This window comes from Talpa occidentalis, unplaced genomic scaffold (genome assembly GCF_014898055.3).
Source record: "Talpa occidentalis isolate TD23 unplaced genomic scaffold, MPIMG_talOcc4v2.1 talOcc4.14, whole genome shotgun sequence".
NCBI classification, from domain to species: domain Eukaryota; kingdom Metazoa; phylum Chordata; class Mammalia; order Eulipotyphla; family Talpidae; genus Talpa; species Talpa occidentalis.
In genome coordinates, this window is record NW_023601433.1 from 50113952 (window position 1) to 50240904 (window position 126953).

At 41.9% G+C, this 126953-nt stretch overlaps 1 protein-coding gene and 1 long non-coding RNA gene across 10 annotated transcripts; one reads left to right on the plus strand and one right to left on the minus strand.

Annotated features, from left to right (window-relative positions):
* Nucleotides 1-39251: 39251 nt before the first annotated feature.
* On the minus strand, nucleotides 39252-120181 carry SVIL (supervillin). Of its 9 annotated transcripts, none has more exons than XM_037510500.2 (36): nucleotides 120058-120181; nucleotides 115462-115519; nucleotides 115195-115346; nucleotides 110700-111366; nucleotides 104215-104295; nucleotides 101127-102008; nucleotides 100593-100763; nucleotides 99878-99912; nucleotides 99155-99216; nucleotides 98736-98875; nucleotides 95484-95727; nucleotides 94471-95047; nucleotides 93099-93324; nucleotides 82009-82138; nucleotides 78295-78342; nucleotides 72594-72741; nucleotides 69438-69527; nucleotides 69261-69347; nucleotides 67761-67938; nucleotides 66514-66686; nucleotides 64637-64792; nucleotides 63463-63599; nucleotides 62749-62896; nucleotides 62505-62650; nucleotides 61631-61806; nucleotides 58932-59076; nucleotides 58364-58640; nucleotides 52738-52889; nucleotides 50952-51057; nucleotides 50103-50310; nucleotides 48449-48582; nucleotides 46003-46158; nucleotides 44248-44391; nucleotides 42730-42854; nucleotides 40893-41048; nucleotides 39252-40795 (listed from the first exon to the last, which is right to left on the minus strand). In XM_037510500.2, the coding sequence occupies exons 2-36, from the start codon at nucleotides 115467-115469 to the stop codon at nucleotides 40709-40711; spliced, it is 6552 nt and encodes a 2183-aa protein (XP_037366397.1). In that variant the 5' UTR covers nucleotides 115470-115519; nucleotides 120058-120181; the 3' UTR covers nucleotides 39252-40708. The 9 variants fall into 9 exon arrangements, with proteins under 9 accessions (XP_037366397.1, XP_037366398.1, XP_054551016.1 ...); XM_037510501.2 differs by having other exon boundaries at nucleotides 93099-93321; nucleotides 120058-120173; XM_054695041.1 differs by lacking the exon at nucleotides 104215-104295 and having other exon boundaries at nucleotides 120058-120173.
* On the plus strand, nucleotides 101733-111806 carry LOC119244635 (uncharacterized). The gene is made up of 3 exons (XR_005125096.1): nucleotides 101733-102189; nucleotides 107732-107812; nucleotides 110588-111806. It is a non-coding gene; the product is annotated as an uncharacterized LOC119244635 (long non-coding RNA).
* Nucleotides 120182-126953: the final 6772 nt, after the last annotated feature.

Consider the following 126953-nt stretch of genomic DNA (forward strand, 5'->3'; position numbering starts at 1 on the left):
AAAAAAATGATGAAGCAGTTCATTTATCTACCAGCAGGAGGCGATGAAACCAATGCCCACAGCCAGTGGACTTGAGCCTGGAGGGAACTTAAGGGATGGACTAGCCTAGCTCTGCTTTTGCAAATGTGGAAACAGGTACCAAAGCCAGGACATGACTGTTGAAGGTCACATGACTGGGTGGAAGCATCGAGAACTGGATCCCAGGCCAATGTGATGTTTAACACCAATACCCACTCCATTTAGTCCTTCTAAGTTTGTACCTCCATTTAGTCTTTCCAGAGTTATGCCCTATTTTTTAAGTGTCATCATTGTGGGGTGATCAGTACCATTGTCAATTAAATAGAAATTTATCAAATAATATCTGACATTAAAAAAGAAAAGTGAACCCAAAGCAGAACATGAGCCCGGAGTTAAAAGGCTCCTAGCGGTGTAATATGAGAAGGACATAAGTTTACAGACCACACAATCTCCAGGGACATTTGTCCCTAGAAAAGAAATCATCAGGGTCCCCAACTGGCTCTCAATGGGCTAATGTTCCAGAGAGTTGCCTGGGGCTATCCGAGTCTACTCAGGGTAACGAGTCTCTGTGTGACCTAGTACAACGTGCAGCTCTGAGTGCTGGGGGTGGACCTGCGGCAGACACCTCCAGGGACAGCCTGCAACCGGCACCTGGAAAAGGTTTCCTGGTGTTTATGCGGGTCCATCCCGGGGTGACAGCTTGTGCTCTCTGACTCATTACACTATGATTGTCTCCCTTGGCCTCCAGTACCTCTGGGGGAACTCCCTCTAGGTCTTGGCAGATGTCCTAACCCCATCCTGCCCCAGCTCTGGGTGGAAGCCCCCTTTTCCAAGGCCGTTGTCAACCTTTCACTTGCACCGGGCCTTCTTTCAGTATTTTGCCAGGTCAAACCTGAAGCATTCAGAACCTCATTTGCAAGAAGGAGGAGACCCAAGCTCCCACCAGGATGCCAGGGACTCATAAATCCTGTCCCATCAAGGTCCCGCACACACCAAGGCAACAACATCCAGTTTGCTTCCAAAGCTAGTTTATGTGATAATTCTTTGCCAGTCCTGTAAGGGCTGTCTTTGCTGGGGGGCGGGGGGGCCACCCCTCTTCAGGAGGATATGCAACATTTGCTGAAATGCTGATGCGAAACTTCCACAAAAAGAAACAACTTCAGGACACTTTAGGCTTCTGAGATTCTACAAAGTTCTCTGTTTGGTTTGACTCTTCCTATTTCTCAGGAAGATTGTTTTCCAAAGTGGCTGGTAAGATGGGGGGGAGTCAGCACCCGGTCTGGAGCAAAACCTTCAAGTCCTGGCACTGTCCCTCTGCTGCAGTGACCCAGCTTTCATAAATGGAACCAAAGCAGCACCTCTGCTAATTGGAGCTGACAGAGCTGCTGCTGCAAGAGAGAGAAGGGCCTGTGCTGGGGAACCTTCTCTCCTTCCATCTTCCATTGATGATGGTCCCACTGTGATCCAAGTCCATGGGCCCAGCACCATAGGGGTTGATGTTAAGACTCATGAAAGTCAGGTTTGGAGGCATCTGCCACCTCAAGACCAACGCATGTTGAGTACCTGCTGCACACGGGCACCATGCTGGGGAGTGGAGCCACAGAACTGGGGAGCAGCCATTACCACCCCCACCGGCATATACAGGAAACTGTTTCTGTTCTGTCCCATCAGAAAATGCCCATGCGGTGGAGGTCTGGGGTGCTTTATGAAGAGCATTTGGGCAGAGAAAGTGGAGCAAGCCCTGGTAAGAGCGGGATGGGGGAGCCCCAGGGGTTCAAGGCTGGCAGGTGAATCACTTACAACTGCACCTCCTGTGAGCTGGACCTTCGGATAAGTCCAGTGGCAGGGATTTGGGCCCAAGCCTCCTCCTCGTTCTGTTGTTGGATTAGATTCCTACGCATGTGCGCAGCTGTGTTTTTAGCATGAACTTAAATATTTGTAGGCCAGACAGTTCTGAGAAGGCAGGAGCAGCAGGCAGAGCCCTCTTCCCTCTCTCTAGCCAGGTGTGCTAAGGCAGTGGGCCACGTCCTTCACTTTAGCACCCCCATCCGCTCCTCCTCCCTCAACTCCTCCTCTTGGTTGTGCTGAAGGCTGGCCAGCATACCTCTGCCACAGTGAGGTATACATTGGGGGTGCCAGGTTTTCAGGTATGTTAAATGGGGCTGAATTATCAGCAGGACCCAGAATGGGCTGGGTCTGTAGGGAGAGCTGAGTTTGGGGCAGGGCAAGGACTGACTCAACCAGAAAATTCCTCGCCTGGCTCCTGCTCACGGCTCTTGCAAGACAAGTGGGTGCTGGATCCTCCCACTTGGGCCAAGGCTGTGCCCCGGGCCAGGAGCTGTAGTACCCAACCTTGACCAGCCCTGTGGATACTTTTCAGCACACATGCTGAAAGCAACTGAGGGAACACTCCAACAAAGCGTTTCCCATATACTAATAAATGTCATTTAAAAGTAATTAGAAGTGATTGATAATTAATTTCAGATATAGCCCTTGTCGGATAACTCATTAAATGCAATCTCTCTGGGTGTCAGTTCTGCTCATTGTCAGACTTTTGCTCTCAAGAAAAGCAGTGCTGATTTTGCCCAAGTTCCCTATTTCAGAATCTTTGCCATCTTTGGCTACCATCCCCATTCCTGGGCCCTCTGATGTGCCAGCAGGGTCTGTCCTATTTCTCTGCAGAGCTGGGCAGTAGGGGCAGTCTTGCAAGGCATTGTGGGGAGGATACTGGGGGTTTATTCTCAGGTGACCACAGGCAAAGCTGAGACATTCTCATTTCTGTACCACACCCTCTCTGATCTTTGTTCTTGATTGCCTAGCAAAGTGCTGATGTAGAACAAAAATCTAAGCAACCAGGATGTCTTCCCTGTGCCTCAGTGTCAGTTCATGCATCAAGTGGCAGCTGGGGTTGCCCAGTGACTGTGGTCAGTCCAGCAGGCTGGGACCTGGGCCCCTGTTCTCTGGGTTTCCAGCAAGAGGGTAAGTTCCCTTGGGTGGACTTACACCACTGTGTCTAGTGGGAGCGTAGAATGATGCATGTGCCAAGGGGTATGCAAGGTGCTTTATGGACTACTGTTTTTGTCCTTATTTTTCCATGTTAGGCAATGGTTGGCTATCTGTGTCAGATGCAAGGCCTTCTGTGAGCAAAGCTGGTCATGACTAGCTTGACACTGTAGACCCAAAAAGCTGTGAAACAAGCCCCTGTCCTTGGGCAACTCATAGTCTAGTCAGAGAGTTAAGGAGTATGCATGTGGGGTAGGAGGGTTAAAAGCAACAAAACCCCCCAATGACAGTGGACTGTGATGTTAATGAGGGGTTTCAATAATATTCTTGTATAAGTCCAAGAAAGGGAGAAAACCTTTCTTTGTGATCTGGAAATTCTTCATCAAGGAAGTGAAATTTGAGCTCTGTCTTAAAAACAATAGAATTTAGAAGAAGGTAGGTACACGGTGGGTATCAAGCATAAATGCCCATAGGCAGAGGAGCACAGAGCACCTTAGACAGTGGGATCACCTGCCAGGTGGGATGTGGAGGAGAGGGGACAGTGAGGCTAGAGAGGTAGGTCGAGGCCAACCTATGATGACCTTGAATGCTCAGGTTTATGCTGACAGAAGTTTTATTTTGAAGAAAGTAATAGGATTGGAATGTGAGTCTTGGACTCTTATAATGAAAGGGATCATAGGGGAGTTTCTACCAGCCCCAATAGGTGGTGCCTTAGGAAACTGGCTATCAGGCACAGGGTGGATTGTTGTGTACAGAAGAGTCTTCTCAATCTGCAACTTTGAGCTACCAGAGAATAATACACTGTACTCCAAACCACGGCTAGGTATTAGCCTGAGTGCGACAGAAAAGCCCCAAATAATTGTGACTCAAGGACAATTATATTCTTTCACATCCTGAAAACTCAAGGGATTATACAGTGTTCTTTGGTGTCAGGATCCTGATTGTTTCTAGCTTTGATCTACAACAATATATTTTGATAGATCACTCCCAACAACTTCTCATGGCCCAAGATGACACCTACAACGCCAGCCTTTGCACTATCATTCCAGGCAACAAGAAAGAGGAAGTGATGAAGATAAAGATGTATGGAGGATTAAAGTTCTTGCCATAATCCTTTACAGTTCTTCCACTGAGAAAAGGGGCCCTTTGAAATCAGTGACAATTTTGTCCACTAGAAGGTGGCAGGAGTAATGTTTCCAAATTCAAATCTTAAGACAATGGCAGCTTTTACAGTTTCTAGGAACATTCTCACTGGAAGAGGAACCATAAAATACCTCTGAGAGTCCCACCAGTCTGGAGGGGTTCTGTGTCAGGACTCTGGGTGCCCATCTCTGTTGAGCCCAGCCTTTTAACCATCCCCACCAAATAGCCAGGTATGTGAACAAAATCATGTTGGTCCCTGTAGACAGGCCAACCACCTACTAAATATCACCAAATGACCCAGTGGGGGGAAAAACATTCTGCAGGGAGCTCTACCTAGAGCTCTGATCCATAATATTGTAAAATACAATAGAAATTACTGTTGTTTTAAAACTATTACATTTTTTTAAAGATTTATTTATTTATTTATTTATTTATTTATTTATTTATGCAAGCACTGGGTACAGTCAGAAGCACAGGAGGGTGAGAGAATTCACCAGAGCCAGAGCGGGGAGCAGAGCAGGCAGAAGGACCGAAGTACACTGCTGAGGGGAGCAGCGGGTGGCAGGAGAGGTCTGTGCGCCATGCGGGACCCTCCTCCAGTGGCCGGGGAGCAGCCGGGGATCGAACCGGCACTGCAGAGGCTGCAGGCTCAACCGCTCAACCGTTGCTGCCATAGAAAAGCAGAATGAAATTTGGTGCCTGGAAGTGTGCTGCTGCCATAGCAAAACCTAACATATAAGGGCTCCATTTTGGGTCGAGGCACTGGGCAAAAGCTAGGAGAAATCTGTGAAGAGTGTTAATAAAAGCTGGAAGAACCTCAAAGAGACTGTTGATGAGAACTTGGAGGACAGTGAGGAAAATGTTATTAAAAGCTGGACAGAAAACTTGGCAACATTGTTGTCTGTCATAACATGGAAAGTAGTAGAAAGGTACCCAGTGAACTCATGGGTCTGGCAGAGGAGACTCCAGGCAGAAGATGGAACACACCACAGGCTTCTTCCAGCTGCCTGTGACAAACTACAATAGAGAGATGGAAGAAGGCAGGAACTTTAACATGTAGAGCAGAACTCAGAGGAAATATCAAGTGGCCAGGACTTTCTGTGTGTCTCGTAGTGAGAAATGACTTGAAGACAAAGATCAAATCCAGGGTACTCTTTATACAGCCTGGCCTCAGGGGGACACTTCTAAGGTTGTGGCACTAAGGCTTCTTTTTTGACCTTGGGAAAATCAATGGATATACCTGGGAGAGCTTCTGAGAGTCTGAAAGGCATACCTTGTAGACTTTCTAAACTGGACAATAGGACTCTAAGGGCATTGCCCCACAAAAGTTCCTGACTAAGACCCACTATTCCTAGAGTCCCCTAGAGCAGAATTTCACTGTAGCCTGGGAACTGGAGGCATGAGCTTGACTGGATTTCCAAATTGTTATGGGCCCAGTTACTGATACAGGCTTCCTCTCCTCCCCCCTTTTGGATGGAGTGTTTCAAATGGAGTTCTCCTATCCCATTGGCATCATTATTTCTTGACTATGGGGAGTACATGGTGTTCTTTTTCTAGTCCACAGACTGGAGGAGCTACTCCTGAAGAAACACCCAGATAGACCAGGACTCGCTTTAGGGAATGCTATGTTGGACGTGAGCCTGACGCTTTAATGGGAAGAGACCTTTGGGGGTCTGTGAATACTGTGTGTGGAACACATGTGAGTAATTTGTGCCTGAGGGTGGTCTGTGGTGGATTAAATATGGCAGCAAGTTCTTTCACACTCACCCACGATGCTCTGGGTTTGGATCACAAACTAGCTGGATATGAAAGTTTTTCATTTGAGGTCACTTTATAGTCTAGTTAAAACACAAATGAAAACATTGTCGGTTAATCTGTGGAGCCTACAAATAATCTGTCAACACTTCAGTTCTAGAAAACCCAAGCTGGACTCTAAGGGATGATAAACTGATAACATTGTGGGGAATGGGGAGAAAAACAACCAAACAGAAGAATAACATGACCCAGAACTGTATGCATATTCCCAGCTTCCTGTGGGGGGGGGGCGGTGGGGGGGTGCTTTGGAGGGCACCCCGTGTGGGGAAGGTGACGTGGTGACGCAACTGTATGGGCTCTGTTGTGACTCTCAGGGAAGGCCACACCTGGAAGGACCCTATGGAGGGGGTGCAGCAGTGGTTGAAGAACCACACTCTGGGGCCGGGGGGTGGGGGGCGCTGAAGAGGACATGGTAAGTGTGGCCCCTATGATGACTGTGAGAAATGACTTAGAAGAGTAGGTTTTCCAGCTCTCAGTGGGTGTGTCCTTGAGCCCTCTCCCCACAGAGTCCTACATGCTGTTGGGAGAAGGAGGCACAATGCTCGTGTGCCCCCGGGGAAGGGGGTGATAGAGGGAAAAGTCTGCCACAGGTCCCCCTGAAAGCAGTTTCCATCACCTGCGTCTCCTCTTACTTTTTTTGTTGTATCTCTATGACTACATCCAATTTTATCTGCACCACTATTCTTCCAAAGGCAGGTTTACTTGTCTTCCAAGAAACAGTTTTGAAATAATGATTAAACCAAATCTCTAAGTTCAGGGCCCATGTGAATTCCACTGTGAAGCAGGATGAATGCATGTATGCAGAAAAGAGTCCCCAAATGCTTTTTTTCACTTCCCTTCCAGAAATTCCCTTTCTCTGCTCCACGTCTGCCAGAAACTTAATATTAGTTTTTTAAGCTCTTCCTTAAGCAACTGAACCAAATGGATTATGTTGCATACAATCATAATTGCCTCCAGTTAAATAATAAAAAAAAATTACTGCTCTTGTGCAGGTTAGTTATTATAAAGAAAGTAAAGTGAAATGTGCCAATTTAAGAACCTGGAACTAGAGTTCCTTTGGGGACAAAAGCTGGAGCTGTCAAATACCCAGTTGCTAGTCAGAGCTGTGCTTCCCATTGTAGGAACTTGAAAGCCAAGAACTAAGGCAACAAAGAAGGCGTGGAGACAGTGAGGGGGCAGAGAGAGCTCCTGGTGGTGGGAAGTTGGGGGCTCCAAGGAATTGCTGCAAAGTCCAATGCTTCCTTTCTCTTCATAATTTTTTCCTAAACGAGCAAGTGCCCTGCTATAGAAATGTCAAGCATTTTCCAAATGACGTTCCAGGTAGAGTCAGTCAATCCGCATTTCTGAGAAAGTGCTTAAACTCAAACTTCAGGAGCAGATGTCACATGCTGGACCCTCCAGACATTATTAAAGGTGCAGGTGGTAGCTGGCACTGGTCAGTGGATGGGCAGGAGTGGTACCGGCCAGGAGGCAACACAGTCTACATCTTCCCCTAAAACTATCATCAGGGTGGTGAAGGAAGCCGGGGGCAGATGGGCCACACGTTGGAAAACACATCTTTTGACTTCAAACTGGGTGTGAATTCCCATTATAAAAAGGAATAAATGATTCCAGGATTGCTCAGTACCCCTGGTGACAGGACCCGGAACGCTTCTCCCATGCCTTCCTGCACCAATGCCCAAACTTTTGGATGGCCTTCCCAGGGTCCAGCCCAGAGCACATCTGCGCACGCCCCACAGCACCGCCTCGGTGGGCTGAGTAGTGGCTCCAGCCACGTGGGCGGGCAAGAGCCGCTGCCTAGAACTACGGGCTCAACTGCAGGTCAGGTTTCAGGAAGCAACGTGGCCTCTACCCTAATTGTAGGGATGGCAGCACAAAAGCAGCCACAAGCCTTTCCTTTGCCAACAAAAAGGCTGAAGTTCGGTCCTCCCAGGTTTCATTTCAAAGAGGGCTAAGAAAACCCCGTCATTTCGCCTAAGTGCTGCCTTCACAGAGTGAAAACGGAGCCTTTTATTTATCTCTGCCCACTGCTTTCTCCACCCCACCTGCTTCTGAGGTGGTCTAATGGGTAAATTACTCATGTCCTGCTAATCAGTTCCAGGGCCTGGGACAGGAAGTTGAAGGGCGCCAGTTACCGCAGGGGCGGACAGAGCCTTATTGAGAGCCCCTCCTGCTCCCTGGGGGCCTTGAACTTGGCGCATCCTCAGCTTCCAGTTAGGCCCTGGGCTCCAGCTGAGCGCTTTCTGGGGAGCTGGAGTCTGGGTTCATCTGGGGCTCATTGAATGGGAATTCCAAGAATATCTTTCCTTCTCAGGCCTCTTGAATTGATTTGACTTGGGGTTGGGTTGGGTATTCTTGCCACCCCCATTATTCTTAGTGGGTGTGACAGTGTCACAGGGCCTTACAAAACTCTGCTGGACTATATGTTTAAAGAATATTTTGATTAATTAAAGTTAGATCATTTACAAACCGAGTCTTTCTTAAGCTTCTCAGTGCAGCCTTCAATAAATCTAGCATTAAAAAAAAAAATCTTTCAATAAGTTTATTTTCTGCTTACACAAGTTTGGGTAGTAATTTTTAATTTTTTTTCTTGAGGTAACATTGGTCTATAACATTACATAAGTTTGGGATATGTAGTATTATAATACAATATCTGAGCTGGTTACTTTTTGATCACCACATGAAGTCTGGATTCTATCTGTAACCACACAATTGACCCCCTGTACTCAGTTCACCACCTCACTCAGCACCCCTGACTCCACCTCCTCTGGCTCCCTTCCCCTCTAACCAACCACCAATTTGTTCTCTCTACCTGAGTGTTTTGTCTTGTTTTGCTTGTTAATTTTTTTTTAAAAATTTATTTATTTATTTATACAAGATCCGGGGTACAGACCAGATGCACGGGAGGGTGAGAGGATTCACCAGAGACAGAAAACAGAACAGGCAGACTGACGAAATACACTCCTGAGGGGAGCAGCAAGAGAGACTGGAGAGGTCTGCTGCGCCATGTGGGAATCTCCCTAGCCGGCCGGGATCGAACCCACACTGCAGAGGCTGCGGACAGCTTCACAGTGCAGCGCTCAACCGCCTGTGCCACCAGGGAGGCCCTGCTTGTTCGTTTGTTTTGTTTCTTTATATTCAACACATAAGTGAGCTCACACAGCGTTTATCTTTCTCCATCTGACTTACTGCACTTAGCGTGACATCTTCAATATCCATCCATATTGATGCAAATGACAAGATTGCAGTTGAACTCAAAACATTTGATCCCATCCTGAGCTGCCATCTTACTCAGCTGGTCTATTTAAAAGTTTGGAAGACTTTGTGGCTCCTCCATCATATTCTTAGCTTTCTTTGTAGCTCAGTTCAGACAGTTTTCTTCTCTGTCTCTCTTTCCATTCAATGCTCCATCATCTTAGGGGAAAATGTGACTTGGAAATACTCAGTGCTTGAATGCTAAGTTTCCTCAAATGTCATACAAGTGCTTTGACTACGTGGCATGAGTTTTTAAGAGTCAAGGGCAAGCTGCCTCTCTTACCACATTCACTGGAAATTTCAGGAAGCTGAAATCTTGCTATGGTCCTGCTCCTCTAGCGAGGTGCCCCCTCTGGAAGGCAGGTTCAGAGTATGTGCCAAAGTGGGCTACTGGACTGCACACCTTCCCCCAGATACCTGCCCCATCCATCCATCTCTGAGGACAGGGTTTCCCCCTTGGCTGCTCTAAGCCTGGGAGTAAAGGAAGTGACTTAATCACCTGGGATCAGCCCCTCTCCCCACTAATTCATGGGTTTCTGAACCTCACCTCCAGCCCTCCACTCAGATCTGTTATTCAGCACCCAGGTATCATCAGTATGTATTAGATTTCTCCAATGGCACATTATATATTTGTAAAACTATTTTTGTATTGCTGGATACTTACATGAAAAGTGATTTTTCAGGTGTGATTTGGAAGGGAAATTTATTGCTGGAAAATGAGGGAAACCTCAAACTTCATACATGCCATGAATTTTTACAATAAGAGACTATTAATGATGTATTTGAGAGTGTTTGAATGAGTCCTTTTCCCATGTTGTCCCTGGATTATAAGTAACGATTGTTAACAACAATCAGGGGACTTAAGTTACCTGTTAAGGGCATCCCGGGTGTACCTCTCCCTTTACAGCCTGAGTCACACTAATAACACAGGCATGGTATTAAACAGCCTTGGTTTGACTGTTGAAAACCAGTAGTTGTGTAATTCTGACTAGGTAACTTGAAAGTTGCCCTTTGGGACCTATATATTTTAATTTCAAGACCTTAATTCATGAGCAAGTTTATTCAATGAGGAACAGGCACGGGGGATTGAACGAAGTGGAGAATAATGTCCACCAGGTCGATTGCCCCAACTCTGGACGTGTTGCAGCTCTGGTGCAGGGTATGTCATGCTTTGGAAAGTGCACATGTTTGGTTTGGTTTGATTTGCATGTGTGTCAGGGAATAGGGATTTCTGCTTTTACTCAGAATGATTTATTTTTCTTTAGTAATTGTTAAAAAACAAAATAAAATCTCTTGTCGGCCTCTTGGAACTTCGGGAAAAGTCCCTTTGCTGAGGATCGCTGAATCTGAGAAGATTTGAGAGCAGAGCTGAAAACCACTTATCTACAGTCATTTCTTTCCTGAGGTATCTGGGTGCACATGGGCTCCCCAGGATGTCGGGAGTGAGTGGGAGGCCTTCCCTGGGTGGCCATCAAAATAAACCAAACCAGATTGGGTTTGCGTTGGCAGGAGGCACAAGGAAACCTTACTGATAGCATGGAAAGAAGGCCCCATGATAATGAAAATGAAATTGTCCTCTAATTACAAAGAAGAAAAAAAAATACTATTTTTTAGTACATTAATACTATAGGCTGTTGTTATACTACTTTTTTTTTTTTCGGTCTTAATATAACAACAGCCTATATAGCCAAAAGCCACCACCTTTAGCTTTGAAGGCTAAGTACTTTGAAGGAGTTTCTGATTGTAACTTTACTTCAGGGGATTTAAAGTCCTCACCGTGAGAATTCTGTGCCAGGTAAGTGTCCCCCAGTCCTGGGTGGGGGATCATGCTCCCTTAGGTAGAGAGCCTCTTAACAACAAGGGAGAAATTTTTACTGGAGTTTGATCAGGGTAAAAACCACAACTGAAGCTTCCCTTTAACCTTCCTCAGTTGATTGCCAGTATGACCTGGGCTCTGACGCCCTCCCCTTTGAGGACACCCAGCCACTCCCCGGATCTTGGATCACAGTGCCTGCCTGACACTCCCAAGAACACAGGGAATTGAATTCACTTTCTTCTCCACGAGTGTTGGGACTGCTTGGGCCATGGGAGGGATGAGACCCTTTATAATAGGAGGACAACTGAAACCTCAAAAAACTACAGACTCTGTGCTTTGTGTGGCCCCCAGGGGTTTGAACACTTTTTTCTTTTTAAAGATTTATTTATTTATTTATACAAGCACTGGGTACAGTCAGAAGTGCTGGAGGGTGAGAGAATCCACCAGAGCCAGAGCAGGGAGCAGAGCAGGCAGACTGACGAAATACACTGCTGACGGGGGCAGCGGGTGCGGCAGGAGAGGTCTGTGCCTTGTGGGATTCTCGCTGGCATCCAGGGATCGAACCAGTGGTGCAGAGGTTGTGGGCAGCTTTGCAGCCCAGTGCTCAACCACTGCACCATTAGGGGAGGAACAATTTGAACACTTTCTATCTCTTCTGAATTCCTGTCACTAGTTTATGTTAATGCAGGTACATTGGCCTCAGCTGGAGCTTGGAAGGCTGTAGGTGACCAAAGAAAGCACTTCCTTCTAAACTGCACATACTGATGGGGGAGAACTTGGGGTGACTCAGGGCAATTCAGCATGCGCATGGCTCCCTTAGGCAGTGAGAAGATCTTTAAATCATCCCTTATGTGATTTCTCAATATCTAGATGACATCATCTTGAACACCCCAGCTCTCTTATTTTCTGAAGTCCTACCTTTCTTGTCATTGCTCATTTTCCACAGAAGCCTCGCATTATTTGGGGGTCTATATCATATCTCCTATGAGACTATGTCCTGCTCATCTTTGCCCTCCTCCAACTCCCTGCCAACTCCCCAACCTCATCATGCTGGGCAGTCTTCTGCGCTTGGAAAGTGGATAGTAGACACATGCTGAACGACTTATTCTTTTTTTTGCATTTATTTACACTCACCTTCTTCTAGAAAGTATTTAAGGTGTCTACATAATATATAAAATACAGCTTGATGGAATGAATTATTTACTGACTAAATGAGTTCCAGTTCTTTCCAGACCTGACAATCTAAGTGCTGGCACACATGAGATCATTTCTACATAAAAGCAAATATATAACCAGTCCTGAAATGTAGACATAAAAAAGAGATTCTGGGTACCATACTCCAGAGTCTAAAAAGGAGACCCGCCCTCCTGTGACTCACACTTGGTTATGTGATGACTGATTGCACGCTCCAGTTTCACACGCGTAAATATTTTTCATTCACTGGAGTATTTGGCACTTGAAGGGAGTTATGGTTAGCTATGTCTGTGTCCACCACCGGGTATACTAACGCTTAGGCCCACGGGAGGTGTCATCAGAACTTTGACCTGATTAAAGCCCAGCAGGGGAGATAGTTTTGATCATAAAGGCTACTAGAAGTGATATCACATTTTTATTACTCAACTCCATGATGAGAGCCACTTGCTACACGCCCTTAAGTCTTTTTAAATGTTTGTAGCATTTAATGGACTATGCAATTTCTGTGCCAGTTAGGGGTCTGGATTTCAAGCACAGAGACTGAGTCTGGTGAGTTTCAACAGAAAAGGGATTTCATGGAAAGGTTGGAGGTAACACACAGGATCAGCAGGAAGCACTGAGACCCAGACTCTGGAAACACCAGAAATAAGGGGATTGGGTAGCACAGCCACCCTGTGGGGACCCTGGTGACTTACCATCATAGGTCTTGCCCTTTGCTATCCTGGAGTCATAAAACTGCCGGCACCATAGCTGTCTTTCACCTGTCTCCACCTGTGCCTCACTCCCTCAAGAAGTAAGACCTCGCATTTCAGTCCATATCTTGAGATGCTAAGTCAGTGATTTGACTCTGTCTTCTCCAGCTGCAGTTCCATTGGAAGTGCCTACCTCGGACCTCCCCGGAGGCGCAGCGGTTGAGCGCTGGCTTGCGAAGCTGTCCGCAGCCTCTGCAGCGCCGGTTCGATCCCTGGCCACCGGAGGAGGGTCCCACATGGCGCGCAGACCTCTCCTGCCGCCCGCTGCTCCACTCAGCAGTGTACTTCGGTCCTTCTGCCTGTTCTGTTCCCTGCTCTTGCTCTGGTGGATTCTCTCACCCTCCCGTGCTTCTGACTGTGCCCAGTGCTTGTATAAATAAATAAATACATCTTAAAAAAAAAAAAAAAGAAGTGCCTACCTCACCTCTAATGCTTGAATCCCTCACGCTCTGAACCCAGTCCAGACCTTGCCCTCAGTGAGCAGGTATGTCTGGTGACCTCAAGGAATAAGTCAGCCAGCTGTTTTCTCAGTGGGGTACCGAATCCCAGCTCTGAGCAATGAATTGCTCTGCCCCAACCATATAACAATCTGGGCTCTTCCCCATCCCCCCTGGAGTCCCACTCAGTTAGCCTTGTTTTCCCTGCTAGGTGACAGCAGGAGCTTTATCTGCCTTGTTCATTAGTGATGCGATTGGCTAAAACATTCCCAGATAAGTGACAGGTATTTGATGAATGTTTTGAATAAATGAAAGAAAAAATGATTTTAATAGTAAGCTGTGTCGCAGAGCAATGCTCAAGAAATACTTCCCTGGAATTCTAAAATCTTCCATGTACAGCCAACATCAGCCATCAAAGAACTGTGTATAGCTTTTCAGAACCTGAGTAGGACACTCTTTTAAATGCCCAAGTAGCCTTGCACCCCCTCAAATCCTCGGATTCATCACTTTCAATTAGTGATGGAGTGAGGGGTGGGTTTAGTTTCTTGGACCCACCCTTGCTAACTCGGAATCATGGGTTTCTTTTTTTTTTAAAAAAAAAAAAAGGTGTATTCATTTATGCATACAAGAGCTGGGGTACAGGCCAGAGGTGTGGAGGGGGAGAGAGGATTCGCCAGAGACAGAGTGGGGAACAGAAGAGGAGGATTGAGTGAAATACACTGCTGAGGAGAGCAGCAGGCTAGACAGGAGAGGTCTGCTGTGCATGTGGGTGTCTCCCTGGTGGGGGATCGAAATCCTGCTGCAGTGGCTGCAGATAGTTTCATAGGTTGCGTCTTAACCCCTTGAGCCACCAGGGAGGCCCTCAGGATTATGGGTTTCTTCTTGCATATTGCCTTCAGTGAATTGGATTCAGGAATGGCCTGGGCCTGAGGATTCAGGAGGAAACTCTTTCATGCTAAGCTGTGGCCTCTTAGTGCCTGACTGAGCCCTCCAAAAGATTCAGGGTTGTATTTAAAATAGTGATAATTTGCAGGGGCTAAGAAATTTTTAGGGCTAAATGAGGGATTTAAGCATTCTGTTGTGTCTTTGCAGTGATTATTTAGAAGAAATTGCTTAGAAATTGTCCAAACAAAGTTCCCTCGGTTCTGATCACACGTTTGTTTATCTATGTACTATCATTACAAATAGTGTTCAGAGTAGCTTATTCTTTGGTCTCCAGCTCCTTCATTTCTGAGAACACCAGCAAGCCAAGTACTAGCTAAGGGAGAGTTATTATGTGTCAGTGCATCTCTCTGGAAAGCTGCATACTAGTCAAGGATCACAGCCAAATTTGGAGAGTCTTAGAAAAAGGCAACTGGAGGGGACCTTTGAGGTCATTCACTTCAGCATCTTAATCTGGGAGGACACTGAGGTACGGGATACAGAGCAAGCGCTGAAAGGCCTGTCCAGGAGTGGAATCAGATTTGTCCTTCCTTAGGAGTTTTATAAAAGGGGATTGGGGTGAGTTCCGGAGGAGATGGAGAAGTTAATGGCATGATCAAGATCTTGAAGCCCAGACCATTCACAGCCCTTTCTAGTGGCTCCGTGGAGGCTTCCTCTGACTCACGTCAGCTTTAGGGACAGCTTTCTCCACAGTGTGTTGAGGCTACGCGGATCGACACCAGGCAGACTGGACTTGGCTGGGCCTTCTTTGTGCACAGTCTGCATCTGGCTGTGACCCACCTGTTCTCCAGCCTGTTTCCCAGATGCCCCATAAAGGAGGGGAGGAGTCCATCCCCCAGAGTGGGCAGGAGGCGGCCAGAAGCTGCACAGCTGGGATTCATTCCACTCAGGCCTGGGGCGCGCAGGCCCAGCCCAAGTGGAAACTTGTTCTCTCTTAAATACGGGCCCTCTGCCCCACACCTTCTTCACACGAAATGTTCTCCTGGTTTCTTTGGAAAGTAACTTTACACTAGCCCATCCAAGCTGAGAAAAGTTGCTGAAATTTTAGCATAGGCCCACTGGGAAGCAGGAATAAAAATTAAACAGCTCAAGATATTATCCTTTTTGTCCATTCCAGCACTGATTACACGGCCTCCAGCAGGAATGTGGAACACGTAGCATGCAGCACACACTGGAACAGCTGGAACTGATCAGCAGGCCTCATATTAACCCATTAGTTCCAGGAGTTGGGATTTCCTGAACCCAAAGCTCTAATTTTTGCACTTTTTTTTTTTAACTTTTCCTTTCTGACTTTTAAGGAAGCTGGGAGCATGTGTGGGCAAAGAGGCCCACATGGGTAGCAGAAGACCACGTCTCCATTTACTTCATGCGGTGAAAGCAGGAGCGCAGAGAGGGAGACACGACTCGGATGGCTCATTTGTTTATTGTTCCTGGCAGGTATGCTGAGGTCTCCATGTTCCTGTCCATGTTTGCTTCTAGGTTTGGGAAAACAAAACCCAAAATGACACTGACCCTTCCCCTAGCCCCTGAACCTATTAAATAATGTGGTCTGGAGACGTGAAATTCCCATTCTCTCCGGAGGGACTTTTTGAGACCCCAAGAAAGCTAAGCGCCTTCCTTCAGCGGGACCTGGCCAGGAGGAGTCAGAGGTGCACATGGGCCGGGGCAAGGCGTCAGAACAGCCGGAAAACAGCAGGCAGACACTTAGATCCTTTCACGATCGGCTTCGGCTTCAGGTTTCCCTCAAGCCTCCCTCAGAGAGCTGCTCGGAGCGCACCCACATGAGCCTGCTGGAAGCCAGACTATAAAAGGAAACTAAACTACAGCAGATGGAAGGCAAGTTCCCACCCTGACTAACTTGGTTTCCACCTCTGCTAAACAGCTACATCATCCTAGTTCCTGGGGCCTCAGGGAGCGTGAGCAAGAGCACATGTGTGAGGAGTCCTAGATCAGGGCTGGGCACGTTTGGGGCCCAATCAGTGCTGGTCCCGCTGCCCATTCAAGATATTCTGCCTCTGTGCTGCTGCAGAAATGTCCCTCCAGAGAGCTCCTCCAGGCACATGTGTGCTGGTCAGTGGTTAAGTGGTGGGTAAACACTGGTATTTCCCAATGAGTGCAAATATTTGAATACATCTAGCACACACTCTACCCACCCCTACCCTCTGCTGCCGCTTTGTTAGCCGTCCCAAATCTCCAATCAGAGGCCTCTGCTTCAGCACGGCGAGGTGGAATTGTCCAGAGCTCCTCCAAACTTCCTTCCAAGCCCAGAGGGTTTGGGCGAGGGCCCCGGGATCTGAGAGAGACAGCAGGGGCCTTAACACTGGTCTTATAGAGTAGAAGGCAGCAGGGACATTCTCTCAGGAGCCCTGTAGTGTTACCTGGGGTCCTGACTTTCTCTATCTAGTGCATGAAGGAAGGCAACCCAGAGACCGTGACTGAGGTGAGGGCAGAGGACTCCCAGCTGCCAGCTGGACTAGAAAGGAGGAGAGCAGCAGTGTCAGCATCACTAACAGGGAGGGACTGAAGGAGGAACTTGGAAGGAAGGAGGGCAGGGATGGCACTGCCAGTGGGCCCAGAACAGAGGCCTCCAGGTACTGTTCCAAACACTGGGGTGTAAAGGACCCAGAAACAACTCTTTGCTGCTCTCTGTTCCTGAAATGCTACCATTTGTTGGCACTGGGCTGTCTGGTCTATTAAGTTCTAATTTCCCCAGGAAGGGTGCAGTATTGGGAGTTTATAGACTATATTCCTCGAGACAGATGTCCAGGGTACTGACAAGCGGAAGGAAGGAAAGGAGAAACAGAGTGCTGCCATATTTCACCTCTTGCCCATGACAGTCATGCCCTGGGCAGCCAGGGAGCAAATGGTAAAGAGGCCTTTAAAAAGAGTGAACAAGGAAAAGAGTCAAGTAGAGTGAATACTCCTTCCCTTCATCCTGACTTTCATTTACTTATAAGTACCTCAAAGACAGTCTAGGTTTATTTAAAAGACCAGCATGATATATAAAGAGGTGGAGAAGCAGGTGGGAAAATATCAATAGCAACTCAAGCAGACTTGGAAATGAGAAGCAGGAAACCGGACCACGCAGCTGGGGGAGTCTTGGATCGCGGGCACGGCCCACCCCTACGGAGTGGGAACGGACGTCCAGAAAGCAGAAGACCAGCCTATCCTCAACACCCCAATGCCAACAAATGAAATACACCTGAACCCCAACCCTCATCACAGGCCGGCGTGCTGAGGGAAACCCTGGGTGCTGCTCACCAGCCCAATTCTGATTCTCAGGTCATGGCTCATTTTTATGACTGGTGAATGAATGATTATCATCCGTATAATGTGACTTTGGCAGAAAAAGCCTGACCGGCAGTGACTGGAGAGCCAGCCTGCAAGATGGGGGGGTGGGCACAGCTGCTGTTTTGTGCTCTGTGGTGGCTGGAAATTCAGGCCCGGGAAGGTTGTGAGCACAGGTGGCCACGTCTCGTGGTCTGTCCAGCCTGCAGGGGCAGAGTGGGGTCAGGTACTTTCCTGTGTGACCTGTAGCGGGCACCCAGCCTTCTTGGAGCTGGCACGGCTCTGCCCATCCTCCCACATGCCCTGAGGAGGTGCAGGTCCCCAGGATCACCCAGAAATGTCTGGGTAGAAATGTCTGGGTAGAGGAAACAAAAATGTGTGTTCAAGCACCTACTTCTCCAGCAAGCCCTCCTAGCAAGTGTCCATCCAGTCTGCAGGCACAGGGATAGGCCTCGCGTGAGTTGAGCAGGGAATGATAAGAGGCTGCCTTACTGTGTGCTAAATGGATGATCAGGCACTGCCCTCCATGGGCTCCATAACAGCATTTTCTTGTCCTGCTGCCCTCCCTCCCAACACAAACACCATCTCTAGACACAAAGGCAGTAGAAGCCACAGGTTGCCCACCAGCTAATGACCACAGTGGTGCGGTCACATTCAATTTTCTTAAGCTGTCACATCACCTTTGAAAGACTGGAGAAGGAGCTCTCAGCCTTCATGGCCCCCCTTCTGTGTGCCAAATGGCTCTAGCTCCAGACATCCTCAACGCAGCCCTGCAGGCAACAGCCAGGTAAGGTCAAAAGGAGGCCTGCCAGCCCGCCCACCAACTGCTCCCCAGACCCTCCACCCCCCTTCCTCAATGTACAATTGCATCCTCAGGACGCCCAGTGGGCAGCCCCATACAAAGAAAACAGCCAGGTGGGAACTTCCAAAGGCCGGCATCACCCCGGGAGCCCTGGCACTGCCTAAGGCTGGCGCTGAGGAAAAGCAGGGCTTCCTGCTCCCCACCCCCAACCCCCTCCTGGCCCGCAGTTTCCTTCCTCTGCTTTTGTGATCTCTGTTAATTGCCAGGCACTTTCCATTGTATATGACTTCATCGAGGACGTAAGGCTCCGTCAGTTCCGCCAGTGGGGACTGAGCCAAACAGCTTTCTGAGCCACTTCACCCAGTGATGGGCTGGCGGCACACGCGCCACCGGCTCCCTGGATGGGCCTGCGGTGCCCTCTGCCGGCAGCTGGCCTGCGTGGCAACAAAGGGAGGCCGGGGGTGGAGGTGACCCATCAGGACATCTGGAGTAAACTCAGAGAGTGGACCGGTACTTTTCTTGGCACTTTAATTGATGACGGGAAATTGTGACAGAATTTGTCCACACTAGGTAGCACCTGCTTCCTAGGCTGAGCCCCCAACGCTGTGGTTGCCCGAATTGTGTGGACACAGTTAAGATGCAATCTCTCCCTGCAGGGTACAGGGTGCAGCTCCCTAAGATGAGGGGTGAGCCTTGCCACTGTAGGTCGATTTTCTGTGTGTGTTTCTTCTTGCAGAGCTCTTCCTACGAGCCCACGTTGAACGTGCAGCCCGGCGCACAGCAACTGTAAATGTTGCTGAATAAATGCATAAGACTCTGAGTGACTCAGCGAGTGGTTTGCAGCTATGTGGGAGAAAGATCTGATCTACCAAGAGGCTGAAAAATAGAAAAGGCCTGTTATCTTAAAGCATGCTGGGTTAGTCGCCAGCTTCTCCCACGGTTGTCCAAGCTGGTACCTCACAGACAGACCACCGGCTACCGCTGCCTGGTCTCGGTTCCTGGCCTGCGGGAATTTACATTCTGGAAATTCTAAAATCCTTTTCCTGAACACACATCACATTGAAATTCTCACAGGTAGGCAGTGGTGAAGATATGTAAGCAAGTCAGAATAAAAATAGACCAGTGACCTGCTTTATTTATTTATTTTTTTGGTTGTCTCTCAGGAGGATTTCCTGAGGTGTAGGAGTGCAAAAGCCCCCAGCATTTGCCACTGGCCTCAGGAAATCCTGACTCCCCAGATGGCAGTTAGAGCAAACACCTCTGTAACCTCCCCCTCAGAATCAGGAAAGTCTAATCAAAGGCCCTTTTGCCTGTTGTCTTTGGAAGGCTGGGGAAAAAAGCACAATGCTTCTGCGGTAATTGATCTTACAGGAGAGTCATTAGAAACAAACTCTGAGTCATTAGAAACAACCTCTGAAAGAGGCTCGGAGTTGCTGAGTGGCCAGGTCAGAGCTGGGCATGTCGGTGCCCCTCTGCCCACTTAGTCCTCCGTGAGGTTGATGTACAGAGCACCTTCTCTCATGACCTGGCTAATTTGTGGCCAGTTATGACGAGCTGGTTGGCAGATCTACAGGTGGTACCCAGAGAAAGCCTCTCCCTTAGATCTTGGGGGTCCTGTTCCAGGAGGATTGCCTCAAACCAGCCTGCTTGTACACTCTTCAACCCTGCCCCCGTGGGCACCAATCCTACCCTGCCCTTGAAGTCTGACTTCTTCCAGCTTCAAGTCCAAACTTGGAACACTCTCTGGTTTCCCTCCTCCCTCCCTTTGTGGGGCTGTGCCCCACTCAGTCCTCTTCTTGGCCTTTGCCTTTTGTTCCCTGAGTGGCCACACTTTACATGGTCTTCCCTTCAGCTGGCAGCACCCAGGCTACATCCTGTATCCTTCATCTGTTCTTGTCTAATCAGAACATTATCACATGTACCCACTTTTCTGAACTCCTACAGCATCTGGGTATTGGACAGAACTTGCTGGTATTTTAGTTTCTCTAACTCTGCCATAAACCCGTTGAGGCTAGGGGCTCAGGGACCAGCCATCTGCAGGTGTGTGCCCCTCAGGCTCCAATCTTGGCTCCATGCTACTCACTCACCCTCTGATAAATTATCCCACCTCTGTGGAGCTCATGGGAGGCTCTTAGTAATATGTGGAGACATTTTTGGTTTCATAACAAGGGTGGTGTTCGTGGTCTCTGTTGGGTAAAGACCAGAGATGCTGCTCACCCTCCTCTGATGCACAGGACTGCTCCCCACAACAAAAGGTGACCCGCACCCAAACACCAGTAGTGACAAATAGTGAGAAACCCAACCCACCTTCAGTCTCCTCACCTGCAAAAGAGGAAGCCTCTGCATTGATATGTGTGAAAGCAGATAAAAACTGTCAATACTATTTATATCTGCTCTCTGTAGCCTTCCAACTATTTCTTTCTGTGAAGCAGGGATATGGTGCGGCTAATGGCCAACATCAAATGGACACTTAATATAGACGATCTCATTTGATCCCTGTGGAAGCCCAAGAGCACAGGCACAGATGTGGTCGTACTTTCCAGAAGAGAAAGCAGGGGCTGAGACCACTTTGGGAGCAGCCCCGGGCACACGCCTGGCAGAACTGGGACTTCTCAGCTCACACTTGAATCACTGGTCACATTGCCTCAGAACAGTGTTTGTAAAAGCGCTTGACAACTTCAGACGCTGTCCCAGTGTGATTTTGTTACACTCCGTAACCCCTCTGGGCCACCTCCACCCGCAGGACTGTGTAGGGCAAGCCGTTGATGCTCAATGAGCACCAGCAGATGGATTCAATGTGAACTCTTCTGGTGAGTTGGGAGAGGCTGAGAAACTTCAGGCTATTGTGTGGTCCAAAAGCCAAATCACTGGAAACTTGGAAAGCACGAGAAACTGGGAAGAGTCTCTGGTCCCAGAGGAGGCTGAGATCTTGTGAGTAAGGACAACTCATAACCCAGGCCTGGCCTGATGGCTGAGCTCAGAGGACATTTGGCACCTGTGCGTGTTGACACAGCACTTTGCACATGCTCATGCAGCTGGCAAACAGAATCAGCACCCAGCACCCAGGGCCACGTCCCTCCAGCAGAAGCGGCAGCATGGATGGGGCCCAGGTGATGGACTGTGAGCCTGCTGGGGTGCAACACAGAGTGATGGCTTCTCTCCATTGAGGGTTTTGATCTTCAGGGAGAGGCTGGCAAGTCCCTGTGCCGACACATGTCCATGATGATGGAAGGCCCAGCCTCAGTCGCACACCATCTAATGAGCCACGGTTAACCAATGTCATTCTGTATTTAAGGGCAGATGAAATCATTGAAGCTTGCCTATCCTGGCTTGGCCAGCTTTGGGGAACAAAGTTACTCATCGACATTCATCATTTCCTTTTTGTTTTTCCATTTGGGAGGTAAGAGATTAAATTCGTATCTGAAAATCTCTTCCCAAGATTCTCTGCTGAGAAGCATTCTGTTATAAGGGTCATTCCTGTGTCCTTAGCACTAAAGCCTTTCAAGACTAATGACATTAACAAGATTCTCTGAGCCACACACCTGAGGCAACATAATCCTCCTGGTAGGAAAACAACAGTCTCATAAGAAGATAACATATTGCCTGTTCCCCGTAAATAAAATGGGCCACATCAATTTCTCTTCTGTCTGTGAATGAGATGCAATTTATCAAGCATACACTGAAAATGATTTTCCATGGGGACAGTAGCTCTTATGATAGAGTGTTATTGCTCTAGCTACATTATTATAAACAACATCCAATTTATGGAGTTGGAAGCAGATGCATTTCTCAGTAATGTGTCACTGTTACCTAGAACGAGCCATAAAATCTAGGCTGTCATGGATTTTCTGGCTGCAAACTTCAAACAATTAATATCCTTATAAAACAGTCATGATCATGAGCCCAATTTAGAAATTAGTTATTCAATATGGTGATTAAATTCCAGAAATGGAACTTGCTGTGATCAAATGTGAATAGCCAAATGTGACAACTCTTATCCAACTTTACAGATGGAAGGAAACGTTTGAGACCTTAGGGATTTTTGGTGAATTTCAAAGGAGGCACCTTCACTTCAGGAGAGTGCCTGGTCTTCCAGAGGAAGATGAGTCACCGATATTTCCCTGCATCCACATACAATGACTTTCCACAGGCCTGAGTCAGTGTTGGGAGGTGGCAGACACGCTGAGGCCCACCCTTCACCTTGATGGAAGGCAGAATATCAGCGCCACTCCCCCTGGAAGGTCTAGATGTGTCCAGCTCCTTCCTCCCCAGCCCTGGGAAGCCATGCAAAGCTGCAAGGACTTAAATGAGAAGCAGGAGCTATGAGACCGTGAGAGACGAAAGCCTGAAGTAACGTTTGAACATCGGACCTCTAGAATATAGGGTCTGTGCGTTAGAGCCTGGTAGAAGAGTGACAAGCGGGGGGAATATTGTCTCCAGCTAACTGGTTATTTGAACTGTACAGGCAAGGCCATTACTAGAGCTTTTCATCCATATGTATCAGCAGAATAGTGTAGTTCTGTTATTTCATTTGCAAAACTTATTTCAGCATTCAGTTTGCATTTAAATACGCCCCTTGTTTCAGAAGCGCTGTCTTTTGTGTATCTGTAAGCTCCCCAGGATGCTGATGAATTATAATTATTTTTTTTTTTTTTACTAATGAGACTAATTTTCCTGTGTGACTTGGAGTAACTAATTCATTGCTTTTTTTTAAAAAAAAGATTTATTTATTTATGCATACAAGAACTGGGGTACAGGCCAGAGGTGCTAGAGGTGAGAGGATTCACCAGAGGCAGAGTGGGGAACAGAACAGGCAGACTGACTGAAATACACTGCTGAGGGGAGCAGCAGGCGACACAGGAGAGGTCTGCTGTGCCATGTAGCAACCTGGCTGGTCTGGGATCGAACTCGTGCTGCAGAGGCTGCGGATAGCTTCACAGTGCGGCGCTTAACCCCAGCAGGGAGGCCCTGCTGATGAATTCTGAAGATGAATTTCACTGTATTGAGCATGGGCCATTGCATGTACAATTAAAGACCAGAGAAGAAACCACTTCTCACTGATGGCAAGTGTCTGGGGAAAATGGACACATACACACTGCTCATGAAGGGGACTCTGGCATGAAACTTAGAAAAGATCATTTGGCAAAGTAAAACCTATATCCTTTGACCTTGCCATTTCACTTCCAGGAAGTTATCCTAGGCAAAAGTGTGAGTGGAGAGTTGCTGATCTCAGCATCCCTTATGCTTACAAATGTCCAGTGCAAGGGGCTGATTGGCTAAGTAAGCATTAGGAGAGCCATGCAATGTAATGCTAGACAACCATACAAATTGGGTTATAAAGTGTGTTGTAGCTCTATCACTCCATGCAAAGAACCCCTTTGGAAAAGGATATATGATCTCAATTTAATATAAAAGAGGATATACTATATAAGTTTGGAAGAGAAGAATTGCCAACACATGAACAATGATTATTTCTGTGTGGTGAGATAGTGAATGATTTTCAATTTTTCCTCTTTATACTTTTCTGAATATTCTATAGTAAACATGAGTTATGTGTGTTATCAAAGAAAAAGAGGCAATGTGATTATTGAAGAACATTAACTAGTTAAGTGAACAACATGCTTATACAGACTGAAAGAACTTACAGGATATGTAATACTATATTCTGTTAAACCCTGCTATTCCAGAAGATTCTACTAGTCTGGAGAGCATGGGTTAGGGGACTTCTCAGCAGTTCTATTTATGGTCTGGAAGAGAAGCAGGGAAAACGAAGCCATGGTCAGTTGAGCATAGAGAGTTTTCTAAAGAATATCATTTATGGGCCTCCCCTGGTGGAGCAGGTGGTTGAGCACAGCACTGTGAAGCTGTCCGCAGCCTCTACAGTCCCGGTTTGATCCCGGCCAGCTGGCGAGGGTCCCACATGGTGTGGCAGACATTTCCTGTCACGCCCGCTGCTCCCCTCAGCAGTGTATTTCATCAGTCTGCCTGTTCTGTTCCCCGCTCTGTCTCTGGTGAATCTTCTCACCCTCCCCAGCATCTGATCTGTACCCCGGTTCTTGTATAAATAAATAAAAATAAATCTTTAAAAAATTTTAAAAAAGAATATCTTTTATGACTGTTTCTCCTTAGCCCATGAAATAGCCTAGGATCCTGGTAGAATTACTTAAGTTGTCTGCCCATGCAAGATAGGGCATTTCTATGTTCTCATGCTCAGAGTGGATCTTGTAAGTGAAGAGCAAATAAAAGAGCAGCATGTCCTGGCGAACTGAAGTTGGCGATCTACCTCCATCCCATTTGTACTTCCATGAAACCCAGCCCTACGCCTCCAAATTTCCCCCCTATAGAAGCCATGGCAGGGAGGGTGAGTTCATTCCCATTTAGGACCACAAATTAGTGCCATCTCTTTTGCCAGCCACAGTCTATCCTTGTGTGTGCACATTCCTGGTGCCAGCCTTAGTCTAGACCATTCCAGTCCTGCTTTGGCACCAGGATGTGTAAACCCAGGAGTGGCAGCTATTGGCCCCACTGCTTTGTTTTCTGTACCTTACCAAATAGCTATTACCTCTTTTTATGGCATTGAGTGCACAATTCCTTAGAACCATGGGACTTATTTAGGAGGTTCTGTAATTATTTTATGCCCTCCACCTGTTTCTCAACTGAGGTGCTATTGGCAATAGAGCAAGAAACAGTTTTCTTGTGTAAGAATAACCCAACATTGAAGCTCTTTTAATGTCCCTGACCTTCTAAATGTAGAATGCTTTCTTGTCTGGTGATAAATGCTACAGCTAATGCAGGAGCCATTCTGAAATTAGAGGTTTACTCTCCAAATAGAATTGGATTGATTCTCAAAAGCTTGGACAGACTCCTCTTTCCATCTGTGACCTCTCCTCTAGATGCCAGAGAGTGACTTTGAATAACCCACGCTTGATGATGACTTTCTTGCTTATTATTCCCATTGTTTTACAAGACCTTTTCCTCTGGTAAGAACTTAGCCCTACGGGTATGTGGAACTGGTGGCCTTGACCTATTTTGTGATGTCATATATCTTGGATGATCAAAGGATGAGGCAACGTCATAATATTTTAAGTCATTCATTCATCATTCATTCAATTCATTTGTTAAGAACTAGTTAGTTAAGCACTGTTTTAAGGTGCTGGGATATAGTCGTGAGCAAAAAATTCAATCAGATTAATAAGACCCAATTGCAAACTGAGATGCATGTTCAGAGGAAGAGAAAGAATAAGGTTAAAAGGGAATTTGTTATAAAGGAACCACTTAGGCTGAGCAGTCTGAGGACATTTTCAGTGAAATCACTCTTAAGCAGAGATCCGAAGGCCCAGCGGGGAGTGAACTAGATGAAGGGGTGATGGTTGTGGCATTTGATCATTCCGGATGGAAGGAACAGTGTGTGTGCCAAGACCTATTTAAGAGGGCCACAGAGACCTGGGAGGAATTAAAGACGCCAGTGTGACCAGAGCACAGAGAACAAGGGGCATTTGAATAAGGGCCTTGTAGGCTTGTTAGAGAATTGGCTTTTATTTTAAGAGCAATGGGAAGCCCTTGGAGCGCTAGGATCAGATATGCATTTTGGAAAGATAGCCACAGATTTCTGTGTGAGGATCAGATTGAACAAAAATCCAACTGGATCCAAAGAGGCAGCTACCTCAACACTCTAGCAAGAGATACAGGCAACCCGGACCAAGGTGGTAAACGGGGGTGGATTTAGAAATATTTAGAAAGCGAAGTGGTTGGCTGGGCCTTGGTGGCAGATTGGTGAGGGTGATGAGAATAAAGGAAATGCTAAGGATGACTTGTCCTGCTTGTGCCACTTCGAGGATAAACTGATGTCATTCCCTGGGTCAGGTGGAATTAGCAGCTGGGCAAGAAAGAGTCTGAATTTTCTTTTACACAATTTGGGGTTGTGGTGTCAGAGACAATTTGCAGAGAAGTCAGACTACAGGGGAAGTGTGGAGGAGGGAGATGAGAGAAGACTGCGATATTGGGCTAGTAGGTCTTTGTGAACAGTTACTTTCCTCTTCTTGTTGGTTCTGTCAGATGTGGGGTAGTCATCCTGTAGCATAAGCAGCGAGAGATACTTGGGACATCAACCCTGAATTGCATTTTTCTCACTTTATTTGGCCACAGGGACTGGTAGACGACTTCAAGTAGAACCATTGGAGTATCTCTGGTCCTTGATTCAAGCCCACAAATGCCTCCACATTTACTCAAATAGCATCCTCTCTATTTAAGTCGTCCTCAGCCCTGTACCCCACACCTCACCCCTTCTCTGAAAGCCTGTAATATTTTCTAATTGCTCTGTTCTTTCAAAATACCAGGCGCTTAAGCAGCTTAGGGACAAAATAATGGATGAGCATTAAACTTAAAACTACTTCCATTCCTCCAAGTTCCTTTTGACCGTTGTGGATGGCTTTACATATATTTACCCATCATGGCAACAGTGTGTACATGTCATCTTGTGATTTCCTGCTGGAAACATTTATTTCAGAGCACATTTCCATGTATGGACATAGGTGGCCTGCCTGCCATTCCCAGCAACTCCGCAGAGGGCTGTCAAGTCACAACGTTTCAGGGTTTGCTTAGTCATCCCAGGATTGCTGGGCATTTGGGTTGCTTCCAGCATGTTGCTATTATAAATAGCATTGCTGGCTCCCAGACCCTTTTGCATTTAATCACCCACTGCTTAGCTGTTTAACTGTTTCCTGGGGACAGCCCTACCACGTGAGAGGTAGGGTTGTGAACCTATCGTATCCCCCTCACTGCCCACAGGAGTGATGAGCCCAAGCAAAGCTTCACAGCAAAAGTAGCTAGCAAGCTCTTAAGCCCTTCAGAGCAAGGGCTGCCAGACACCTCCGTAAAAAAGCCCTTTCTGTGGGTGATCACCTTTAAGCCTCACAGCGCCCCTGTGTGGTAGCTTACATCCTGGCTCTCATTTTACAAATGGAGAAACAGCACATAAAGTGATTGGGTGATTTTCTTAGGCACCCAGCCACAAAGATGTGGGTGTGGGATCTGACCTAGGTCACTGGACTACAAACCTGCTCAGGCCATCTTGTTGCATTTACCTGGGCACTGCAGGTGGACTCTGGACTAGTCCTCTACTGACCCTGGGCCAGAGCTTGAAGATAAACAAGTGGCCTCGTCCTCTTTGAAGAGAAGAAACTTCACCAAGGAGGCTCCTGAGAAATCATCAAAGACCAGAAGACACGGGTACTAGAAAAGTCTTTCAAATAGCACCTGGTATGGGCACCTCCTTCAGGCAATTGCAAGTTAGGGTACCCATTTCACAGGTGAAACCACTGAGGTTCAGAGAGGGCGATCAGTGTGTTCAATGACAGTGACGTGCCCAAAGTGACACTTGTCAGAAGCTACCGATGAGGTCTCACAAATATGTAACATTGGGTTCACTCTGGAATAGCAAACTATCAAATGTCTTTGAAGATAGCATGATTTTTCTTTCTTTTTTTTATTTTTCTTTCTGATTGAAAAATGGTACATTCTTATTTTAGAAATTGTCAAAAAAGGAAATTTAAAACTGTCCATTATCACTTGGCAATAAGCCAACATTAACACTTTGCTGCACTATATTCTTTCCTTTACCTGCATGTTTTCTACATAATTATGCTCAACTACATACAAGTTCTGAAGCCTTCTTTTCCCACTTAACCTTATAAAAGCTCCCCTAGTCATTAAGAGATCTTTATAAATATGCTTCTGGTAAACGCATTTTGTTTGATATCGTGCCAAACTTGTTAAATCCCTCCTTATATAATAGTTGCTCAATTCTAATTTTCTGCTGTTACAAATAATTTGGAGACTAACATTTTAAAGTAAGCTTTTCTTGTATTTTTGTGAATTTCCATTATGATTGGGGAATAAAACTTTAAAGGTTCTTGGTAAATTGCTCTTCAGAGGAGCTGTGTTCTTTCAGATCCTCACCAGCAGTGACTGTTCCCCACAAACCTGTCATTTGAGAGCTATCAATCAAGAAATAATACTTCATAAAATGATGAAAGTCCATTCAGCATGTCCTCTATGGCGTCCAGCTCCACTGGCCCCTTGACTGAAAATGACCACATTTCTGGCCCATGTCCTACAAACCACACCTGTTTAAGCACACGTGATCTCATATGACCGCCCCAGCATCCCTGGTCAGCAGGCCCCACAGTTTCATCCTAAGCTATTTGCCGCAAGTATTTCCACCATACAACTAATTGACTATAAGGCAATTTTGCAGTAAAAGAAGAAAAAATAATCACAAAATAAGAATCTATCATCAAGGATTCAGGTTCTAATGTTGGAACGTGAGTTCTTTAATAATTGATGTCCTGGAAGACTGTTGGGAATTTCTAGCCACCTCTTTCATGCTTGCAATTGCTTGGGAGACGTTCTGATTTCATGGGTGGAGGAATGACTGTTCACAGGAGGTTTGCAAACTGAATCCCTTCCTCGTACAGGAAGCTATCTAGTTTTACTCTCTTATTCCACACTTCCAGCAAGTTTATCTCTATATTTCTATGAAGTCCATATAAATACTTGTCATCACCCCCAATGTAAAGATCCCCCATTTACTTATCACCTGATCCATCATTATGAGGACTATGATTTATACAATATAAAAATAGAAATACCGTGTCATTTAAAACCAAACTGTCAACCAGTTATTTTATCTTTTTTTTTAAGATTTATCTATTTATGCATACAAGAACTGGGGTACAGGCCAGAGGAACAGGGAGTGAGAGGATTCACCAGAGACAGAGTGGGGAGCAGAACAGGCAGATTTACTGCTGAGGGGAGCAACAGGAGAGGCAGGACAGGTCTGCTGCACCATGTGGGTCACCTCTGCCATGTGGGTCGCCTCTCTGCCTGGGGATCGAACTCCTGCTGCTGCATTAGCTGCAGATAGCTTCACAGTGCTTCGACTTAACCCCTTGCACCACCAGGGAGGCCCCCAGTTATTTTATCTTTTAAGGCAAAATTGCCTTATGGTCCATTAGCTATGTGCTGAAAATGCTTCCAGCAAAGGACTTAGGGGGAATCTATCTAGCCTAGAATCTCCTGGTCAGATTAACTATTGCCTTTGCTTTGTAGATAAGAAATCAAACACAGAGAGGTTTGGTAACTGCCCAAAGAACACAAAGGTGGGGCGATCTTAGGTAGAGACTGACTTCTGGGTCTGTGCACTTAACCTCACGCCAGGCTGGGGGTGCTCTGCCCTGCATGGATCTCGTTCCTGGTTCTGAATGAGGCTTTGAGACAAGCTTCCTACTTTATTGCATGATGGTGAAGTCAAGGGGTAATGCTGCCATGTGGGAAATGAGGGAAGTTGATCTAAAGGATGTTTGCTGAGCATGGGGGGGTCTATTTTTGGTGCAGGCTGTGGGACTGGAAGTTGTGTCCACTGTTCAGGGGAATGATGACCAATCACCATGGGAATGCAGGGGATATCATGAGTTTGGGTGAGAGATGAAGAGACTTGATCAAGTGATAACTGTTGGAATGGAAGAAACACACCAGATTTGAGAGAGTTCCAGAGGAGAATTCACAAGCCTGGATGACAGGGAGAAAGTTACTTGATTGCTTGAATCCCTGACTCCTCTTTATCCCCTGAGCCCTCAACAAAGCAATCCTGCTGTCTCCCCCACATAACACACCCCAAGGGGATCAGTTCCTCCCGCAACGCTGATCCCAGCCTGTCCAGGACCCCATCGTGGTTTGCTCTCTTCACTTCATGCACTTCCAACTGACCTGCCAGCTTCCATGATGGCACCCCAGCCCTTCCCCTCACTGAAACCAGATTCATGGGGATCTTGTGATTTGTCATCTGAACCAGGACACTTTTGAAAGTGAAAGGAAGAACTGTAAATAATTATGCCAAGCAAAAGGCATAAACCAGGACCGTATTGGGCAAACTGGACCTATGGTCTCCTTGGCTGGGGGAACATTTGCAAAGGTTAGTTAGAAACTTCCCAAACTTGAGTGACAAATAAAATCTAGAAAATCCATGAGCTGAGACAATTATAAAAGGTGAAACATATACATAATTGGGATACCAGAGGGACAATAGAAAGAAAACGGATCAGAACACATATTTGAAACGATCATGGGAGAGATGTTTCCAAAATGGATGTTTTGCCCCACAGGTCTAGGCTTCTCTAGACGTGAAACTAGCTCCTTTGGTGTGTGTTGTTTATGGCCTGCTGCCCTGGCCCCTACCCCCCCGCCAGTGTGCAAGGTCATTGAGTGCATCATTCTTATTCATCTCTGTATCTCTGGAGTTCACATAGGGCCCATCATATAGTAGGTGCTCAAGTAAATATTTATTGAATGAAGGTAGGATTCAAATTAGTTTTGAGTCTAGGTGCCTACAAACTGGTTCCATTGCCACAGCTGGTTGGAGGCACCAGAGCTCACAGGACTCAACACCCCAGTTGCTTCTGTCTTGGCCCTGGCATCTGTCCTTCTGCTCACCCAGCAGCCTTCTGATGAGTGACAGGTAAACTGCACTGGTGGCAAGCAGATGCACCCATTGTCCTACCACGTGACCTATAGTACCCCCCATGGTCACCATGCCTGTCTGGACCACTGTTACCTCCTACCTAGATTGCAGCAGCCTTATGACCCTCTGCCTGCTTCTAAATTTAGTCCCCTCCAATCTGTTTTCCATACTTCAGCTAGAGTGATCTTGATCAACAGCAATATTACCTCTTCTCATTGCAAATATTTCAAAGGCTCCTTATAAAATTCCCAGCTCCCAAGCATGCACACAAGATAATTCACTATTTTATGGCTGTCCTCACCAGTCTGGATGCTTGCTCCAGTCCAGGGCTGTCCCCTGCCACCCTCTGCCCTTTGGAATTATTTACAGTTCCCAACAGGTGGACCCTCTGAGACATTTTGCCTCTGCCTTTGTCCTGTTCCCCTCCCCCCTGCACCTGGTGAACTCAGCCACCCCATCAGCTTATCCCGAGGGCTATTTCCTGGGGGACACCCTGGACCCTTGCCCCCAGTCTTAGTTAAGTGCCCCTTTTATGTGTTGACTTGTAGCATTTGTCACACACTATTTTAACAACCAGTTTAGTTATAAAGGCATCCCCCTTATCCATGGCTTCACATTCAGGGGTTTCAGTTACAACCTGAAAATATTAGGTACAATATCTCTGAGAGAGAGGAAGGGAGCCCACATTCACCTAATTTTTATGACAGTATATTGTGATAATAGTTCTATTTCGATATTATTGTTAATTTCTTGTCGTGCCTAATTTATAAATGAAGCTTTATCACAGGTATGTGTGTGCAGGAAAAAACATAGAACATATAGGGTTAGGTAGTATTTCAGTGTCAGGCATCCATGGGGGTCTTGGAATGTAAAACCTGAGGATGGGGGTCAGTTCCTGTATCTCTGTGCTGCTAGAAGGTAAGCTCCCCAGACAGTATTAATTCACCTGATGCTTAGATATGAGACACAAAGATTACTTCTTGTCTAGTTCCAGCCAGGGTATTAAGACATATGGAGTCCAACATGCTGCTGGCAGTACCTGCCTCGCAGGAATGTTGGCTCATCGGACATAGAGATTGCTATGATTAGGGCCCAGATTCTATTTTTTTATTTATTTATTTTTATTTATTTATACAAGCACTGGGTACAGTCAGAAGCGCGGGAGGGTGAGAGAATTCACCAGAGCCAGAGCGGGGAGCAGAGCAGGCAGAAGGACCGAAGTACACTGCTGAGGGGAGCAGCGGGCGGCAGGAGAGGTCTGCGCGCCATGTGGGACCCTCCTCCGGGGGTCGGGCAGCAGCCGGGGATTGAACCGGCGCTGCAGAGGCTGCGGGCAGCTTCGCAACCCAGCGCTCAACCGCTGTGCCACCAGGGAGGCCCAGGTCCCAGATTCTAAAGCTACATGTTAACTTAGTGGAAATAGATAAATTGCAAATGACTTTTGTCCAGTGAGGTGCAAATGGTTTCTGACTAATAGAGAAAACTAAATGCAAATGTGAATGGGTTTTTTACCTTTTAGGACATGTACCAGTTTTAAAAGTAGCTTTGAAATCTGATTTGCTCACTCCTTTCCCCACTATCTTCTCTCTCTATCCATAAAGCTATATGTGTCTGAGTATATGTGTATTTTTTCTTCTAGCCTTTCTGAACTATTATTACCAATTCTTTTGGTTTTGACATTTACCATTTAATGATTTCAATAAGTTTGTGGTATGTGCAGTGGCAGCCTTGGAAGTGGGCTGCTCAGCAAACGTTAGAGAAGCTACTTTGAAGAGTGTGGTCAACTGGCAGCTTCTAGATGCCTCCCAGATCCACCACTTACTTCAAGCCAAGGTCAGGCCAGTGATCAGTCCTGCAGGGTAGCTGACATGGCCAGTTCTGCCCATTTCCTTGAAAGGGCAACCTCTTCTCTGGCCTCGCCATGGCTAGCTCTACCTTTCTTAGCTGTCTCTCCATCTGTAGATAACTCCTGCCTCCTTCCCAACTCCTCCTTCCCCAAGTAACCTCCCTCTTTATCTGAAGGCTCTTCCTGGCTGCTCCTGCATCTCCCCATTCCCAATCCCCAGTAAATGTTCTTCCCAATAAATGTCTTGCACATCTAGCCCTGTCTTGGTGTCTGTTTCCTGGAAGCCACAAAATATCACCTGTGTTTACCACAAATCTGCATGATGGTTTGGTTTTCAGTGTTTTTGAAAAGTATGCTTTGCCGGAAAGTCCAAGATGGTTGTCTGTCCTATTTTAACATGCATGTCTAACAGAGATTTACATTGATGGCAGATACTCAGCAAATATTTGCAGAATGAGTAAACGAGGAAAAATCTCTTCAGCTTTTAGAGGCTTGGTATGCAAGTACACCATCATGACTATAGCTGGAGTGGAGCCTGGGCTGAAGGTAAATTGGGATATATTGCTTCAAACCAATTGGAAATGCCTTTGAATCACCTTCAACTACGAGCTGGTTCAGTGTGTTTTATTTGAAAGAGCTCATGGCTTGTCCATGACCTAATTTTTCTTCATGGCATCCCTGCCAGAGCAGAGAGGGAGCAGTCATGTGACAGAATGTGAGGACCCCAATAGAGCGATCATGTGACTTGCTGCAACAGAGAGGAGTTTGGGCAAGAAGTGAGGACTGGATACCAGGCCCTCCCTACCTCCTGGAAGGTGCTGTCAGGTGTGGCCCAGTGAACGGCGGCCCAGATCCTGCCAGAGGGGGCTGGTGGGTGTCATCATGCAGCTAATGGTCTGAGGGGAAAAGTAGCTTGTTTTTCTGGACCCTGGGAGATCGTAAGGAACTAGAATGCTAGTTGGAAATTCGCTCATAGACCTGACAGGTATAAAATCTATGAAAACCTGTGTTTAGAATTATTTTTCTGATTATACCATTTTCTCTAGTTATTCAGCAAGTTGAATAGATGATTATGAATCATTCCTAAATGTGGCTAATTAAGTATTTCATAAATAGAATTTAGCAGTTTTCATTTGCAGAAAGCTTTCCTGACATTAGCTAATTGAGTCTAAGAAAGTCATCACCTTCACCGTATAGATGGTAAAACTGACATTGGAAAGATTTAAAGATGCAAAAACAAACAAACAAACAAAACCCCCAAAGTGTGTGTACAAGGAGTCGGAGCCTTATAAACAAGACAATTCATGGTCCAGAAACCCCCCAATGCTTGGGGAGTTTCATTTAGTAGATTTCCCACTGCTTTTATCCCTGAAAATGTGAATTTGCTTCTGGAACATTCCAAGAGCCCAAGCAGGGGGCAGACTGCAGCTGTGTGGGAACATCACTCCCACGGTCACTGGAGTCAAATTCTTTGAGCTGAGAAAAAATTAACTAGTGGATCTGGGGCCACTCACAGCCAGGAAGGGTCTTGCGGGAGGCCGGATCCCGCCGCCAGGGCTAAGAACTGGGCTTGCTCTGGCGTTCACCACTCAGGGGATGCTGCACCGGCCTCCTGCCGACTCCTCGGCTCCTGCTGATGGGCAGCAGCGCCACCTGCTGGCCCTGAGGCTCTCCCTAAGCACTGCTGACGGGGGCCCACCGCCAACAGTTGTCTTCTGTAATTTCCAAATTTCCTTCCCCAACCAGCCCCGGCTCTGAGTCCGGACTTTTCCAGCTGGAAAATGCAGCTGGAGAGTTATTTTAAAATTAGTGTAAATCTTTTGGGAACTACTTGTATATAAACAGCAAACATTTTATGCTCATCCTTTTACCCCTGGTTTAAAATCAAAAGCAACAAGCACCTATAAACCAGAGACACTGTAGGGGGGAAGAGAGGGTTTGAGGGATAACGTCAAAATAAGTGGTGGGTGGGAATTGTATGGGGATTATAACCAAGATGAAAATGCATACATTGTACAAAAATGAAAAAATGATGTAAAAATATATATAAAAAATTAAAATAAAATAAATAAAATTAGTGTTAACATATAAATGTAAGATCCGACGGCCTATCCAGAGGGAATGAGATCTTACACATCCTGGCGGCAGCAGAATTTGTACAGTGAAGGGGGTCGGGGAGCTCTCGGGCTGGGGTGGGTTGTGGGGCTTGTCTGGAAGCTGCATGTTTGCACAGCAAGCACTGTTTCCTTGCTTGGGCTGTGCACTTGTTTGGGGATGGCAAGGAAAAGAGGGACCGGGACTGATGGGCATCATGGGATTGACACAGCCACAAAACACGGCTTGATTAAGTCACACCAGGAGGTATTTGGTGTTCCTGCCACTCCCCCCACTCAGGCAGCAGGGTCTCAAGGGGGCCAGTGAGAGCTTCCACCTGGGTTTTTTTACACCTTCCAAGTGAACAGAGATGGGAAAATCTCCATGTGTTCTCCAAAATGGTGGAAACAATTTTTTTTTAACTCCTCCCCAGTCTACATATTCATTCTCCTAGAAAGCAGGTAACTCACCTTCCCACCCTGCTGCCTAGCCAGAAGTCAAATAAGTCACCAACCATGCACACCCTAAGGTGTCCTGTTCACAGAGAAACCTGGGAATGGACTGGACTCTTGGGTTTCTGAAATGAAATGAGCACAATTCTTCTGCATCTGGGGGTCTGGAGAGTAGAAGGCCCATCTCTCCCCACCCAGAGTCCAGTCTATGGGACATTGGAGGCCTCTTTGATCTGTCCGGTTTCTGAGGTTTGTCATCCTGCACAGAAGCCCACCAGTCACAGGAGGACCTGTGTGAATGGCCTGTGAATTGTCTGGCTGCCAAAGGCAAAAGAGTTTCAAGATGAAACTTTCTGTGTTATTGAACGCCTCTACGTGCCGGCACCATGCTTTGCACATATTCCATTATTTCACACTGCCTCATATGGGGAAGGTACTGGCATTATCAGCCTATTTTACACTTGTAAATAAAGCTGGGGCACAGCAAGTTTAAGGAGCAAGTTAAGCTCAGGCTCAATAGCTGTAAGTGGCAGGAAGGGTAGGAAGTCAGAGACAGTCTGTGCTCCCTTTCTGGGGTGATCCTCCCTCCCAGTTACTGTGTCTGCTGTGGTTCCTCCAATTATCTCAGCTGCCAAGAAAAAAGGCAGTGGGTCACAGGGCAAATTGGGATCCTTTAAAATACTTGAAGGAGTGAAACTGGGCAATAGAGCTATTACCCGCTTTCCTTGGGCCCGGTGGAGGCTGCAGGATAGAGGGGAATCAGAGACAAATTCAACCTGTAGCATTTGCCAGCAGAGGGCTGGTGATAGGGAACCTGACCCCAGAGGGCCTCACTGTACAAGAGGTAGGAGGCCTCCCAGGGCTGCTTCGCAGAGTGTGAGGGCATCTCCAGGACAAGGCTGTTACCACTCTCCTTTTCCCCAAGTCTTTCCCAATGAAGCAAATACAGGCTTTCACTGCTCTTGATAAACTCAAGAACAGTCCAATACCGATGGAGCAGAGATGTGGCTTGCGCTGCCTTCCCACAGGTCTGCCATCTCAGCCTGGTTGCTAAAGCTTGGTCAGCCAGGGTCTTTTCTCTACAACAGGCCCCCTGTCTATCTCACAGGGCTATTACATTTAATTTTGTATGGGTGTTTAAAAAGCACATCAGGGCCTCCCCGGTGGCGCAGCAGTTGAGTGCTGGGCTGCGAAGCTGCCCACAGCCTCTGCAGCTTGCTGGTTCGATCCCCAGCCGCCGGAGAGGGTCCCACATGGCGCGGCAGACCTGTACTGCCCGCTGCTCCCCTCAGCAGTGTGTTTCGTCAGTCTGCCTGTTCTGTTCCCTGCTCTGGCTCTGATGAATTCTTTGTCACCCTCCCCTGCATCTGACTGTACCCAGTGCTTGTATAAATAAATAATCTTTAAAAAAAAAAAGCACATCAATCTAAAATTTAAAATAGTAATACAAGACTCAGTCACTCATTATTTTCAATGCAAAGAATAATTCTTGGTTTTCATGAATGACATGTTAAGTTTAAAGCAACATTTGGCAGAACTATCTCACGGTCACTGGATAGCTGCAAATTAAATCGTGTTATTGTATAGAAAACCCTCGCCCAGCATTCCCATGTACAATGCTGTCTGCTTGGGCTTTCTAAACTATCTTTAAATAAAGACTAGACTGGAATTGGATTTGAGTGTTGACACCTTAATTATTTGAATATAAAGGTACAGGGCCTCCTGGGTGGCGCAGTGGGTTGAGTGCAGCGCTGTGAAGCTGTCCATAGCCTCTGCAGTGCAGGTTCGATTCCTGGCTGGCCAGGGAGATACCCACATGGTGCGGCAGACCTCTCCTGCCTCGCCTGCTGCTCCCCTCAGCAGTGTCTTCAGTCCGTCTGCCTGTTCTGCTCTCCGCTCTGTCTCTAGTGAATTCTCTCACCCTCCCACGCCTCTAACCTGTACCCCGGTTCTTGTATAAATAAATAAATCTTTAAAAAAAATAAAGGAACAAGATAGAAGCACAAGGTAAGCAGGTGAAATGAGACGAGAGGGCCCTGAACACTAGCACACTGGGTCACAGGAAGAAAGGCTGGTCTAAAGCATCCTGGAGCCAGAGGCGTGAGGCAGGGTGTCTGGGAACCATCTCTGTACCTGCAAATGATTAGGTTTGGGCCCAATCAGTCTCTCTGATAAAACTTCCTTTTCCCTTTTATGGACCTTTGTGACAGCCTGAGGTCCTGATTGTTATTCCATTATCCTGCCTGGACCATAGCAACAGGGTTTCTGTGTAATGACTTTCACACCACTAATTAAAAAGTACCGGTTATGCATCTCTTTCATCCCTGTTTTATTTTATACTTTTTGCTGTCATATAGGGATAGAGCTCCTTGGCCAGTTCTTCTTCAATGTTTCTTTACCTTTATGGAAATAACACATCCTGTTACAACCATTTCAGAATGAATGCTAAAATGATGTTTAGATCTCAAAAGGAGGATTTAATAGTTCAGTGAAATTTAATAGTAGGCAATTTATGTCAATTTCCAGGTAATATAAGTCAGCTCCAATATATTCCTTCAGAGGCATCCAGAGCTGGACATTAGGTGTCAGGAATACTTCTCACAACTCTGATGAGACCGAAGAAATGCTAAGGCTGACGCGCCAATGGGGAGAGCGGGGGGAGTGGGGGTGGGTAAGAGAACACAGAGAGAAGGAAGCACAGCGGCCTATAGTGGTGGACTCTGGGTGAGTTGGTAGCAGGTGTGCTATGGTGGTGATACCTGATGGGGGTATACCAATGTTACCTCCATTATAAGCAAATATAAATTATTTTTTTAAAGATTTATTTATTTATGCATACAAGAGCTGGGGTACAGGCCAGAGGTGTGGAGAGGTTTCACTAGAGACAGAGTGGGGAGCAGAACAAGCAGATTGAAATACACTGCTGAGGGGAGCAGTGGGCAAGACAGGAGAGGTCTGCTGTGCCATGTGGGTAGCTCCCTGGCTGGCTGGGAATCAAACTTGTGCTGCAGACAGCTTCACATTGCTGTGCTTAACCCCTTGAACCATGAGGGAGGCCCTGGGACAGATTCTTAAGATAGTTACAATCAAGAAGAGTGACTTGAAAATAGACTTTCTTCTAAGTCTAGGTGCTTGGTTATGGTGCAAAATATAAGATGACTTATTTTATTTTTAAAGATTTATTTATTTATGCATACAAGAACCGGGGTGTAAGCCAGAGGTGTGGAGTGTGAGAAGATTTACCAGAGTGGGGATCAGAACAGGCAGACTGACTGAAATACACTGCTGAGGGGAACAGTGGGTGAGACAGGAGAGGTCTGCTGCACCATGTGGGTCACCTCCCTGGCCTGGGATCCAACTCGTGCTGCAGAGGCTATGGATTGCTTCATAGTGTGGTGCTTAACCCCTTACACCATCAGGGAGGCCCAAATATAAATTATTTTTAAAAGAAAGAAACGCGATGGCTGAGCTATTGCGGGTACTGCTGTCCAGGACTATAGTGTAGATTCATTTTGTTCCTAAGGCTTTTTCCTTTGTCCCAGCAGCATATGAAGCTCAGTAGAGAGCTGCTTCATTATTAGAAATGGGGGTGTTGCTGTTCCTCTTTCTTGCCTTTGAGTACTCAAGGAGCAACACGCTGTGTAGTGTAGTCAATTGGTGAAAACTGAGGAATATCTCCACAGAGGCTCAGTACTCCAGCAAATCCATGGTACTGGCACAGGAGCAGAAAGCGTCAAAAGTTTGCCATTGCAAATCCATCTTTCTGATTTGGCCCTGGGGGTACATCTATTATGGGAGTGAGTAGGCCCAAGGTCCTTTCTCTAATGCAGAAAAATAAATAAAAAGCAAAGCAGTTACTTATTTTTTTTTTACATTTAATTTGATTTAAAGTTTTTTTCTTTTATTTTTTAATTGAGGCAACTTTGGTTTACAGCACTGTATGTGATTCTGAGGCACGAATTCACACCTCTTCAGAGATATGTTACCACACTCATGAGTAAGTGACCAAGTTGAAGGCAAATGCACTCTTCTCAGATATGTTAACTTAGGGAAATGTGGGGCATAGGTAACAACTCGCATTAGGTACATGGAAACCATACATTTGAAGTTCTAGGAACATATGAGCTTATGAGGAGTTTTCTAAACACCTTATATATTCAGTATTTTAAAAAATGCACTGTGGTCTTGAATTTCAGATGCATATGTAGTTGCAGGGAAAGAGTTTGTGTTCAATGATGATTTGCAAAATTACATCTTCAACACAGTACTTAAAAAAACTAGTTTTATGGGTCAAATACCTGTTTAATCTTAAGATCTTGAGTAAAATCTTGGCCAAAAGTTACAGCAATTAATATTGGTACTAGGTAGGTTAAATTTAAAAATTTTTTGTTCAGGAAGGAACATGCTTGGAATTCAGTATGAACCAATAATTGTTGTGTTTATTCTGAAGCTTTTATTTTGGAGTCCTATATCACAAAATGACATGTTTATTGTTTACAACCGGTATTAGAAATTGAGATGTTTTTATTTCTACTATTTTAAAATAAAACTGTAGATAATGCTCCAAACCATCATCAAAAAATGCAGAGCAAACCGTTCTGTATATAAACTGTACATAAAAACAAGGCACTATACATTAGGGGGAGATATTAAGGTAGAAGGGTGGATTCGCACAGATTCTTCAGAGCCCATGCCAGTAAGTACACATTCTTTGTTCATTTTAGCACCGAAGCAGCACTCAGAACAAGTCAGACCTAAGGAGGAGACACTTCTGAACGTGTGTGAGGATACATATTGGTGGCAGAGCTAAATCCACAGAAGCAACTCCGTCTATCTTTTAATATTTTTTTGATGCCAAAACCAAAAAAATCTTAAAAGAGCATGAATACATATCTTGCTTCGTTAAATACATATTTGATTTATGTGGTGTTTATATAAATATATATGCATATATATGTATATATATATATTTTAGAATCCACAAACTATCAAAATAATACTTTATAAAGAGAACTGCTTCCAAAAAAATAGGCATTGCTCAGCTGGAACAGGAGGGCGGTGCTGCAGCAGCCACTGAGGAATGCTGCCTAAGTGCACATAAGGATACTTTTATTAAGATTACCTGCTGAATTGTGGAAAGAGAGTTTCCAAAGAGTTCTCTTCAACATTTACAAAATACACAACTCCGGGACAAGCAGTAGAGCTAACAACTTCAGGCCTTGAAATTTCTGATTGAAAAATATTTTTTAAAATACCAGTCCAAAAAAAATATCCCTTTTCCTGGTCCAATGGTATTGAAAGTGACAGCGGTGGTTCCTCCCGCATCTCTCCTCCTCAGAAAAGACCTTTCGCTTTCTTCAGGTTCACCTGCTTCCAGGCGGGCAGCGCATTGTACTCCTCTCTTGACATGTCTAATGCACTCTGGAAGAATCATGAGAAATGCTCAGTGGCTGAGTAGAGGGGCCTCGGACAAGCCAAGCCTATAGCTCCTTGCTATCCTGCCTGAAGGAGGACTTACCTCAAAGTCTTCATCAGTGAGATAAATCTCCAGCTTTAGGGGGTCAACTCCCTCGGGCAGTGGCCTGGCCAGAAGATCAGCCAGGGGGTAGATGGTTTTACAGAGCTTGGCTAAGACATCTTCCACAAGGGTGATTTGGCTGGAAACTTCTGTATCCTAGAGAAGAGAGGGGGGCAGAGGGATAAGTTCCTCGTCCTGCACCTGTACAGCCTTATTGCACACTTGCAAATCACAGCTCTGGCCAACCTGCACCCCAGCCTGGAAAGCTCAGGGGAAAAGTGAGCTCTGAAATACACAAGAATCACCCAAAACCTGACTTTTAGATGTCTTCTCACCCCATCACAAAGTTGCAAATAAATCTTGTCTCAGCACTGCCTCAGGAAAAAGTTTAAGGGATACAATGTGAATGAATTATGGCCTGAAATTATGTAAGTATAAATATCAGAAACTTCCTAATGATGGAATTTATTTTAAAATATTTCAAAGTAATAAATATAAGAATAATCTCAAAAGGAATCACAATGTCTTCTAGCCCAAGCCTTATTTTTTGATCCATAATAGAAAAAGAAGGAAAGAAAGTACATTTGGAATATACTGGGGTTGAATCATGCTTTTTTTTTTTTTACACCATGGTGTAAATTTAATTCAAACAGGTTATTTCGGGTAAATGATCATTCTCTGTTGTATTGGGATCCCAGATTGGCTGCCCGTCTTTTGAAAGGGTGGGGGGTGAGGAGGGCAGAATGGCTGATGTGCTGCCGAAGGACTAGTGTATAGACTGGTGTCAAAAGAGAGACCCTGGGTGAGCTACTTCATGTTTCTGAGCTTTAATTCCTTCACTGGTAAAATGGGGATAATAAGATGAATCTAATGGACTTGTGAAAATGAATGTGAAGTGGTGCATGCAGAGCGAGCTCTCAGTGACTAGCAATGATTATTATAACTTGCTGGTGTGGGGAGCCTGCATGTTGCTGGCCAAAGGCCAACAGGCCCGCACAGGACATTCTACTGCCCATGGACAGGCCCAGTGATCTTAGAGGATACGGGAAAATGGCTGTGATTTATGCCTTTAACTTAGATGGCACAAGGCAGAGAAATCCTCCCTGAATAGATCAAGTGAGTTCTGAACATGCGAGTTCATGACAGGTTTATTTTGTGCCTCCTCTAACACAAGGGCAATGTCTAAAACATCAGAATTTGGTTGTCTGGTATGGACCTTGAGAATCTATTAGTAACAGAGTTTTAGCTAACAGGATGAAGAGATAGAAGCTTTTATTTATTCTTCAAAGTAATTAAATTCACTAAGTTTTTAAAATTTGAGCACCATGTGTAGAAAATTACCAAGAAATGTTCAACTGATTGTTAGGCTTCCTCCTTCCTAAGTTAATGCCATGTAGCCTTGCTAATATAGTGTGAATTTAAAAAAAAAAAAAATCAAAAAACAGAAAACATGTTTTGGGCCTCTCTGGTGGATCACGGGTTAAGATACAGCCTGTGAAGCTGTCCGCAGCCTCTGCAGCATGAGTTCGATCCCAGGCCGGCCAGGGAGCTACCCACATGATGAAGCAGACCTCTCCTGACTCACCCACTGCTCCCCTCAGCAGTGTACTTTGGTAGATCTGCCTGCTCTGTTCCCCGCTCTGTCTCTGGTGAATCCTCTCACCCCCAGCACCTCTGGCCTGTACCCTAGCTCTTATATGCATAAATAAATAAATCTTTAAAAAAAAACATGTTTTCACTTTCAAAACGCAATTGGATGCTTCCCCCCAAAGGAAATTCAATCCCCACCCAAAAGGCAGTGAACCCTAACAAGGTGACTTCCGAGGTTAGGGCTCACCATTTCTGTGATCTCAGCAATGTCTTCTCTGTACTCCCAGCTGGGAAACATATTGGTGAAAGTCAGCGGCTCCAGACCAGCATGGATAAGGTAAGACTTGGGGGGTGGCTTCTTGATACTTTTTCCTGTGGGTGCATAGAAGGCAAATGTGAGTGGCCCTGGGTGGGTCTAAAGGCCCTGTATTTCTCTGATTTGCCCTTTAATTCTTCTTTGCATAAAAAATGTCATGAGTAGTTCAGAAGAACACATGAATGGTTATTTACATAAAATAACCATTAATTTTATGTTATATCTATGACTATTATAGTGACATGCAATTGACCTGACAATACTTCCTGAGCCTAAGAAAATGCTCTGGGCACTGGGTGGGAGAAAGCCTGGGCAGCCTCATTAGGGTTCACTGTTTTTTCCATTATTATAGCTAAATGGTAAAATCTGTAGTCAATTTATTGTTTTTTTACTACCCTGTCCACCTGAAATTTCTAATCTTATTTTTAAAAAATGGAGATACCTGTAATTGGAGATACCTGTAATTTGTGGCCTTCAGTAGGAAGTTTCCTCCTGTACGTGCATGGAAGGCATTCATCTGCCCAACGCAGCATTTACTTCAGTGTGAGTTAAACAATGAATGACAGCATCTTAAAAGCCACTTTAACTTAAACATTTTGTGGAAAAGTCATTTATTACTAAAGAGCTTCTCAAGAAGAGAATCGATTTGCACATACTTGGTAGTACAAGGCCAACCAGGAAAGCCTAAACATCCAGAAAGAAATGAATTACAGGTATCTCCATTAAAAAAAAAAAATAAGATTAGGGGCCTCCCCTGGTGGCGCAGCAGTTGAGCGCTGGCCTGTGAGGCTGCCCGCAGCCTCTGCAGCGCCAGTTCGATCCCCGGCCACCGGCAAGGGTCCCACCAAAAATAAAATAAAATAAAATAAAAATTAGAAAAATAAGATTAGAAATTTTAGGTGGACAGGGTAGTAAAAAACAATAAATTGACTACAGATTTTTTCCTTTTAGCTGTAATAATGGAAAAAACAGTGAACCCTAAATAAGGCTGCCCAGGTTTCCAGCCCACAGGGTAGGTGGGGGGGGGGGGCCTCTCAACTCTCAGTGGTGCTGCCTCTGGAGGAGGCCTAACTTGTTTCACAACTTGATCAATCCTGAGGGCGAAAGAGCTGACCCAGCCCTGAGCATGCTGCAATGCCACCTGGACCTCCAGGGGGACTGGTTAGGTGGCCTCCTAATACAAAATAGAAACTCAAATTCTCATCCATGCTGGCAGCCAGGAGTACACTCCTCTCAAAATTAATAAGCCTCAAAAAGTTAAAGGGACAATAAAGTAGTTCACTGCTGTCTGCTTTATAGAGGCTGGCTGCCACACAGAAAAAGGGAAAGACTAGACTCTGATTATGTCTGCGGGAACCAGCAGCACCAGCTTTGGACAGAAGCTTGTCACTGTGCCCGCGGGAGCCTGGCTCATCCTATGGCCCCCGCCGTCTCCTGCCCACGCCTCACCTTTGCAGTACTGGAGCACGGTCTCCATGGCGCTCTTTCTGTCTGAGGCCCAGCGGATGCGGGCGGAGCCTGTGATCTTGTTCTCAATGGGCCACCAGCCTTGCCAGAGGTACACCTCATGGTGATTGTCAACAAGGAACAGAGCTGTGAGGGTGAGGACAGAAGCAATCAGGGGCTCTGGCTGGGAGCTTCCAGCATCTCCCCCAAACCGAAGGGAAGCTGCTTTCCTTTCCTGCCTCTGTGTGTGGTTGCGTGTGTAGGTGTGTGTGTAGGTGCAGGTGTGAGGAGATCTCTTTGGCATTTATATTCAGGGGCAAAGGGTGGAGCTCCATGACAACTTCGCTCTCGAGTGTTAAATCAGGAAAGGCCTCTAGGCAGGGAGAGGTGGTGTGACTGACACGCACACCTTTTCTCCCTTCTCCTCACCTCTCCGCCAGTTCCTTTTCCCTTTGCCCCTGTTCCCCTGTGCTGGCCCTCCTAGGTACTGGCAGGGTGGTGGGGGTGGAATGGAGAATGCACACACCCCTCAAGGTGGTCATGAGCGCCATGATTTCCCAAGAGCCTATAAAAACTAGAGTATCCACCATGCACGCCCTTCTCAGCATTGACCTTTACACCCCACATAACTGCTTTGCAGGTGCCTTAAGACCCTGGCTTTTAGAGAGCAATGAACTTTAAAAATAAACATTCTGCCTATTCTCTCCCCTTCCTTCTCCTCTTCAGACTCTCAGCCTGATGCTGACTCTACATGGCAAAAGGTCTCTCACACTTGCTAGCTCAGCTGGCCCTGACTCCTTCCTAGCACACATTCTAGTCATCTGAGAGCCACACACTTCAAGAGCCCAGTGGAGGCTGATAACCCATCCCCAGTTACAGGATGGAGGGTGGGTGGCAGCATTTCTTGTCCAGATACTTGTCAAAGTATGTATTTCCCACAGTTAGACATGTGCACCAGCAAAGCTCTCTAGGCGGTGGCCTAGGCTGCCTGCGTGGGCTCAGGTACTGGATGCAGCTACAGGATCCTGTAATGTGAGGGGCAAAGCTCTAAGCGCAGGGACAGTGACCGCAGATGCAAGGAGGGTGGCAGGATCTCTATAGACACGTCTCTAGTGACTATGACTGTCCCGTGCAGATTGAGAGCAGAGGCTCTGTCTTGAGTGGGGTGGAGATGGCAAAAGCTCTAGGCTTGGAACCAGAAGAGAGCAAGACTCTTGAGCCTGCTGTGCTCTCTTGGCATGGTGGACACTATTCTTTGACTGATTCAGCAAAATTGTCACTCCCCTCCTACCTTGCTGCTGGGGGTGGCCAGACCACAAGCTCTGGCTAAGGGGATATAAACAGGAGGCTGCTGGGTGCTTTCTGGGAAAGATGGTCCTCTAGCTGATAAAAGGGTGAGAGGTGGCCAACATGTCTCTTTCCTTGTGTCATGAAAATACGATGGCTGAAATGGGGCAGCCATCTGGGGACCATGAAACAGCAAGCGTGAGGCAAGGCTGGGGGAACAGCAGAGCTGCCAGTCCTGACAGTGCTGTGCTCAACCTGTTCTTAGCTGGTGTGTGGGTGAGTTAAGTAACAGAACATCAGTTTCTTTACTATAATATGTGGTTGATGACATCTTCCTTTTGGGGTAAAAATAAGTGAGATAATTATATCTGGCAGTATACTTGGCAAATAAAGATGAAAGTAAAATGAAAAAACTTTTTGGGAGGGGCGTCTTCTGCCACTTGGCACCACCCCCTCTGCCATGGGCTGCACCTGGCTGTGGGGCGCTGTACAGGTCTTCCTGTAGGAAGGGCATGGAATTGACCACTGAGGGCTCGCGGGCAGGATACATGAATTCCGTGGCTGAAAAATCTCCAGAGGAGCTGCTAAGGATGAACAGGCGGGGCGTGAAGTTAAAATTTCCAGGATCTTTGAAAGAAAAGAGAACCAAGTCAAAGATATAATTTATACCAACATAAATTCTACACAGGTTGGAGAATTAGTATAAAACATGAAATGATCAAAGAATTCATATAAAAATAGGCGGGGGTTCATGTCAGCAAGGCCTTTTTAATCATAATCGTAAAAGAAGTCATCAAGAGGAGGCGGCTTCTCCATTGACAACATAATGAAAAATTACATTGCAAACAAAAGCACAACCATAAATGGAAAGTAACGTAATCAGAACTATGGAAACTTGTTAACATCCTTTAGTATGTAAAGGAATATAATAAAAAGAAATATTTCAATAAAAATGTGCAAAAGGCACACACAAAATATTCCCTAAAGTAGAAATACAAATGGCTAAGAAATACATAAAGTTTTATAGTACTTCTAATTTAAAACATTACAGTAAAATAGCACTTAGGATAAAACATTACAGATAAAACAGTACTCTGTCAACTTTGGCAGGGGAAAAGGGTACTGAATTTATGATTATGAAGGGAAACAGACACTTCTATATATTGCTGGTGAGATTAAAACTTGGTGTGAGTATCTGTTGATATATTTGCGTTATAAGACTTTTATAGCTATAAGATTTTATGCGACTTTAAAAGTCTTACAGCTTTATAACTATAGGACTTTTAGAACTTTAATAGAGCATTTCATTTCCATAGGAATTCACCTTAACTAGGAAGGAATGCAGATAATTATTTTAAAAATTATTCGTAAATTTATTCCTACCTAATAGAGGAAAACTGGAAAAATCTATAGGAGGCAGGTTAAGAAGAGACTGATATATATGATAGACTATAGTGGTATACCTCACAGCCATTAGAAGTCATTAACAACTTAGGAATTGTTCATAATGAAGGGAAAAAATAGGTTATAAAACACTAATCAAATTTTTTAATATAACATATATAACATAGAGAAAGGTTAATTCTGGTTATCTTTGAGTGGTGTGATTATGAGTGACATATTTTCTTTTTTAACTTCTCTGTATAGACTGTCCCTGACTTAACCATGGTTTGACTCACAACTCCTTGTCTTTACAATGGTGTGAAAGTGGTATGCATTCGGGCAACCTGTAGGTCGAATTTTAATCTTTTCCTGTGCTGGCAATGTGGCATAACATGGTCTCCTGGTGCTGGACAGGAGGCTCTCCGTCAGTCACATGACCATGAGGGGAACACCCCATCCTTTACAGTGTAGTGTTGCCAGTGTTTTTTGGATCTTGTGTTCTGTGACTCTCATCCGGTGAATAAAATGCCCATCCACATTTTATCATAAAATAGGCTTTTAGACTGATCATCCACAGGCTGATGTAAGTGTTCCAAACACATTTAAGCTAGGTGAGGCTATGCTATGCTGTCAATAGGTTAGGTGTCTTTAAAATATTTAACTTATGGTATTTTCAACTTACGATGGATTTATTGGGACATAATTCATTATAAGTTGAAAGATCTGTACTTTCAAATATTTTCTATGTTCAATAAATATGATCAAAAAAACTATAAAGCTACAAGAAATCAACACCTGTATAATGGAGCAGTTATGGGTACACTCCAATGCTGTTCAACTCTGGGCAAAACAATTAACTTCTCTGTGGCTCAACTTCCTCTTTGGTAACAAAAGGTTGAGTGTTGGGTTCTGAGGGTTGAATAAGTTCATAGATACCAAATGTTCAGTTATTTCCATTTTTTTTCTATAATGTAGTGATAGAATTGTGAACCATTTCAAAAATAATCATCTACATTTATTCCTAGTATATCAACAGCTTAATAATTGTTAGATTTTTCTTCTTATATCATGCATATAAGTTAATCTTTATTTTGTGTGTTTAAATAAAACAGACATACATCTGATTTGACCTCTCACTACTTCCCCCCACCCTGGGTGCTGATCAAACTGAAGGCATCTTGTCCCGCAGGTTTACTTTGCTCACCTGGTATCCTGGAATTTTCCTTTCTTCTTCCTTTCTCCTAAAATATACCTACCTCAAGGCACTGTGTAAATGCTATGTCTTCTGTGGAGCCCTGTATAATTTTTCCTGGTAGAAGCAATCTTTTTTCCATATCATTAACTTCCTTCACCTGCCCCTCTTTTATGACACATAAGCTTTGTACCTGGCATTATTTTAGTCAGACACATTATTTATTCTCCTTGTTGGGTTGTGAGCCTTGAAGACCTATCCTACTTTTGATTTCTGTGTGCTGAACATAGTATGTGCTCAATAAATATTGCCTCAAGACTGAAGGCAATGAAGCTGTATTACCTTGAAGCATGCAGTCATAGGCTTTCCTATCTCTCCTTCCCAATGCATCCCAGAATCCCATGGGCTCGGCTCCTTCTTCACACTCGTGAATTGTCACTTTGCTGCTACTATGCAGTCCTGCCTCCAGGGGACACCTGTGCGGGAGAAAGCCCAATACTTTTTTTAATAAGCTCTGGAAGTAGCAGCCCCAAATTATTCAAGGCTGAGCAGTTCACCATCTTTCTTCTACTTTCTAACTAAAACAATTCTTACCAACCTACAAAACTTACAGAATGAAATTATGCTCTGTAGTTTCGAAGTGTGTGTGTGTGGGGGGCAGGGTAGGTGGGGGAGGATTGGCTTGGCTCTGAGAGAGGAATGAATAATTTCATGACATAAGATGTCATGAAAGTTATATACATACTTATATATAACATACATATTTACTCTTCCTTGCCCTTCCCTCCTGTTAGAACACAAATCCCTACCAAGTTCCTACTCCCTAAGCTGTGTTTGCTACCAAATAAGTGCTCAATAATATTTTTGAATGAGTGAATGAGTTTTACTTGGTTTTACGGTTTCTTCAGTGGTCCAAGAGAAAAATCTGATGAACACGAATGGCTTTGGATACCTCCTAGGGTGTCATCTGTCATTTCTCCCCACTCCCAGACCCAGAATGATGTTCTGAGAAGAAACATCTTATTTCATGGATGTCTGCCTACTGAAAGGGCACTTGCTGCCTTTGTCCTCCTGTCCACCTTCTGCACATGTGCTAAGTTTTGGAGCAGAGGGAAGCATGCACACCTGCTCTCTTCTGGTGCTCAGAGAACAGGTTTTGTCAAATTGCACTTTGGTAGTATGTTGTGATCCCGGGAAACTCTGCATTTTTACTGTCTGGATGTCACCAAAAGTTCCCAGTTTTGACTGAGGAAATGCTTGGCATCAGTCTGAATGACTGTGTGACCCTGGGGTTTCTCTGGCAGCTCGGGATGCCCATTAGGCACTGCTGGGAAGCACCGAGTCACCGCTGCTGCCACTTCTGGACAGGTGACTGCTCATCACGGCATCTCCCTGGTATGCTTTCTCTTCTCTTTGACTCAGAGTGTGATGTCTTTCCTGAGATCAGCCATTAATAGTGAACCACAGTGCACTTCCTTTTGTAAGTAGCCAACTTTAGGTGCTGCCTGGGAAAGGAGCAGACCTGACACACCCAGAGTGCTGTGCCCAGCACTGCCCCAGGGGGTGACTTCAGTGCTGCCTGGGAGAATGTGGAGATACAGCCACTCCCTAAAATGGGGTCATTTAGATTCTGATGCAGTAGGTGATTTCCCAAACTGTTCTTTACATAATACTGTTTAACATTCCACTGTTCTGAGAAAGTTAAAACTTGGAACCCCTAAAAGATATTTGAAATTTGCTCTTTTTAAATAACAAAGGACTCTAGGTGTATAATTCAAAAGCTGAAATAAATCCTCAGAAAGTAGAGGAAGCCCTCAAATTGGAGGTTTTGGCTGAAATGTGTCCTATCTACTTGAAGTGTCAAAGACTCCTGAAAACTCTCCCCTGTGGAAATCAGTTAAAGCACACCAGGTGTTGAATGGGACTCTTGGGGGTTCTTCCTGCCTTCCCACGGGGAAGCCACTCTGGGAGAGGTCCTCACATACACAACACTCACTGTTCTTTGATTTTATTTGCTGCAGTCCTTCCAACCTCCTTTGTGTGGGCTTGGGCTTTGCATCCATGCCACAGGTAAATGAGGGCTTTATTTATGTTCAGGACAACCATGGATGTTCTGGACCTCAGGCTACTACAATGACAGGCCACTTCCAGCAAGTTTCCTTCCACGGGCACTTCTCCGCGCACACAGTACAGCCTCCACTCACCTGCAGGGGGCGACAGCAGCACAGAGTTAGGATGCTTGCTCGGCCAGGGCACCCACCCTTCTGGGGCATTGTGGGGCAGCCAGCTGCACACACCATGATCTCAGTCGTGATGGGGAAGGTGGAGGCGGCGCTGAAGTCAGAGGCCTGTCTTACTGACAGCCCGCAAAGCAATTCCTTTTGGAGTTAGAAGCAGGTTGCCGAAAGTTCACGACGCAGAACCACCGATCTAACAAAATTTATAAATACCTAGGTATGTCACACAACAGGCATATTTTAAAAGGCTCTAAAGCTAAGATAATAATTTTTTTGGATGGTGGCCAACAAAAATCTCACAATTTATAAATGAAGATCCATAGATTTTTTTTTTCTTCCCCTCCTAAAAAGAGACAGAGTCACGTCGAGGCTTTAGCTTAAGATGAAGGAAACTTCCTCCAGGCAAAGTTGGATTCTGAGGTGAACGCCACAGAAGGGGGCAGCTTATGAGTGCCCTATAAAGCTGATTTATAAGGCAAACATTAGGTTTTCAGTGGTAAAGCTGAAGCTAAATGAAGAGAGACTTACTTTAGACCACTACACCTATAAAAATACCTTCCAGGAAAAGGGAAAAAACAACCCTAATTCCCACAGTAAAAGTGACTTACTTTGTGCATTTTCTTCCTCCTCTTCCCGTCTTCCAGAGTGTACCACCATCCCCCCCTGGAAACACTGCAGAAAACAGGGGGGCTCCTTTCCCTGAAGAACCTGGACCTTCCAATTAAAACACAATAAAATAAGTGACACATCCTGGTATGTCAAAGTCATAAAAATAGTACACACCTATTATGGAAAATCTGAAAAAAATATCAAGAAATACAAACAAAAGCCAGTAGTAGTCCTGCTATCTGATGATAAGAGTATGAAAATTCTAACAGACAGCTTTCTTTTCAAAGTATTTTTGGGTGTATCTATGTTACCCAAATGAAAGTAGGATTGTTGTTTTATGCTGCTCTGTATTCTTGATTTTCTTAACACTTTTCTGTCACTGAATATTCATTTAAACATGAATTTTGATGTTTTAATGGTATTCTATTGTAGAGATGTAACATGATTGATTTAAACAAATTTTTAGCGAAGTATACGTCTCAGCAAGGACAATGATCAGTCACTGACAGTAAATCTAGGGAAAGAACTGTCACCTTGGAATCTTTCCAATAGTTGACTCAAGGACTATGTGCCTACAGAGCACAGCCCCTCTCTGCCTGTCAACACACTGTCTTTCTTCAGGTAGCAGCAGCACCATAATAACTCTGGGGCTGAGTCAACTTACTTTCACCTGCGAGGACTGCTTCCTGTAAGAGGAGTTTGCTTTACTGAGTCTGGACATGGTGAAAAGGAGGAGAGTTTCTCATCATGAGTTCATTTATCAACCTCAGGGCCCATTTTGCATAAGTAAGTGTCATTCTGTGGCTAAGTTTATGTCAAAAGTCATTTTATATCTGTTGATTAGATTAAAAAAAGAAATGCTCAAACTATAGTGGTTAATATTCAAAACTCAAAAATGCAATGGTCACTAACAACTACTTCTAACATACAGGCGAAAGCAGAAAATATGCATTAAGTGAGTCTTAGGAATTTGAAAGGCTAAGCGTTTATTTTTAAAGAAAATTTCCCCTGCTTTCTTCCCTCATGGTATTGCTAACTATTACCTAAGGTGGTAAAAATACATGGATGTGGATACAAGATTTCCAGAAACCCTAGAGTCAATTCTTAATCACTGGTACCTGAGGCACAGACAATCCAAACATTAAAAAGCCACGTTTACAAAACCTTGGATTTGGGCAGAGGAACTGGCCAGGCACTATGCAGGCCTGGGCTGAAATGGTGAGTAAGCAGGACAGACATGGTCTTTTTCAGGCTAGTGGGGAAAGACAGCTAGTAAATAAGTAAGCAAAACAAGCATGTTATTCATCTGATATTTCCTTGGAATATATTTGTGTAGGAGAAATAATTGATGAACGTTTGTGATTTCAAGGTGATTGTAAACAGACACGTATGAGGATACCCTTCCAGTGAATCCTTGCCACGTCTGGACTCATTCTTTTAAAAGTTCTACCCAATTGAAGCAGAAAATAGCATCTCTGTTTCATTTATAATTCCTTGATTATTAAGTGGAAACTGGAAAAAAATATTCATTGGCCATTCGTATTTGTTTTGTGGATTTACGGAATTGTGGATCCTATCACAACGGGAGCACATTCCTGGCTGAGCAGTGGGGAGAGGAAATTCGAGGGACAGTCTGAAACTGGGGAAGCAGGAGCAGGACAAGAATGCTATGGAAGATGCTGTTCGTGCACATTTGAGAGTTCAGAGGGGACCCAAGCGGTGTCTCCTGTGGTTCCCTGGAGAGGACATTTCTGTCATTTCCATACAGAGCTTTCCAAGACTTACCTGCGCACCCCGTTCCTCATCCAGCTCCACTGTCATCAGGGCTGATGTGCCCTTCTCACTCACAGTCGAGTGCCGGCCTTGCCAGAAGAAGTAGACACACTTCTCCTTGCCAGTCACTCTGACAGAATGCTCTCCCTTTTGTCGACTTCCCACTGCAAACACAGAACAGCAGAGGGCCAGGTAAGCGATCATAAGCCAAATAGAAGAGCAAAAACATGTGGCTCACTTCTCCAAGACCTGCGAGGAGAAACAGTAAAGAAACAGCTGTGGGGCCTGTGGAGGAGAAATTACAATAATGTAATGTAAATTATCCCGAAAGACAGGAGAAAACTGCTTTTCTCTCAGCTAACTGATCCTAAGCCTTCAAACTGGAGAAAAAGGATCTGAATATTCTCTTGATACCCTAAGAAAAACACCTGTCATCTGAGAGGAAGGTGGCAGATCACTCCAAGTATGTGACATAGAAAGCTGGTGACTGCCTGGGGGGACCAATGGCTTCCAAAGACGCAAATGCATTTTCCATATTATGTCATACTCTGGCAGAAGATTAGCTGGTAGAAAAAAGATATGAAAACAGCAGCTGGGCCAGCTTTAAGCACAATGAAAAAATTTTGGTCTGTTAAAACTATTCTAGTAAAAAAAAAACACTTTGAATTTCTGTCATAAATGGAAGAGATAAATTGCTGACATATCACTTTCATAAAATAATATGATTTAAATAACATCTGTCACCAGGGCTGTAGCCAGGATTCAAGGCTGGTTATCTGAATTACCTGGCACCTTAAAGGCAGCTGATAAATGAGAAATGTTAGCAGCACACAGAGAAGGATCTCCTGAGAGCAGCCATGGAAACTCATCGGCCAAGTGGTCATTTCAGACATCAAAATCACTGCCTTCAGGGATATAGCTTACTCCAGATTCGCCTCCTTACTCATTCAAAAATATTTTAAATATATTCAAAACTATTCATAATATATTATTCAAAAATATTTCAACAAGCAACTATCGTGCACCAGGGACTCTTCAGGATACTGGTGCTAGAATGACAAGTACGACAGACCGTTACCCTGTTTTCTTTGTAATCAACACTTTGATGAGCAAGATAATTTCAGGGAATGACAGTGCTATGAAGGAAAGAGCCACAGTGTATGGTGGGGTGCCAGTGGTATTGCTGTTGAGGGAATGCTTTTCTGTGTGTGTGGGGAAGGGAGGGTATGTGGGGGGGGGGTGAGAAGAGGCTCAATGACAATGGCCTGGAGACAGAGCCTTCTAGAATGAGTGAGGCCACTGGACCAAGTTAGTGTTCAAATGCTGGTGGTCCCAGTAAGTGGGGCCTACAATGGGAGGGGGCAGGTAGTTGTAATACCCAACATATCTTAAAAACTAATGTTAGATATAATAACTGGATTTCTGGTTCTATGCAATCTCAGTTTTTCTGAGCTCTAATTCATTTACCAAATTACACTTCTTTTGAGGTTTGAAGATAAAGAAGAAACCTTATTTAAAGTTATTAAAAAGTCAGAGGTCATATATTTTGATTTTTGGCCCTTTAGCAAAGGACCCTATATCAGTTTTCACAAATGATTATATAAATTTTCTTTAGTTTTTCGACTAAGCATGGCCTTTAGTACCAACTATTGAGGACCAAGTTTAATCAACAGATCATAAATACCTACAATTAGCAATCACAATCACTCAATTGAAATTTCTGGTATTTTGGATTGGAACAAAAGTTTGCTTTGGTTAGCAAATCCAGTCTCCAAAGCAATAAAAATCAGTAGTGTCAATTGTGTAAAAATATGCTTAAAATAGATTACAGTAATTAAAACAGATCTTAAAATTTATTAGCACTGAAATACATTGTGTAAATAGATTTTCACACTTAAAAACTCAATGTTTACATTTCAACACTGAAATGGACTTGAGTGTATATATGTAAAAGAGTTGTATTTCTTTAAAAGCAATTCATAAGATAGACACTTCACTAATTTTTCTTGCAATTTGCTTCAAAATACCCAAATATAATTTCATATGCAACTAATTTCTAATCATTTACTTATTTTTAATTTGGCAAAATAAAGATTAAGCTTTTAGACTTCTAGACTAATCTTTATCGAGGTAATCACAGACGTCTAAAGTCTTAAGGCATCATACCACTAAAATTGCTAAAAGTAACTTTGTTACCAGTAGCTGTGTTTAGGCATAGGAAAAGCTGAACTATGAACTGCTCAGAGGCCAGTGGTCTTGCAGATGAAACCCATTTGCTCACTACCTATTTATAGGAACTTGACCTGTATCCCTCTCTGGTGTGACCTGACCCAGAGTCATTGGGCAGTGTCCCTGGAACAACTTGTTTCCTGACTTTCAGGGGCCTGGGCCAGGCACCTGAGATGGTCACTGGGGCTGGACATTGACCCCCGAGGCCTCTTCTAGCTTCTGAGGTTTCCTGCCCAAGGAGCTCACTTCTCTGTGTGCCTGCCAGATGACCTGCGTTTACCGAGAACTCTGTTGTCCTGTTTCTACAGCTGCTTTCTGCAACCCGTCCCAGAAGAGGGTCCCGAGCTCTGAAGTGCAGCCAGCTAGCAGGTGCAGCCCTTGTGGGGTGTGACTGATAGAAAGCGGGACTAGCAGTCAACCAGAGGCCAGGGCTTCTGCGATGGCTGTGGAGGGGCTGCAGATGCCATCAAGCTGTGCTTTTCTGCTCCCAGAAGGAAGGTCTGGGACCTGAAGGTTCCCTGCTCTAATTTAATTCTCTGCAGCTGGACTTTCTCAAAGTTGTAACTCTGCTCAAAAAGATGCTGCTGAATCTGGCTCCGAGATGCACATTGTGTTTATTGGGAAGAAATACAGAAAGTATTTGCCTGGGTCAAATAATTTCCTAGGGGTATCCAAAAACAATAGTCTATGAAGGCTTTGGAAATCTTAGATTTCTTTTAAAAATTCATGCTAATAGCACTGTTTCCTTTACTTACTAGTCATTCATTTACTTCTTTTTATTTTTTTAAGGATTTATTAATTTTTGCATACAAGAACTGGGGTGCAGGGCAGAGGTTCAGGGGGTGGGAGGATTCACCAGAAACAGAGTGGGGAACAGAGCAGGCAGACTGACTGAAATACACTGCTGAGGGGAGCAGCGGGTGAGACAGGAGAGGTCTGCTGTGCCATGTGGGTTGCTCCCGGGCTGGGGATCGAACACTTGCTACAGTGGCTGCAGTCAGCTTCATAGGTTGCATCTTAACCCCTTGCACCATCAGGGAGGCCCCATTTACTTCTTTTTTATAACTGCCAAATAAGATAAGGAAATGACTAAATTTCATGCTGTGGATGCTTCTCTGTTATGTAAAACAAGTTCTGTAATAAGAATGGGAATTACAGATGCCTTGAAAGGTTGTTTCCTAGAGTTCCTACTTCCACAACTGCAAGGGTAAGTAGATCCCCCTTCAACTAAATTCCAAATTATTGTCTTTATCAATCAGCAGCAAAGATAATTATTTCAGTTTACCTGACCTGCATCAGATTAAAGGAGCTTAAACCTATAATACAATAAAGACTCTTCGGGAAGTACTATTATTTTGTATAGATCTACATCATCTCACTGTCAAGTTAAATACAGTAATTAAGCTGTTGCTGCGCAGAATGTCAGTGACAACTGTTTCCTGCATCTGCCGTGTGAACAACTGCCAGCACTATGCTAACCACTATGCTCACCAGATTAGACTAGTCTGTGAGCTGGGTATGAGAACCTCTATTTTCTGTAGAGGAAGCAAGTCTCAGACAAGACAAGCAACTATTCCCAACTTATACATCTGGTATGTTGTAGGGCCTGAAGGAAGGAAGATTCAATTACAGGCTATATAGCCTCAGGACCTGTGACCTTTCTTCCATGAGACACAACCTCTTAATAAAAGAGAAAGGGGTTGTTCCCATCATTCATAAGGAATTAAGATGAGAAACACAGGAATTTAGCTCCTCCTGAGGTCCTTGCCACACACCCCACAACTCTGCAAGGTGGGGCTAGAGCCACCAGCTCTCTGCAGGCCCTGAAAGAGCCCATCATGGTTCATGGTTATTTGAGAAGTCCCGGAGGTTTGGTGCGTTCAGTTGCCCAACCTCCACTTGGCCTTATTGCTAGGTCAACCCTGACCTCCATGGATCTGTTAGCTGGGCTTGTGGGTCCCTCCTTGCAGGTAACTTGGGGATCCCCTCCTGTGACCTGACCCATTCAGACTCCCTGCCTACAGGGTGTTTAGCACCACAACTGGATTTTGAGTAGGGGCGGGCTTGCATTTTAGTGTCCAGCTCTGCACTCTTATTAGTTGTGTGACTTCAGGTGGGTCACTTAATCTTTGTGTCCAGTTCCTCATCTGAGAAATTAGCTTTAAAGACAAGACAGAACACATCACATGGACCTGTGTTGAAGGAGTCAGTGGGAGTGGGTCACAGAGCCCCTGTGCTGGGCCTCACAAGGCAGGAGTAGGTCTCTAGGCCCGCAGCACACAGGGGCAGCTCTGGACACACCACCTCACTGTGAAGCCTTCTTGCCTCCCCTGGGACACGCATCCACTGGCCACCCAATCTTGGCCTGCTGGGCTTACCCCATTACTCCAGATCCAACCTCAGGGAAATGAGTTTCTTGAACAGCACCAAGCAGTCACCTACCCTCCAGTATTCTCAATTGTACCATATGATTAAATGCAGAAAAGGCTTACACACAGAGTGGATGCTCAGTAAATGCTGTCAGTTGATTATTAGCTTATTTTTGATAAATTAGGACAGAAATCAAATGGTTGTAAGTGTGCAGGTAGTTGATCAGCAAACTGTTCCCCGTGATCCTAGGGGCAGACCACACTTGAATGCTGAGGGGCTGCACAGGGAAGAGTCTCTTCTTCAACTAACTGTAGGAGCTGTTAGTTGAATCTAGAAATCATATCAGTGACAATAAACTCTCTCCTAAATGGGTGCGGGATGAGGGATGCTATGGATAACTTGGATAACGGTCCTTGGCAAGGAAAAGTTTATCTCTCCCAAGTTCACTCATTCTTCTCCTGCAATGCCTCAGAGCAAAGCATACACTGGAGGGTTTTGCTATACTTATATTTTGCTATACTTACATTTCACTGACAGAAACCATAAAGAGTCTGACTATGCATTTATTCTACCAGACCCACAAAGCACTGTTCATGCTCTCACTCTCCGAGGAAATAGCTTCCTCTATTTTTAATAAATCTTCCATTGCATGTATTTACTATAACATTACTACACAATTTGGTTTTAGTCCTAAATCAACCTGGTATGCTTCATTTAATGACCTTAAGCAGCATATAGCCACATGGTAAATAGCATTTGAAGGCAAATCACCACTTTTCCTAGAAAACCTCAGTGGACAGGATGTGGGAGGGAGAGATGGCAGGAGGGAAACATTAACATGCAAGTTTAATTTTTATCAGGAAACATCACAGAAATTAGCAATGCTAGGTTGTTTGTTAGGAATTCATCCATAAGATTTACTACGTGGTTCTCAAAGCAAATGACTAGACGACACTCTGTGTCTATGCAGCTGAGGGCAACACCCAGCACCAACAGGCTGGGCCTGTCTCAGCTTGAAGAGAACATAACGGTCACTAACCTGCAGTGCTCACCATGAACTTCCACTTGACCACATAGGCATCTCCCTCGTGGAACTGCCCGATGCTCTGTTTGGGGAGCCTGCTGTAGTCGAATTCGAGGATATGCCAGACATCCACAGAGACACTGGCAATCTCAAACTGCCTCCGGTCATCCCCTTCCACCAGGCCGTAGCCACGGCCCACGTTCACCCCATCTAGCACAGTGCCGGCCATCGTCTGAGGCACCGGCACCATCCGTGTCACATCATAAGGCTTGACCTCAGCCCTAGGATCTTCCTAAAAGAACATACAAATGTTAGTTCAGTTGCCTCTGCTTCTGTAGCCATTTCTCATCATACTTAATGTCATTTTACTATTAATGGGACAGGTACAGGTATAGCTCCCCCCTCCTCAGGGCCAATGCCTCTAGAAGCACAAACTGGGCTATTTCCACCTCATTGAATTAGCATACAATTGGAAACTTGTTTACTATTCTACTAGTAAATCCTGGGAAGACGTTTAGCTTCAAGGTCACCTTTGCTGGGCCCCAAACAAGTCCTGAGACTTAGGCTTAATTAAGTGGAATACCTTCTGCTGGGCAAATTCGCTGACATTCTTCTCATTAGGTCTCTTTAATTCGGTCCAATCAAGAAATTTCTCTTTGAACAAAATAGTCTCATTGTGCTCTGTAAGTCTCCCAAATATTGCCCAATCAGGTCGCCCCTGTCCTTTTCTGTGGAGGTGGGTGGGTGAGAGGAGTAGACAAAAAAAGAACCAAGATTAAGTCATGCTAAAAATAAAGGAATCTGAAACACATGTAGTTATTGGGAAAAAAAAAAAAACCCTCAGAATATGTTAGTAGTATATAATATGAAAGGATTGTTTTCATTTAACCAAATAACTGGTATTTTATTATTTAACCCTAAGCCTTACAAGACTTTGTGTGCATGAAGTTGATGTGCCTGAATGTGACATGAAGCATTAGCTTTTCTTACATTCCAGCAAATTCTGATACTTAGGATCGGGGGCAAGATGGAGCTTAGCCTCAGCTCTCTATCACTCTAAGTCACGTTACAAGAAGCTCTCCAGTAGATGGAGAGTCTTCCTCTATTACTAAAATAAAAAAAACTTTCACCTATCATGAAGTTTTTTTTTTTTAAAGATTTATTTTTATTTATTTATACAAGCACTGGGTACAGTCAGAAGTGCGGGAGGGTGAGAGAATTCACCAGAGCCAGAGTGGGGAGCAGAGCAGGCAGAAGGACCGAAGTACACTGCTGAGGGGAGCAGCGGGCGGCAGGAGAGGTCTGCGCACCATGTGGGACCCTCCTCCGGTGGCCGGGGAGCAGCGGGGATTGAACCAGCGCCGAAGAGGCTGCGAGCAGCTTCGCAACACAGCACTCAACCGCTGCGCCACCGGGGAGGCCCCTATCATGAAGTTTTGTTAATTTATTTTCAGGTCACTAGACATGACAGCAGGCAGAGAGAGCACATGACACAAGAAAGGAACTGGCTGAGCCCCACCAGGGGTCTGGTACTGTGTTAGGATCTGTGTTAGGATCTCAGAATTGGAGATTGTGCCTGTAACACAAATAACTTAGAAAAAAAGTTGGGTTAAGGCAATCCATGGCGAAAAGGATTCAGTCCTGAGGATAAAATGTGGGTATACTCATTTTTCCACATGAATCCTTGACTGTGAATTGGGACCAGGTGGGAAGCCTATATACAATCAAACCAATGAGTGTTGCTTAGTTGGTCTGTTTCACCACTTCCTCTTTAGTTAAGACTATACTTTCTGACAGCACAGCTAATGCACATCAAGGAAGCTGCCTGTTTGAAAGAAGGCTGAAGGATAAAGCACAGTATAATAGTTTCTCTCCACCTCTTCCACCAGCACTCTGGGGTGCCCTCCTTTGTTAAGCAGGCTGAGAGCTAATTCTTGGCTGCCCCTTCACATTCTTGGGAGCATTCAAGGCATACAGACACATAAGTCCGTCCTCCACCCAGGAGTTGCAACCATCTCTCTGACTCTCTGGGTGTACGCCTGCACATGCATTTTTTAAACATCCTCAGAACATTCTGATCTCAGAAAAGTTGACAATCAGTGAGCTGGGTGCTCACTCACCTACTTTTCCATCTGTGATTATGTCACTTCTAAATTAAACTGCCCTTCATACAGATTTATGCTTTACTACTGTAGTATACCATGCTTTTACTTTTTTTTTAAACGATTCTGTTTTTTCTCTTACTATAAAATAATCTTGTAGCCTTATCTTCTGTCTGTAAAATACTAGAGTACTGATTTTATGATATGCCTTTGTTTAAAAGGGATTTAAGCAACTCTCCTGCCCACCTGTGACTATGCACGTACCTCCCTTTTCTTTTCTCCTTTTCCTAATAAACCTGTCCATTTAAAATGTAAAATAAAAGTAAAAATAAAAAGGATTCAAAGCCTTTTCACCTATAGTAACATAAACTTTAACTTTCTGAAATAATATTTAATATTAAACATTAACTTGATTTTAAAACTAGATAGAAAGTTGAAATCTGTAAACTAATTTAATGGAAAACATTAAAATGCAATTCTATGCTGTTTGGTGGCACAGCTATTTCCAATATGTGATAGGGCATACCTAATTTAAAAGTACTTTACCCCCCTCAAATTTTCCCACAATAGTAATTCTTTGCTCGTAAGGATTATTTTTCTCATATGTTTAGTGTTTGTACATATACAGGATTGCCTAAATTACTTTAAAAAAAAAAAGGACACTACAGGAAATATTAGAATTACAATCATGGTTTCAATACCTTATACTTCCTCCCACCTCCACCCCTACATCCTCTAAATGTGATAGAGGTTGTCTACTGCCAAATAAATGATAAATCCCGCCACTCTAGTGCTGTACTGGGAAGGTGAGGCATTTGAAGGAAATGCATTCCTTCTGCACCTTTATATGAATAGCAAACTCCAGACCCTGGGAAGCTTTTTAGATCAGCATGTAATTTGTTTAAACAATTACATGTTCTCACTTGCTACGACAGCACCTGGAATGGCGCAGGTGGGAAACAATTTGTTCACTTCAGGAAATTAAATATAACGCAAACATCTTCCAGAAGACACTCTGCTTCTGTGTTAGGTAAAAGCTAAAGAAATGTTCTTTTCGTGAATATTGATGGTGCTGCTCACAATGGTTTATGGGGGCAAGAGCCTAGGAAGAACCAGAGCCGACAACCTTGGTTAGATCTGAGATAATGTGCATACTCCACAGTGTCCTCCACCTGAGTACCTGGGAATAAGCGGGTTGCATTCACCAGGATCCAGTGGGTTGATGTCACAATTCTCGTAGTCAAAGGTTCCATTCCATAAGTGCTTTGCCAGCTGAAATGCTACTTTCCGTTGTGCCAGTGTTACTTCTTTTCCATGCCACACATAAACTTCACTACCAAAATCAAACACCAGTACCTGGGAAAATGGCAAAAAAAGAACTGGTTAACTGCAAGCATAATGACTTGACTTACACATATTGTGAAATGATTACCATAAGTTTAATTAACATCGATCATCTCATAAAAATACAAAAAAGGGAAAAACACATATGAAAAGAAAAATACATATATCATTTTACCTGAAACAGAAAAAGCTTTCAAAGACTCATTGAACCTCTTTTGAACAATATTCTGGATCCTATATTAATATTTTTTTTTGAAAGCTAGATTTTTTTTTTTGATTTAATTATTTATTTATACAAGCACTGGGTACAGTCAGAAGCACGGGAGGGTGAGAGAATCCACCAGAGACAGAGCGGGTTGCAGAACAGGCAAAGTGACAAAATACACTGCTGAGGGGAGCAGCGGGCGGCAGGAGAGGTCTGCGCGCCATGTGGGCCCCTTGCCGGTGGCCAGGGATCAAACCTGCATTGCAGAGGCTGCGGGCAGCTTCGCAACCCAGCGCTCAACTGCTGCGCCACCGGGGAAGCCCTGAATTCTATATTAATATTTAAGATGACAATAAAGTTTGATATCACTAGTAAATATCCTTTGAAAAAATATCAATGTTCTGAGATGGGTACTAACACTGGTTCATATTACTGGGCGGTTACTATCCATTTATGGGGCAGCCCTGAGCAAAGTGCTTCCTTGTGTAGGGCCCATTCACTGTACCTCTTTTGATTGCAGTAAGGAGCACTTTGGGATTTTCCCCCAGTAGTCATCATCGGGAACAAGTTTGTCATCCATCAGACGGTAAATGCAGTTTGTTTCTATTATGGCTGTTTCATACAGTTCATCCTCTTTGGGGTCTCCAGCAGCTTTGGGATAAGAATAATAAGAGAGTATTCTATTTTACACTGAAAAGTGGCTTGTTTAGAAGTGGCTTTTCATTCTCTGAAATGTAGTAAAGCCTTACATTGGTAATTGGTTTGGCTGCCAAGAAGCTTCCAGAAGTCTTTGGCTGCATGAGTGTGTGTATTAATTCCTTCTTCTATAGTTTGGATATAAGTAGCTCTACAACCAAGTTCCCTCTTTGTCTGAATTAAGGTTGCAAGTTCTGAGGCCTAAAAAAGGGAGGAACACAATTACCTGGGGAGACAAGCCCCTGGCTGGGTGGCACATGTTAAAGTCAAAGACAAGAAATGGCATGACTAAAAGGAAAATCTTGTGACCCCTGGGACTGGAGGGCACTGGTTGTTGGTTATTTTCAGTGACGTCAAGAAAATATAATCTAAGGGTAAAGACATATCGGTTCTTTAGAGCAACAGTTTATCTTCAAATTGAGCAGATCACTTGTGAAGCTTTCAGAAAATACCCATTCTCTGAGCTGTTTCCTGTGAGATTCTCATTCAATAGGCCTGCACCAGAATTTCATAGGTACCTAGGGTGAACAACTTTGAAGTGCGTTTATACAGGAGAAAAACTAAACTCAGGACTTAAAAACTGGAGATATAGGTCATAATCCTTTTACAATGTCCCACCTCAACACCCAAGGAGAGCATTATTGAGGAAAATAAATACTACACATTCCTTCTCTCTTGAAAGAAACATTGAGTATTTGAGAAACTTTGTAATAACATCTATTAGCATATAAAGAAGATGCTAAACTAAACTATTTTCAGATACCAACCTTTGCCTTTTCTATGACATTTGCAAACTCTCCTACCCACAGGAAGCAATAGTGGGGAGACAGCAGCAGGAAGCAGTCCCCACTGTTGAGTGAAGAAGCTCGAGGTTCAACCAGTCTTGTCTGCACATGTCTTCTTCCTAAATACAAGGCAAAGAGTCATGTCTTCCTGGGAAGGAGAACTCTCAGCCACAGGAAGGAGCAGGAAGCAACACCCCCACCGCCCACCAACCGAGCACCCCTGCTACACACACTTCCAAGCCTATAAAGCCTGGTCTACTTATATTAGTTCCCAAGACCTGGAGTGGTGTAGATGGGGATTTACAATGATAGGTGATCAGGTAAAGAAGATGTGTTATATATGCACAATAGAATACTTTTCAACTCTAAAAAAAAGTGAAGTATTGCATTGGCAGTGAAATGGAAGCAATTATGTAAAGTGAAATAAGTTGGAAGGAGAAAGACAATGTCAGATAATTTCTCCTATCTGTGCAATAAAAGGAAAGAAAGCAGATGAATGGACAAAACAAAACAAGAATAAACTTGTGGACTTTGACAAAAGAAGTAAGATTAACAAAGAGAAAGTGGGTAGGGATGGGAGCAAAAGTGGAGGGAATCTAATGGATGATGATGGATGAGAAAAAAAAAAACAACAAAGCATTTGCCACTTGCAGGCAGTTAAGTTTCTCCTCACAGCCTAAAGCTGCATCCCTTGCTACAGATAGTAAAGTGTTGGAGGGGATTCATTTGTCTCTCCTTTCCCTTGATTCCATCTCTAAGAATGTGCATCTCTTCTGCTGGCCAGCACTGAGTCTTGCTTACCTCAGTGAGGAGAACTGAGTGGAGAGAACCACTAGGAGGACTTGAGGGGCACCTGGGAGTGTATGATGGTGGTATGGTGGGGTCCCAGGGAAGGGGAAGAGACCTAGGCTCACTTCCAGCTCACCACTCAACAGTTGCTGTGACCTCAGACACAATCCTAACCTCTCTAAGCCTTAGGGGGCATATTTTCTACTTCACGGGATTTTGCGAAGCTTATGTGAAAGGAGGTAGGAGCACCTGGCACACAGAAAGCTCTCAAAAACCTTTAGTGTAAGTAAAGGGTAGTCAGGACTCCTGATCTTACAGACTAAAGCCCCTGGTCAAGGTGTGATTCTTTTCTACTGCTCTTAAATACCTTTAATCTGCAATAGCATCAGCTTCTTGTAGGGCACAGCGCTGTTGTTGGAATTCTGTTCTGTCAGGTTGACGCTCCGCAGGCTGACATTGCTGAAGTTTTCTTTACTGGCTAAACCTGCCAGAGTAACTTCTGAGAAGTTGGAGTTGGCGGACACTGGGCAGGTTGAATAAGGAAACACAACACGGGGTGGGGCAAGATGTTCAGGTGAGATGACAATGTTTACAACCAGAAATTCTTCATTATTGACTACCTATTTCTTTAGGTTAATTCTGAGGGGGAGAACATAACTCAAGTTTGACTAGCTATGCAGTTCAATGCTTAACACTGTATTAAAAATTAAACACAGTATTAGAAATACAAACTGCTTGTTGACATGTGTCACATCTTGTCCTGCAGAGACAAGAGCTACTTCACTATAAAATCAGAAGCTAAATTCATCTGTTGCAGTTCCACTGAGAACTGCTATATTCCTAACAACGCTTAGATATTTAAAATGCATTTCCCCAGACAAGACTATTCGATGCATTTTGCCGAAAGTCTTTATACTCTATAAGAAATGATTTAGTTGTAATCTTTTCCTGAAGACAGAGATGAACTAGATGATTTCTTGAGATCCTTTGCTTTCAGATTCAGGACTATAATAGGATGATGGATTTTCAGGGTGGAGCAGCAACTTTAAATGCCTTTGTCATCACAAAGCTGTCCCCAGAGTTACTGAAAAGTGGAGGTAGGGGAAAAAGCATCTGAAATTGATGCCAACAAAGCTTTAGTTATCCAATTCATTGTTTCAAAAATGTACATGTTAAAAAGAATTCAGAAAATTATTTTTGCAGGGATTAGGACCTAACACTGAAGAAATACAACACTCCCTGACAATTCATACAGCATAGTGACTTTGAAGTACACTTTCTAAGTGAGTTGGTTACAAAGAAAAGACTCAACCATTTCAGTTATATATTATATTCCTATGAGAAACTTTAGGTATGTGAGTATGATAGGTAGAGGATCTACCAAGCTGTGCCTGGACAAAGAAACTGAGAATAAAGAGTGGTTTTAAACTGCTAAGTTTTTGGTAATTTATTATAAAACACTAGAAAACTAATACAAAGGTGAAAACCCACTTTAATTAACATCCTCATTAAAAAATGCTTAAATTTAAAAAGAAATTATAGCAAGTATATTAAAAATAGCATGATCAGGCATGCCATTTTCTCCACCAAGAAAACCAATCTTTTAGAACAATGAATCCCACATTCTTGGACCTACAAAAGCAGAGCAGCTTAATCTGGAGGTGGGGCAGGGACCTGAATGCCACCTCCTCACTCCCTACTCAATGCCACACCCCAACTCTCATTACTCTACCCAACCACATGCAACTCAGAGGAGCCTGGGAGTTCTTTCAAACACAATTTGAAAAACACTCACTTATGCATTAATTAATAATATTAAGAATCTAGGATTAGGAGCAGCAGTGATTTGGGATAGTTTCCCTTGATAGATCAAGTGATTGGCACTTGCAGACAATGAAGTGGAGAATTACTGTTTTGGGCCTTATATAAGTAGATATGGCTTGAATTACAAAGCCAGAAACATCCAGAAACTAAGATTTTAAAGAAAATCTCAGTAAACAGGATAATTTTAATTAACCAAGCCAAGAGATGCGCCATGCTCTAAGTATTTCTGTGAAAAGCCTTTAAATTCCAGCTAGTTTTCTGTAGATACACATGTATGTGTGCAAACTGACTCATTTTTAGTTAATGAGTGTCTTTTGAGCACTACTTTTGACTGGCCTTTGCAAGGCAGAAAAGAGAGATAATTAAAATTATCACATAATGGCGAGTTTCCAAGCATAGATAGTGGCTCCAAATACTCACTCTTTTCTACTTTCATCCGCTTTGATTCCATGAAGGCAACATTTAATCTCTGCTCAGTGTATTCCTGAAGGAGATCTTCTCGTGCTGCCAGCAATTTCAGGGGGTTCTTGGAAGCCTGAACCCGGCGCTTGGGCCTAACGGCACGCTTGTGCTCAGCCACAGAAGATGTCAACCTGAGGGGCCAAGCACAGCGGGTCTCACCCTGCAGCACCATCACACCTGACTTATTTGCAGGCCTCTCACAGCCATGTGCTCTGCATGTTTATTTCCTGATTTCATTATAAATCTTAGGAGTCTTCCTCCCATCACACCACTGACATGGGATCACAGAATCTTAGAGCTGGAAGGGAGAGTCAAGCTCATGTAGTTCGAGTGTCGCATCAATCCCAGAATCCCACTCAAACCACACTGTGAGCTCTGCCTACGGGAGCTTCTGGTACATAATGAGGCAATTTGTTCTACCACTGGATAGCTCTGAACATAGGACATTGTCCCCTGTCTTCATCGCACCAGCACACGTCTCGCTTCTCGCTCTACAATATCCCACGTCTGCTTCTTTGGCTAATAGTAAACCTTTGAGAATTTATAGGCATAGTTTTTAACTTTAATCCTCTTCCCTCCAGACTAAACTTTCTTTTTACATGGTAGTTTTTCACAACTCTGCCGTAACTAGCCTCCTCTCAACCCACTGTCCCCTATGAATAAAAACACTATTTTGTTGAATGTAATGAAACAAAATAGGCCCAGAAAACCAACTATGACAGCCACACACTCACACAAGTCTCTGGGGTAGACACCAGACATGGGCAGGAGGACAGACCCAGTCATGACTCCAAACAGATTCCAGCTGCTGCTCTTAACTGCTAACTGCATATCTCCCTGCCACATAGTCCTCTCTGTGTAATACTATTGACCTGTGTGTGTGTAAACATACAAAGGTATGTTTCAATTATATACCTGATTGAAGCTATGACATCTGAGTGGAGAGAAGACCAAAAATGGTTCATAACCACCAGTGCAAATACCAAAATGTTAAAGGTAGAAAATGTCAAGGTTTTCTTTTTTTTAAGGTAGCAAATTGAAAAAAAAAATAAATTGAAATATGCAAAAAAAAATGTATTAGGTGCAGTTTAAGGAAAAATTTATGATGACTATACAGCGAGAGAAGATCCTCAGGAAAGTACTGTGTGGAGGTCAATGGAGGAATCCCTTTTCAGAAGGTGAAAAATGGAAATAGAGTAACTTACTTGGGTGCATAAGGATCGAAAATGACATCAAAGTCCTCATCTAGGTCCACTGGACTCCGTGGCATAGTATAATCCACGCTGCGGTAAAATTTGGCAAAGGTTTCATCATCGTCCAACTTCATCACCTCTTTTACAGATTTACCAGTAACAGTGAGTATGGTTTCTTGCATCCCACCAACTATCAACAAATAAGCAAATAAATAGCATTAGATCTGTATAAAAAGATTACTCCAACTATAGCTTTTAATATTTTAAAAATTATTTTTCCCAGTAAGTTCCAGGAGTAAACATAACAGTGACCTCCAGGATTCTGTGTATACTTCCTAGACTTCGTCATCTCGTGAAAGGTTTTACCAGCTGAAAAATGCTTGTGTCACGACATGATGGGGGAGAGGGAGCCTCTGCTGGCTGCACACAAGCCCACTGAGCATTTCTGACCTGTTCCTCTTTCTACTGGAAGCAGAGCTAGCCTCAGTCTCATTCAAGATCAGGGATTTGCAAAATTTTTATGCAAAGAGCCATATAGTAAATATTTTAGCTTTTGCATTGGAGGTATCTGGCCTGTGTTGCAACTACTCAACACTACTGTTGTGGTGAAAAATATTAACTGATAAAACATTAACAAATGGGCATGACTGTGTTCCAATAAAACTTTACTTATGAAAGCAAGAGCAGAGCTGGATTAGTTTTCTGACCTTTGAGCTAGATTGCCCACATATTACACATGTGCAATCACTTTAAACTGTTTCTATTCCTTTTCTTGCCAGTTTACTTTTATATTTATGGTCTAACAGGTTTACTTGTATTACTTTCAAACTATTTGAGGGTTATGTCAATAGTCTAATAGTTGGAACTTCAGACACTTATTATTTGATGCTTTAAGTACTGAACATCCTTATTAATTGATGAGGCTACTTCTGCATATTATTCTCTTATACATCTCATTGACTTTTTATTGGAGTATTTATTCCAATGTCTGTTTACCAGAATTTTCTTTTAAAAGTCACTTGTGATTATAAGATCTAATATTAGCTTCTACCTTATTGGAAACTGACAAAAAAAAAGATTTGAAGTTCATCAGATCCAAGATCATGTTAATTTTGTATAATAATCTGCTTTCAGGGTTAAAAAAAAAATGACTGAGTGAACCATCGTGACTGGATGGCATCTAATTGTTTAGATACAAAGACAAATGTTAATGGGGGGTACCCACATTAGTATGTTGTCAAGTGAATGACAGTTTGGCAATCTAACCAGCCATGACCAACAACATTATTTTTATAGAGATGACGATAAAGATAACCCTTATATAGTATGAATTGAAGTCAAAAAGAAAGAAGACAATTGAGTTGAGGAGAAAAAATAATTGAGTAATCACAACTGGGATTCAGATTTTGAGAGAGAAGCAGGTAATTTTAAGGTTTCCTCAGCTACTTACATGGATTACAATTTATGTTACCAGGATGGAAACCAAAGCTTCCCCTAGCTTCTGGGACATACCTTTATTATTCAGCCTTTTTAGGAAGGTTTCCAGTCTGTCCAACTTCAAGTCTGACTCTAACTGCATGTCTGGTCTTGCTTCAATATCTAGGAAAAGAGAAACCATCAATGAGGGACTGACACTGAGGGTTCTTCTGGTTATGGTTCCTCTGGCATACTGGTCCCTGGGTGACATACCTTCCGTGGGTTTGGAAACTGGTGTTGTGCCTCTTGTTTTGCTGCAAAAAGGGGATGACACAGGGGTTATCGCTGTAGGGGATGCCAAACCTGTATTACAAACAAAGGAGCTAGTTAGCATTTCAGGATTACTTCTTGAATCACTGATGGATCTCCTAATGTAGATTTTACAGTTTATGGAATTTATACACACATATATGTGTACACAAATATATGCATTTGGCAGGTACCATGACCAGGTAGGACAACTGTAGAGGGGATTTTATTATTTCTAAAGGACAAACACTCACCAAAAATGAACAATGAAGCTATGTGGGAAAATGCATCAATGACATATAAGTGGAATGAAAGCTAGCATAAGCAGTCAGAATATACTTGAACAAATGGAATTGTGTGTTTGAAGGCCCTTTGGAGTGGTGCTGGAAAAGAAAGCATAGTTGCACCATCTCCCACAGAGGACATAGAGAACATATTAGACCACACTTGCTGGCAGGTGGTCCCAGCACTGGAGTGTTCCTCCAGGCTGAGGGAGGAATTAATTTGTGCATTTACAAGAACAAAATGAGGTGCTAATACTCTTTTTGTTTGTAATAAATATGAAACCTTAAGTGACACTGCCATGGTAAGCATCCCTCAAAGAACACGTGGATATTGTAGAAATCCTTATCACAAAAAAAAAAAGAAATCCTTGAAATCCTTATCACATACAAAGAAAAATGAATGACAAAAAGGTTCTGTTCCTTTCCCTTGAATTGAAAGTGGTATGTATTATAGATAAAGATTGTAAGGAAAAAAAGTAAAATGTGCTTTAAAACCTAAATTTTAAGTGAAATTCTAGAAGTGCTTCTCAATATGTACATATCTGTGCTTGATGAGGCCAGTAAAAAATTAAAAAATTGTTTCAATTACAAAATCTGCAAAAGGCTTATAGCAGTAAGAAACTAAACTTTCTTGAAAGATAAAAGAGAATAACATTTGGTATCACAGGTTGGTGAAGTAAATCATTACCTCTCAAAAGGATGCTTAAGAAACTTTGGAAGACACCACCAGCACAGGGATCATTTACTCTGAAGCTAGTAAACAAGCCTGACTCTGTAGGCAACCAGGATCCTGGCCTCCGCATAGTCAGGGCGCCCCCTGCTGCCCATTCGAGCAGCAGCATGAGAGACAGCTCTTGGAGGTGGGCCATGGATTGTCCAGCTAAAGACAGCGTTTTTTTCTTAATGGATGGGGCTATATTTTAAATTACACAAAGTTAAACCAAAACACTCCCCACACCTATTTTCAATGACTTCTATATGTAATAGCCAGTCATCTACTAACTTTGGGACATTTCTCTTATTCAAAGGCGTATTTTTCTTCCAGGGTAACCCTAGAATACTCATTTTTACATAGAATCTAGGATTATCAAAAAGGGCAAAAGTCCCAATGAGGGTAGGGGAGAATAGCATTTTCTGAGTAAGGGAATGAAAATGAGGGCACAGCTTGCCTTCTGGCAACTTGCTGAAATACACTAACGCCTGCTGTGAGCAGACCAGGGCGACCTGATGAGATGAGAAGACTCCAAGGCTGTAGTGGACGGTATTTTATTCTGCAGCAAGTGTAAACTGAATGTCAAATTGCTACAAATCAAAAACTGTTTATGACTCACATGAAACATATAACCCAGTAGGTGGTAATAAATACTAGAAAAATACAGTATAGTTTTTCATTAAATTAAAAGTACAAGAAAATGATTTCCTGAGCAAATGATATAGCACATGTTAAATATTCCTGATTTATTTAGGGAAATGTGAACGCAAACTCACCCACTGAGGGGTGGGAGCTGCTCTGACATAGTTCTCCAAACATCAACAAGAGCAAACCTCTGACATTGCTATGGACAAGAGCAATGGGATTTGGTAGCAAGGGTCTACTTACAAGTACATTAGAGTTTTAAGATGGAAGGGAAAAAAAGAAAGCAAAATGTCATTAAAATAAAAATCCAGGCTATAAGCTGAAAGATTTGAGTTCTGGTTAAAGTTTTCAGCTTGAGTTCTTAACCAATATGGATCTGAGGGCCTATTTTTGTTAACACAGGGATGAAGCTCATGTTAAAATAGTTTAAACATGATCATATAGTTCTTTGATTTGATGAATAGTCAAGCACTATGTCATTCTGGGAGACAAACTATCTTCTGCCATCATTTGAAAATTCCAAGATTAGTTAAGAATACATTTGTTAGAAAGAATTTCTCTACAAGATTTGAGTTAACCATAATTCAGGGGTTTTCTTCCTCCTACAAATGTTTAGCAAGAGCCTACTATGAGTTCCATTATTCATGAACAAGGCTCCTGAAAGGTTTTGAGAAAAAGTTAACAAACTTAGGATCTGATGACAATGTGAGTTAACTGTACGTGAGCGTAAAAACTTTTATTGCTAAATTAGGAAATCTGGTTTTAAATAACAGAGATGAAGATACATGCAGCTAGGTAGCAAAAGACCCAAACATAAACCATTTACTACAGGATAGGGAGTCTGAAAGTTCTCTGATGATTTTCCTGACCATGTGTTATGTCAGCCTATTTTGCAAATCTTTGGAGGCAGGTTTCAATTAGTTTCAAGAGCTTAGCCGCAAAGAAATGACCATCTGCAGGGAAATCCCACAGAGGAATTGGATACATCTCTCAGACGTCCATTAAAATATATCTGGAAATTAGGATCTGTAAACCAGACAACTCTGGTTTACTGGAAAGAGATCTAGGAATTACCCTAAAAGAGAGAACAGATAAACTCCCTCATTGAGACTTATTTGGCTTACCTGATTGCCAGATGGTAAGAAAATGGAAATAACACAAAAGTGATTATGGGAAACGACTAAGATTTGCTAGCAGATTCACAATTGGTTTTGAAACCTCTGCTGATTTTTCAAATGGCTAAGTTTTGAAATGTCACTAATTGAATTATGGTCCTTACATTTAAGATGACATTATTTTTTGAAGAAAAGGTTTTCAGTAAGAACATGTCACAAAATCAACCCTAAAAATGTTTATACAACTTCAGTAAAACTGAAAAAGGTCTCAGGCCTGATTGTTTAAATCAAGTTGTCACATGCCACACCCCCTCCATGGGTGACTGTGTGGCAGCCCCACACCCCCACACACCTACACACGCACCTTTCTTCACCATTCTGCCAGCCACTGTAAACTGAGTGGAGTCATTGGCTGCCCCTTTGCCCTTTGTTTTCCAGGCTTCTTCTCTCACGGTAATGAGGTGCTTCCTCTCCTCAATAGTCATTTGGCTTTCTCTGCTTTCTGTCACCCGCTGTTTATATAAAATGCACAAAGGAGAAGAGAGAAAAATGATAGAGGTGTGAATTTCAACCTACAGAATTTTATGAATTGAAAAGCAGGCAGAGGAGTATTACATAGTCCACAACTTTTCTGTCTGAAATGGTTTGGATTCCTTATTTCCAGCTTGTGTCAGAGATCACCATCAGTAAAAATGAAACTTGAAACTAAGACTTTGGTTTTTCTTCCCTTATTTGTTTGGAAGACTGAGACACCAAAATGACACTTTGTAAATGTAAACAAAGAATATAGGCTGTCTTTACAGCATGAACTTTAAAAGGTCTTAAAATTGCTCTGTCTTACTTATCTAGTTAAAATGAGCTGACTAGGAAGTTTATCCATATATGCTCACAGAGAACTAACTGTTATTCTAAGAAATCTCATCCACTGAAGTTCATGAGGCACATGGTCAACTATAAAGTTGAGGGAGTGAATTAGGAATAACATGTGCTATCAAAAGGTTTTCTAGAACTCAGCATGTTTCTTCCTAAAGCAAATGTGTTATATGGGCAATTAAGCAACTAGGTTAGCCCCTGGAAGCAACTTCTAAGTCATAATCTATGTAACATTGAGGATGAATCATGTTATAGACTCTCTACATAAACATATACATATATACACACATATCTACCTATGTGTGTGTATATATATATGTTTATGTAGAGAGTCTATAACATGACATAGGTAGATATGTGTGTACATATGACTATCTTAAAACATATGTACCTAAAACCAATTGCTGACACTCACTTGACCTGAAGGGAAGACACTGTAGGGGGACTTGAGGGATTGAGGAAAGGAGGCACTGAGGACATGCCTGGCGGAGGGCTCAGGGGAAGGATGAGGAGCAAGAGAAGGCAGAACAGGGCTCAAGGCCCTGTGCACCAGCTGAGGCTCCACAAGAAGAAAGCTGGATGATAAACAGGGTAATAAAGAATTTGTTTTCCCTCCTCTCCACACCATCCCTCCTTTTCGCTGCAAAAGTGCTCTTTGTGGGGGCAAAGATGAGTGAGACAAGTAAGAATGGCAGGGAGGGGCAGGTGCTGTGGGAGCTGGTATTGAAGAAGAGAAAGTATCCTCTCCTGAACAGAAGGCACTTCCCTTGGCCCAGCCCCCATGAATAATTTCCACAAAAGGGGGGTTTGTGCTTTTGCTTTGGCCACAGTGTCTTAGAGCTGAGAATGCCATTGATAGGATATTTGCTTCAAACTACAGATGAGGCCTCCCTAAACACTTCTGGATGTTTCCCCAGCTCTTCCTCCCCTTAAGGAGTTTTTCCTTGAATGAAAATTTAACATAAAATCAAAGGGCTCTTAAGACCTTCACTGACAAAATGGAAAAGTCCCAAGCAGAAATATATCCTGTGGCAGGAGTGGAGAAGTTGGGGATTCTCTTCCTCCACTGTTGTCTATCCTACTATGGCATGAGCTTCCCTAAATTCAACAACAGGGAATAACTACCATATGAAGGAAGAGAGTAGAGATTGTCACAGTTCATCTTCTTAAGGGGAATAAGAGGAATGGAGGGTAATATAGGAGCAGCATAAAACCCTATGTGCTTGTAAAATTCAGCTTAAGCCATGCATATGGACTTCTCCACCATCTATTTTATAAATATTAATTTTACAGGATTTTTTCTAAAAACAATCATAGCCAGAACTAATTTTGAGATCCTTGGTATTCTAAATTGGGGTAAAAATCTTTTCCTGTAAAAAATGATACATCATTAATAAATTTTTTAATGCACATTTTAAGTCTCTCTTCACATACACTAAAGTAAAAAAAAAACAAACAAACATATTTTGGGTTGTAAACATGTGGTAGTACCAGAGTACTTGTACAGTCAATGTTAAGTAAAAATCAAAACTTGGTTGTAAAGGATTATGGTAAGCAAAATAAGCCGGGAGGAGAAAGATAAATACTGGATGGTGTCACTTACATGTGGAGTATAGAGAAACCAAACAAAGGGTAAAAGACAAACATTAAAACCAACTCTTGACAGCTGACCACAGATCTGAGATATTGGTGAGGGAGGGGTGACAACAGGCGCGGTGTAGAGCACAGAGGACTGTGGGTGCTTTGGTGGTGGGAGAGCTACAGTGACCACACATAAGGGGGGTAAATGCTATCCTGCCAAAATACTAATAAGAATGTAAAACAATGGTACTTCAATTAAAAAAAAAAAACAGAACCTAATTTTAAAAATACATAAAAAAAAAAAAACTTTTTCTGATGAGACATGACAACTCAATGCAATGCATGATTCCGGCTTGCATTCTAGATGAGGTGAGGAGGTGGGAACTATAAGGGACATTACTGAGGGACATTGATTCAACTGGATTATGGACTGTGGATCATTGTGCCAGTGTTAAATGTCCTCAACTTGGTCACTGTATTGTGATTATGAAATCTGCTCTGTACTATCTGTTTGTATGTCCCCAAGTTTATAAGTTGAAACTTAGTCCCTAATGTGATGGCATAAGGACGTGAGGCCTTTGGGAGGTCATAAGGTCATGAGGATGGAGCTTTCAAGAATGGGATTAGTGAGCCTCCCCTGGTGGTACAACAGTTGAGGGCTGGGCCTTGAAGCTGCCCGCAGCCTCTGCAGCGCCCATTAGATCCACGGCCACCAGGCGAGGGTCCCACATGGAGCTCAGACCTCTCCTGCCGCCCTCTGGTCCCCTCAGCAGTGTACCTCGTCAGTCTGTCTGTTCTGCTCCCTGCTCTGGCTCTGGTGAATTCTCTCACCCTCCCGCGCTTCTGACTGTACCCAGTGCTTGTATAAATAAAACAAATAAATCTTTAAAAAAAAAAAAGAAGAATGGGATTAGTGCTCTTATAACAGAGGTCTCAGAGAGCTTCCTCCCCTGTCCTTTTGCCATGTAAGATGATGGTGAAGAACCAGGAATCACACCTATACCAGACACCAAATCTGCTTATTTGATAGGAGCTGGTAGGTTATTTTTTTGGATCTGAAAACATTCAAAAAATTTTCCCATATAAATGAATCGTTTAGCAAACTCAAATAGGAACATTCTAGTTTGGGATAACAGCAGAAAACTATATGTGTATTATGTTTATTTATTTAATAAAAATGAGGGGAAAGGGAGAAATTGGCAATGGGGTTGGGATTGAGAAGAGATGAGGTGGAGAGGGAGTGAATTATAATTCTAGCAAGTGGTGGATCTGGTGAAGGGAATACAAGAGTGCCTTGTCTATTATGACAATGTTTCTATAAGTTTTACATTTTATCAAAATAAAAAGTTAGCCACCAAATTAAAAAAATACTTTTCTTTACTTTCCCACTCACGATTGGAAAAATGACCCTAATTTCAAATAGCTCCCTGAGTCACATACCCTTATTAAATAAACTACGAGGTTGGCTTGCCAGGAAGACTTCATCCAAATTTAAACACAAGAGTAAGTTTTCTTGAAAATGAAGTTTTAGGAGTGAAGTTAAATCAAATCAACATGGCTTAAAATTTTCTGAAAAAACATACAATGTGCCAAGAAAGTTTGCTTCTCCAAAGATCTAGGCATCATTACTTGAGTGAACTCAGTAACACATCTCTAAAATCCTGGGTGAGGTAGTGGGGTGTGGTTGATGACTCAGAGAGATGGTATCCCCAAATTGGCAATTTTACTTCTCATAGCCTCAGATTCCCCTAGGGCTCTTGCGAGAATGTGAGCCCTGAGATAATACCACTTTTTAGAGTTTCAAGTTTCCAGTAGCTTGCCAGATCTGTGTGAAGAAGGTGTGTATGGAGGGACAGAGTATATATGGGAATTCTATGTACTTTCAGCTCAATTTTGCTGTGAATCTTAAACTGCTGTTAAAAATCAGAGTAGCCTCTTTTTGGAGGTGGACACTGGCTGGCCATATGGGTATCTAGGCTCTTACAAACTAGCATTTTGATTTCAAAGGAAAGGAACCAAGGAGAATGAGGGAAAGCCATCTCAGGAGAATGGGGAGTTTCCACTGGTGAAGACACAAGATGAAGATAGCAGGCCCCGCTAGACACCCCTCTCAGGCAGCATTCTGTGGATTTCCTAACTGAAATCCTGTGTCTCTCACTCAACAACCTGTTTTTGTCCTAGAGTTAGAGGCTATGTAGAGGCAATAAACCTCCAGATCTGAGAAGGACACAGAGGCACTTAGAGGAAGCAAGTGTCCATAGAAAGGGAGGCCAGAACCTGGGATTCACAGGAAGCTGCACAAAGCCACCTTTCATAGCTATTTTGACACAGGAGACATTCCAAGGGAAATTTTAAAAAAATCACTGACATTTTTAGCATTAAAAATGATTGTGTATTATGCACCAACAGAGTTTCTCAGCCCAGGTCAGGTCTCCCCTTTGGGGTGGGATTCAGATGGTGTGCAGTAAGGATGGAGGGCCAGGAGAAGGAGGTCTATGGTTCTCATTTCAACAGTGCCTCTGCAGCCAGCTCGTGTCTAAGTGGCCTCGTCCTTGCTGTATTATTCTTCCTGTCCTATCCACCTCGACAGTGCCTCCACCACATTTTCCTTACTAGGTTAAGCAAGACAATGTTGTTACCGAGCTGGAACAAGGAACACTTTGCTGTATCTCTTGGATTCCTAACTGAATTTAGGATATAAAGCTTGGAGATTAAAAGGGGAAAGCTTCCTTTTAAACCAATTTCATGACTATGAGGTGAGTTAATATGATCAGGTCTACCTGACAATCTGAAGCAAAGATGGGATGTGTGTAACAGACCCAAAATAAATGAATTACTGATTAAATACACATTAAATAAACATACACACAAACACAAGCAAATACACATACAGAGTAAAATGCAGGAAAGGAGTTACTTCCCCAAATGTAACAAATTCTTCACTACTGCTTAGAAATTGCAATGAGGCTTAATATCTGTAGGCTTTTCCTCACCTGATTAATAGATACAAAAGACAGGTATTTATGGGCAGCAGGTATAGCAGGAGAATAAGTAGAAGCATATACTGGTTCCTACAGAGCAAAGCAAGAGGATTAGAGGTGAAAAGAGAAGATTTATCATAGTGGGATGGGGAAAGGGAGAGAAAAAAACCATGACTTTTGTAACAGAATGTTGATTTACTCATTGCAATTTCAGTTGTCCATTCAAAAGAGTCCTTCTTGCTTGTTTTCTTTTTTTCAGAATACTGCACTAAATCCACATAAATACATTAAATATATCTAAGTCTGTTTTGTGCCGAAATCAAATGAGTTAATGACAAGATTACTGCAATTTATATAAGATACTTAGTTACGGGGGAAGAGGGAGCCATGACTTATATAAAAAGTTTACACATATAACACAAAAAGTCTTCTACAAAGAGTTTCATTACATATATAAAAAATTTTAAGGAAACAGGACAGCTCTTTGTTCTGGATAAAGGTGTATCTCACCTTGGGATAAGAAAACCAAACAGGGAGGGCGCAAAGGGAACATGAGTGTCCAGAATCACACACGGTGAGGAATAACCCTGGCTAGAATCTAAAGGACACCTAGGTTAGAGTCAGGCTTACCCAAAGCAGATTAGAAATGGCATTATCATCTGTAAATCCTCCTTCTTCCTACAGGTTAAAACAAATAGGAAAGATTGCAGACCATTGGAAGAGCAGGGTCTATTTAGGGCATCACAATCATTTTCCAGTGCTTTGTGCGCGGGTTCAATAGAAGCATGCACATGCTCACACGGTCAGGTGGCACAAGCACCAAGTAAGCTCATCCCCTGCCAGTGGAATGACAATTAATTTGGAGGTCAAACCATCACCTTTTTCTCCCTCCTAGCCTTGCTCTTTAAACGGATTTCATTCTTTTGAGTGATTTAGAATTGCAACAACAGCAAGCCATTAAAACAGGAATTACCTTCCTTGAATTTTCAAGGACTTATTTTGGAGACATTATAGAGCCTAGCTTGATCACTGACCTGATACGATAGAAGCACAGCTGGACAGTAAATCCTAACCTAGGACTCAGACACAGACACAACACTGGGAGGGCAAACTCTATAAAGGGATTTTATTTCCTGGAAAAAGTCTGGTATACTGGATGATTATCTTAACAAAAGGGCAAAGGAGTCACTGTATAAGCTTTAATATCCATTATGTCAAACTGGGGGTAGATTTTAAAATAATCACTTGGTGAAAATAAATAAATGCAATTTAGTTATAATAAAGGGACTCCTGCCAAATCACTTTTGAAAGAAAATTTGCTGTTTCATTTCCCATGGAATGAGTTACTCTGGAGGAAATTGTCCACAGATCATGCTCAAGTGCACACATTCCACACAGCGTGGACCAAGCCAAATCTACAGACCAAATGGCTTTACCATCTTTAGAACAAATAATATATACTGCAAAAGCAAAAATGCTTACAAAAGGTTAACACTACCCTACACTAAATCAAGAAAGGAGAAAAAAAAAGGAGACAAGGAGGTGAGAGAGAAAGAGAAAGAAGAGAAAGAACATAAACTATTTGTTGTAGGAAAAGGTTGAGTCAACTAGGTAAACGATTATTCTCTTAAGCTCCAAATCATCAATCCTTATTTGGGGGGATAAATTTGCAAAAAGAGGGCCTCCCTGGTGGTGCAGCAGTTGAGTGCTGGGTTGTGAAGGTGCCCGCAGCCTCTGCAGTGCGGGTTCGATCCCCAGACGCGGGGTGAGGGTCCCACATGGTGCGCGGACCTCTCCTGCTGCCCGCTGCTCCCCTCAGCAGTGTACTTCATCACTCTCCTGTTCTGTTCCCCGCTCTGGCTCTGGTGAATTCTCTCACCCTCCCGCGCCTCTGACTGTACCCAGTGCATGTATAAATAAATAAATAAATCTTTAAAAAAAAATTGCAAAAAGAGAACTGCTTTTAAGTTACACATTCTCTGAGACAAATTGAACTCTTAGTTTACTCCAAGTGTATTGTTGGACCAAAGGAATATATATTACCATGTAGGACCCCAAAATGATACTGGTTATAGCACCACAATTGTTTTTTTTTTGGAGGGAAAGATGCTTTGATAGAAACAAAAATAGTTATGGATTTCCAAACCATCCTTTTACATTTTTTAAATGTGGCTACTTGACAACATAAAGTTATATGGCTCACGGTATTTTTTTTATAGGTCAGCATGGATTTTCATAGGGGCAGTACAAGTGATTTATAGAGACCTTTCTCTAATTCTTGCCTCCTAGGCTTTTTCCACAGGCTGCAAAATCAGGAGACTATGCTCATCTCACACAAAACCTTGCAAAGGTGACTATAACCTCTCTGGTAACTAATATTTGCTGTTTGATGAATTTGGCAGTTGTGCTCAAATTGACTATAAAACCAGCTCCTTTCCATCTTTGCTAGAAAAGAGGGGAGGTTCTAGAACTTGCTCTCCTGAGCAGCATAGGGTTGGCAGGTCTAGATCCACCACATACCACCTCTGAGCACAGCTAATGTGTGAAATATACTGCTATCCTTGGGAAGAAATGTAGCCAAGGGCTTATCAGGGTCATACAAAAAGCACTTGACCTCAACAGAACCTGAGATTTCCCAGTGTCTGCTACAAAAGCCTAAAATAGATGAGCTTATTTTAACTTCAAAAGTTTACTGTCTCAGGCCAAGCTGATCTGGATCACTGAGGAGTAAGAATGGAGATTTCTCTATTGCTGCAGAATCCTTAGCACCTACTAGCTCAGAGACATCACTTCACTCTCAAGTCTGAGCTGCTGGGAGTCCAGTGCTCCTGGTCACTGGGGTTTCCACCCCAGGAAGTTCTAACTGCAGGGACCTTCTTACACCTCTTTCCTTCTAAAAACCTTAGCCAGTGTTATTGTGCTTCATACTCAATTTCTATTCCGTTTTCTTAGGTAGTAGAGAGCACGGTCTCATTACCCTATTCACAAGTGATCTATAATAGTTCTATGCTTTTTAGATTTATTTTAATTTTCACATGGCCATAAGGAACATCAGTCCCTAAGGCTTCTTGGCTTCCAAAATGACCAACAAGAGGTAATTTATTTTTGAACCAATAAGTCCAACACCTTTAAAATAAAGTTTATGGGCAATAGGGGTACATTATTTGAGGGACTCAGTTTTCTTTTGTTTAGGATCTCATTCTTGAAATTCAAATTTTACACATGCTTTTTTTAATATTTGATAAATTTACAAAAGGCTGAGAATTAAATGTCCTTAGTCATTATTTTTAAAAGCACACATGTCTCAAAAAACAATGAAAATTGCTGTTGCAATTTATTCTATGAAAACACAAAAGTATCCATCATCTCATACTATCTCAGAGGTATCCTATCTGACAGCAGTGTCAGACCTCTTGCGCAGAATATCCCACATATACAACTCCTTCTAATATATGTTTCTTAATGGGCAAAAAGGTCATAATTTCTCTCTCCCTCAGATTGTTAATTTGTTTCTGAATTAGTAGGGGTCCAGGTGATCATCTGGTTGGGAGTATAGTTTTTTCCCTTTTCTATTTAAAGACTTCGGATCTCAGAAGTTGGCTTGTGGACTATCCTCCCTGTCCACCTTGACTCTTGTCAGCAAATGTGCATTGCAATTGTAGGGCCAAGTGGCAGAAAATCCCCATCAGTTTTGCAGGTATGTACTAACTGGTCAAAAGCTGATTATTGTTATACCAACAATGTAACAACTCATCAATACTATTGCATATGAAATGCTTGCTAGTATTGGTAACAATACTGTGTGTTACATAATTTTACCTAAACTAGTAATATATTCTGCTGTGCATTCCCTATAAGACATATCTGCTCTTGTGAAAATGCCTACAATTATGAAATAAGCACTCACTGACCACAATTAAGTCCTTGCTTTGTGTACTTAGCTTTTAAATCTCAGCATGAGAAACTCAAGTTCCTATTTCATACGTGACTTATAAACTGTTAGTGGTCAATTAAAATTTTTCATTGTAAAGGCCTTAATACCATTGTGAAGTCAGATTTGACTTAAGTCTTTACACCAAAGTAAAGGTACACACTTCAAAATTCAGGAACTTGCTTGCTGATGTATTATGTATGCAGTGTTGTTACTAGTTCTACAACATTTCAAGACTTCACCCTTTCATCAGTATAAGCTGTGTGATACAGACTAAGTGTGTACCCTAAAAGCAAGAAGGTGCCTGCCAATTCACAGAGTAGGAGTTAGTTAAGTCATGCATGCTGCCTGTTTGATGCACTTGCAACGTGATGTTAGTTTGAAATGCTCTTCCCAAACATGGAGGACATTACCTTCTTCTTGAGTGACTGGTCCATTTCTTGTATGTGCAGGCTGCTGGTGATAGATGCTTTGCCAAACTCCTGCTTTCTGCTAAGTCTGTTTTTCCAATCTTCCTCACCACTCTTCTTCAACAGTGCTAATCTATGGGGAAAACAAACCAACCAGAAAGAGTTCAGCACAAAACTCTTACTTGTAACAGAACCATAATTTAGATTAAGTTAGAATTCTTTGGAAAATAATGACCACAATGATCTCATTTTAATCTTTCTGAATTTCACTTATTTTGAAGAAAAGTATATGTCTGGGAAAGTAATCTAGAAGTAGTCTCTTTTCTAAGATGACCCAAAGATTTTAAAGTAGATGAAAGGCAAGGCTGATAATAGACTCATCATCCTACTCCTATAAGGATGCCTATTTTTCCCTTGAGCTGAGAGCACAGAGCTATCAAAGAAACTGTTCCCAAAAGCAACAAGCTTTTTTGTTGTGTAGCTTCAAACATGTCTTTCCTGCAAGAAGGTTTTTTTTTTAATTAGATTTATTTTTATTTATTTATGCATACAAGAACTGGGGTGTAGGCCAGAGGTGTGGGGGTAAGAGGATTCACCAGAGACAGAGTGGGAAGCAGAACAGGCGAATCTACTGAAATACACTGCTGAGGAGAGCAGTGGGCGAGACAGGAGAGGTCTGCTGTGCCATGTGGGTCAGCTACCTGGCAGGGGATAGAACTCATGCCACAGTGGCTGCAGTGGCTGGCGATAGCTCGATAGCACTGAGACTTTGACCCCTGAGCCACCCACCAGGGAGGCCCCAAGAAGTAATCTTTTGCTGTACAAGTTTGGATCTACTTGTTCTGCCCTCTGAAAGTAGTCTAAGGCCTCTGCATAGGTAGAACTATGATGCTTACAGTTTCATTGACAACTGAATATTTTGCAAAGCACACGAGATATCTAATACTGCATTTTCATCAAATTATAAAGGTAATATATTCAAACCATAACTGTTCTAAAAAATAAATAAATTAAAAAAAAAAACCCTGTCCCCAGAGAAAAATGTCTTCTAGTGACCCCGTCTGGTCACTTGATGAAATAACATTTCATGACAAAAGTTGGATAGTACTTATTTGCAGGAATATAGTAGAAATAGGTTTATTATTTTTAAGCTACACCCTGTTCTGTCTCTGGTGAGTCCTCTCACCCTCCCGCACATCTGGCCTGTACCCTGGTTCTTGTATGCATGAATAAATAAATCTTTAAAAAAATAAAAATTTTTAAGCTACAAAACATTGACAATCTCTTATCAAACCTTTCAATTACAGGAAAATGATGATCTTTAACACTGTTTCTCTTCCTGTATTCTAAGTCCTGTTATTTTCCTTCAAATGAACTTGATCCTTCCAGTTGACCTTCTCAATGCAGAAACTATTCTCTACAAACCCATTTTTAAAATTATTACTTTAATTTTCATCAGGGGAAAACTATATACAAAAAAAGAATCTAATTAACTGAGTGTCTTACCTAACCTACTTTATAGTTCAACTAGGTATGACTTGATATAAAGGTACTTGCATATTTAATCTGTGAAAGGCTATTTTGTGAACATGAGACCGTTTCAGCTAAATATATTATAATGAATGAGGAAGTCATGGGAATTTAAGTCAGACAACTGCAGGAAAGAAAAAAAAGCAGAAAGGTGATAATCATTAAACTCATTTGAGCTGATGGTCAAATAATTAAAAAATTAGGATAAAGCCCTAGCAGATCCTTTTCCCTCTACTGAGCATGATGGACAGGGTTCTTATACTTAATTAGTGCATTTCCACAGTGTATTATTTTTAAGTAGCACATCAGCTCTCATTTGGTGATTATCTCCCTTCAAATAGCTTGGTCTCCTTTCCTTACTAGTCATATTGGGAACAAAGCAAGATGCTTTTAAAGGTCTGCTACTCAGTTTCCTAACTCCATTTATTAGTTGAATTGGAAATGGGATGAAATATATCATACTTAAGCTAAAAGTTTTGTTAAGCAAATAAGAAAACAGTTTTTACGTTTCTTAAACAAGAATCTACATACATCTCCAAATGGACATATACGTATCTATTCATTGAAAGTAGGTGATGATTGGGCCTCCCCGGTGGCGCAGCGGTTGAGCGCTGGGTTGCGAAGCTGCCCGCGGCCTCTGCGGCGCCGGTTCGATCCCCGGCTGCTCCCCGGCCACCGGAGGAGGGTCCCACATGGCGTGCAGACTTCTCCTGCCGCCCGCTGCTCCCCTCAGCAGTGTACTTCGGTCCTTCTGCCTGCTCTGCTCCCCGCTCTGGCTCTGGTGAATTCTCTCACCCTCCCGCGCTTCTGACTGTACCCAGTGCATGTATAAACAAAACAAACAAACCAGCAAACAAATAAATAAAGCATGCCTCTATAAAAAAAAAAAAAAAAAAAAGAAAGTAGGTGATGAAGAAAAGAGTTCCCTAAGGGGGCAGGAATTTTCAACTATGGACTTGATCCCCTTCCCCAATCTCTTCTTTTTCCTTCCTATCCTCTCTGCTTTTGACAGCAGAAAAGACTTCAAATACCCATTTTAAGAAATATATATTAGGTCACAGAGCTTTTCTAACACAGTTAGAACCCCTTTTCTAACACAGAACTTCTAAAACCCTTGAAATTTCCTAAGTCAGAAGGAAAAAGAAAAATATTGGATGGTTTCACTTATAGCAGGAATATAGGGGAACCAAATAAGACATCAGTGTAAAAAAATAATAACAGTACAAAACACAACAAAGCAAAACCAGACAATTGTAAATCAGAGACATCCTGCAGGGGAGGAGGAGGGAGAGGGATCAGAGGGAGGAAGGGAGGAGCACTAGGGACTGTGGTGATGGTGCACAGGTGCATTGGTGAAGGAAATTCTATGAGGACTACAATTGATGGGGTCGGTAGGGAAGCAAATATTGTTTAAAAATGAAAAATGTTGTAAACAATAAAATATAAAAATTTAAAAAATAAATAAATAAAATACACACTGAGCTCAAAAAAAAACAAAAAAAAACCCTTGGAAATATTATTCCTGAGCAATAATTGCAGCAAAGTTGTCTTTTGTTATGTTAACAAGGTGACTTTGGGAAAGCTTCTAAGGATGGGAGTAGGTTGCTTAGAAAACCAATCATGTGATAAGAGTTGGGACATTATTCCCACCCTTTGACCACCAGGGAGAGGGACAGGAACTGGATATTGAGTTCACTCTCTAATAGTCAATGCTTTAATCAATCATGCCTATGTAATAAACCCAAAAAGGACAGGGTCTGGAGAGCTTCTGTGTGGCTACACACATGGCGATTCGGGCAGAGTGACACACATGGAGAGAACACGGAAGCCCTGTGGTCCTTCCCCATGCCTTGCCCTATAGCTCACTTCCATCTGGCTGTTCCTGAGTTATATTCTTTTATAATACACCAGTGATTTAGTAGGTAAAACATTTCTTGGAGGTCTGTGAGCAACTCTAGCAAATAATTTTCTTTTTTAAAGAATTATTTATTTATTTATACAAGCACTGGGTACAGTCAGAAGTGCGGGAGGGTGAGAGAATTCACCAGAATCAGAGCGGAGAGCAGAGCAGGCAGAAGGACCGAAGTACACTGCTGAGGGGAGCAGCGGGCGGCAGGAGAGGTCTGAGTGCCATGTGGGACCCTCACCCAGCGGCCGGGGATTGAACCGGTGCTGCAGAGGCTCCGGGCAGCTTCGCAGCCCAATGCTCAACCGCTGCGCCACCGGGGAGGCCCTCTAGCAAATAATTAATCAAAACCTTGGAGGGGGTCACTGGAACCTCTGATCTACAGCTAGTCAGTCAGAAGCACAGGTGATAATCTGGACTTGTGATAGGTATCTGAAGCGGGGACAATCTTGTAGGACCAAGCCCTTAACCTGGGCTTACTATTTCCAGGCAGATAATGTCAGATTTGAACTGTAGGAAACCCAGTTGATATTAGAGAAGTGCTTGGTTGGGGGGGGAGGGGACTCTTACATATTGGAAACTGAAGTCAATATCTTACTAAGAGTGGCCTCATTTGGCTCAAGGATCCATTTGGCCCTAAGTCCTACAACCTCTGATGTTTGACATCAGCATTCTAGTTCATGTACTTGAAAACAAATTCTAAGTTCCTTTAAATGTTTTCATCTGAATTTTAGACTACATAATGACTAACATTTATCATTCCTCCAATTATTCTAAGTGAGCTAGTTTTATTCTAGTAAGAGAAAATAATAACACAATTAAGTCATTAAAAGACAATTAGTACTTGCAAGCTGCAGTAGAGATTTCAAAGGTTTCAAAGTGGCTACAAATAAGACCTTCATAAAGTAAGCATACTTTTATGCCCCAGTGAAGGAGTATTTTTAATTCATCATCTTATAAAGAGAGACATTCATCTCATTGATATTCTCCTTGCAAACTGGCCTCAGAACCAGTTCCTGTCTTTCCCCCTTTGACTCAGACCACAAGTTATTCATTCTGACTACCCATCTTTTTAATCTGATTGGAATCCAAATGATTGGGGTGAATTGAAAAAATAAAATTCTTCCTCATGAGTTGGGTGTATTAAAAATAATGTGCTATAGTCTTTGAAGATCATCTCACAAAGCAGCTCCCAAATGTTTGGAGCCATGACAACATCATCTAAATAATCATATGGTTTCCCTGGTGGCTGCTTTGAGGAATGTAAAACTGACTTAGAAGAAACCAAATTGTGGAATCTGTAATTACTTTATAGTTCACTTTATACTCTGTTGATTTGCACAGGGACCTCCAAGAAACTGGATACTGTTATTCCCAATCTGAGAGGCAAGGAATAGGAGCATGCACAGGCCAAGGGTTTCTCTGGCTGAGGTCATACTGCACGTTATTGGGGCAGGGAAATATGCCTCCCAGAGCCTGGCTTGTTTCATTGCATCAGTGTGCTAGCTGACCAGACACATTTTTGCCCTAATGTTTCACGAACAGTGATATTCTGGTTTTCTTATAATGTTTTTTCCCCTTGGATGGCCTTCAAAGAATTCCTCCATCCTAAGAACTCACATCTTGCTTCTGGATGTGTTGGCAAGGTCATCACCAGGGACTTCCAAAGACTACAGAGTAACCAAAATAATATGGAAGAAACTGCGCTTCAAATGCGCCCACATGGCACTTGGACCCAGCCCTAGCAGACAGAGTGCAAATGATGGATAACTTAAAATAACATGCGCTGAAATGGCAATATATTTGTCCTGTCCCTTTAGCTTTCCTACTTGATGTTCAACAAGCTGAGGATGGGGAGACCTTTCTTTTCTCCTGCAATCTCAGGACCCTCCTGTCTCACCAGACTGCTGTGCCATTCACTGACAGTGAATGTCAGTCCATCACATGACATAAATTACTGCCTATGCAATTCAAACAGCTCTCAGTGCTTTCAACATCTGCCAAATCCAAGTGCTATTTGCAGGGCTGTGATGTTGAAAGCCTGGGCATCTGCTTAGTCTGAGACTGAGAACCCAGTGACTGGTGCTGTGTTAGCCTATTAACCCCGGGCCTGGCCCAGGGCCACCATGATGTGTGCTCGCCAGGCTGCCAGCAAAGCATCTTCCCTTCTCACCACAACCCACACTTTCCAGCAGGAAGACAGGCCTTAGGTGACTGTTTCAGTGGCCCTGCTTGAAGAGCCCTGCTTGATTAGAACAAGTTCTACAAGCTCAGAGCAGGCAGGGCTAGGTCAAATAGGAGACAGGCAAACTGCATGTCCCTAACTTTAAGTATATTTTTTCTTCTCCCTTTAAAATTCTCCCTTTATTTTTCAGAGACTCACAGGCACCACACAGATTTCAGATAGGGCTGAACACCACTGATTAGCACTCATATAAGATCCTTTGCCTTTGGCTAGTTTTCAGGCTGGAGGAGAGAACTCATATGTCTTTTTATTTTTTAACACAGTTTTATTGGTCTACCATTGATTTACGATACTGTATAACTTTCGGGTGCACAGTTTCACATCTGTGTATGTGTATATATCTCACAGCCTCCACCACAAAGTTCTAGAGTTATCCTATTTCCCCTCCCCCTCTGGCAACCACTGTATTTTTCACTGAGCCCAAGAGTTAATTTTTTGTGTTTTGCCAGGGTTTTTTTTTTTTAAAGATTTATTAATTTGCTTATACAAGCACTGGGTACAGTCAGAAGCGCGGGAAAGTGAGAGAATTCACCAGAGCCAGAGCGGGGAGCAGAGCAGGCAGAAGGACCTTAGTACATTGCTGAGGGGAGCAGTGGGTGGCAGGAGAGGTCTGTGCGCCATGCGGGACCCTCCTCCAGTGGCCAGGGAGCAGCTGGGGATCGAACCGGCCCTGCAGAGGCTGCGGGCAGCTTCACAACCCAGCGCTCAACTGCTGCGCCACCGGGAAGGCCTGGGTTTTTTTTGTGGTTTTTTTGCTATTTAAATTCCACAAATGAGTGAAATCATTTGGTCATAGTGTTTTACCTGGTCTAATCACCTCGAGTTCTATCCATGCCATTATAAAAGGCAAGGATTCATTTCTTTAATAGCTGAGTAATATTCTATTGAGTATAGCACATTTTCTTTATCCATTAATGAGGACAGAGCAAAATTCAAAAGTGCAGGTAACAAAGAAATGAGGGGCCTTCCTGGTGGCATAGGGGTTAAAGACAGTGCAATCAAGCTATTGCCAATCACTGTAGTATGAGTTCAATTCCCTGGTCGGCCAGGGAGGTGACCCACATGGTGCAGCAGACCTCTCCTATCTCGCCCGCTGCTCCCCTCAGCAGTGTATTTCAGTAGATCTGCCTGTTTTGCGGCCCACTCTGTCTCTGGTGAATCCTCCTCCCCCCCACCCCCTCGGCCCTGCACCTCTGGCCTACCCCCCAGCTCTTGAATACATAAATAAATCTTTAAAAACAAAACAAAACAAATAAAAAAAATGACACCTCTATCTTTAATTATTACATTAAACCTGGAGACCATTAGCGGCTGAAATCTCCCAGACACAAAGTAAGAACCTAGAGTCTGTTGGGGAAGCATGGACACCGTCTCTGGCTGTGTATAGAGCAGAAGAGTGGATTGAGGAGGGCTTTTTGGAATGTAGGGAGACCCCAGTCAGCCCCTATAAGACAATTCTGCAGGCTGGCAAGAGGCATGGGGGTAGGTTCTTCAACATTCCAGGAGTTGAACTAAGTCTTTATATCAACTGACCAAAGTAAAAGGCTGTGGTTCTTTTGCCTTTTTAAAATAATCTTTTGGGCCTCCCCAGTGGCGCAGCAGTTGAGCGCTGGGTTGTGAAGCTGCCTGCAGCCTCTGCAGTGCCAGTTCGATCCCCGGCTACCGGGTGAGGGTCCCACATGGTGGGACAGACCTCTCCTGCCACCCGCTGCTCCCCTCAGCAGTGTACTTCATCAGACTCCCTGCTCTGCTCTCCGCTCTGACTCTGGTGAATCCTTTCACTCTCCTGCGCTTCTGACTGTACCCAGTGCTTGTATAAATAAATAAATAAATCTTAAAAAAAAAGAATATTTTAAAAAATAATCTTTTCCCTCAAATATGAAAGAACAGATGCAACTATTTCTCTAACTGTGGAAGTAAGATTTCTAAAAGTCTGGTATACTTTTTTTTTTTAAAGATTTATTTATTTATTATTTATACAAGCACTGGGTACAGTCAGAAGCGCAGGAGGGTGAGAGAATTCACCAGAGCCAGAGCGGGGAACAGAATAGGCAGAAGGACCGAAGTACACTGCTGAGGGGAGCAGCGCCCAAGTCTGGTATACTTTTAATGAGGTATGAGAGACTTCATCCCTTAATAAATTAAAAATTATTCGATAAACAATGCTTTTCAAAATAAGTCCCTAAACAGGTACAATTTAAAACCAGTCATTTAGAAAGTTATGAAACCATTATTTTATTAATTTGGTGGAAAAAAGTAAATTGTATCCTAAGTTTCATGCTACTTATGGTTCAATCTTGACATTCTAGTTGTCAGAAAAAGATGAAAAAAGAAAAGGAAATTTTAGATATGCTTCCTTGAGCATCAAACATTTGAAAAGAGGAATATGTTGAGGCTTTCCTCTAATTTCTCAGTCAGTTATACTTTTCTCTGTTATACTTTTCTGTGTCTTGGTTTACATCTACAAAATGGGGACAGCATTGCCTCTTTCTAAGAGCTGTCTTCAGAACTAATGAGATAGTACAGGCAAAATGTCCAGGGCTGTACAAGACCCTCTGGTCCCCAGAGGGGAAGACTCAACATATTCCAGCTCTGAGTAAGACAGAGATGGAGGCACAGGTTGAAGAAACGCAGAAACAGCCTCAGGGTGGCAGCTATGTAGAAGAAATGAAGTAATCTGCAAAACCCAGTCTCTCCTTCTCAATCTAAAATGTGAAAGTAAAAGCAAAATCTGAAACAAGCCACTCCGAGACATGTGAATTAAGAAAATGAATGCAGAAGGAGAGCAAAATTTGTGTACTACTGCTTCCTAGCTAGAGTTTCTGCCTCCCATCAGTATCTTAGAGCTAGAACAAATATGATAGATGCTCAAACACTACTTTGAACCTGTGACCACCACACCACTCACAAGTGCTAGGGGAAGACCAGTCCCAGGGTAGATGTCAATTCTTTTCATAGCATGGCCCTGAGGGATATCAGAACTAAACCCTGCCTTTGGTAAACTGAGGTAAGAAAAAGTCTGATAAGACTTAAAAGTTATATTTTATTTGTGACCCCCCCCAAAAAAAGTATAGCCCAAATGAATATATGAAAGAGCATTTCTATTTTAAATAGGTCAAACTTCATTATTTTATTAGAACAGAGGGAGGGATCCACTAAGATCCCTAAGAAAAAATGAGATCCACTAAGAAAAAATTTATCACAGATGTATTGTAGAGATAGGTAGTTTTGTTATTTTCAGCAAATAACAATGAAAGTACTATTAAGGGGGAGAGATGGCTGGCAATATGTTTTATCCTTAACATAATTTTTTATAAATAGAACTCTAAAGTATCCCTCAACTTTTCTTAAACTTGTACTTTAACAAGCTGAATAGCTGACTATTTAACAAGCATTCCTCACTCCCAGGGTCAGCAGTCTCTCAGACAGTGAGCAGCTCTGTCTCCTCCTAGCCAGAAGGCGCAAATGTGCACATGTGACTGGGAACACTCTTGCAGCCGTTCCCAGAAACCGTACAGCCATCTTGAATTCCTCAGACAGATACGCAAACAGCTCACGATAAAAACCTGTACGATTACAGTATCTCCCACCTTCAAAAGTGAGGATTCTACAGTAGGACTAAAACTGCTTTCAAAGAGATACAGATAAACTAAAATTTTCCAAAAATGGGAAAATAAAGAATTATTACACAGTGGATAAATAGAAAACTTTATAAAAGTCATGAGTCCCAATAGATAGAATATATCCAAAGTTGGGGAATCTCCTTTGAAAGTCCCTAAAAAAGGGGAGGGTATATATTCTCCAGGGAATTTTATCCCAGGAATATTTTTGATGTACAAAAAAAAAATCAGACCTGGTGTGCAAGTCACACTTATCATTAATTTACGTAAATGGTATCTCTTCCTTCTCACCTAACCAGGCATCAATAGTCTCTGAAAACAAACTCTGCCCCAGGTTTCCACCAGGAGCAGAGTGTTTCTCTGATTCAAGACCTCACTGTGTCCTCTAGCTTCTGCCTAGGATTCCTCTACCTTTGCCTCATCCAGCATATCTAATTTATCGTGAAATTTAAGTAGGGCAAAAGAAACTAAGATTTAATGATCTTACTAATTTTTCAGTTGAAAAAGTCCCCATCTATTTAGTATTTTATGAATAATATGCAAAAGCTTGATTTGAAAAGCAGAATGAAGAATTTTCATTGAGGCTTTATAAATAGTCTCAGGTAGTTAAACGTGTCCAGAACAGTAAGAATGGCCAGGATCTTCCAGAGTAAAACTTTTTTTTTTTAAGATTTGTTTTATTTATACAAGAACCAGGGTACAGGCCAGATGTGTGGGAGGGTGAAAGGATTCACCAGAGACAGAAAAGGGAACAGAACAGGCAGACTGATTGAAATACACTGCTGAGGGGAGCAGCGGGCGATACAGGAGAGGTCTGCTGCGCCATGTGAGTATCTCTGCAGCTGGTGGGGAGCGAACCGGCACTGCAGAGGCTGCAGACAGCTTCATAGCGCTGTGTTCAACCTCCTGTGCCACCAGGGAGGCCCCCAGAATAAAACTTTTAAGTAGTGCAGATGCCCAAGAAGAATCCAGGTGGACAAAAACACACAGAATGAATGGTGGAAATATTTTCAAGCATACCACGAAGTCAATGAGACCTTTCTCACCCAATCTTCCTATAATTATTACATTTTTTGCTACTTAATTCAAAGGGAGGAAGGTTAACAAGGAAAATACAACCTGAAATGTTTAGCTCTGATTCTTCGTATCTATCCCATTTAAACATATCCTCTCAATCCTTCATCGTTTTGGATAAAATGAGGGTAGAGTGTTATTTGACACTCAGATGTGATCTTTCACAGCTACTACCCAGTAGTAAACTTTCTAAATGCAATTCAGTCATCCATTTTATTTTCCATAAAATAAACAAAACTTAAAAATTCTAATCCCAAAGATTCATAGCATAACTATGAATTTATCTGCATTCCTTCTATATATATTTTACACTGATAAAGAGTCACAAGCAGTGTATGCATTCTCTTTGAAACCATGTGTATCTGAAAGGGAAGGAGCTAAAACCTCTGCTCACATCATTGGATAATCAAAGAATTTAATATAAAAAAGAAAATGGAACTGCAAACAGATGAGACAAGTTAAAGTCTATGCTTGTTTCTTCATCTGAATCTGGAATGGGCACTTCTCCACTGTCACCAAACCAAGCACTGGGGTGAAAATCAGGTCACACTCAGATGCCTTAACTTCCCACAATACCTCTAGTATAACAGCACATCTCCTTAGGGAGTTGAATTCTTCTTTTTTTTTTTCTTTTTGGTCTATTACTCAGATTATTTTTAAAAGAGAAGCATAAACTTCCCCCTAATTTTATTACTTTTGAATCATTAAATTTTATTACCTTTCTTTAATTGACATGGTTTTGCTGGGTGAATCAAGGATGCCTTCCATGGCTGATGCTTTGATCTCTCCGGCAGCAAACATTGCACATGGATTCTTATAGGGTTTCTCCTGTGCTTGTTCTGAAGGATCTTGCTGCTTCCAGGACACGGATGTTGTGGTTTGAACTACACTTTTCCCAGAAGCTGTGTCTGTCTGCTCATAAGTAGGATCCCCAAACTCTGCTGCTGGAAAGGAAAGGAGCAAGGTCAGCACATACTCCTCCAGGCAACATTCTTCCAGCTACTCACCCCCACCCCAACAGTCCTGCACTTGGAGTTCAATCTGGGGGAGGGGGACACATGGCGGGCTACCCAATCCACTCAGATTTATGCAAATCACTGTCATGTGAGAAAACCAAATTTCCCAGTGGGTTGCTCCACACAGCAAGTTATTTTGGGACAATTAATCTTTTCCTAAGAGCAAGACACAGGAAGCTAGCTTTAACTACATACTACTGAAGGTTTCTACTTCTCTAAAACAATACTGTTACATTTTTTTTTTTATAGAGGCATGTTTTTATTTATTTGTTTGTTTGTTTGTTTTGTTTATACAAGCACTGGGTACAGTCAGAAGCGCGGGAGGGTGAGAGAATTCACCAGAGCCAGAGCGGGGAGCAGAGCAGGCAGAAGGACCGAAGTACACTGCTGGGGGGAGCAGCGGGCAGCAGGAGAGGTCTGCGCGCCGTGTGGGACCCTCCTCTGGTGGCCGGGGAGCAGCCGGGGATCGAACCGGCACCGCAGAGGCCGCGGGCAGCTTCGCAACCCAGTGCTCAACCGCTGCGCCACCGGGGAGGCCCAATACTGTTACATTTTAAATGTGCCAGATTCACAAACTAAAACCAATATTATAACTTACACACCATCATTTATGTAAGTGTAGGAAGAGAAGCCCTTGCTAGTCTGCATAAGAGGAATGTAAGGAGTCTGGCAATCTAGAGACCAGGGTTCAAGTGCTTATTTACTGGGCTTTACCCAGACCTTTGAGGTCTGGACCTTTGAGGTCATGGGCTTGCAAAAGGGCCAAACCGAGCTGGCAGTTTACAAGCCTTTGTGAGAGCTAATGCACCGAAGTCATCAAAAACCTTATCAAGATGTGTGAAAGATTTTCCTGTATTTTTATTGCTGAAAAAAATGTGTTAACCTACTGTACAATTCAGATTTAAGAGGAAGAAAAGTCTGGGGGAGAGCAGGACCCATAATGTACTTTCAATTAACGCTAGCTATAAACAGTCTTCATAATTTAGATGAAAACATTCACAAACACATACAGTCAATCAAGCTGCTACTAAAAACCCAGTTTTTTCTCACACTTTAGTAGCAGTATTAACTCACCTCTTAGCGAAAACCTCCTGTGTGAGATACTCTCCATGTCTGCCTTCTCTTCAAAGGGCTGTCTGTCCTTCAGGTCTAGATTCCCTTGGGAAATGCTTTTAGCAGTGGAAAATTCCTTCAGTTCATCAGCAACATTGGCAATGGGAGGACCAGCCAACTCTAGGCTTCCCTTTCGGAGAGCAGCATGTCTAGGTTCTTTCTGACTGTCTCCTTCCTGAACTCTGTTGAAGACAATGTGAGAGGACTCTGTGTCCTCAAAGGACCCGTACTTTTGCACACCTCCATCTCCACCAGACCACACTCTCTTGCTTTCTGTCTCTCCAAATTCTCTCAACATCCCTTTGCTCCCAGTACACTCTACAGAAGGCTGCCGGGCCTGGGATTTCTGAGCAACTCGAACTGGAGTATCTGAATTTTCTGTCGAAGAAGGAAACTTATAGTCAGTGGAACTTGTTTGGTCATCCATAGAGTGCTTTGTCCGAAGATCCCCTGCATACATCGGAGTAGCTGTTGATGCTATGGTGGACACAGATGTGTTCACAGTAGGTGAGAAAGGGATGAGCTTCCCACTCTGCACCTGGGAGGACACAGTTAAACATAGTAAAAAACTGATATAGAAACACTGCCTATATAATTCTTGGCTTATGAACTGACAGATGGAAATACTACGTTTGGTGCAATTTCACTGCTCATCAGGGAATCAATCTTAGACATAGTTACATAATGCATCTTATTATTCAGAGTCATCTGGGCAAAAAGCTGGTAGTGTATACAAGTTTTCTTACAAAATGGACTCGCTCCAGATGATTTTAGCAAGCAAATTATGAAAACAAGAAAAGAGACACATACTTGGTTTGGTAATCTTTCTATGGAATCAAGTTATTACCAAATCAAGTACAGGGAAGAGTTCATAGGTGGATCACTTTAATTTTATCATTAATCTAAGCATAACACTATGCTTCCACATTTTAAGAACATCCATGTACACTCAAATCAGATTACAGTGCACCCACCTGTTCCACCTCTACCAGCGTGACCGGCTGAGTTTGATAGCGTGCATTCATTCTCCTCTGCCTCACGTCTATTCTGTTTCGGGTAGAAATAGCTTTTGAGACTGGCTGGGACAATTTGTTAAACAAGGCCAACTTCTCTGCTAGGCTTAGAGTTGAGGAATCAGGTTCACCTTGTTCAGCAGAGTCTCTGCCCTCGTTTGCCTGCTCTCTGGCTAAAGCCTTTTGATGAGCAGATGCCTGTAATCTGAAAGGTTTATAAAGTCAGTGGCAGATAAAAACAAACAAAAGCCCACCACTGGTTTTAGACATTTTTTTCCAAGTGTCACTTCTGATAAGTACCTTTCCCCCTTACATTTAAGACAGGTGTAGTAGTTGCTTGTTATTAAATAAGGCAGTGAAGGGCAGAGTAGACTGGAGACACTAATTTTACCAATTTCACAAAGAGATTTTTAGCTCTGAATTATTTCTAAAAATTGTATATTCTGTTTAAGAAATTGAAGTTGGCTCGGATATAGCTTATCTTAGGGAGAGAAGTTGTCTTGCTAATATCAATAATCAGTAAGACTAAAGCATTACCTATGATTTATTTAGACATTAACTGAAAATGTGACTCAGAAGGTGGCCTTTTTATTTTAAATACCTAGAAAATAATATAGTCAGTCTGTCAAAACATTCTCCCAAAACAGTTTTGATTTTTACTTATTAAATACAAGTGGGTTTAATTTTAGAGATTCTTTCACTTCTTCAGGCTAGTGTTTTCTCATAGGCTTCTGTCAGTTTTTGAAAAGGTACTTAAATTTATAACTCCCAGTGACTTGTAAAAATATGAGGGAAATGTCAGGTGATGACAAATCCCTCCAATTTCCAGGTAGAGATGAAAGTTTTCAGGTTAGATGGCTACTGTGAATTCTGGAAGGGTCAAGACAATGTACCTTCTAACAGTGGCAAATCCAGTTCTCAAGTCCAGTAAAAGGTAGATTTTGCCTTGACTCCAACTAATCACCAATTTACAAGTTGTTGCAGATGAAAGAGCCGTGTCAGTGTTGCAGGGTATAATGAGGATGGCAGTAAAGCAACCTGAGTCTTGGTGGCTTTCCTGAGCTTTCATGACCAACTGGGAGTAATGGCAACCTACTTCCCCCAAAGAGGTCCCTGCTGTGGGCTGTGTCAGCTTTATTTATTCACTGTCATTTCTTTTCATCTTATTTTTAGACTTTGTGCTTTGACCCATATCGATAAAATAGAGAAACAATTTACATGCTTTAAGGTCATAATTTTAAGACACAACAGTAAAATACCTAAGCTCAGGTACTATAAAGTCCTGTTGTCCCAATCCAAAAATAAAATGGCATTGTCTCACTAACCATTAGAAATGGGATTGTTTTTAACATGTATTTGTGCTTACAAGAATTTTTTAAAAACTGTACATATCAGAATTTCAACATTCATGTTAATGCCCATTTTTCTATTAGTCTTTATTAAGTGCTAATATTTTAGATGAAGAATGAAATTACTCTGGGATGTCATGATTATGAAAGACAATAGCAAAACAAATGGATAAGTGAGTTAGTGTGATCCCAGTGGCAATACTCAGTAAGTAGGTGGGTGAAGTATTTTCTCATGCAGGCCCCTATGAAGTTATCAGTGATAAAACAAAATGCCATGCATTCCCGGAACAACTCATTGCACCGACTTGTTATCAAACAAACGAGAAAGGCATTCAAGATTTTAAGACGCATCTGCCTTCTAGAGCCTTTGCTCTCGGTGCTGCATGCAGCTGTTCTTAACGGTACCTGGCAGGCTGCACAGTGCTCTTAGCTATAGTGGGACAGGGAAGTCTTGCCATTACAGGGTGGGTGGCCACAGAGCACGAAGCAGGGATAGGTTCACTTTAAAAGCAATTGCCAAAGAAGGAACATTCATAAGGAGAGAGAAGAAAAGAAGCATTAAGGAAAGCAAAATTTTCAGTTCAAAAATGTTAAATCAAAATATTTTAACAAAACTGTTTGCTAATTACTTTGGGAACATCACAAAAAGAACTTGAAAAGTAATTACAAACTTAGGAAAGAAGAGACAGAGGCTTATCCCAAAGTAAACGGGGTAAGAATAGGTTTTGCGCTTGGAAAGGAATTTCTGTCTTCAGAATAAATGCCTAGTTTATAAAAATAATTCTCAAAAAAGCTAACATCAAGAATCAGCAAATCAGTAGATTAGGCCCACACTATACAGTGTTGTTCTCAATCTTTTTATTTTTTTAATAAATCAGTGTCCTCTATATAATTTCTAAGTATTTCAGAGTGGATTTAGTGAGGTTTATAAAGTGGTCATTTTTGATTATTTACAATTTTGGTCCCAGGGTAGCTGCCTTGTATTCAAAAAGCAAAAAACAAGCAAACTGATTTACTAAGTGTTCTTAACGAATACAAGATGTGCTTATCCACAATCACCAAGAAGTTGAGAACAACTAGAGAAGGAATTGAAGGCAATGATCTAACAGTACGCTCAAAGGTGCAGGCCAAAATATAAAGCCTCTTAGGAATCAATAATCCTGGATGAGATGAACTTATTTTTTCCAGGATGTGTGTGTGTCTGTGTCCCTGGGAAGCACAAAAACAATGTTCAAAGAACTCATATTAGTCTTCACCTGATGAAATTCATTATCTTTGAATGAATTACTTTGGGAAATTCATTTTGAACATACTGGCACATACTGTTCAAAATTGATTTCCTGTAGTTTGGAAAACCATCAAACTTGTAATTAGCCAAAAAATTTTCCTTGGTGACAAAAAAAAAAAATATAACACCTTTTTGAGATACATATATATGTAAAAATATTTATGGATGAAACGATATCTGGGTTTTGTTTGAAAATAATGTGGGATAAACAGGGAAGGGGCAGGGCAGCTGGGGAGCAGCACTGGCCTGAGTCGATGGTGGTTGACAGTGGGTGTGATTATATGGGATTCGCAAAATTAATCCCTCTTCTTTCATGTTTTAAATTTCACATCACAAGGAATACTTTAAAAAGGCACAGGGGAAAAATAATTAAACAAAATTCCTCTTTAGGAGATACCTAGGTATCTCTCGTTGCAAAGTTCAGAGAAATTTTAAGAAAAATCCCTAAATATCAACTTCTCTGTGGCTTCCAATTAAACAATCTCCCGATCACCTCATTTTTACTTAGAGAAGTCCTCAAATCTTTTTTAAAAACAACATTACAGCCATGGCCGGGAGGCCAGGAGGGAGACTTACGTGGCGGCGATGACCACCTCCTCGGTGGTGACAGGCTGGGTGTGGGATCTGTCCTGCAGGCGGCGAAGCCTTTGCTCCACAGCCGCATTTCTTGAGCGTCGCTTGGGAACATTTTTCTCATCAAAGGACTTTTCCAATTCCTAAAATGAGATGTATTGTAGAATCCTTATAAATTTGAGGAAGGGAAATGGGGGCAGCAAATATCCTTTCTGTTCCCCCCAGCAGGCCCCTGAGAGGCATGTGTCACTATCAGAAGTGCATACTCGTGCTGTGTCAGCTATTGTCACACCAGCTAAGGGCACAGAGAAGCCCAGGAAGGCCCAAGGAAGGTGGTGGGCAGAGGGTCAGGTACAGGAAGCATGCAGAACAGTGGGACCCCTGCCCCAAGAATTCTCCACAGGGCCCTCAGCACACCTTACCCTGAACAGCAGCCTTTTGGCAGCAACACTTAGCTTGGCTCGTTCATCCACCTTTTCTTCATCTGTGAAAAGTCACAAAATCAGAACGGAACATTATAAGAAAATGTAGGTTAAGTCTCTGAAAAGTATCCCAAGGCAGACCTGGAAAACCTTTGAATATCTGAAGGCTATACTAAATATTACAATATTGGCAATATTTTATTACACTAAATAAATAGATGCAGTAAAAATTACAAAATAGATATATTAAGAATTACAAATTAGAAGTAATAAAATTACAAAATTGGCAATATTTTTCCCTTTGGCTCAACTTTTCAATGAAAAGGTGCTGATTTCCATTGCAATTAACCAAACAAATCTGTCTTATCAGTAATTTTCTACCATAATATTTGAAAATTTGAGATTTAAGAATAGAATTTATGGAAGAGAATTCTTTACTGTTGTTAAATAGCAGCAGTAACAAGAAAAACCTGCTTATTTGGTTTAAATCAATTGTTTTCATATTGTTCACTCCAATTCCTTAACTCTCAAAACTAAGCAAACACACATCTGAAAAATTTCACCTAGATTTTATTATAGTCACAGACAAAAAAGTTGCAGAAAAGCTGCAGAAAAGAAAGAAAGTGTCATGCGCCATAATCTCATTCTCTCAAAAAGCAAACATCATATTATTTAAATCTGAGGTGGGTGAGATGACAAAGAAGAAAAAGGAAAATTACTTGCCTTCAGTCATTGGCATTTCTGATTTTGAAGTAGACCTGCAAAACACAATACCAAATAATAACAACAAAAAATTAGCTGGTGGGAGAAGATTCAAACAGAACACAATATTTAAGGTAAAATTAAAAAACATTATATTCTCTTCAAAGAACATCATCCTGGTAGTGATTCTAGTTGTGACTGTGCATGTACAGTTGTTAGTGGACACTGTGGATTAAGTGTGCACACAACCCAACCAAGTACACACCCCTTGAGGAAAAACCAGGGTCAAGTATAACTTTTTAAACAATAGTGATAATTTTTTAGATGAGCCTTATTATTTCTGTGCATCAATCTGATAATATAAAACTCAAATACAACAAGCAACCTATAAAATGAATATAAAATCCCTTATTTTCACTGTAAAATCTGGTGCATACTCAATTTAGATTCTGATTTAACATGGGAATAAAACACTAAAACTTCAAATAAAGACAAATAATGTTTTCTTCTTCTTACCTTCTTAGTACATTTTAAACCTGCATCATCTGTTGTAATGGTCAAGGGTCTTTAAGAATACATTAATACCAGCCAAGTAATGATCCCTTACAGATTAGAATAAAGAATTGTGGAATAACTACATTCCGTTTAATTAGCATCAAAACCATCATTGTTGTAAAAATCCCGTATGATTTCTTTTCAGTTCCTAGACCATGGAACTACACGTACACACGCCTACCTATCCGATTCCTTTCGTTCTGCTGAGGTTATAGGTTGAGTTCTAAATCTCTCAGAAGTTTTCCTACTTTCACCAGGAGAAAAATAGCGTCTCGGTTTCCGGGGCCCTCTCTCCTGTTCCACACTGGCAGTCAAGCCAACTCCTTCAGTTGACCTCTCAAACCGTGATTGGCTTTTAGAGTCATAGGTAGAGTATATACAGAAGGGAAGACAGGGAGACAGAAAAAGAACAAAGCAAAGTTTATGCATCTCAGTGAGTCAAGGCACAGACACTGTCACTGCCAAATCCCACTGCATGCCTCTACCATGCACGTAAAGGAGGTGGAACATTCCAGAGCCCCAATCCTCTACTCCCCATTAGTAGGCAGAAGCAGAATGGTAGTTTTTGAGCCATTTCCTGGATGGTCTGCCCTGCACACTTGTGAGCTAAGCTTAACTATGACTCAATGCAGGACACCACACAAGTTGAGAAGTGAATAATTCTGCCAAGGACGTGCAAGTGACATATCTGAAAGACGTTTGAAACATCACCTACAGTTTAGGTTTCTTGCTAGAAGTGGCAGACTCCAGAAATGCATGTCGGAGCTGGGCAACAGAGACCCTGGTGTCCAGCATGCCAAACTCCATATGGGGCTCCTCAGCTTGGGAACGCTGCGGCTCCTGAGTAGAAGCTGGCTCCTTACAGTCCAGGGCCTGGAGCTGAGGGGGGCCTGTGTAGTCAGACAGGGATCGCACGAGAACCTTCTGCTTCTTCGTAGTTGTTTCCTTTTTGTGACCTGTCACCCTGGCATCCTGGGACACAGGCTCATCCTGAACATACAAAACCATTTCACTCCTTCCCGTTCTCTCAGATGGCTGGTGCTGAGCTTGTGACAGACTCTCTGCTTCCTTCTGCTGTTTTAAGGTGACTGTGCTAACAGTGGGCTTACCAAAGTTCTCATTTCCAGAAGGGTCTTGGTGGCTTCTTGATAATCCATGAGTCTCCGAAGACGACAGTGTTTTCCTGCTTTTCTCAAGAGCTTCGGTCAAGGACACATCTTCATCTGTTTTGGATTCACTACTAAGGAGAACTGGGGTATCCCTTCTCTCACCTTCTAGAACCTTCAGGGTGGGAGGCTTTATGACATTCTGGGTGGCTGATCCCACCCAGCTGTACTCAGATACATTTTCTGGGGTTTCTGAGGTCACCAGCTTGGCAGTGTGAGTGGGATCTGCTGGTTGACTGTAGCCCCGAATCTGCTGTCGTGCAGAGCTGGCTGCCTTGCTCACCACCCTATCGAAAGCAGAGTTCTCTGACTGAAGGGACAGGTAATGGACTGGCACTGGCTGCTGTCTCCTCTGAGTTAAGGACTCTGGGGCAAGGTCAGGACTGCTGCGAGCACTCTCCTCTTTCACCAATTTTTCTCTAACTTTAACTCTTTAAGAAAGAAAAAGGATTTAAGTTGCAATGTGGAGTAATTGCTAAACAGGAAGAAAGCATGCTTGGGTCATAGAACACTACTGGATGGAAACCAACTCACAGAGAGAACAACTTGTATAAAAGAAATTTGGGGGTTTAATCTCAGAAACTCATCACTTGCTAAGTGAACGATTTTGAGGTGAGTTTTCAGATGTGCATATGTATACCAATAGGGTACAAAACTAATTCTACTATTTATAGAGTTGAGAGGAATTTGATGCAATGCTGTAAGAGAATGGATGCCTCCTGGCTAACTGAGTATCCAGAGGCTTCAGGAAAACTCATTAATATTCACCACCAACATGCAGCAGGGCACACGGAGGCTGGTGCTGAGTCAGCTGGCCTACATGTATGGATGGTGGAGATAATTACACATGTACACCTACTGACCAAATGTAACTTGTTTCCTGGAAATATAAGTGCATTTATGACTATGATTATCATTACTATTGCTACAGAGCTCAAGACACAACAATCACCTCTTTTCAAGCACCCAACTAAACATTCACAAGCTTTTTCATGCAATGCAGACTATATTCATTCATACATAAAACAAGAGGCTAATTTGGACATCATGACAACTCATAATTGTAGCACCAAGAAGATATTAGAGAAGAGAAATTTGTTGAAAGTATTTAATGAACAGAACATTTTCTCCCCCTTGGAAGTGCTGTTATGCCTATAGTTAAAAAGTAATCTAAAGAGATATTGTTCTGATTGTTTCTTAAACTATTTAAATATCTGACAGCAAAACTAAAATGCATTTTGAATGCTACAGATTTTTTTTTTCCATTGCTGCAGAAAAAGAGTGGCTCTACAGCTCTGGCCGCAGAACCTAGAAACTCAGTTCAATGTCTGGCTCCGTCAGGTCTAACTGTGTGGTCTCAGGCAACTCACCTGACTCCCTTGCTGTTTCCTTTAAGTGGAAAGAATGGTGACCAAATGTTATGTAATATTTGCAAAACACATAGCTTAGGGCTTGCAAAGAGTAACCTTTACTAATGCTAACAAGTTCTTAGTTTTACTTTTTTTGAACTATGTAGATAGAAAAGGGAAAATGAAGACTGTATTACTTTTTGGGGTTAATTTCTACAATGTAAAGAATGCTTTTGGAGCAGAAAAAGTTATTTCTTGGGAAATGTTAAACCTTCATTTATTTAAAATCAATCAGCAGAAATAATTTTATACATATGTATACACATATATAAATATATATATTTTTGAAAAGAGTATTTCCTTAAATGACAAATACAACCTGGAAAAAAAGTCTGCTAAATTTTATATAAACTCCTACATGTTTATCAACATAAGTTATAGGATATCTATGTACATTTCATTAAAGAAAAATCAAAGATGTCTAAAGGGCAGTTCCCATGAACAATTCAAGGAGAAAAAAGCATCTTGAGTTATTTTCCCTACAGACTAGTCAGTGTTGGAAGTTTTCATATTTATACGCTTTGTTAATCAAAAAAAGACTGAAAAGTGGTTCAAGTTCTCCTGTGGAATGTGTCTTTCTAATCAGAGACAATGTTGTCCTCAGTGGAGAACAAAGTGACTGTTAGAAACTCAATATATGAATGCTTTGTCCTGCCAATGACTTACTCATTCTTAGTCCTTCCGCCTCTCCCTGCCCCCAACCTTAAAAATGAAATGACAGGGGTTTTTGTCTACTTTTAAAACCACATGCCCTGAATCTAACTGTTGAGAATTAACTTCTGGTTTAGAAATGAAAAGACATGAAAACAAAGAGGCTGGAAGAGCTGGGCCGAGGGGGGGGTGTGGAGTGCTGACAAGTTGGGTTAGTGAGACTCCAGAGCAACCAGAAGTGCCCTCATCCTTAGGTCCTCCTGGCCCCCCTCTGGTAGCATGTGAGTTGGCGAGAAAGAAAAAAGTAGGTGAAGTAAGGATTATCAAAAAGAGGAAATAAAGGGTGGAAGATGAGATACTATTATATTAGCAGGGATTAGGGCAATTGTAGAAGAAAAGAAATGATTAGAAATTAACTTCCAACAGTCTATTTTGAATACATGGTTTTCAAACACATTGCCATTACAAAGAGGAAAGTTAGCATTGGGTGTTTGGTGGAACAGTAAAGTAGATCAGTAGAGGCAGTACAAGCACTTGCCAAACAAACATAAGCCCAGAATTTCAACTTGGGTTATACCTGGAAGGCCAGTTGATAAGTGAAGGTGTGTCTCCTTCGGAATCTTTCTGGAGAAACCACTCATGTTTGGGTTTCCCGGGACTATCATGTACAAGAAACAAAACTTCAGATACTTTCTATTAAAATGTCAACATATACACAGACTTGACTATAATTTAAGATCTAAAGGCTGACTTTTGTTAAGTAAAGAATAATCCTGGCTTTTGAAAATATATAAGCACATTTTGCCAAGGGGTTCCTAGTCACTCATGGAATTTCCAGGACATAGGCTCACTACTAAAATCCAGAAATAAATGAATATATCTAAGAAAATTTCACTAAAAAAATGTTTTTCCAGTAATTTGAAAAACCCATGCATCTGTTATAGTTTTATTCTGCCCACAGATACCAGACAATTCTCTTATAAGAAGTTTGATAAGAAATATACAACTTAACTTCTATATGTTTGGTTAAGGTACACTGGTAAATAGCCAAGTATGAAAATAGTGTCCATGCAAAACAATACATATGAAATAAAGGTAATATACAAAAGAAATTCAATAAGATTGTATATTTAGTGTTAATAGACATTTTCCTTTTGTATTTTATCACTGAATAATGCAATCAACATAACAGTTCAGTTACCAACACTAATTCTGATTTATCCAATAAATCTTTATTCAATTCCTACTATATACAATGAAAGCATCAAGCTAGATTCTGAGAAGTAACCATGATGACTCATGCATCATCTGGCCATTAAAAATCTTACAAATTTCTAGGTAAAATAATAGATGATTTACACCCTCATTCTTCAACACACAATCAAATACAATAAAAGACTGAATGTGACAAAGTAATTTTACCAGGCTAAAGATACTTTAGAGAAAAATTATAGATAAGAAAAACTTTATGGTAACTGTGTAAAGCAAAACACAGGATGAAAACTCACTAATCTGCATTCTCTAAGATGCCAATCTCACAGTTATTTTAAAGCTCAAGTACTTTGTATAAAAAAATGTTTTGTAAACTGTGAAGAGCTGTGAAACTTTCTTAACATGAGCTTCATCAGTAAGACTAATATTTGGTCAGTGGTACTATAAAATTTGATGAGGAGCTTTTTTAAGAATATGTTGAATCAGCATTTGTAAAATGGAAATCATACATAGTTAGTAGGGTGTTTGCTGGGCTCCATTTACTTATTAAAACTTAGATAGGGTACTACTCAAAAAACCAAGTAACTACTATTACAATGGTAGTGATTACTCAAACTACTTGCCTGTATTCTCTTACAGCGTAGAAAGAAAAAAATGAAAATTTTATATGATAGTTGAAATGTTTACCAGCTCCAAACTTTACCAACCATTTATAATAAATACAAATGTACATAACCCACACAGATACTATTATTTCATGTAGTATTCTTTAACATTTGGCTTAATAATTTTTAATAATTAAGGCTTGCTTAGACAATTAACTGTGGGAAGGGGTTGTTTTATACAACATGATGAGCTGAATAAATGAAGTGTCCTGCTATGTGAGCCAAGCCAGGGCCTGGCAAACAGAGTCAGATTCAAAGTATTGATAGACAGATGCACAGTGGTGACAGAAACATTTTTTTTAATCTCAACTAGGATAATAGTCACCCATTTCCCAAAATTCACCAACCTGCATCCTTTAACTATTATAGGTGCATTTTGATGGAAATTATATCTCAATTAAAAAGCATATCACTTTTGGAAGACAGAATGAAGAATTCTTGGGTAGTAAAAAAGTGGAAATGCAGAGTCTTCTTAGGGCAAAACAGGGTCAATAAATGACATAAAATTTTTTTTCCTGTCCTCAGCTAATCTCAGTGCTAAACACCCCAGTCAAGTAAGTGGGCTGGGAAAAGACATGCACAGACAGGCCTGAGAAATGGTGCTGGAACAGGCCCTCTGGATTTGGATTTCCTTATCTCTTGTTTAGATTCTACTCATCCTTCCTAGAATGAAGTAATCTAGGGACTCAACTCCTTAGGCATGAGACTCCCCTAGAATCACCCTTTCAGGGGTAGAGGCTGAGTTCACAAGACTATAACAAAAACCAGTGGTTTTAGCTCAGTTATCATGACTCCTACTCACAGTTTAATAATTACAAGCACACTGATCCCAGACCATATATAGGCATTCTAACATAAGGTAGACTGAAAAGAACCTTTAGTATAAACATGAGATACTTACTCCACATGGGTTCTGATTGGTGCTGCTGGGCTATGAGAAGATGCCTGGCTCACACCACAATGAAAATGAGCACCACCACAGCCTGCTGGCTAGATCAGCTGATGTTTGTACCAGGAAGTGTACAACCCTCTTATAGGCTGTGGGCTGACAAATGGTTTGCATATTGGCTATTTCAAGTAACACTGCTATAGTTGCTGATATTTTAATAAAACGTAGAAAACAGCAGAACATTCATTCAAAAATGATGTATTGAGCCACAGGGCATGTACTGATACTGGGCAGTAGCAGGGAAGAGGTAAGAAAATGACTAAGACAAGGTATCTACCTTTCTTTAGCACTACTAAATAAAGCACTACTACTATCACTGACGTCATCCTTATCAACCTTTCAGACTAGCATAATACCACATTCACGGTACCACATTTAGGGGATCTGACAATTGCCACAGTCCTTTTCTGGATATGTCAGCCTTTTGTAGAATAATGGGCATTTGAATGGTCTTTTTCCTAAGACATGAGGTGCATATGAAGTTGCATGTGTGAGATACCTCATTTGGTTAATGATCTCTTTCTTCTCTTTTCCTTTCTGGCAGAATCATTGATCAGAAGCAGAATGATAACAATAGAGCTCTCTGTGTAAAACCAAGCTTCAGCTTTTTAACTGCTTTGGAAAAATGACAATCTGATAATGAGCAGACAGACAGATGTGCGAGTTTTAGGCACCAGAGAATGTACAGAGTCCAAAAATGATTCCAATATCTATTAAGATAGAGAGAAGTTTATAAAACTTGGAAAGTTCAGAAAGCAGGGCAGATGGGAAGATGGACTCTCTGGACATGTCTCATTTGTCAAAAGCCCAATTAAAATAAGAGACCCAGGTGTAATCTGATCACTAAAGAATACAGATGGACAGTACTACTGTGTGATTGACAGGTCACTTTTATTAATGTACCCCAAGTTTGCACTAGCCATCTTGGCAGTCACATAAAGAACCTGCTGTCAACTAAAATTCCTAGGTCAATTTCCCATGAACTGTTGTTAAATCAAGTTTCCCTTATCCTGAACTTGAATAATTTTTTGCCCTCTAAATAATAGACTTCATTAAATTTCATCTTCTAATTTCCAACCACTGTTCCAGGTACTTATGCTGTTTCCATGCTTTAGTCCTCTCACCTGTCCCCTTCCCTCCCTCTCTGTCCTCCTTTTTCCTCTCATCTCTCTTCCCCATCCATCCCTCCCTCACCTTTCTTTATGTATCAAATGTATTAACAATCCCTCCTCCAGAAATCTTATCACTGAATCACTGATATCTTTCAGATTATTTGATGCAATGCTAAATGTGTCCAAGTTCATGAAACAGCCAACCTGGAAGTAGAGACTGCATTATCTCATATCTGGGTAACTACAACTACCACTTCAGTGGTCTCCCTACCTGGAATCATTTCTACTTCATATCGATCCTCCAAACTTCTCTGACATCTTTCTAAAATACATAACTAATCACCCTTCTTTTAAAATTCTTCTAGTAACTCCCATCATCCACAGGGATAAGGTAATTGCTTGTCATAGGCACTCTGGGATGGGTTGCCACATGGCTCTCCCACCTCATCCTGCCCCCTCCCGAGGTCTGCATTGAATGGCTGTGCCTTCATGCCTAGACCAGGCTCCTGTATTTGTCTGACAGTTCACTACATCTTTAAGAATGCAGTTCAACTATGACCACTTCTCCAAGGGGGAAGAATTAACGCACTATCTTCTATCTTCGGATTTCTGTGACATGTGCCAACCTCAGGTTCTAGAAATTCTCCTCCCCCGCCCATTGTGTTGTAGTTATTTCCCCCAAATTTTTGGTTTGTTTTGAATGATATACCCATCTAGTAGCACAATGTCTGGCACACAGAAGGCTCAAGGTAGTGTTCTTGAATGATTAAACTACTTTAGAACTGAAATTGACCCATAAAATACTGATGAAGTAGGGATGGGTAGACAGATGCCTACTGAGTTTATATCCTCTTAGATTACAAGATTTCATTCTGTTTGTGAGGATGGGGCTTTTAAATACCTTCTGTTTGTGAGGATGAGGCTTTTAAATACCTTATGTAAATTCACATATATTGTTTCTATAATACCTCCGATCTTCCTAAAATTTCTAAACTTCAAAGGGAAAAAAAGGCAGCAAACTCTCTCTTTCACAATGATGGAAAATGGAAGCTACACAAATAGCAAGAGTAAAGTAAAATGGAAAGAACTCTGATGGATTTAGGGAACTTGAGTCAGTGAATGGTGAATGGATAATGAACTCACTTTTGTCAAAGTAGTTACAGTCTTAATCCAGTTACTTAAATTCTTCAATCTTTAGGTGTTTTTTTTTTTTTTTCTCATGGATAAAAAATATTTTTGAAGTAAATAATCTCCAAGTTTCCTTCTGGTCCTAAGAATTCAAAGTTATTTAACACAGAGAATCTGGTTTGTGGGGTCTTAGGTAGAGACCATGGTGAGGAGTTTCCTCTGCTGGGAAAGGATTATAGGGCCACTAGGGATGAGTGCACCATGAGATGGAGACCTTGGGTGTAACAGAACTTTTTATGATATGGCAACTGGCTGGCAGAGAATTACATTGCCAGGAAATAAGTGCTTACCCTTTTAATAGAGGACAGGAATTACCCTTGGTTTCTATTCCTGAATATAACAATAACAATATGTTTTAACTCCTCATAACCCTTAAGTGCCAACAGACTACAAGTGCTTCCTGCTACCAAAGTAAAGTGAAATCCAGCACAGGAAAATCAGTTTTACCCTGTGGGTGTCATCTCATTATTTTTATTTTATTGGCTTAAAGTTGCTTATTTGGGAAAACTGTTAATAACTGTTTTGCCTATGTGCAAAGAAGTATGAATGGGCAAAGGACATGCACAGAAGCAACAATGCATTAACAGTCTCGCATGCATTTGGATTTTTATAACAGCAAATATTTTGGGTGACCTTCATATTAAATTCAATGGACAGAAACTGATATTTGACAGTAAGAACAGAATGAAAAAAAATGGTGGGGTCAGGGAGGATTAGTTAACCACAAACTAAGAGGCAAAAGCTTGTAGGGAGGGCAGATGATTGGCATTTCAGGGACTGAAACATTAGAACAATTCTATTCCAAATGCTAGAATGAATCTGTGAGGGGTACCTAGAAGTATCTATTTTTAGCGTGTGGATTCTCAGAGATCTTTGTTTTTGACAACACTCTGCCTTGACTGGGAGCATGTGCTAGAGAGCCTGTCTATCACGGAGACAGGAGCTGAGACAGGAATGCTGAGAGTCCAGCAGAGTCAGCATCACTCCTTATAGATATTTCTATCAGTGTTAACATTTAATTCAAACCATGAGAGGTTGAAGCTCTAGAGACATTTTTAGGACTCATCCTGTCATTAGGAGGTGAGAAATGCAATCAGAAAAAAAAAAAACAACCTACAAAACCACAGCATGATCCTTTTCCTTCTGAGTTGACTATAGTTTCATGTTACAGTTTTGCAGAACAGGCTCACTTTGGAGGGTGCCTTGATATATTTAGCCTTCTGAGCCAATCCCCCAGATCTCTGTCACAGGGGCTCTCCCAAAACCATCATTACCAGTCACAGCTCTCCCTGAATCAAGTCAACTTTCAGCATCAGTTCTACATGATGGCCATCATCATTTTGTGACCACTAATGATATAATTTGCTAAGTGGGAGGAGAAGTAGGGATGGTACTGGTATTGCTAAAAAAAAAAAAAAAAATGATCAAGGGTTTTGTAGATCACTAGAAGGAAATTAGGTAAGTCATAGTTGATGTTTAGGAAAAAGCAGCTATAGGACTTGAAGTAGTGAGTTCCATTCAGAGAAGCAACCACTAAGTCTTGGGTATGATTTCAGAAAAACCAAGAAAGAAAAAGGCAAATATTAAAGGCAGGTGAGAAACAGTGGAAGAAAGGTCAAGACCTTTCTTGAGGTCTTACAGTGAGCCTCCATGCAGTGAGGCTTCCATGAACATCTCCCATGACACCTGTCCAGCTGATTATTTTTGAAAAAGAAGATACATAAAAAATGAACATGACAAAAAGAATACAAGATTTCCTGCTTTGGTAGAAGCTGTTTTTATATTATGGAAATGTAAAAATCATATCCCATATTATTTCTCCAGTGAGCCAAGCCCTGCACTGAATGACCAGAACACTCATACTCCAGCACCCAGACAGCAGAGGGGAGATGGCCCCTTCCCTGTGCGAACCAGCCCGCCCAGGCTGAACACTTACCTGGATCTTGCCTCAGTGGGGAATGATGGGTCACCAGCAGAGAGGCTTGACTGTCGAGGAGAGGAGTGGGACATGGTAGGCATTTGCTTTGGGGACCTTGGCACATCACTGAAGGAGCAGTCTCCTGCAGAGAGTGGGAAGGAAGACGAACTCTCCACCTTTGGGGGCGGATCCTGGGCTTGCTCGGGGGTGCTCCGCTCTCGATCTCGTCTTTGGTTCTCCACATTAAGCAGCACCTCTGTGTGGGAAACACCATCACTCCCGTGGAGGCCATAGTCCTTGGATTCAGCCACATAGGTCCTGAACCCCATGATCTCAGTCCTAGGGTATGGAGAACTCGAATCTTTGCTTGACTCTTCCCATTTGTCACTTTTTCCTCCCCTTTTCTCTACTGCATCGGGATCTTTCCTGGACTTGGCATATCGAGCTGGAGATTCAGAGTCAGCTTCAGAATCCAGAGTGAGCCCATATTTTTCTGCCAGCTGCCGTCTCCTCTCTGCTTTGTACCTCGCAATCCTTTCAGCCTTGGATTCAAGCCCCTGGGTGTCCATGGTACCTGAACCACAGGATGAGTCACCATGGATGCCTGAAGTTTCTGTGCAATGCTTGGACTGAGTCTGCTTCTCTAAAGAAGAATCGGAAGTGTCTTCCTCTTCATTTGATCGGCCTACAAGAAGATCACATGGATGTTGACACAGTAAAGACACATTCACTCTTCTCTGTCCTACACACAATGCACACTGAAGCACCCATCTTGGGAAGGACCAGTTTCTCACGTGGCCAGTGACCAAGGACTTACCTGAGGTGCTGAAGATCTGTGGTGAAATATACAAAGCATGAGTGTTCTACAGGTTCCCCAAGCTGAGAAAACCACAGCCTCAACTAAAGCTCAGTCCCTCACTCCTAGAGCTCCTCATTCTTGCTGCTCAGAGTTTATTTCCCCTATTTATTTTCTTTGCTTTTGAGTTTAATATTTCATGTGTGAGGTCAGAGGACTAGTTCAGAGCCCTCTGGAAAAGATAAAAGATATCAAACTTCTGTAATTTGACAAGTGACAGATTGTGGTTTCAGGATCTGATAGTAACCATAACAATAAAGACCCATATCAATAATCACCAGGTTGTTTTTCCTTTTTACAGAAGTGACTTTTTTTAACTGAGCACTCATGCTTGATGTAGACTATCTCTAACAGGAAAACATGGGAGGTAAAAGCTCAAATCACCATAATCATTAACCTATATCAATGAAGTGTTAATATGCCAAGCATTTCTGCATATTCCATCTTCTCTTTTATATAACTTTTTCTTTTTTTTTTACATGAAATAATTCTCCTTATAGTTATATAATGTTATATATTAATTAATGTATTATATGTAAAACATCTCCCTATATTTGGAAATTTTGAAGGCATTTTTTTTTAAGACTTACTAATATTCTATCCACCAGGAATTTCACAATTAACTTAACTCTTCTCATATTGATGGATATTTAAGTCTTTCCTAACTTTAAATCAGTCTGATTTTCTGATTACCACCACAACAGCAAAAAGTAAGTACCTTTACCAAAGAACACATCATGTTAAGATACTGCTAGATTGTCAAATTAATTTTACACTCAAATTAAATTTACACTTAAATTTGCAATATGTGCTCTCCCTCACAGTTTTAATTTTAAGAAATTTCATTTTCTCATGACAAAAATGAGAGTAGATGTATTTAAATTATTTATTATCCATTTGCGTTACTATCCCTTCCTTCTCGGCAATACCTGGTCGTGTTTACTGTTCTATAGTCTACTTTTTCACGGTGTCATTTTTATTGGTTGGTGTCAACTTTTAAAGGAATATCCTTCCTTTTTCTTATTCAAGAGTATTTTCAAACTCACTTGCCTAATTTTTTATGCAATGTTTACATAAGATTTTCTTTGGAATACAGATGCTGGTATGCAGTCAAGTCAACTGAGGTGGTCATTTGTGATTTCTCCAGCTTTTTCTGGGCTTTGAGAGTCCTTTTCCATCTAACCTAAATGAAATAATCATCTATATTTTTATGTTTTATTATTTTTTTTTTAAATCAATGATGTGATTAACTGGACCTTATTGTTGTGTTTGGTAGGAAGTGAGAAGAAGGAAACATCTTTTCCCTCAATCCACTGCTTTTCCATTTCCCCAAACCATTTTATCATGTAAATTTTCTTTTTCTCACTAATGAGTAATGTTTAAATAATCATGAAGTATATCAGTTAACATTATAAATATATAACATATAACATTTTATTAATATTTATATATATTAATTTTATCAATATAAATTTTGGTACTTGTCTATTCTTGACTTTCCATGTGTGTAATTAAAAAAATTAGTTCTTTAATGACAATAGAAGATCATAAAATGCAGAGATAAGAAAGTTGATTGCATCATGAAGTGATATCTACAGCCCACTATGGGGAAGAAACTAGAAAAACTGGCTATAAAAAGCAGCAAAGAGAGCCATAGGGGCAGGGACTGGGGTAGAAGAACCAGGCTTAAATGCGTCATCCTTCCCCATAGTCAAGGTGAATACTTGCTGCCCCTGACGATCAAGGAAAAGCTAAGTCACTTTTTTTTTTTTTAGCTAAGTCACTTTGGACATGTTTAATATGAAATAAATTTGTAATGAACTGAAAATTACATACATTAAAATAATTTAAGTAGGTGTTTATTACAAAACCCTACTCATTTTAGGTCTAGGTTTGCCCTTAGTGTTCCCTACTGAAAGCAGTTCTGCCTTGCGTTTGGCAACCGGGGTGTTCTATTTAAACCAATAATAAGAGGAACACCTCTGTTAAAAGAGAGACAGTGAGTCCCAAATGGTATCACTTGTGCTAAGGTTTATATGACCAAACTAAAACTTACTAAGTAACTTACGTTTTAACTTCTCCCAGAAATGTAACCTTTAACTGGATAATCTGGAATTACTTGATAGGAAATAATAAGGTAATCTGTCTGATAGACCCTTTTATTCCCATCGGAAGGTGACTTTGCCTGAAGTAATCCTCTTCTTTGCTTTCTCTGCCGCCTTTCTGTCTATAAAATCCCTCCACTTTAGATAGCTCTTCAAAGCTCCTTCCTCCTTGTTCGATGGGATGCTGCCCAATTCTTGAATTGTTAGAAAACTGATTCAATCTTTAAATTTACATGGTTAAAAAAACAGCAAATAAGAGACTCTGAAATGTTTTCAGGCAGTAGGATATTATATATAGAAATCCTGAAGAATCCACCAAAAAGTTATTACAAACAACAGAGGAATTCAGCAAAGTGGCAGATTACAAAATCAACATACAAAAATCTAAGTCTTTTTACACATAAACAAGAAACAAAAGAAATTAAGAATAATTCCACTTATAATGAGGCATAAAAACATACAATTCAATGATAAAAAAGTAATTAACTCAATTAGTAAATGGGCAGAAGACATGAACAGACAATTCACCGAAGGACCCTGTTACAAAACTATTGGTGGGAGCGTAAACCAGTGCAACCTTTATGAAAGCCATCTGGATTTACTTTAAGAATCCAAAAATGGAAACACCATACTACCCACCATTCCCATTCTTGGGCAGACCTCCAAAGAATATGAAGCCATGGATGTCTTCATATTTTGTCGAACAAAACCCCACGTGTTCCACAATGTTCATAGCATTAATCACAACAGCCTGCACATGAAAGCTGCCTAATGTCTACTGATGGACAACTGGATCAAGAAGATGTGGTATAGCCACACCATGGAGCACCATACAGCCATAAAAAAGGTGAAATGCGGCCATTCTTGACAAAATGGAGGTAGTTTGAGAAAATTGCATGTAGTAAAGCAAGGCAGCACAATAAAAACAAATACTGGACAAATGCATAGCAGACAATTTGAAAACACAAAACACTTCCAAAAATCAGCGGACATCAACAAATACTATTGAAGACTCTGAGGTTAAAAAGGATGGTCAAGGGAAATGGGCGAGGGTATATAGGGAAAGTGGTGGGAAAAAATTACAGATGACTACTGAAAATAGCAAAAACTTCTGTGCTTGGATAAAAGTATTAGTGGAAGGTCCATGTAAACATAAATAAATCAATAAATTTACCTGGTTGAGCTGTTTTTAAACGTGTCTTATTTAGTCCCTTTAGCAAACAAAACCTCTACTAAGAATCTCTGTTGAAGAGGAAGTCACAATTCCTGCCACACTTGAGGTCCCAGGCTAAGGGGGAAAATGACTGGTTATGAATTACCCAGCAGTGTGCCAAGGGGAGTCATCTTTTACTGCCTTGATACCAGAGGAACAGTCTGGCATGAGGAAGGCAGAACTGACATATGTGTTGAGGGTTTTAACGAATACATGTATTTATTAAATAATTTTACCTACATAATTCATTTTTGTGGAATATATTGTTTTCCAGTACGACCAGGCAGAAGCCCCTCCAGGAGCCTGCCTGAATAGGGGCGGGTGGGCACCCTTGCTCACCAATGTGGGGGCTGGCTGGGTCCGTGGCTCGCATGTATCTGGGAGTGTCTTCTTCCAGCAGGCGATGAGTGACTAACCCTGTGCAGCTCTGCAAGAGGATAGGTTGGGCATCACTTTCAATTCCTTCCAAGCGCCTGGCAATTCTTTCTTTTCTGTGCAAGACACCAAAAAAGGCATAGTGAGCAGTAGGAATCAATCCTAAGAGAAAACTGAATACTGCTTTGCCAAGCTCTTCTACTTCTTAATTATTTATAATAAATATCTTACCTTTTCATTTCTAAAAATTCTTTTCTCTTTGGCTCAAAGATTTTTCTTAATTCTGCAACTAAAGCAAATAAAATATATAAAATATAGTCCAGTATTTAGTAGTCATCATTTATTTAATTCACTCATGCAAAATTTATCCATCCAGCCATCTATATTTTTTTGAACTCATATTTTTGTTCTTAGATCCCACACAAGTGATACAAAAAACTAACAAAGTTCAGGCTTCCCTAGAGATTGTCTTCCAGTAGGGGAGGCAGATTGCTAAATGAATAAGTATAAACCTCCATCCTCACTCCCACACGCACACATCGCAGGTCAAGCTAAGAAGTAAAACCATGAAGGTAAAGAGACAGAGTGACAGGAGTGAGTTTTATTTCATCCACAGAAGTCAGAGGTGGCCTATCTCATTTATTTTTAAGTTTTATTAGGTTTAACAAAGTATTTTAAGCTTTTCAATATGGAAAACTACAAACATCTGCAAAAGTAAATACCAGTCCCTATGAACCCCACATGCCCAGCAGCAAGCCACAAAATCATAAACTCACACCACTTGTCTATTTCATGCTGTCATTTACCTGTAAGTATGTGCAACTACCTGGTTGTTTCCAGTTGTACCTAACGCAGCATATCTTGGTTAAATACAATTTAGATTAATAAAGTTCCTAAGTCTTCCCTTACAGCCTTTAACTGGGAGGAAATGCTAATAGTCGCCTTGCAATAACTGAAGCGGATGATGGATATAGTAATAACCCTAACTTTTCTGGCAATGATGGTTGATCAGATAAATATTTTGCTGACATTTGGGTCTCATGTGATACTGACCAGAAGAATATTATGAAGATGCCAAACAACTGTTGTTGGGGAAAATGGAAAAATTTGGTGGAGAATAAAAGTCCCCTCTTCTTGCTTCCTCCTCAGTAAATGAATTCATAAGGGTTCATTTGAGTTCCTCCTTTTGAGGACCCCGGAAAGGGTGGGAGAGGGAAGGGAGCTGCCGATAGTCCCATCCCAAAGAAGAGGGTATGAATACATGAAATTCAATTTTCAGCTGCTTCAACATCCATTTTTATTCTTTTAAAAAGTGAACACACTTAGTAATAAGGCAAAACCACACACACACAAACACACACACATTTATATTGTCTTTTAATTGTGTTCAAAGACAGGAGTCATGTTTTATTTTAAAATGATGGCTACCTTAAAATTTTAGTTGGATTGACTTTTGTTAACAAGAGTTGGCCTCAAAAAAGTCTTTCCCAATTGGCCTCCAAGGATCCAAAGCAGCTGGAGGCAGAGGTGTGTTTGCTCTGCAATGTTAACCAAGTTCCTATTTAGAAGTCAAGGACACAATAATAAAGGTGCATCCTGTTCTGCCTTTTGAAGAAGTCTGTCTAATAATAGCTTAACAATAAGCTTTAGTGAGATTATAGTGATAAAACTTTAATGGGAGATTGTGTATTTTGAAAATATTTTCAAGAATAATAAAAACCAAAGAGTATCAATTTATTTAAACACCATGCAGGAGAAAGGAGCTGTAATTTTTATAGGCCTGTTGAAAAAGCTAATGAAACCACATTCCAAGAATACTCTGAAAGGTAAGTCTTAAACCAGTGCCTCAATCCCTTAACTGAGAAACAGAGTGTATTTATTAATAGGGCGCTGAGTAAAATGGCACCTTTTCGCCTCCAAAAGCTTTTGCTTTTTTTCCTCCAAAATAATTTCAACTAGGTTTGCTATGGTCTGAATGTGCCTTCTCCCTAAAATTCATATGGTGAAATCCTAGCCCCTAAGATGATAGTACTAGAAGGTGGGGAGCTTTGGGAAGTGATTAGGCTTTGCTCTCATAGTTGGGATTAGTGAGTGACCTTATATAAAAAAAAGGCTCCTTGACCCCTTCCCTCATGTGAGAGTAGGAGGAGAATTTGGCCATCTGCAGCTGCAAAGAGGATCCTCACCAGGACCTGACCAAGCTGGCACAGCACTACAGCTATGAGCAATCCACTTTTGCTATTTATAGGCTGCCCAGTCTCTGGTATTTTTCTATAGTAATCCAGATGGACTAAAACAGAATAAATATAAAAATATGAATGTGATACACACGGAGCAGCATATTACCTCCATTGGGAAAATTTAAGATATGCTTTTGGTTCTAACTTGAGACTGAAATCTATTCATTTCATTAAATTTTCAAATTTTTTGTATAAATTATGCAACTAAAGACATCTTTAAAAATTCCAGCAGTTGAGCTCTCCTGCCCGCCTGTGACTATGCAGGAGTTTGTTTTCACAATCCTTTTTTCCCTTTGCAAAGAGAGCAGCAGTGACAGCTCAGCTGCCCACCCCTGCAGGTGCCTCTCTTTTTTTCATTCTCCTTTTCCAAAGAAAGCTGTCCTTTTAAAATGGGGGAGGGGGTTTCCAGCAGTGCAATGACAAAGCTAAGCAATAAGTTGCTTTCTTACATGCTGTATTTCCCAACTTCTCAAAGGAAGTGTCAACTAGGAAACTATGCAAACACTCTACCCACAACAAACTGTACATTCCCTAGTGCCATTACACTCTGCTTCAACAGTCTGCAAAGATTGGTAATATGAGCAGGCTGACAGTCAGCATAGAGCTCATCATAAAAATTGAACCCCAAGAAGCCTGGGCAGTGAGAGAAAAGAGCAAGGACAAGTCAAGTTATCCTGCTGTCCTTGGAGACCTCTCTTTCTTGACAAAAAAGTTGGGCAACCCACCGTGAATATGTCATCTAACAGCCATTCACTGCTGGCGATTAGAAGTCTCAGGGCAGCGATCAGACATACAAGGAGTACCTCATCGGGGTCAGACTCAGAATGTTGGTTCTGGTATAGATCAAGTTCACCCTGGGGGTGCTGATGGCCTTTGAGTGGGAAATTGTTTTGTTGTGCACTCTGCACAACAGGATGCTGGGTGGCCCTGCCTCTCATACTAGTTGCCAAATACCCAGTTGCTATGACACAAAACTGTTCCCATATATTTCCAAAGCCTTCTTTGGGATGGTACTGTGATAGAATGAGAACCACTGATCCCATAGAAAGGTTTCAAATAGGCAGCCTGCCTGCTAGATAGTCACACGAAGGTTATTCCAGTGACAGGCATAGTGGTCCATCACCACACTCTTTTTAAGCCTAGATTCAAACTTATACTATTTTAAGTCTATAACCTCACAGTCTTTAGCACTATCTAATGTATAATCTCTATACAGGTAATCTTTCGATTATGTGTTCATGATCCACAGTTAATGGAAGTCCCTTTGGGAAAAAATAGATCATTTAAGCATTCAATTTCCCAGAAGCAAGAATCACTCACTAAATGAACAGAAACTTCCATAAATTTGAAAACAAACAAAACTCTAAGCTATTAAATGTATAATCAGTTACTGCCTTTAACATTATGTTGCCAAACTTGATAATACCATTAATCTGTCTGTTAAGACGAAAAATGAGAAGATTGCTGGTAATACAGGGTCTTGCCAAACACATGTGCCCAAATTCACAAAGGGCAAAACAAAGTCTATGATATGAGACTAGGGAATTTATTTTTTCCACCACCATCCCTCTACATCCTGCTCTTCTCCTTCAGTCTCCTTTTAACCTCCGACCCTTCCCAGTGTTTGTTGATATCCACTGGTTTTTGGAAGTGTTCTGTCTGCTATGTAAATGTCCGGTAATTGTTTTTATTGTTTTGACTTGCCTACTACACAATTTTCTCACACACCCTCCATTTTGTCAAATGTATCAAGAAGTTGTGGTATATTTATGCAATGGAGTACTACTCAGCCATCAAAAAAAGACAAACTCATGCCATTTGTGGCAATATGGATGGAGCTGGAAGGGATCATGCTAGCTAAAATTAGTCAGAAGGATAAAGATAAATATTGGATGGTCTTACTTATATGTGGAATATAGAGAAACCAAACAAAAAGTCAAGAAAAAAGTCAAAACTACCAAGCTGACCATAGAACTGAGGCACACAGCAAAGAAGGGATGGGAGGGAGGCCAAATAGGGAGGGATGAACACAAGGGAATATGGTGATGGCTCATGGGTGATATACTGCATGTGCATCTGTACCAATGAAAACACTAAGTCATTGAACATGTGAACACCTACTTGTAGAAGGAGAGAGGATTAAGGTATAGTCTGCACCTGGTATGTATCAGCCAGCAGGGAGCAACCCGCTGTTTAAGTGTAAATGCCATAACATTGGGAAGTGTCAAGAGGCTGGAAGGAGTGGGAGTGGTTGATTACGAGTAGCATTCACTGATCTTGGAAAGGTAAAGGGTAGGAGAGAAATGGGGTTGGGTTGATTCTATCATCCATCTCTCATTCCCCCAATCAGCCTTAAGAAAAAACTTAACAATTCCTAAAATGAAAAGGAAAGATCATGCAAAAAAGGTGAGGATAAAAAAATGCAAGAGGGGTACTTTCATTAAGGTCAATTATTGTTTTAGATAATGAGTACTCACAAAGAAGCGTGCAAGCTGGAGGTTAGTGCGAGAGTTTTCCTCAAAGAAAATCAGATTATTACAATACTATATGCCCAGGACACTGGTTAAGCATTTAGAAAAATTCTTACCTTTAGGAAGTACAATTAAGAGCTTAGTATCAACTCCTCTTCTGTGGTTAGTAAGTTGCTCTTTATCTTCAAGCAAGAAATCTTTCTGAAAGCTGAAAATTATTTCATTAATAAAATATTTCAAGTTGATTTAAATGCAGGTAAATGATAAGTGAAAAAAATGCAAACATAAACTTTATGTTATTTTTATAAATAATGACATTTGTGCATGTAGATTACAAGTAAAAAGGTTTTTTTAGGGAGTTAATTTATTTATATTTATGCTAATATGATACTTTTGTGTCACTAAGTAATCATTATCAGCACAGGCTGGTGGCATGGTATAGGGTGCTGAAACATTCCTGAACTCAGGTCTTGGTCAAAATGACAACCTTCATTTTGATTTTTAGAGCCATCGATTTTTGCTTTGTCTAAGCTGGGATCAATCACTCAACCTTTCTGTGCTTGAATTTCTTCCTCTCAGAAAACCAGCAACTTGTCTAGGTGATCAACATGCTTTCTTCCAGTGTTAAAAATCATAATAAAGTAACAAATGCTCTCAAACAACCAAGAAATCAAAGCTTGGCGAACAGGTCTGAAAGAATCATAAAAACTTGTCTTGGGAAAAAGAGGAAATGAAAGGGGGAAGAATAAAGGAACAGAGCACCTATATAGACTTTTCTTATTGACTCAGCATATTCCAGGTATTATTATCTTAATTATCTTCACAAGATCCCATGAGGTATAAACTGAATAGTGATGTGGTGGCAGACATTTAACAACTGGCTCCTTTTTCTTGCTCACTTCTCTCCCAGACAAAGTGCCTGCCTTGCAGTATTAGCTCTCAGTATGGTAAATTTCAAGGTACCCACAGGGGCTCATTGAGCTCAAAGTTGAAGAGAAAAGCATACTTGCTAGGATGAGGTGGCAGGTGTGTGCCGGTTCTAGCACACCACTGAAGCTACTAACATCCTAATTTTACAGATTAGGAAACTGTGAGATGATTTGCCCAAGGACACATATTTGGCAACAAGAGTACACAAGTACAAACTAGCTCCTGCTCTAACACTATGCACAGTTGTCCCAAGTGTGTTGTACCACATCTCCAAGGTCTTCCCTGGGAATGTGCCAGCAGCTTGGTAAGACAGTGAGCTGCTACCTTGGAAAAAAAAACCCAAACCTAAGAAATCAGGGAACTAATATTCCCCAAGGCAGAATCACCTCCAGCAAGGTGAACAATGGGCTGAAGAATGTACCCCATATAAAGCTGACCTTCCCCATGAATAAGTATCTTTACTCTGCAAGGGTACATTTCCAGAGGCTGAGAAAATGACTGCAGAAAGTATGCACGTGACATGTAAAATCTAAGTGCAATACACCAATAATCCTACCTTCCTAGAACCAAGCTCATCAGAAATCTTAATTATTGCTTATAAATGTAGTATGGTTTATTTCCATAAACATGAGTTCCATATTTTAGTATTATTTAGTAAAATGTCTTTAGAAAAAGAGTCTTTATAAACCACACTCCAGATGTCTCAAGATCCTGGACACCGACTTAGGTCAGAAACTCAGTGATAGCACTAACTTCTAACTAGTGAATGACAGTGCAGTGACTAGTCTTTTCAGCGTTTATTTAGATGCATCATGACGAATAAATTTCTGCTAAGGAATGCTATTTTAATTTTATTGATTGATCAATTGCTATTTAAACATTTGATAAGTTTTGTACTTTCTTTGAAAACTCCAGAAAAAGATTATATTAAAATGAAATGATGCAATCCTTGAAATATTCAGCTTCCCAGGCTGACCGTTATGTATAAATTATTATGTTTTAAAAATATACATCTGTAGGTTTTTACTCCCCCTTTGTTATGCTTACCAGTAAGCTCAATGAAACTACTAATAAAGACAAAGACATTCTCTCTTAAACATTTTGCTGAATTTTACATAGTGGGGTTCACAAATCATCACTGGACACCTGCTATTTCAAATGCACTTACTTTCTTGAAAAAGCTACAAATAGTGTCACACCAATATACAGTACAGCCTACGTAAGGTTGGTTAGAAACCAAGGGAAAACCAAAATGCTGTCAGAAAAATCTCATGTTTAACAGGGCTTACTGAAAATACTATTCCTTGCCCTGAATTCTCTCCTTTCCACACTTTTTCCATCCTGACTGAGTCTTGCTCCTGATCTGGTCCTCAGTTTCATGGTCATTTTCTCCAGGAAGAATCCCTGACCACTGTATTTCCTACCTGGCACCAAATCTGTAACATACAGTATTTCCTTTACGGTACTGTTTTTCTGTCTGCACATATTCAAGTGTTTTATTAAAAGCATTGATTTTTTTTTTTTTAAATTTTTTCTTTTACCATTTCTTTTTTTTTTTTTTTAATAATAAATTTTATTTTTATATTCCACATACAATTGCAGCCCCCCCATTCTGACCCAATCCCTCCCCTCCCGCCCCTCACCCCCAAAAGTGTCTCTGGTTCATAGTTTTTTGTTGATTTTGATTTTCACTTTCTTATAGTTATTCATTTTCCTGGTCCTTATTTAAGTTTTCTAGATTCCTGCTATGAGTGAGACCATCCGGTATTTTTCTTTTTCTTTTTGGCTTATTTCGCTGAGCATGATCCCTTCCAGCGCCATCCATGTTGCTGCAAATTGCATGTGTTATCTTTTTTGAATGCTGAGTAATATTCCATGGTATATATGTACCACATCTTCTTGATCCAGTCATCGATTTTTGGGCATTTGGGTTGTTTCCAAAGCTTAGCTATTGTAGACAGTGCTGCTATAAACATAGGGGTGCAGGTGTTCTTTGGAATTGATGTTTCTGTGTCCTTTGGGTAAATACCTAGGAGTGGAATTGCTGGATCATATGGAAGCTCTATGTTTAGTAGGTTCAGAAATCTCCACACAGCTTTCCACAGTGGTTGGACCAGTTTGCACTCCCACCAACAGTGCAGAAGAGTTCCTTTTTCTCCACACCCTCGCCAACATTTGTTGTTGCTAGTTTTTTAATATGTGCCATTCTCACTGGTGTAAGATGGTATCTCATGGTAGTTTTGATTTGCATTTCCCTGATGACAAGTGATGTTGAACATTTTTTCATATGCCTGTTGGCCATTTGCATTTCCTCTTCAGAGAAGTTTCTTTTTAGCTCTTCTGCCCATTTTTTGACTGGATTATTTTCTTTGTTGTTGTTGAGTCTCATCAGCTCTTTGCAGATTTTTGTGATCAGTCCTTTATCATTAGTGTTGGGTGCAAAAATGTTCTCCCAGTTGGTGGGGTTTCTCTTTGTTTTTGTTATTGTCTCTTTTGCTGTGCAGAAGCTCTTTAATTTGATGTAGTCCCAGCTGTTTATCTTCGCCTTCACTATCACTGCTTTGGGTGATGTGTCTGTAAAGATGTCTTTGATGTGCAAATCACGTAGTGTTTCGCCTACATTTCCTTCTATGTATTTTATGGTTTCAGGTCTTATGTCTAATTCTTTAATCCATTTTGAGTTGATTTTTGTGTATGGTGTGAGGTAGTGGTCAAGCTTCATTCTTTTGCATGTAGCGACCCAGTTTTCCCAGCACCATTTATTGAACAAACTTTCTTTGCTCCAATGCATAGTCTTTGCTCCTTTGTCAAAGATTAGTTGACCATAAATCTGTGGGTTTATTTCTGGATTTTCTATTCGATTCCATTGGTCTGTATGTCTGTTCTTGTTCCAATACCATGCAGTTTTGATGATTATGGCTTTGTAGTATAGTTTGAAGTCTGGGAGTGTGATGCCTCCATTCCCTTCTTTTTTTTTCAGGAGAGCTTTGGCTATTCGGGGTTTTTTGTGATTCCATATGAATTTCATCAATAATTGTTCTATTTCTTTGAAGAATGACATTGAAATTTTGATTGGAATAGCATTGAATCTGTATATTGCTTTTGGAAGGATGGCCATTTTAATAATGTTTATTCTTCCAATCCATGAGCAGGGGATGTCTCTCCATTTCTTTGTGTCTTCTTCTATTTCTTTTAACAGTGTTTTATAGTTTTCTTTGTATAGGTCCTTTACCTCTTTTGTTAGATTTATTCCCAAATATTTGATTTTTTTTGTTTCAATAACGAAAGGGATGGTTTTTTTGATTTCTTCTTCTTCAGATTTATTGTTTGTGTATAGGAAGGCTACTGACTTTTGCGTGTTGATTTTGTATCCTGCCACTTTACTGAACTGATTGATGAGTTGAATTAGCTTTTTCTGTGGAGTTTTTGGGGTTCTCTATGTATAATATCATATCGTCTGCAAATAGTGATAGTTTGACTTCTTCTTTTCCTATTTTGGATTCCTTGGATGTCTTTCTCTTGTCTTATTGCCCTGGCTAGGACTTCCAGTATTATATTGAAAAGCAGTGGTGAGAGTGGACATCCTTGTCTTGTTCCAGATCTTAATGGAATTGCTTTCAGCTTTTCACCATTGAGAATGATACTGGCTGTTGGCTTGTCATAGATTGCCTTTATGATGTTAGGTATGTTCCTTGTATCCCAAGAATTTCAGGGCTTTTATCATGAATGGGTGTTGCACTTTGTCGAAAGCTTTCTCAGCATCTATTGATATTATCATATGGTTTTTATATTTCTTTTGTTGATGTGTTGGATAACGTTGATTGATTTTCGGATGTTAAACCATCCTTGTGTCCCTGGAATGAATCCTACTTGGTCGTGGTGAATTATCTTATGGATACATTGTTGGATTCTGATGGCTAAAATTTTATTGAGGATTTTTGCATCAGTGTTCATTAGGGAGATTGGCCTGTAGTTTTCCTTTTTTGTGTTGTCCTTGTTCGGTTTTGGTATTAGTGTAATGTTGGCTTCATAGAACGTGTTTGGTATTGTCCCTTCCTTCTCATTTTTTGGAAGAGTTTGTGAAGGATAGGCACTAATTCGTCTCTGAATGTTTGGTAGAATTCATTTGTAAATCCATCAGGTCCTGGGCTTTTGTTTTTGGGGAGGTTTTTGATTACCATTTCAATTTCGCTAATTGTAATTGGTCTGTTTAGGTGTTCTATTTCTTCTTTATCTAGCTTTGGGTGATTGTAGAGTTGTAGGAATTTGTCCATCTCCTCTAGATTGTTGAACTTGTTTCCATATAACTGTTCATAGTAGTTACTGATTATTCTTTTGATTTCTGCTGCTGTGTCCGTTGTGATTTCTCCTCTTTCATTGATGATCCTGTTTATTTGTGCTGCTTTCTCCCTTTTTTCCTTTGTGAGCCTGGCTAGGGGTTTGTCTATTTTATTGATTTTTTCAAAGAACCAGCTCTTGGTTTCATTGATCTTTTGGATTGTTTTTTTAGTTTCAATTTCATTTATTTCTGCTTTGGTTTTTTATTATTTTCTTTTCTTCTACTGGTTTTGGGTTTTTTGTTGTTTCTTTTTCTAGATCTTTGAGCTTCGAGATTAGGTTGTTTCTTTGAGTTCTTTCTTGTTTCTTGATGTGAGCTTCTATTGCTATATATTACCTCTTATTACTGCTTTTGCTGCATCCCATACATTTAGGATATTGGTGTCCTCCTTGTCGTTCAATTCAAAAAATTTTTTAATTTCTTCTTTGATCTCCTCATTAGTCCAGTGGTCTTCCAGTAGTGTGGTTTTTAATCTCCATGAGGTAGGAAAGTTCCTTGCCTTCTTTTTATGGTTTATTTCTAGTTTGATGCCTTCATGGTCAGAAAAGATGGTTGATATGATTTCAATCTTGGTGTGTCTGTTGATGTTTGTCTTGTGCCCAGTATGTGATCGATCCTGGAGAATGATCCGTGTGCGCTGAGAAAATGTGTACTCCGTTTTTTTTGGGTTTAGTGTTCTATAGATGTCTGTTAAGCCCAATTGCTCTAGGTCCTTATTTAGAGCTTTGGTTTCTTTACTTATTTTTTGTCTTGTTGATCTATCCATTGTTGATAGTGGTGTGTTGAAGTCTCCCACTACGTAAGTGTTTTCTCTGATGTCTGTTTTCAGAGAGGACAACAGTTGTCTGATATATTTTGGTGCTCCTTCGTTTGGTGAGTATATGTTAATGAGTGTTATTTCTTCTTGAAGTATTGTCCCCTTGATCATAATGTAGTGACCATTGGGGTCTCTTTATCTTTTTGAGTTTGAAATCTGTTTTATCTGATATAAGTATAGCTGTTCCTGCTTTCTTTTTTGGTCCATTTGCTTGAAGGATTGTTTTCCATCCTTTAACTTTGAGCCTATTTTTATCTTTTGTAGCTAAATGTGTTTCCTGGAGACAGCAAAAGGTTGGGTTTTGTTTCTTAATCCAGGCTGCAACTCTGTGTCTTTTATTGAAGAATTTAGTCCATTTACATTTAGAGTTAATATTGATATGTTAATATCTGTATTTGCCATTGTGTTTGTCTTCCTTTGATTTTATTTATTTATTCTTTTAATAACTTTTTTTTTTTTTTTTGGCCTTCTTTCATTGTTATTCGTCCCTCTGAGGTTCTGGCTTTAGGACTCCTTGTAGTATTTTTTGGAGTGGGGGTTTAGTTGCAATGAAATTCCGGAGTTCTGTTTGTCTGGGAAAGTCCATATTCTTTTTTCAAAGAGGAAGGAGAGCTTTGCGGGATAGAGTATTCTTGTTGGCATCTGCTTTCTTGGAGTCTGTTGACTATGTCCTCCACTCTCTCCTTGCCCGTAGTGTTTCTTCGGAGAAGTCTGATGTCAGCCTGATTGGCTTTCCTTTGAATGTTATCTGTTTCTTCCCTCTTGCCAGCTTCATTATTTTTTCCTTGTCCTGGATTCTTGGAGCTTTACTATTATGTGTCTTGCTGTATTTTTCCTTTCGTCGTGGAAGTTTGGTGTTCTTCTTGCTTCTTGTATATCAATTTTCAGCTCCTCCTTCACATTTGGGAAGTTCTCTTCAATTCAAT

Bases quoted from the DNA above. Each gene is read 5' to 3' on its own strand.
- SVIL (XM_037510500.2), bottom strand. The intron at 82,139-93,098 runs GTAATAAAATTT...TTTTCCCCATAG, and splicing joins ACCATGTCAATTAAAGAAAG to ATTAGCACTGTTGAAGAAGA. The intron at 69,528-72,593 runs GTGCGTGTGTAG...TTTGTAATACAG, and splicing joins TGGCAGAATGGTGAAGAAAG to GTTTGGCATCCCCTACAGCG.